Source organism: Mesoplodon densirostris, chromosome 9 (assembly GCF_025265405.1).
Source record: "Mesoplodon densirostris isolate mMesDen1 chromosome 9, mMesDen1 primary haplotype, whole genome shotgun sequence".
NCBI lineage: Eukaryota > Metazoa > Chordata > Mammalia > Artiodactyla > Ziphiidae > Mesoplodon > Mesoplodon densirostris.
Genome location: NC_082669.1, coordinates 17657333 through 17795954, shown reverse-complemented (window position 1 = coordinate 17795954; position 138622 = coordinate 17657333). Strand labels below are relative to the sequence as shown.

The 138622-nt window shown below is 46.5% G+C and overlaps 1 protein-coding gene across 1 annotated transcript; it reads right to left on the bottom strand.

Moving 5' to 3' along the window:
- Positions 1-50490: 50490 nt before the first annotated feature.
- CDHR3 (cadherin related family member 3) lies at positions 50491-124608 on the bottom strand. Its single transcript, XM_060108848.1, has 18 exons — positions 124563-124608; positions 110019-110218; positions 103532-103697; positions 99816-99913; positions 89863-89957; positions 88983-89087; positions 83473-83621; positions 81342-81531; positions 68346-68517; positions 66986-67088; positions 65925-66006; positions 64012-64267; positions 61261-61432; positions 59469-59719; positions 57400-57581; positions 55312-55321; positions 52324-52372; positions 50491-50795 (listed from the first exon to the last, which is right to left on the bottom strand). Exons 1-18 carry the CDS (start codon positions 124606-124608, stop codon positions 50491-50493), a joined length of 2631 nt encoding a protein of 876 aa, XP_059964831.1.
- Between the last annotated feature and the right edge of the window lie 14014 nt (positions 124609-138622).

The following is a 138622-nucleotide window of genomic DNA, read 5'->3' as shown; positions in this document are numbered from 1 at the left end:
CTAATTGACCGTCCAATTGGCAACAGAGATTCTTGATTAAGAGTGTTATGCTCTGGAGCCAAACTGCCTGAATTTGAATCTTGTCTTCACCACTTACTAGCTCTTTAACTTTAGGCAAATTACTTACCCTCTATGCCTCAGTTTGCTTATCTGAAAAACAGGAATAAGAATGCTCACCTCACAGAGTATTTATGAAGTTGAAGTGAGTTAATAATATGAAGTCCTTGAAACAGTGTTTAGCATTACTTTATAAATTTTGCCTATGATTACTAACTTTTTTTTTTTTTTTTCTTTTTGTGGTATGCGGGCCTCTTACTGTTGTGGCCTCTCCCGTTGCGGAGCACAGGCTCCGGACGCGCAGGCCCAGCGGCCATGGCTCACGGGCCCAGCCGCTCCGCGGCATATGGGATCCTCCCAGACCGGGGCACGAACCCGTATCCCCTGCATCGGCAGGCGGACTCTTAACCACTGCGCCACCAGGGAGGCCCGATTACTAACTTCTGATAGCATGTAAGCTAGAGATTCTTGAGTCCACAGGGCTAAGGTGGGGGGAGGGTGGTGGTCTTGGGCAGAGAGGTAGGATGAGCTTCAGGATTACATGGGTCTCCCTTTATATTCCTCAGAGTCCTAGATGTTTTGATATATATTTTTCTGTTGATGTTAGATGTCCATAAAGTTAATGACATTAAATGTTAATAGCTAATGAGATCACAGTAGATCTAGGAAAGAGTCGATTCTGTTGCCTTTCACTCTCTGATTTTGAGTCAACATTACAGGGTTAAGTGATTTATAGGATAATTTCCAGGACAGAAGCAATAAAAGCTTTGACTTACTAGGTGATAGGTTGCAAAGAATTTTTTGTAAACAGTGTTATTACTAATGTTTTTGTGAATTGAAGTCACTTGGATAAAGATACTTAATTTTTAGCCTACTGTAAATGCTAAGGTCAGTTGCTTGTTATGTACTTTATGTTTCACACTTAATTTAAAAATTTTAAATGGTGTAGCATTTAAGATAGGTAAGTATAAGAAATAGTATATAACCAAGTCTCCACCACTAAAGAAAACAGATGTTAACATTTTGTTTTATTTATGTCAGATTTGGTTTTGTCTTTTAAGGAAATAAAACATTACAGATATAGCCTTTTCCTTACTGAAGTAGATTTTTCTCACCTTTCACTATTAGAAATAGCACAAATAGCACTGAAATAAATATTTTTGCAAAATGTGTGAAGGCTTCTCTAGGACATATCACTAGAAGTAGAACTGTTGGAATGTGAGGTATTCACATTTTCAGTTGTAACCTAGGTCTTACAAAATTGTTCAATAAGGTGCATGTATCGTATCAGTTTAGCCTCCCACTAACAATATGTATGAGTCCCTGTGGCCCTGTATTCTTGCCCATGCTTGATGTTACTGTACTGTTGCCAGTATGATGGATTTGAGATAGTGTCTTTGATGTTTTTAAATTTGTATTTCTTAGATTGCTATTTGAGTTTGGTGGTCTCTCTCTGTATTTATTGGCCACTTAGGTTTGCCCTACTCTGCACTGCCTATTCATATCGTTTGCCAATTTTTCTGTTGTGGTTGTCATTTTCGTATTGATGTGAGGTGCTCTTTATTCTGGATACTAATCCTTTGCAGATATCTTCTTCCTGTCCATAGCTTGTATTTTCACTTTGTGATTTTTGTCATACAAAAGTTTATCGTAATACTGATTTCACTGTCTTCATGGTTTGTGCTTTTTGTGTCTTAAGAAATCCTCTTCTGGGGCTTCCCTGGTGGCGCAGTGGTTGAGAATCTGCCTGCCAACGCAGGGGACACGGGTTCGAGCCCTGGTCTGGGAAGATCCCACATGCCGCAGAGCAACTAGCCCCCTGAGCCACAATTACTGAGCCTGCGCATCTGGAGCTTGTGCTCTGCAACAAGAGAGGCCGCCGTGATAGTGAGAGGCCCGCGCACCGCGATGAGGAGTGGCCCCCACTTGCCACAACTAGAGAAAGCCCTCTCACAGAAACGAAGAGCCAACACAGCCATAAATAAATAAATAAAAATTTTAAAAAAAAATCCTCTTCTCACCATCACAAAGATATCCACCCCTGTTTTTTTCTGCGTATGTTAGTTTTGTTTTTCACTTTTAGGTTTTTAAGCCATTGCGAATATATTTTTATATATAGTTTGAGGTAGGGATCTAATTTTTATAATTTTTAATATTCATACCCAGCTTTCATAGTACCCTTTATTTAAGAGTTCATCTTTTGGGCCTTTCTTACCTTCTGAGATGGCCCACACTACGTCTGTGGAGTGTTTCTCTCTAAATAAATCCACTTCTTACCTAAAAAAGAAAAAAAAAATTTTTTAAGTTCTTTTTGTTCCCTCTTTCATTTATCATTTCCATATTATTTGTAGCTCTTTATGTTCTATACCAATATCATATCAGCTCTATCACCCTTTAATTATGTAACTTTATGGAAGGAATTACCATCTGAGAGGATAAGCACCAGAGCACCATTATTATTGTTATTGACAGTGGTCTTGGCTGTCATGAGCCCTATACCCTTTCATAGAAATTTTAGGATCAGCTGGTCAAGTTCCTAAAAACCTTTGGGGTTTCAGTTGAAAAGAATTGCATTGAATTTATAGATCAATTTGGGAGAATTGTCATATTTATAATGCCAAGGCTTTGTACTTATGAACAAAGTATGTCCCTCCATTTATGTCTTTTATGTCCTTCAATAAAGTTACAATTTTCTGCATAAAGACTTAGATTTACATTTGTGTCTTGTAGCCTTGGTTACTATTATACATAGTAACACTTAAGTTATATTCTAAATTAAATTGTAATTTTTACTGCTGGTATACAGGATTTCTCTATTATCTATTGATTTTCTACAAGGCAATCTTTCTATACCTCTTGGTAATTTTAATAATTTGTAGATTCTCCTACTTTTTCTGTGGATAATTATATCATCTGCAAACAATGATTGTTTTGTTTCTTCATTGTGTTTGGAAGTTAGAGTGAGTCTTTTTTCGCCTGTTATCTTTCTCTAATTATAGTTACATTATACTTGTGATTGGAATCCATGAAAAATAGAAAACTATATAGTTACTTGAAAATATAATAGCTGCCATTTTGTTTCAGTGTAGTAAACTTAACCACAAAACTGCAAATTTACACCATATTGTATATTGGTCATTCTAGTGATATGTAAAATTTGATCAATATCAACAATTCTTGTGTTGTGGAACGGACAAATAGATGGAAAATACTTATCAGTTAAACTGATTAAGATAATACTAATATATTTTATAATATTGTCATACAGAGTCTATTTCTTAACGGTTACAATTTGGACTTTACGTGTATAAGAATAATAATTACAAGTGAAGCCTTGCTTGCTAGTCACATTTGAAAAATATAGCTGTTTAGATTTTTTTTTTTTTTTTTGGCTGCACCATGTGGCATGCAGAATCTTGATTCCCTGACCAGGGATCGAACCCATGCCCCCTCCAGTGGAAGCACTGAGTCTTAACCACTGGACCACCAGGGAAGTTCCTAGCTCTTTAGAGCTTTAAAAACAGTTTTATTCAGATATAATTGATATACAGTAAACGCATATCTAAAGAACACAATTCAATAAGTATTGGGTTGGCCAAAAAGTTCATTTGGGTTTTCCTGTAACCTTACAGAAAAACCCGAAATGAACTTTTTGGCCAACCCAATATGTATATGTGTATTATTTTATTTAAATATATATGTATATATGAAACTGTCAACACATCAAGGTAATGAACCTATTATCTATCACCCTTCAATATTTTCTCATTCTCCTTGATAATCCCTCTCACCCATCCATCTCACATATTTCCCAGCAACCAAAGATCTTTGTTACTGTTAGTTTGCATCTTCTAGAGTTGTATGTAAACGGATTCATACAACATGTATTCTTCTTGTTGGACTTCTTTCACTAAGCATAATTATTTTAGATCCATATTGTGTATATCAGCAGCTCATTCTTTTTATAGCTGTTATTCCACTGTGTGGATATAGCACATATGGTTTATACCTTCACCTGCTGGTAGATATTTGGGCTGTTTCCAGTTTGGGGCTAATACAAATAAAATTGTTACAAACATTTATATAAAAGTCTTTGTATGAACATATGCTTCTCTTGGTAAACAGCTAGGAATGGGTGGGATAGCAGAATCATATGGTTGAAATGTGTAACTTTTTAAGAAACTGCCGCAGTGTTGTGCCATTTTAAATTCCCACCAGCAATGTGAACGTTCAGTTACTTCACATCTTCGTCAATACTTCGTATGGTCAGTCTTTTTCAGTTTAGTCATTCTAATAGGTGTGTATATCTTTGTGATTCTAATTTGCATTTCTGTAATGGTTAATGTGCTTATTTGCCATTTGTATATCTTTGGTGAAGTACCTATTCAAAACTTTTGCCTACTTTTATTTGATTTTTATTGAGCTTTGAGAGTTCTTTAAAAGAATACAGTCTAGATACAAATCCATTATTGGACTTGTCATTTCATTCTTATTCGAAGAGCAGTTTTAAATATTGATGAATTCAAATTGATCATGTGTAGATTGTGCTCTTGGTGTTGTATTATGAAATCTTTATATAACCCAAGGTCATAAATATCTTCTATTTTTTTCTCTAGTAGTTTTACTGTTTTTGGTTTTACATTTTGGACTATGGTTCATTTTGAGTTGATTTTTGTACGTGATGCAAGATATTGACCAAAGTTCCTTTTTTTTTGGCCTATGGGTATCTGATGGTACTGGCACCATTTGTTGAAAAGCTGTACTTTCTCCACCAAATTGCCTTTGTACTTTTGTAAAATAATAAGTTGTTCATATACGTATGGGTCATTTTGCACTATATTCTGTTCCACTGACCCATATCTTGATGCAAATACCACAGTCTTGATTATTGTAGCTTTTATTTTATTTTATTTTATTTTATTTTATTTTATTTTTTTGCGGTACGCGGGCCTCTCACTGTTGTGGCCTCTCCCGTTGCAGAGCACAGGCTCCGGACGCGCAGGCTCAGCGGCCATGACTCACGGGCCCAGCCGCTCCGTGGCATGTGGGATCTTCCCGGACCGGGGCACGAACCCGTGTCCCCTGCATCGGCAGGTGGACTCTCAACCACTGCACCACCAGGGAAGCCCTATTGTAGCTTTTATAATAAGTCTTGAAATCAGGTAGGCCTAGCCCTGCAACTTTGTTTTTCTTTTTCCAGTTGTTTTGGCTATTTGAGGTCTTTTACATTTCCATATGAATTTGATTTATTTATTTTTAAATAAATAAATAAATATTTATTTATTTTTGGCTGTGTTGGGTCTTCGTTGCGGTGTGCGGGCTTCTCATTGCGGTAGCTTCTCTTGTTGCAGAGCACAAGCTCTAGGCGCATGGGCTTCAGTAGTTGCAGCACACGGGCTCAGTAGTTGTGGCTCACGGGTTTAGTTGCTCCAAGGCATGTGGGATCGTCCTGAACCAGGGCTCGAACCCGTGTCCCCTGAATTGGCAGGTGGGTTCTTAACCACTGCGCCACCAGGGAAGCCCCCATATGAATTTTAGAATCGTCAGTTTCTACAAAAAAGGCCTCATGGGGTTTTGATTGGAATTGTGTTGATTCTGTAGATCAATGTGGGAAGAATTGGTATCTTAATACTGAGTCAACTCATGCACATAATACAGCTCTCCATTTATATGGGTCTTTAATTTCTCTCAGGAGTGGTTTGTAGTTTTCAGTGTACAGGTTCTGTACGTGTTTTGTCAGACTTATCCCTAAGTAGTTAATATTTTTGATGCCATTATAATCAATATTTTTATAGAAATATAATTTATTTTTGTACATTGATCTTATATGCTGCAGCCTTGCTAACTTCACTTATTCTAATGGATATGAACTATCTCATGTGTTTCCAAGGGATAGCTTTGATTTCCTGTCACACACTGATAGTCTTTGGGTATTCACAGTACCCCATTAGCCATCATCATAACCCCAGGAGATTGAAATGACAAATTCATCATTGGTTCTGCTGAAGCTTCATTTCCTTGATGGGAAGATCACTTCCAAATGGGCCATGCTTTTAAGGATCACCTTTTTAGAGAGGGAAATATTTAATCTGATTTGTCCACTGTTTAGCAGCCATCAGCATCAATTTGGAGCCTGAAGAAATGCATAATTTCAGGTCACACTTCAGATCTACTGAACCAGAATCTGCACTTTAACAAATTCCTCCAGTGATTTTGTATGTATATTGAAGTTTGAATAGTATCGCTTCCTATTGACAAAAAGTACCATCTGGACAGAGCTGAAAAACTAGATTTGTCAATAATTTACAGAAAAGAGTCTCAAGCCATTATCCCACATGGGGAATGTAAAGTCTGTTCTGACCATTACCAGATTGTTTTAAGAACTAGAGAAATTGATTTACATTAAGTTAAAGGCTTTTTGCAGAATGTGTTGGTCTCTCATCAGAACTGAGAAGGGAGGTATATGACCATGGTAGAGATCTCAGATGAATGAACAGGGCCCTAATCACAGTGTCATTCTCAAGGGCCTGGGCCGTGCTCTGCTTTTCCTTGACTCCATTACACTTGATTCTCTTAGCTCCATAACCACACACTAGATCTCTTTACCCTAATTGCCCCTCCTCTGAAACCTTTCTTACCAAACCAGCCCTCTTTCTAGTTCCCTCATTCTAATTCCTATTGCATCTGTTCTTTGATCTTATCAGAATTGCTGGTCAGTCTCCTTACTTTCTGGCCACCTTTTCTGGTTTCACTTTCTTCCCTATCGAGCTACTCCACTCTCATGCCAGCATTCTCTACTTCCTTGCCTAGCGGAAGCCCAACCACAGATCATTCTTTCAGCTTTCTCTGTTCCTACATTAAGACTGCAGAATATTGCTGGACAAAACCATTCAGCTGTGCAGAGTGATCTTACTATAAATGTCTGGAATTTTACTAGGTCTCCTTAGCAACCCTTCTTAGGCAGCTCTCCCATTCTTCACCATTTTTATGCATTTCCTGAGGCTTCTATAACAAATTACTACAAACATGATGGCTTGGCACAAAAATTTATTCTCTCACAGTTCCGGAGGGCAGAAGTCCAAAATCTTTTCATCTGTGAAATAAAGGTGTCTGCCCTCTAGAGGCTCTGGGGAAGAATCCACTCCTTGCCTCTTGCATCTTCTGGTGGTTGCCAGCTTCCTTGACTTGTGGCCACATGACTCCCATGTCTGTCTCCATCTTCACATTGCCTTCTCTTGCGTGTCTGTGAAATCTCCCTCTTCCTCTCATAAGGACACTTAATGATGGCATTTAGGGCCCACTGGATAAATCCAGAGTAATCTCAAGATTCTTAATCACAACTGCAAAGACCCTTTTTCCAGGGTAACGTTTATAAACTCCAAGGATTAGTATTTGATATTCAACCTACTATACCATTCAAAAATAATTCTGGGGCTTCCCTGGTGGCACAGTGGTTGAGAGTCCACCTGCCGATGCAGGGGACGCGGGTTTGTGCCCCGGTCCGGGAAGATCCCACATGCCGCGGAGCGGCTGGGCCCGTGAGCCATGACTGCTGAGTCTGCGTGTCCGGAGCCTGTGCTCCGCAACGGGAGAGGCCACAACAGTGAGAGGCCCGCGTACCGCAGAAAAAAAAATAATAATAATTCTGTTATGAAATACAGCACATATACAAAAGTATATGAAAATGTACAGTTGTCCAACCAAGAAACAGAACATTCCCATGCTCCTCAAAGTCTACCCCTCCCTGATTGGATCTGCAGTTGTAAATATTACACCAATCTCTTCCTTTAGCTTTTACTATTTTAAATAATTTGTGGTTTTGATTGTCTGCTTTTGAAATTTATAAAAATAAAATCATAGGGGTATGTTTTGCTTACTGTCTTTGACATTTTGAAATGTATCCATGTTGATGAATTTACTTGTAGTTTATTCATCCTCACTGAGGTAGTTTCATTGTATAAATATACCACAGTTCGTGTATCCATCCCATTGATGGACTTTTTGATTGTTTGGAGTTTTTGCTATTATGAATAATACAGTGGAGTTGCTGAGCTGTAGTATATATGCCTGTTCAATTTAGGTAATGCTAGACCACTTCTCAGATGGTTATACCAGTTTACATCCCCTCCAGTGGTGGATGAAGAAGCCTGTTGTTTGTCTTACCAACACTTGGAGTTGCTTCACTGTTTAATTGTTGCCAATCTGGTGAGTGTGAGATATTTCACACTGGTTTTAATATCCCTGATTATGAGTGAGGTTAAACATCACTTTTTAATGTTCATATTCTTTTTTCTATGAAATTACTGGTTTTGGTTGTTTCTATTTTTTTCCTTATTGATTTATTTTAGTTTTATAATGTTCTGGATACTGTTCCTTTTGGTTTTACTAAACGAGGACCCTTTGCAGGTTTTGAGCTGAGGAGTAATTGTGACTTTTAAAAGGAATAACTAAGCAGTTTATTAATGACACATCAGTATAACAGCTAGCCCTGAAATATACCATCTTATAAACAGTGACATAGAATAAAAGGAAATGTCAGAAATCAGTGGATTATGGAAGCATTATTCACTAATTGGTATTGAGAAAATTGGACATTTAGGGGAAAAGCAAGTTAGATTCTCAATGTTATTCCCCCAAATAAATTTCAAATCTATTTAAAAAGTAAATGCGGGCTTCCCTGGTGGCGCAGTGGTTGAGAGTCCGCCTGCCGATGCAGGGGACACGGGTTTGTGCCCCGGTCCGGGAAGATCCCACATGCCGCGGAGCGGCTGGGCCCATGAGCCATGGCCGCTGAGCCTGCGCGTCCGGAGCCTGTGCTCTGCAACGGGAGAGGCCACAACAGTGAGAGGCCCGCATATCGCAAAAATAAATAAATAAATAAATGCACAACATTTAAAGTAGAAACACGAATGGCTAATAACATTTCTGGAAAACAGTTTCATCCAACAAATATTGATCTGCTAAGTGCTGGGCCCTCTGCTAGATGCAGGGATACAAACATGATGGATGTACTGTTCCTACAGTTGAGCCCATATTCTGCTGGGCTATTTCACGATATATAACTAGAGTCTTGAAATTACAAAAGGTAAACTGTTTTCTCACTCTAGAGTCAGTTATGTAAAAGTGCAGGGGTAGGGCTTCCCTGGTGGCGCAGTGGTTGAGAGTCCGCCTGCCGATGCAGGGGACACGGGTTCGTGCCCCGGTCTGGGAAGATCCCACATGCCGCAGAGCGGCTAGGCCCATGGGCCATGGCCGCTGAGCCTGCGCGTCCGGAGCCTGTGCTCCGCAACGGGAGAGGCCACAACAGTGAGAGGCCCGCATACCACAAAAAAAAAAGTGCAGGGGTAACAAAGGGCCCCGACGGTTACAACCGGTTAAGACTCCGAATTTGCATTCTACCGTGAACGTTTTCATATTTCTGGTCCTGGTAATTCCACTTTGAGCCTCTTAAATCAAATGATCAGTGATGTGATTTCTACTCTTCCCTCCCTGATAAGAGGAGAGTCTTGGATTTGGTCCAGAATGGAGCTCTGAGATAAGGAAGTAAAGGTTGACCTGTGGGTTAAGGAAGTAACTTGCAGCTTTTTTGCAATGTTATTATTTGTTTTTATAATTTCACAGAAAGACCCAAGACATTTTAAAATCTTGCAAGATATCCAAGTGATACTAGCCAAACTGCCCATCTTGGTTTCTGGGTAACATCCCCAAGATATGGTAGAGCCTACTCATTACCAACCAAATATCCATTCTGACTTTCTATATCAAATGAACAGAACACTGTTTGCCCTTTGCCACCAGCTAAAAGACTGTATTTCCCAGCTCTCTTGCAGCTATGAGTAGCTTGATGGCTAAGTTCTCACGAACTGAGTGAAAACAGAATGTTGTGTGAAACGGCAAACATTTCACTAGAATCCAATCTTAAATAAAACTACTAACAAGTAGGAAAACATTGGAAGTTTTCTTTTGAAAATCAGGAAAAAAGTGCTCTCATCACTTCAGTACTTTATAGACACCCTATACAGCACAATAAGTCAAGAAAAATAAATTTAAACACATAATGGTTGAAAAGGAAATAAAACTGTCATTTTTTACAGATAAATGTCTACATAGGAATCCCCCAAAGAATCTAAAAATAAATTAGACATAATAGAAGACTTCGATATAATGAATACAAAAAATACAATTTCATTTCTATATATCAGACACAAACAAATACTATTTTTAAATATTAATACTGACTTACAATACCATAAAACTATAAATTCCAGGGGAAAAACTCTAACAAAAGTTGTGCAATTTTTTTTTTTTTTTTTTTTTTTTTGCGGTACGCGGGCCTCTCACTGTTGTGGCCTCTCCCGTTGCGGAGCACAGGCTCCGGACGCGCAGGCTCAGCGGCCATGGCTCACGGGCCCAGCCGCTCCGCGGATGTGGGATCCTCCCGGACCGGGGCACGAACCCGTGTCCCCTGCATCGGCAGACGGACTCTCAACCACTGCGCCACCAGGGAAGCCCTGTGCAAATTTTATACAGAGGAAAATTATAAAATTTTAGAGCCAAAGACCAAGGTTAAGCAAGATATTACTGAAGAAGGAACATAATGAGGGGGTGCTTATTCTCGAAGATACAATGGTTTATTATAAAGTTATAGTAATTAAGATAGTGTAGTACTGGTACAGGACTGCACCAACAAACTGACTGATGGATGCAATAGCCCAGAATCAAACCTGTGCATACTGGAGATTTTAAGACACTGGAGGTATAGACACACTGGAAGTAGTGGGAAAAGGAAACACTAATAAACAAATGGGGCCAAAAAATTGAAATCAGCTCTTACTTCGTATATAAAAATCCAATCTAGACGCATTAAGAGCTTAAATGTCCAAAGCAAACTTTAACTTTTAGAATATAAGTGAATGTCTTTCTGATATTAAGGAATAATTTTCTAAACAAGACAGAAGTTTAATCATAATAGGTGATATTAAATTCAGATACATTAAAATGATCCATCAAAACGTGTGATCAAAAGATACTTTAAAGAAAATAAAAGCTACAACTTGGGAGAAGTTATTACTACACGAAGAATTACCATGCAGAATATATAAAGATTTCTACAGACAAATAAGTAAAAGAAAAGTAACCTAATAGAAAACTGCACAAAAGATTCAAACGGGCATCTCACAGAAAAGGAAATAGAGCAAAGAAACATTTGAGAAATGTAAATGAAAACCATACAGAGATACCATTTTACAACTATTGATAAAAGTTAAGATGTCTGACACGTCAAGTTTGAAGGGAATGTGAATCAATGTGATCACATTGCTGGTAGGAGTATAAATTAATACAACCACTTTGGAAAATAATTTTTCATTGACCTGTAAAGTTCATGCTTTAAGACCCAGTAATTCCACATCTAGGTACATACCCAAAAGAAACATTAGCACCTGTGTAATATGAAAAATAGATAGGAGAATGTTCATAGCAGGAAAGCTTGTTTTAGAAAAAGAGAAACGGCCCAAATATCTGTTGGCAAGAGAAAATATATATAGAATTTGGTAGACTCACACAATGGACTATAACACAGAGGTGAAAATAATGAACTACGGTGTTACCAACCACATGGATGTCTCAGAATCAATGTTGAGTAAAAAGAACAGGGTACAGAAAACAAAATACAATGTGATAATCATTTTATTAACCATGCAAACCCAATTATATATTATTAGGTGTATAAGCGTATTTGGTAAGATTCATTTTAAAAAGCAAAAGAATGACAAACACCAAATTTAGGAGAGGAGCAACCTATGTGAGAGGCAGAGGACAGGGTTAGAGAGGGTGCCCCGAGTTCAAGGGAAAATGGTGGTGATGGTCTAGTTCTTGGCTGGGCATTGGTTTCAGCAGGTGTTCATTAGCAAATAAAAATAACAAAGTAAAATAAAGCCGTGCAAGAAGCAATGATGAGAGTGTGCCATGAATCAAGAATTTCTATTATTTGCATTCTGTGCACTTGAAATCTATTTTTTAAATCATTAAAAAAAAAAAAAAAGGCTGTGAAAACGGTAAAAGAAATTTTCCGTAATCCCACTACCCCAGTGCAGCAAGCACCTCCTCTTCAAAGTGTCAGTTAATGACCTGGAACATGCCGCTATGGCTTTCCAATGAAGTGTGAATTGCTGCTGTTCTTGTCAACAAACTGTCAAGCCACTTGTGCCGCTTCAGCAGCTCTAAGGTCAGGGGAATGATTTGGAAAACTTTGGCGGCGAACTTTAGGAAAGAAACAAAAAAGGTGTCAGCTAAGGCTCCTCAGGGACCGTGCTTAGTTTGTTTGAAAAATCTGCTTCCAAAAGGCTCCTTTCAATTCTAGAGAAAACAAATCAGGGTATTGCAAAGTCAATGTTTATTGTAAGTGTCAGCGTTTTAGGTCACGTTTATATTGTAACCTGCTTTGTACTTTTCTTCTGTGTGATTCATGGTTAAAATTTTCTTGAGAACTTATTACAGCCCTCAGTTTACATTTCTGGCAAATCATCAGATCATATCTGATGTGTTTGATGTCAAATCCCTAATCAGGAATGTAACTCCAAGTTTATAACCTTGTTCTCGTGAGAAAAAAATACAGTCCACTTGGCAGAAACCTGTTTTATGATGCTCCAACTTATGTGATGGTTTCAAGAAAAATTTTATAGCAACAGCTGAGGGTTGCCCCCTCACTAAAATATTAATTACATAGTCGCTGCAGAGCAATCCATCTGGACTTCACTTTATACCGTACGTGTTTCCTAAAATGGTGCCTACGGAACAAATCCTTGTCCCCATGACTTCACATTATCATTTCAAAAGCACTGTATCTTTCTTTCTGCTTGATCACACTTTGAGGTGGCACCTCCAAAATGTCAGCTCAGAGTCTCTCTGCCCTTCGGCCTCTCTGTTGAGTAAGTTAACGATCTGTACATAAATCTTTAAATGTCCTCAGGAATCTGCTTTTTGAAGGAATCCTATTAGAAACTGAAGAATCCTTCTGAAATGCAAATACTCTCGTCCTTATTGAACTGGCCTGAAGTGGGCTTTCTGGAGGGGAACAAACCCCCAACAGAGCCCCTGCCTGCCTTTTAGTGGTTCTCATTGTCTTTTGGGGGAGAGAGGGAAGAAGCAGCCTAGAAAATCTTTATCTCATATTTTGCAAGAGGAGTAGGAGGAAGATCGAAAATAGTTAGGTCTGGCGGCTTAATCTGGGTTGGCTGCTTTTGCCAGCAATATGTAAAATGTGTTTTTCAAGGATAAGGAGTTTGGGCCCTGGGCCAAAGCTCACGTCTGTCATCGACAGGAAGATGAACGATCTCTTTAACCCACTGCTATGCTCTTGTTTACCTTCGTACTGGATCGTGAACACCATGCCTGCTGCAGGCCCAGAGCTGCCCAGGGTTGATCCTTCCCTCTTTCCAGGCAGGACCTTAATGTCGCTAGTTGGGTGGGCATGACAGGGCCTGCCCTTTGTGGGTCAAACGCCAAACCAGCACCCCTCCCTGGAACTGGTATTTAGCTTCTACATGTTGCCTAAGAGGCTCAGGAAGGGAACTGGAAGTACTTTTACTTTTTAATGCCCACAAAGGTCATTTCCCAAGAGGTGGGAAGAATATACACAAGGTTCCTACAAGGGACCAATGGCCATCAACCACCAACCACCGAGAGTCTCTGGGGCAAGAACCCTGGCAGAGTCTGGACTTCACGCCCGGAGCTGGAACAGCCCCCTACTCTGTAGAGTCTTAAGGGGATGTCTGCTCAACCGTGTTTCCTGTAAACTTAACACAGCAGCGCTGAGGGCAGAGCTCAGAGCAGAGGGTTCAGGCATGAAAAAGGGATGGGACTGGCAACATGGCAAGGCCTTGACCCCTTCCATCTGGCCCTCTCCTGCCTTCGCCCATCAGCTGAAAAAAAAAAAAGCACAACCTAAAATTTGAGAATTGTGAATATGTGTTACCTGGTGGTCTTTCTGAGAACTCCAAGCCCAGGAGGCAGCCTCTCAGATAGCTCTAAGGGACTGCTCCCATGAGGTAAGGGAGGGGCCAGGATATATAGGAGTTTTGCAACAAAGACCAGGTAACTGGAACATCAAAAGATTACTGTTAATTAAAGAAAACCAGTATCTCAAGTTAATGAATTTAGTGCTTTTCTGCATATGAGAAGATGCAAGAGCCTGGGTTCATTGAAGTCATTCCTTTGACGTGCACCTTTGCTACCGAAGGCCAGTATCCTGTGGTTTCCCATCCTGATGTCACCTCAGGGTGCACTGTAGAGGTGACTAGCTGCTTGATGGCTGTAATGTCCTTTGTCTACTGATAAGGCAGCCACATTTTTCATTCACACCCCCCTCACCGGGAGAGCTGTTTCCTCAGGGGTGGAAAAGAGCAGGGGGTTCTAGCTCCTTCAGGAACCGCACGGGGCAGGGCTTCCCGGGAGCCTGGACACGCACGAGATTTCCCTGCGTCCTGTGCCCTGCCCTCCTCCCAGCGTCTGACTTGCACCTCCTCCGTCAAGAGCAAGTGGACAGGCCCAGCCAAGAGCTGAGAGAGAGAGAGACCGACTCTGACCAAGAGGCAGGGAAAGAGAGACAGAGGGGGGACAGCCAGTGACTAAGTCACCCGCTCAGCCCAGCTTCCCCAAATCCTGCTTCTGAAACTGGGGTAGGAGTATGAAGAGGACAGGACCACGATGGAGCTGGGGAGTGGGCTGCCACGGAAGGATAAGAGGAGCCACGGAATCAAAGTGGCACCATCTCCTCAATCCTCCTCAAAGATTTGGAAAGGAAACATTGGAGTTTGTTAAACTTATAACGTTACTTTTTTTTTTTTAACATCTTTACCGGAGTATAGTTGCTTTACAATGGTGTGTTGGTTTCTGCTTTATAATAAAGTGAATCAGATAACATTACTTTTTAAACAAAGACAACCCTTTTTTTTTTTTCTGAAGTTGGGTCCAGCTACGCCCTGTCATTTGTGACTAAAAAGCAATGACCCAAAATAGCCCCCAGCCTGTAGCCTCTGTCCACTTAACCCCTCCCTCACCAGGCGTTCCTTGGGCTCCCACTGTGTGCCCCGATGGGAAAGGTGCTGTTTCTCCCCTCGGGGAGCTCGAAGTCCAGGGAGAAGGAGACAAGTTCATGGGTGTCTTCACTGTGAAAGGCTGGGCCCTGACAGGGGACCTGGGAGAAAGCTAGAAAGAGAGGTAGTAAAGCAGGGGATTGGGGTGACGAGCGAGCTCCCTACCAAGCAGTCACATCCCCCTGGTCAGGTCCCCTGCCCTCCCAGGCGCCCATTTCTTCACGTGCCAGATAAAGGACTTGCAGGGGACGGGGACCGACGCTGAGGCCCTGCTGGCTTGATGTGTCTGCGGCTCCCTTCCCCCACACCTCTGCAGAGCCTTCTGCTCTCGAGGGACTGGGCCCAGCCCGAGGGCAGTGCAGGTGGGGTTGGGATGTGTCAGGCTCATCCTGACTCAGAAACCAAAGACGGTCACGGCCGGCCCCAGGGTGTAGTGTGTGGCAGCGTGGGTCCTGAAATCTTGCCAGCTGGGCGTGAGGAACAGGCCTGGCGGAATCCAGGGCGTGTTCTCACCGGAGGAGCCAGACTCGCTTCTGGCTGCTGCAGAGGTGCCGAGGATTTGTTCTGGAATTGTGAGCACCACAGCGACCCCACCCCAGAGAGCACCCCCCTGCACCCCCAGCCCTGCAGCTTCCTCTTCCCGTTCATTGGTTGCTAGGCAGTGCCTGAGAGGAATTTCACCTCATCTGGGCAGGTAGCCAAGGGCACATCTGTAGAGAATTTCATATCCCCCTGCCCCACAAAAAACACTCAAAGTTATTGCCTAAATGTGAGACTTAAGGAGCTCCTGCCTGAGAAACACGCTTGCCCTCCTCCTATAAGCAGTGCTGTTTTCAAGACCAGTCTTTAAGTCCTTCGGAGGAATTCCTGTCCCTCAGTCAAGATTCAGCCCCAGTGGCCTCCTCCTGTCCATCCTGTGCACTTCCTTTGTGCACATCTCTACCAGAGCTTAAGAGCACAGCCTTGCGATTCATCTGTAGATGTGTCAGTCTCCCGACCAGGCCCTGAGCAGATTCTCAAGGGCAGCAACTGTTCAGGGTGGGGCTTCCATCACCTACTAAGGAGGCCTCTGCCAATGGCAAAGCTCTGTGAAGATTGCAGTCAGTTCCAAAGAGTCTTGTCTCAACTATTGTCATTTTAATTGCTATGGTCTCAGTTCCTTGCATAACAGTTTACTTACTTATTTAGACCTCATCTGTCTTACTGAATGGTGGTGGCTCATCACTACCAATGACTGATGGGTCATCTGGGGGTCAGAAAAACAGTGAAAAAACGCTGACACTCTGGCTACTACTATTTCTAGGGATAATAAAGTATCCTTCTCTGACCCAGGAGTCTCATGTCTTCCACCGACATCGATGAATTGTGGCAGGTTAACTTATGAGCCCACAAGTAGGGTAAAATTGCAGGCCCTTCACAGTTCTTGACAGCTTGGAGCATTGCAGGTAGAGGAAGCAGTATATGCAAAGGCCCTGAGGCTGGAGGGATCACAGCCTATTCTAGGAGTTGCCAGGAGATCAGAATGACTATGGGATACACGTGAGGTGTGAGGTGGCAAGCAATGTCTTCCTTCAGGCTTCTGCTCATGTTACCTTCCCTGACCATCCTGTTTATGACCATCCTATCTATCTGGCAGCTTTAGAGATCCTTTCAAGTATTTTGTGATTCGCATTTTAGGGCAATGATCCCTTTAGCAGTGTGGGGAGCTCACTGAAGAAGAACAAGACCATGGGAGGCTGGAAGACCAGGTAGGAGGTTGGTGCATAATCTAGGAGGCTGACGCTGTCTGGATTTAGGCCGTTAGAGGTAGAGAAAAAAATGGATGAGTGTTAAAGCTATTAAGAATGTAGAATTGACGGGACCTGGTGATTGATGGGGTGCAAACAAGTAGGGGTCACAGATGGCTATTGGGGTGACTAGGTAAATGGTTCAGGGAGTTCAGGAGAAATGGGGAGAATTTCAAAGGGAAAAATTTTGGCTTAATATTATCTGCAAAACTGAAGTAAAGGCCTGGAAGCATTGCTTGACATAAATTCAATAGCAAGTAGTCTCTTGCTGGTGCCAGGGTCAGAATGTGGTTCAGCCTCAGTCCTATGGCTCACAAACCCAAGGAGAAGCAGGTTACTGGGCTTTCTGATGACTGAGGCCAGCTCCAAGTTGGATAGCCCTCATTTAACTTGACCTATTCACTCTTCTCCAATTCCTCTTTTCTTTTTCAATATTTTTATTGACATAATTAAAATTTTCAGTTTTTTATTTACATGCAGTAAAATGCACAGATCTCAAGTGGACATCTCTATGAATTTGTATCTATGCATAAACCATGTAACCACCACCCAAATCAAGATACAGAGCATCCCCATGTCCCCCAGGAAGTTCTCTGTGCCCCTTCCAAGTCCAAGGTAACCATCCCCACCCCAAGGTAACCAGTGTTCTGACTTCTATCATCTTAGATTTTTTGGGGGGTGGTGGTGGTATAGTTGTTTTGCAATGTTGTCATCTTAGATTATTTTTGATGATTTTTTTTTAACTTCATGTAAGTAGAATCAGACAGTGTATACGTTTTTTGTATGTAGCTTATTTCTCTCAGCATAATGGTTCACTTTGGTGTGCTTCAGAAATCTGCTCTTTTTTATAGCTGTGTAATAGGCCACTGTATAAATACACCACAATTTTTTACCATTCTCCTGCTGATGGGCATTTGGGTTGTTTGGAATAAAGCTGCAATGAACTTTCTTTTTTAAAAAATTATTTATTTATTCATTTGGCTGCATCAGATTTTTTTTTTTAATTTATTTTTGGCTGCGTTGGGTCTCCATTACTGCATGCGGGCTTTCTCTAGTTGCGGTGAGCAGGGACTACTCTTCGTTGTGGTGCACAGGCTTGTCATTGTGGTGGCTTCTCTTGTTGCGGAGCACAGGCTCTAGGCGCACGGGTTCAGTAGTTGTGGCTTGCAGGCTCAGCAGTTGTGGCACATGGGCTTAGCTGCTCTGCAGCATGTGGGATCTTCCTGGACCAGGGCTCGAACCCATGTCCCCTGCATTGGCAGGTGGATTCTTAACTGCTGCACCACCAGCGAAGTCCCTGCATCAGGTCTTAGTTGCAGCACACAGGCTTCTCTCTAGTTGTGGCATGCAGGTTCCATAGCACATGGGCTCAGTTGTTGTGGCACGCAGGCTCTAGAGCACGTGGGCTTAGGTGCCCCACAACATGTGGGATCTTAGTTCCCTGACCAGGGATCGAACCCTTGTCCCCTGCATTGGAAGGTGGATTCTTAACCACTGGACCACAAGGGAAGTCCCCTGCAATGAACTTTCTTGTTCAAGTATTTTTATCTCTACTTTCTTTCAACAATTCCAGGGAAGCCTGTGTTTCATGTGTATGGATGGGTGTTATTAAAGGAAAACCTTCTCGACAGGGCCTTGAACTTGCTGCTGCTGGTCTCTGCCTAAGATAGCCTTGGCAATTGGCAGGTCCAAGGAGCACTGGATGGGAAATCAATTCCCAGTGACCCTGGGTAATATCCCTTTACCTCAGTTGTTTCTGTTTTATTAATGAGCAAGAGGATTTGGGGGAAACACACCAGTGGTCTTGAGCAGTTATTCTCATGCACTTATGAAGACTTTTACATACTTCCCAAAGACCAGGGCTGATGAGATTGAACCAGGGTGTACGATGGGTCCCATGTACCTGGAGAGTGGCACTGAGCTGCCTACAGCCTGTGGCCCTAAGTCAGGGAGATGGTTTTCCTATATCACAATGGAAAAGGTTTTCATTTCTGTGTAATTATACTCATACTGTAAAGCATCCATCACTAGGATTCAAATGAAAGAGGTAATCTCCTAATTTCTGCTAAAGAACTTCTCACATCCTTGAGTCCTGGTGACCACATGACATTCTCATAGACCCTTTTCCCCTTCTAAGCCCCTTCCCAGACATTTCTGATCTCTCAAGCAACTCTACTGAAATGTTGAGAGATCTCTAATGCTAGACTCCTTCTCAGGCAACCCCAGATTTCAGAAGAGAAAGAGAATTCTCATTGACTAAGCCCTTGCTACATGCCAGGTATTATGTGAGGGAGTTTACATCTGTTTCCTTATTTAATCTTCACAGCAACACAGTGACAAAGATTTGTCATTCCCCTTTCACAGATGAGGAAACAGAAGTGCAGAGAGGTTAATCACCTTACCCTAAGTCACACTGCAGGGTCAGAATTTGATCTCAGATAGTTTGACTTTTTCTCCTCCAGCATACTGCACTTTAGAGACTGGGTAAGCACAAGTAGACCTCTTAGCCTGGCTCACACTGTCCCTAGGGTCTAAAAAAAAGTGTTATCTTTCAAATGACTCTGTGGAATTCCACTGCCTTTAATAACTTTCTTGTTTGGAAAATAATCATAGGTCTTGAGGCTAAGTTAACACCAACCCAGAATCACGTGTAGCCCCGTGTTAAAAAGCTTAAGGTGACACCAGTGTCTTGTGGTGACTGCCAGAAATCTGCAAGACCAAAGGGGAACAACTCAAAGGCATGGAAATTCCTCTCACACTACTTAACTCTCAGAGGGGCCCTGGGACAGGGGTTAGTCCCAGGTCACGAATGAAGGAAGCTGGGGTCCTTGGGTCCTGCGAGAGCCTCAAGGGAGCTGCCTGGCTGCCAGGAGGATGCTGGGGAGCACAGTCCAGCTTGGGGCAGGGCAGTCGCTGGCTGAGCGCTGATGGGAGTGTCAGAGCCTGTATAATTGCATTCTTCCTAATTTCTGAGGATAGTGAATCAATCTCCCTGTTTACCTAGAAAAAGAGCTTATGTAGATAAAAGTCTCCAGGGAAAGTCATAGAAAGTCACTTAAGAAAACAAGAGATTTGTAAATGAAACTTCCATGTGTTTGTGGAATAATTTGCTGTTGGCATGGGGCACTTTGAGTTTGGGAGAAGCCTTCCAGTGGGGTGAGAAAACAAGCTACAGGTCATTCTGGAAAGGAGCCCTGCTCATCCCAGGACACTGGATTTCACATAGGAATAGCCAGCCCTGGAGGCAGGGGAAGGGGCTGGGGAAAGAAGGTGAATGAGGCTTCCCTCCCCTTGCTTCAGACTCAGCTCTCAGACACACCTCAGAGAGTTCCAGGTCAAGCTGCCTCTACATCACCCATGTCACCGTGGCCAGCAAGACCTTGTCCCAGGACACTGCACCAAGGGGATCCCCATCCACTGGAGGTGTCAGACTGACAACAAGCTGCTGTAACCGAGCAGAACCCTATGGGTCCTTCCCGGGACAGACCCCTTCCCCCATGCCCTCTGCCTGCCTCTTCTGTATATAAAAGCTGTAGTCTCCCAGGCCTCCCCTGAGTCACAGAAACCTGGCTCAAGAATTAATGATTGAAAGGATGTGAACATGTAGTGACAAAAGTAGCAACTGAACCGGGAGAACTGGTAACTATTTAAACAGTATATCAGCCATATGGCAGTCACAGAGTCTTTAGTTCTCCCTGAAGTACCTAGATAACAGTATCTGATGCACATTTCCTGAGTTGTTTTACAGATGCTAAAACCCCCACCAAGTGGAAGAAGTTAACTACAGGATGACCATGAGCATGTAGCCCCCAGACCGGCTGGAGCCTGAAGATGAGTCATGTTTAACCCCCGTGACACCACCCCGTCACCTCACCATCAACCAGAGAATTGTGCACAAGCTGATCACATGCCCTGCACCTCCCCTCCCTCACCTTGCCTTTAAAACTGCTTCCCTGACATCCATCCGGGAGTTGGGTTTTTTTTTGAGCATTAGATGCCTGGGACTCCCTGTCTGGCACCTTAAAATAAACCACTGCACTTTCCTTCACCACAACCCGGTGTCGGGAGGTTGGCTTTACTGTGTGCAGGTGATGGGACCCACGTTTGGTTCAGTAACACTGCTTGATTTCAGAACGAAGGGTAGGGGGTTGAGACTGGGAAAAGGGAGCCCCATGAGGACAGGAGGGTGGATTCCAGCAGCTGCTGGATGGTAAGGTCCCAGATGGCCAGCCCCAGAGAAAAAGGGGGCTCCCAAGAGGCCTCCCCTCCAGACGAGGCAAATGGTGGGCAAGGCCCCCCGGGAGCAAGCTGCCTACTCTGGCAGCCTTGAGCAGTTTTCTATTTTACACAAAGGAAAGGGAGGGAAACGGCTCTGAATGCTGGCGGGGCTCCCAGAACCCTGGCCGCACGTTAAGTGGAAACAGCTGCTCAGCCGGACAGCGGGCTTGGCCAGCGCAGATCTGCGCAGACTCCAGGGCAGGAGGCGGAGCCCCAGGCTCCGGTCCCTTAGCGGTCGCAGCCACGCCCACCGCGCCGCCCCAAGCCTCGCCTCACGAGTGGTGGGTGTAGAAAGAGCCCTGGGCTGGAAGTTCAAGTGCTCGCTCAACTAAGGAGCTTCATCACCCGAGCACGAGTTATTGACTCAGGGTCCCCAGGGCCCAAGAGGAGCCTCCAGCCTCGGAGGGGTTTGGCTCGGAGGACTCACACCGCCCTGCGAGCGGAGCCTCCTGAGCGCCCTGGTCCTCGCGGTCCTCGCGGCCCTCGCGGCCCTCACGGCCCTCACGGCCCTCACGGCCCTCACGGCCCTGGGCGCAGGGAAACACCCCTGCTGGACCCCTGCTGCCCCTACGTAGGTTTGCCCCACGCCGGGAGGCCGCATCTTGCCTCCTGCAAGGTTCACGTCCTCAGCAGTTCCCGGACGAACAGGTACTTAAGCAGTATTCATTGCCTGATTCATAATGAGCCCTGTCAGAGGGGGCCCTGGGGCGCCACGAATCCCCGTTGCACTTGGAGCTGTGAGGCCCGAGGTGTCTCCGCCTCTCCAGGGCTCAGCTTTCTCGGATGTACAGTGTGGCTAATGCTTCACAGAGCGGATGGGTGCGTTAAACCAAGGGACATGCGGCAAGCAGGAGGGGGCCCGATAAATGAGAGTTCTCTTTTTCTGAGTGACTGGAATCCTTGCTCACTTACCTCCAGAGGGAGGGTGTGAAGCCCGCTGAGCCTGTCGGGGCAGGAACCTTCTTGGTTTTAGGGTCACACCGTGGAGAGCGCGTGGTACATCTGCTGGGCTGGCACTTAGCTTGGGGAGAGGCCTTATGCCGCGGCTGCTGCCCGGCGCCCTGCGGAAGGGCCTCTCTGCAACCCCGTCCTTAGGCATCTTCTGCTCTCTCGCAGCTCCCCCCTCCCCGCCCCCCACTCCTCCCGCCTCCCCAGCTTCTCACCTGTTGGCCCTGAGGAGGACGGGGAGGGATGAGTCTTGCCAATAAGGGTTCTGGAACAGAGTGGAGGGTCTTCAATACGTGTGGCCTGTTCCCGGGAGCAGGAATTTTAACCCCTGATGGGCCTAAACCTATACAAGCCTCACCGCGCTTCCTTCTGCTGGAATTCGGTGTTTCAGTCCTTTCAGCTGCAAGGAAGATGGATGTGCGTGTCACTTTACACTTTACACAGCACACTCGGGTACACTGTTTCCTGTGATCGTCACCACAAATCCCGAGGCAGGCAGCAAAGGAGTCCTTTGCCCCATTTTACAGACAAAAGCATTGAGTCCCAGAGAGGTTGAGCAGCTTGGCCAAGGTCACACAGCTTATTACTGGAAGGACTGGAACTCATGCCCCCTAGACTCGGTGCTCCCCCTATTACAGGCCAGGCAGGAGGGAGCCGTTGTTCAGCCTCATGTGTTGAGTTTGGGAAGACACTTTGCATACACGCGTACACTCACGTTCTGTTTCTTTCCTGGGTTCACCGTCCTGTCACTATGGGCAGGGAAGGGACATGGAGAGTTACTCCCGACCCCATACTACAGACCCCACTTTAAGAAACCAGTATGTAGGGGCCGCAGGCCTGGTGGCATCTCTGGAGTCTGAGGACACCTTTAGTCTGGCCCCGGGCACATTCAGGCTGTCCCCAGACCCGGGGGCTCGCTTAGGGCCTGCTTTGTTGAGGTCCTGGGCTAAGAAGCCACGAAAGGCACCTCTGACCTGTGCTTTGTCTCAGACAGGTGTGGGCGGGGGCCTGACCACACACCCCACAGGTTCTAAAGGCACCGCCAGGCAGCCACTGCCAGGACGAGTGCCTTCGGCACAGGAGGAAAACAGTGGTGGTCATTTGAGACCCACCTGAGAACTCCTTTCATCACCTGCATGTTCCGAGGCTATGCACCCCCTCCCAGCTGCGATGTGGTCCAGGGGTGTCCTCCTCACTGTGGTGCCGTCCAGAGGCTGCAGCGTGAGCACTGAACACGGTGAGGGCAGAGCTGGGAGGCACAAGAACAAAGAAACTAGAGTCCCGGAGCTTAGATTCAAGTCCTGACTCCCTTTCTTAGCAGCTGGGTGATCTTAGGAAGCCCCTGAACCTCTCTGTGTGCCAGATTCCCCATGTGGGCACGGTAATAGCACCTACCATGTGGGTTGTTACGGGATTTAAATGAGGTAATGCGTGTAAATCACTGGGCGCTATACCTGTATACAGTGGTCGCTCAAACCATGTTCACTGTCAATGGCCAGTGAAGTGAACTCTTTTCATGGCTGTGGTGCCGGGCACGTAAAAATCCTTCTCAGGGCTGTTTACCACGCTTCACATGTCATGGGTTTCGCTCTTCATTTTATGTCCTGTCTCCCGAATTGGAATATCATTTTCCTGAGGGCAGGGATCTGTGTGATTACGTTCTTCACTCACGTATCCTCAGTGTCTAGAAGACTGGCTGGTGCCTAATAAAAGCTTGGCTTGTTGAGTGAAAGAAAGACAGAAAAAAAAAAAGGAAAAGAGGGCTTCCCTGGTGGCGCAGTGGTTGAGAGTCCGCCTGCCGATGCAGGGGACACGGGTCCGTGCCCCGGTCCGGGAAGATCCCACATGCCGCGGAGCGGCTGGGCCCGTGAGCCATGGCCGCTGAGCCTGCGCGTCCGGAGCCTGTGCCCCGCAACGGGAGAGGCCACAACAGTGAGAGGCCCGCGTACCGCGAAAAAAAAAAATGAAAAAGAGAGGGACTGGAAAAAAAGGAAGTAAATCTCCTTAGGAATACAGTTAACAAGGACTGTTCAGGGGGAGCTTTTGCAGATCAAAGCTCTACCCTGCCTGCTGTGTTTGTAAAGACCACGCTGAAGGATGGCAACCACGGTGGCCTGGGCTGGCTTGGAATACACACGGCACGGGCCCTGAGGGAGAGAGGGGAGCTGGGGTCCAGCTGTCCAAGAGCAGTCCCACGACCCATGACAGCCCCTCAGTCACACCTGACTAAACGTCTCACCATTCCTAAGAGCACTGAGTTTGGAAGTGGCACTCAACCGCCACTGCTCACTGTTTATTTGTTGGACACATAATTATGCAAAAGTCCTGCATAGGCTAAGCTGCATCTAGTTCTCACTCCAGACGTGGGTTCCGTGATTTCAGGATATTCTTTTAGCTGCTTGTTTAGTTCTTAAAGGCTGATCAGGAAAGGTTTCATGGCCAGGCAAGCCCCAAAGGAAAAGGGCAAGTGAGATTCTGGAGTAGGCAGACCAAGGGAGCGGTCGGTGGTTAGGAGTGGGGCCTCCACAAATTCAGCCCAAGTCCGCACATGCTCCTTGTCACACATGGCTTCTGCTTCAGTCAATAGCAGGGCAGTGCTGCCCACGAGGGAGGAGAGCGGATTACCATCAGCCAGAGGGTGTTACCCAGCCAAATCTCAGTCCACCCACCTGCGTGCAGTAAAACCCATCTACTGACACGGAGTTGCGGTGATGGAAAATGCAGTGTTAATTACAGGGCACCGAGCAAGGAGTCCAGGCAGCTAGAACTTAAAAGACCTGAACTCCCCAATGCTCTTTCAGGGAAAGGTTTTTAAAAGACAGGATGAGGGAGAGGGTTGCCGGGTGCGTGATCAGCTTGTGGACGTTCCTCTGATTGGTTGGTGGTGAGGGAATCAGGAGTCAACACCATCAACCTGGTTCCAGTCAGTCTGCGGTCTACGTGCTTGTGGGCAGCCTGCAGTTAACTTCTCCCACCTGGTGCGGGTTTCAGTATCTGCAAAACAGCTCAAAGGACATGGCTCAGAATACTATCTATAGCCCTTGAGGAGGAACTAAAGGTCCTTGACTTTGTTTAATGGCTACATTTTGTCTTGCTTGACTGTCTTCTTTCTGCGTTTTCTCACTTCTCTGATTAAATTTAATCTTTGGAACTTGGGGAAGGCCTAGGAGGCTAATGTTTTTCTACCGAGAGGAGGCAGGCGGAGGACATGGGGTGGGCTGGGGGTGCCCCAGGAAGGCCCCATAGGGTCCTGCTTGGTTACAAGGGAGGCCCTCTTTTACCTGGACTTAGTCTAGAAGGTGCTCATTGTCAGCATATTTACATTGTCATAAATAGTCTGCCCTGAGTTCCGCATGGGCTTGTGAGGTGACGTGCACAGATTTTCTGTCTGAATTTCGGACTGAAAAGATGCTTTTGCAGCCCAGGTGGCCAGGCTGAGACCTGGGAGGAGAGCTAAGGGAAGATGCCGAGAATGGGGGCTCGAGGGATCTGCCTGAGACTGGGGGATCTTCACCCCCATACCCCCACTGGTGGGGACAGGAAGGGAAAGGACAGGGGTCCCACTCACGCTCTGGGTGGGAGGATACGTGGGGGAAGGTCAAAGCAGACACTCTGCAGGGCCCCGCAGGCCAGGCCTCCCTCCGAGGGAAAGCCCCGGGGTCGCTGAGAACCCTGTGCAGAGAGCCCTCCAGGCCGGGAGCCCTTCACGCCTCACCTCATCGCGGTCTTGGTTTGCGTTTTCCTGGATCCTGACAAGGTTGGCATCTCCATGTTTACGTAGCCCTGTGTGTTTCCTCTTCTGTAGAATGCCCATCGTTTTTGCCTATGTTTCTACTGAACTGTTAGACCCCTCCCTACCGCCTCCACCCCGCTAGGAGGACCAGACCCTTGATATATTCTATATTCGAAGCCTTTGTCACTTATGTGTGCATATGTTTTCCTGGCTTGTGGCTTATCTTTTGAGTTTCTTTAAAGCACCTGTGATGGGCTGAGGTTCTCAAATTTAAAGTCGTTGAAATTATTCATCTTTAATTTTGTGGTTTGTGATTTTGTGTGTGTGTGTGTGTGTGTGTGTGTGTCTCGGTTAAGAAATTCTTCCCTACGCCACAATGCCCACTTCCATTCTCTTCTGGTCGGATATGGCACCCACAGGATGCTGCCACTGTTTAGGAACCCAGGCCCAGGCCGCAGGTGGGATGGACGGGCTCCAAGCATGCCTTGATGCCAGGAGGACCACCATTGCAGGGCACAGTCTTCATGGCGCTATTGCTGTCAGCCTGCACAGCGATAGGCACCAGCCCTACCCCTACTCTGGGTCAGCAAAAAAGGTGCCAGTGGACCCGAGGCTGTAGGAGTCCACGTGGAGGTGGAGGCATCACATCCGACTGGGGCTTCTCAAAATACTGCGACCAGCACAGAGCTGTCTGCTCACCACATGCCAGGATCTGCCAGGGGCCATCTCACAGCTAAAGACAAATTCCTCCTGTCAGGGCCACAAAGCAGTGCTTTGTGATGCCGTGGTAGCCTGCGTCTTTCCAGGGCAGAGCTCCAGGCTGAGCTGGTCAGCCCAGGCCACATGGACAATGGAGCCACAGTGGGGTCTGGGCGAGCAGTGTGGCCAGTGTGGGGAATGGCAACAAGAGGCAAACTCTGGCAGCGGCCAAGTCCACAGCACGCCTCTCAAGGTGGGCAGTGGGGCAGGGCGTGGCTCAGCAGTCACCTGGGCAACTTGCACCTGGACACGTCTGGCCAGCACCCAGGCAGGCTCCGTAGACACCCACCAGGGCCTGATTTTCCTGTTCTCAGTCTTCACATCTGCCAGAAGGCCCTTGATAAATATTCAGTCGCTCTGGCCCCTTGGGCCCACATCTGGAGGACATGCTTAGGCAGTGAAGCGGAGAAAAGATGATTGGAGCCCTTGAAAGGAACCCCAGTCCTCAGCTCTTCTTTCTGTTCTGGGTTTGGTTTGGAAGGGTCCCCGGGGAACCGCCCACCTGCAGGTCTAACCACCCGAGGTAGATGCTTGGGTTTTCTGAGCCCCGCTCTCAGGCAAGGAGGGGGAAGTGGGGCCTTGAGAAGGGACACCAGTGAATGTGGTATTTAAATTGGTGTTTTAAGACACTGATAGCAAATACAGTAGTATCAGGGGATTTTTTTTAAACAAGATGCTGAATTAAAAATTTGCATCTTCCCTGTCAGAGGAGTGAGGCTTGGTCTCCGTCTGTGGTTCCATCTGAGCAGTCCCACGGCTCAGGTCTCACTTCTGCCTCCACGCTCTGCCTGCTGCCCACAACGACTTCCCACCGGGGCGTCCATGCCCTAGCCACCCCCCAGTCATCAGACTTTCCCACACACGGTCTCCCCTCTCTTTCCACGGGCCATTTTGAGTGTAAAGATTCCCATTTAGCTCAAAATATTTCGCAGACAACCCCCCCATTATAATAGACTCATGTGGAATACAATATATATTAGACTTATATTAGACTTGTAAGATATATAGAGAGAGAACCTCCAGTAGGTGAGAAACTCTCTAATGATCAAAGCGACTCTGAATTCAGTAACCACATTTAGTGACATTTATCCAGAGAACATCTAGGCACCTCTGAAAACCACCAGTGCCTAGGTGTACAAGGTTTGTTGTTTGTTCAGTGGAAAGTCAGTGGAGAGTCTGCAGCCATCTCACAAAAGCCCTAGTTTCTTGAAGGGGCCCTGGTATCCTCAGGCCTGGAGCTTCAGGGCGTTCTCTGGGTTCCTCCACTAAGAAAGAACAGGGCTTACAGCCCAGGTCTGGGTCCAGGGCACCTGGTGACATGTGGATTTGGCCCAGGCTGAGTGCAGCTGAGTAAGTTCTCATCAAGTCCAACCCTGGAAGGAACATTGGTTGGAGCCAGAGGTCCTTTACCCTCTTTGGGTTATAGATCCCTTGGTGTGAAAGCTTTGGAGGTTTCCCCTATATAGTGAATTTTGCAATTCAAGGGATTCCCAGAATCCTGGAGCCCCTCCATAGGCATCATGGACCCCACATGGCAATCAATTGGATGGGGAGATCTCAAAAGCTTTTCCATTTCTAAGAATCTTTTATGATTACTTAGCGCCCGCTGGACTTTGATTCCCTGGTGGAACCTTCCTGGGGGGCGTCCGCCTCCTCTGCTACCAGCATGTGTGGTCAACCGTGACTGTGAGGAATGTCATGGTGCCACCTTGTGCTTCTGTTCTGAAATTGCACCTCCTCTGGGGCCAAGCTCAAGCCTCCCACTGTCCACCCCCAACTCTCTGAACTCATTTCGTACTGTTCTGATCCTACCACACTGGGCTCTTTATATTCTGGCCTCAGGGCCTTTGCACTGACTGTTCCCACTGCCTGGAGGTGTGCTTTTGAAACTAATTATGCAAATGTGGTTTGTACTGTCATATAACGAATCAAGAAAAAGCAAATCTCTATGTAGATGCTTTTATTCTCACTTGACCTCAGACAGAGAAAATATCACGAGCACTTTTTTTTTTGAAATTTGAGGAGGCTTTGGGGAAAGGTCAGTGAAGATTATGGAGGGTATATTGGTCAGCTCTCATTAAGTTTGCTGCAATAACGACCTCAAAATCTCAGTGGCTAACAGCCACAAAAGTCTTTACGTTGAAGTTACCTATTTGCTGGGAGTCAGCTGTGGCTTTGCTCCACAAGGCTTCTTCATTGCAGATTGGAGGAGCTAATGACCTGCCAGGCAGTCTCTCACTTTTACCCGCTTCAAGGCGAAAGTGACACTGAACAAAGGAGCCAGGAGCCCTCCTTTTCCCCCACATTAACAGCCTTTATGAGAAAAGGAACGCTAAGAGTTGTGGAATAGAAACTTCCTCCTCTGGCTATAGGGATACTAGGCTCTGCCTTCCCAGAGCAGGACTGAAGCTGTCACTGCCACAAAGCAGGAATGGGCTGCAGCCACAGGGGAGGGACCAGAGGCCTGGGCCCTGGCACCGCCAACCAATATACACCTGGACCCACAAGTGCCCGAGATTGCACAACTCCTAAACATTTCTTCTCCAACTACCACAGTACTGAGTAAGAGAGCTTCTGGGTGTTACAAGAGGGTTTCGGGCAAAGGCCATGAGAAGGATGAAAGAAGAATCATAAGGAAAACAGAGGCCAGGAGGAAAGAGAGGAAAGAGGGGGAACATGACGGACCTGGGGTGTGTGGCAGGTCTCTCCGAGACAGCTCAGAACAGTCCAGCACAGGCAGCCCCAGAGACTCTCTCCTTCAAGGAAGCACCATTAGCCTGCGGCTAACCCTAAACCTCATCCTGGCCCCTCACCTGAACCTCTTCCCACAACTGAATGGCCATTAGAACGGCCTACCTGGAACACTGATGGGTGATTTGTGTCCTTCCCTTGAAAGATCTCTTTTCTCAGCCACAGGAAAACAAGTTTCAAAGTGGATTGGGAAGAGGGGGCTGGGGTTCAGATATGGAAAGAATGAGGAGGGAACAGATGGTACCTGCTAAGGCGACCAGATTTTTTTTCCCCCAGTTAATCTGGGAATGACCTGATTTACATAGTATTTGCATAAATTTCCATTTCAAATTATAGCTGTCCTAACTTCAAGTATACAGGAGAAAATAAATGAGATCAGGCAATCTACTGTAAATGAACTCAAGCTGACTTCTGTGAAAGTCAGGTCAAGCTTTCAAACCCTGGCAGATGAGAGGAAGGAAGTTTGCTGCTGTCCATTAGCAAGAGAGGGGCTGGAGAAAGCCTCTCCATCTCTGAAATTCGGCAAAGCTACCGCAGGTCCAGGGTTGGGTCAGAGTTGTGGGGAGATGAGAACGTTCCACCTCTTCTTGCTCTACCCCTCCCTCCCTGTGGGATCATCCTGGGGGAAAAGAAAATCAGGAATGGAGCAGAAAAAGCAGGCTTTGTCCCAAAGTCAGGGTGGCAGCATGGGGTCCAGCCTCTTGTGGAGAGCAGGGATGGCTTCTGCACATCCCAACATCTGTCTGGCTACTTTGCTCTCCATCCATTCACTCTCAACCTCCACCAAGTCCCAAATCCCATTACACACCCTCATAGACACACTAACTTTCCTGAGTGTTCAGGAAGACACACACACACACACCCCATGGTGAATACTGATATAGCAGTCACTTTGACACACCAAGCTTGTCCCAGGTCAGAGAGGAATCTCAGGTGGGTCCATCCACTAAATGTCAAGTCTCTCTCCCTCTCTCTCTCTCTCTCTCTCTCTCTCTCTCTGGGATTAAATCAGATCCCGGGAACTTGCAGGGCATGGATTCCTAGGGCAGATCAGATGGCAGATGGGGACAGCCACAGCTGGAGGCTAGGATGGTATCATGCCCTGTGGGGACATGCTGGTTGCCGTAGAAGAAACTCCCACCCAGATGAGGGAAGGCCAGCCCGTGGCCCTGAGTGAAGGCTGATGGTCAAGGTGTCTGCTGACAATTCCTAAGTGCTGGACTCTGCATTTTCAGGGGCTATGTCTCCCTCCCTCACCCCACTGATTTTTTCTGCACAGAGCCTCCTCCTCTATTTCCACCCCCTTCACCCCAGAGAACGTGGTGGGGGAAGCCCCGATCTCTACCTTAATGTTCCCCTGAAACAGTTTTGGCTGAGAGCTCTTAAGGCCTCCCTGCCCTGAAGTTAAAGCCAGAGATGCTCCCTGTCCCTCTCGCCCCAGCTGCCTCGAGACTAGAGCGCAGAACAGCCTGGCTCTTGGGAGTGGCAGGGAGTTTGAGGAGGGGAGATATTTAAAAACGAAAAGACCAGGGGGGGAAGAAGGTGTTTATTAATATTTCAAAAAATTGACTTTGCCATATACTTTGCTGGGAAGATGTGACCCAGAGTCCATATAAGCCCAAAGAAAAATAGAAAAGGACCAGAGAAAAGTGTTGCTAGCTAGACAAGAGGGAAAAGAAAGGTCAAGTGGAGAGAGAGGTCTGAATCTAATGCTGGCTGATTTTTCAAAGGCTGTCTGTCCTTCCTGAGCCTGGCCCCATCCCCCTGGGCCAGGCTACACAGTGCCTGAGGGCAGCAGGGGCCTCTGGGCAGCTGCTAGATGGCTGCTCACCCATCAGTCAGCCCTGGGGTTAAGACGATGCTTCTGCTGGCCAAGGAGAGGATCAGAGAAGGCAGCCTCAGCAAAGCCAAATTTGTCTCATTCAGCTGCTCCTTTAAAGGCCCCACGCCAGCAAAACCATTTCTTTAGGGGTCATCCCATCCCTAGCATGGGAAATACCATGCTTTAAGCCAGGGGTCAGGGCCACATAGTAAATATTTTAGGCTTTGCAGGCCACGCTCAAGTCTGCCATTGTAGTGCAAAAGCCACCACAGACGATATGCAAACAAATGAGTATGGCTGAGATCCAACAAATACAGACACTGAAATTTGAATTTCATGTAATTTTCATGTGTCAGGAAATTTTTCTTCTTTTGATTTTTTTTTTTTCCATTTAAAATGATTCTTAGCTCATGGGTCTACAAAAACAGGCAGAGGGCTGGATCTGGCTGGTAGGCCATACTTTGCTTTAAGCAAACCCCAAAGCAGAAGGTTGGGTCCTCATCAATGCAAATTAAGAGTAGATTGATTTGATTTATAGAAGGATCTAAGGCGAAGGTTCCTTGAAGGCATTTAAAATAAGATTTGATTGTAACTTCTTCCTGACACAAAGTGTCGCCTTCCTTCCTTTCCCTACTCTGGTGTTTTTCAAACTGACGTTTGTCATCCTTTAGTGGGCTGCAGAATTCATGACCAGCATTTTGGATAGAATAGAGCAGAGTGGGATAGGATAGGATATGATAGAATAAAAATATATCAGAATTCATCATACACAGTAAAGTTTGATAATATAACATTTTGCAGCTGTGTGGATATCCATATGCATACACATTTACGTATGTGTGTACTGGATTGTAATGTTAGAGATGGTTCTCCTAGTGGATCATGGTCAAAAAGTTGAGAGCTTGCCTTGATGAATATTGGGGAAAAAGAGGGGTTCAATTTCCAGCCTCCTGGATCACCCTCAGAGGCTGACATTTCTCCTTCAACCCATGTGCCCCTGTGGGTTTCCTTGTTGATCAGCCCTGAGAACCACAGGTCAGATAACCTCACCGTGACGTTTTGGCACACGGGGTACTAGAGATGACAAAGGCACAGGCCACACCTCGCTGTCATTTCCACAGCCCAACACACCAGCTGCTTGTTCGCCCTGCACCTTGGAGACAGTGGCTGGTGTGTAAGAGAATCGCGGCAGATGTGCGTTGAATGAATGAGTGACTGAATCCAGACAGCAGGGTTGCAGGGCCGAGCGCTCTGAGATGTGAGGAAGCACAGGGCGTTGTGGAACCGAAAGAGACTCAGTGAAAGTGACCTCAGTGGCTCTTCTCCCAGCTACCCCTCCCGCCCGAGCTTACACAGACTGCTCATCAGGGCTTGGTCGGTTTTGGGGCAGAGCATTCTTCTCCCCGTTTGTCAGGGAGCAAAGGGGCTTATTTCCCCAGGGCCACAAGCTCAGGTTGGCCTCAAGGCAGCGCCATCCACCTTATTCAGTGAGAAAGGCCAGTTATTGCAAAGGCTTCAGAAGGATCCCAGCAACCCTGCAGAACTGTCCATTTCCAGGAGACTGTGAGAGTCATAAAGCAGGCAGTGATGGGCTGGGTGTTGAGATCAAGCAGGGCTGGGCTCTCAGAAGGGACGGATGAGGTGGACCGTCCCGGGAGCGTCCGCCCGAGCTTACACAGACTGCTCATCAGGGCTTGGTCGGTTTTGGGGCAGAGCATTCTTCTCCCCGTTTGTCAGGGAGCAAAGGGGCTTATTTCCCCAGGGCCACAAGCTCAGGTTGGCCTCAAGACAGCGCCATCCAACTTATTCAGTGAGAAAGGCCAGTTATTGCAAAGGCTTCAGAAGGATCCCAGCAACCCTGCAGAATTGTCCTTTTCCAGGAGACTGTGAGAGTCATAAAGCAGGCAGTGATGGGCTGGGTGTTGAGATCAAGCAGGGCTGGGCTCTCAGAAGGGACGGATGAGGAGGACCGTCCCGGGAGCGTCCGCAGAAGCTGCCACAGCCCTTTCCCTTGTGCAGTCACCGCTTACGGAAGTTCCTTCCCAGAGCTCCTTGGAGGACCGTGCCCTTCCCTTGCTTTGTGCCTCGAGGACCGTGCCCTTCCCTTGCTTTGTGCCTCTAGGCTTGGTGGTGGCATTTTAAGTGCCACTCATTTGTGTTGGGCCTTTGTGTTTCTAAGCACGATGGAAGCAGCTCTGCGGAGTGACTAGATACCTTATCCAGGTGTCCTGCCATGTGGTCCTATCTGAATTCCTCCCCTCAGGAACCAGATATGAGGCAATTCCATAACATCACACAGCATGGGTTAAGGAAACCGGGGCGGGGTGGCGGGGGGAACTCACAAGGCCAAAGGAGAGCCCCAAGACACAGACGGACATGCATCCCCCCCATCCTGTCATCATTCCTGGGGTCAGGGTGAGTGGGCCCACAGGGTAGGTTTTCATGTCTCTGGAGGACCCTCCCCCAGGTCGCTGGAGGAACACAGAGGCTACTGGGCTCCAGGCAAAGGAGATGTGCAGGCATTACCTGGGGTGTTGCAATGCTCCCTGGGCACCAGTGGGGGCAGGGGAGAAAGCCTTGGTCTGCAGGAACATGAGCTTGGGTGCAGCCCCTCCTGAAGGGAGAGGGGACCTGGTCCCAGCTAGCTGACCATCCCAGTGATGCAGAGAGAACTTCCAGGGACCCATTCCGATGCTCCTGCCCTTTGCCCTGCGACCCTGGGGGCAGCTGCATGCTCATTCGCATTCAGATGGGCCTCTGGCACAGCCCACTGGACACCAGCCCACTGTCTGAGACCCTCCATGTGCAGAGAGGGTCTGTGTTGTTCAAGGTTTTGGAAAGTCTTGCGCGTGCACTAGTGGTCTCAGCCGTAACTGTGTCGTTCACACCAAGAGCTGAAACCCTGTGACTGGAAGCCTCTGCATGTGAACGTGGAATAGACCCAGAGAAGGCAGGACAGTAGACAGAGCAGACTTTCCCTTGCTGCTCTCAGAGTCAGAGGTTTGGTCGAGCTGTTTTGTCCTGTGTTGTTCCATCATTTTATTTTCTTGAGGTGAAACGAACATCTGGTACACAGATCTTCATACGTTTTAAATGCCTCTCCCAGCCTCCGTGCTGCTGTGACCCCGCCCCTCTCCCTCCCTGCATGTTCATTTGAATATGAACTTAATGGACGCTAAATAAGTCAGCAGAGTTGCTGTTTTTCCTGCGGTGGCGCAGACGTTTCTGAGGAAATGTGCTTGTATGGGTGACCTCACCCCCTCCGCCTAGACGGACCACAGACTCGGCCAGCCTCCGGGGCCCTGGAGGAGAGGGCCCACAGCTGCATCTCTGGGGGAATTGAAAGTGTAAATGGCACCCAGCCCCTTCCGTGAAGTTTCCTCCTCCCTCCTGTCCTCCCCCCCTCCATCCCTCTCTGTGCTGAGGACTCCGGGGTCCTTCAATGAGGAGGGGACAGCCCCTGACCTCGAGTGGCACCTACCAGTCCAGTGCTGGGAAAATAGTCTGTGTTCAGCAACTTTGATGGATTAAAACCAGGGGTCAATTATTCAAGTTCCATCCTAAGTTCCAGCACTTTAGGGGATTCTGGGAAAAGCAGGACAGGCCAAGGAATGCTCCCTGAGCCCGGGTTGACTCATCCTCATGTTGAAGAATTCTTGCCTGAGGTCTGACATTCCTCATCTGGGACTTGTAAAGACTCACAGAAACTCCTTAGGGCAGCTGAAAGCTGGAGCAGTCACCCAGGCTGGCTTTGTCCCCTCTCCCCCACCAAGGACTATTGCTGAAGCTGTGCTAATGACAGAGACCTGGGCTCAGGCACAAAGCAGCCTAAATCTCAGCCTGGGCTTTCAGGGAGGCTGTCTCTCCAGCCAAGCAAGGGCTCCCTGGCCTCAGGTGCAGCTTGGTGTGGGAGAGGGACAGTGAGGTCCCAGGCAGTGGGTCTGGCCCTGCTCCTATTAGCTTGGTCACCTAGCCCTCTCTGGACTTTCCTCTCCTTATCTGCATGGCAAAGGGGTTGAAGAAGCTGACCTCAAAGCTATTTGCAGGTTTAAGACTCCATGGGGAGTTTTCTCTCCTCTAAACTCTGCCTAACCCATAAGATTGTTCTGCGACTGGCACGAGGTGCATGAAAGCTCCTGGAAACTGAAAAGCACTGGGCACACCAGCCCTTCTAGTGAAGATGAGTCTGTGAGCCCTGCTTGGTGCAGGAATCCTCCCAGATACTGTTTTTTTTTTCTTTTTTTAATATTTATTTATTTATTTGGTTGTGCCAGGTCTTAGCTGTGGCAGGCGGGCTGCTTAGTTGGTGGCTCAGGGGCTCCTTAGTTGCAGCATCTGGGCTCCTTAGTTGAGGCATGCACGTGGGATCTAGTTCCCTGATCACATAAGTCTGCCCCAGAATCAAACCTGGGCCCCTTGCATTGGGAGCGCAGAGTCTTATCCACTGCGCCACCAGGGAAGTCCCCCAGATACTGTTCTTAATGGATTTGCCAGCCTCTTAGATCAGCAATTTAGCAGAAGCCTGGCTGAGCCCGGGTCAGGTTTCTCGGGCCAGGACTTGAGGGCCTGTCCGGTGGAGCCACTTTCTCAGAGCCATGTGACCTTCACAGACCAGGAGGCTGGCAGGGGCGGGGGCTTCTCACCCACGCCCATCCTCTGACCTGAAGTATAGGCCCAGTGACATCTAGCAGCAATATGCCTAAAAGGACATCTAGCACTGAAGAGTGGTGGGTCACTCACGCCCATCGATGCTCAACACACTTTCCATGCAGTGAGATGTCCCAGTCCAGATTTGCAGGTTCCACGTCAGCTGTAGCCTTGGCCGTCTTCTCTGGAACCAGTGACATTGCCCCCAGAGAGGCAGGAGGAACAGAACTGGGAGGAGGACCCCATATGCCTGCTATGATGTTTCTGTCACCCTCACCTGGAAGGGCTCCAAAGTGCAGGCAGACCCAGCAGGTTTCTAGGGGAAAGTTCTGATGGGTCCCCGGGAAATCCCACTTAGCTGGAAAAAAACAGTGGGTGTTTACCACTTACATGTACATGATCTCATTGAACATACACACTTCACCATGGGGCAGACTTATGTCATCATCACCCCCATTTTACATGGTAGGAAACAAAGCACAAAGATGTTAAATAACTTATTCAAGGTCACAAATATTTGACCCCAAGTGTATTTAATATCAGAGTCCACACCCTTAACCACTAAGCCACGTCTCCTCCAGAGCAGGAACAGGTCACCTTGGTTTGTCCACGTAGACTAGAGACCATTTTTTGTCTTGAGACACTGTCTGGCAGCAAAAGTCCAAAGAGTCCTCAGGAGGTGAATTAAATATATAAACCTGAACAAAGGTCCCACAACTTTGGAGAAATTAGCTACTGAATTTTGAGAAGTTTTATCTTTAGGATTCTAGGCGCCTTCAAATACAAAAGAGAATTAGACTTTACTGATGGCATTCTAGACCTTGAAGGAGTCAGCCCAGGGGGAGAGGGTGCATCCCAGTTTAACATCCTGGCCCAACCAGGGTCAGTGCCAGACCGGGGGAAACTCCAAGTTGAAGTGTGGGCTTCTGGTACAGCCCACCCTCCTCACCAGATTCCTTCCCACTGCCAACCCTGGTGGTTATGGTTATTTTACTAAGAGGGGAGGCATCCTAGTAGCTTTCAATTCACTGAAAAATCGCACAGTGAGTTAATGGTAGAGCTTCGAACACCCCTTGTGTGTGGCTGGCCTGAGACAGGCCTCCCAGGTATGAACTTCTTGTTATGTTGAAAGTACTTTGGCTTAAAGCTGGAGGTTCTGGAGTTGACCTTAGAGGGTTAATGCAATACCACAGAATAAACTAGGAACAAGCTGGATGCCAGCATGTGGATATTCACAGCCCTCTCCCAGTGACAGGGGAAATAGGCTCTCATCAGGCTTAGGGAAAGCAGTTGAGAATGTTCACGCCTCTAAAGGCAGTTGACCCACAGTGAGGGTGGCAGCTGGGTACTCTGTGTCAGGGAAAAGTGGTGTTTTTTGTTTGGTTGGTTTTTATTTTTTAATTTTTGGCCGCGCTGGGTCTTTGTTGCTGCGAGCGAGCTTTCTCTAGTTGCTGCGAGCGGGGACTACTCTTCGCTGTGGTGCGCGGGCTTCTCATTGTGGTGGCTTCTCTTGTTGCGGAGCACGGGCTCTAAGCGGGTGGGCTTGAGTAGTTGTGGTGCACGGGCTTAGTTGCTCTGTGGCATGTGGGATCTTCCTGGACCAGGGCTCGAACCCGTGTCCCCTGCACTGGCAGGTGGATTCTTAACCACTGCGCCACCAGGGAAGCCCGCAAAGTGGTGTTTAAATCCATGCTGTCTCCTCAGAGTCCCTCAAAGAACATAAACCCAGTTAATCCTTTGGCTTATAGGAAAATCAAACTGACAACTTTCAGAGACATCCAGTAAGTGTGACGCAGGAAGAATGGAGGTATTGAACCTGAGGCCAGCTCTTTACAATTATGATTAGCATCCCCATCCCTAACTTCATCATGATTTTATTCCATTATTTATAGGACAGGAGAAGGTACCAGACACACTGAACATGGAAGCTATCAAACACACCATTTCTGACTAAGAAAACTGCCCTAGTCATAGCTCCCAAGGAGAGAAGGGTCCCCAAGCTGTTGCTCATCCAGACTTTGCTGTGTTTTGACCACGTGACCTGCACCCTCCTTTGGCCATTGATTGGACAGAGGCGGATGCCTTGCCCAGGACCTCCATGTATGGACTGACTGGTATTGTCTGATGTGGTCCAGCTCAACCAACCCTGCCCACATGAGATCAATCAAATTATATCTTTCTCTCTTTGGGAATTGATTTTAGAAATAAAGAGAAACTGAGCCAGCTGGTAGCAGAACGAGAATCATGAAGATACACTTAGAAGAGGGGCGTGAAGATTGCAGTCCCTGAGTCACACTGATGCTGGAGCTCCAGGACCAGTGGTTCTGAACCCAAATACCTGTGCACACGGGCTGGCAGCTACCCTCGCATGTGGGTACCATATTGTGTTCAAGCTGGCGGATGTACCTTTTGTTGTAACTGAGGATATACGTTGTTACAACAGTGTGCCTCAGACAGAATGTTGAGAGGACTGCTTCATGTAAAATGGGAGAATCCCAAACGGGCGCATGGGATGGCAGAGGTAGAGGATAATGACGAGCTTGTACAAAGGAGCCACGTGTTTCCTAGGATGTGTGCAAACTTGGTCTCGTGAGTACAGAAGAGAGCACAGTTGGGGCCATAACAGTTATCCTCCAATGAAAACACAGGCTTGAAGAGTACTCAAGTGAATGATAATGATAAGTGGGGATGTAATTTAATCCATTTGAAGCCTTGCCAAAAATTCTGGTATTTGAACGTGCACTATGGTATTGGTCGGGACCCTTTTGGTTTTAAGTGACAGAGACTGAACTCAAATTAACTTACGAAGGGATTGGATGGCTCACGTAATTGAAAAATCTGAGGATGGAATTGACTTCAGTCCTGGCTGGATCCAAATGTGCAGTATCGTGGGGAATTATTACCTCTCTCTTAGTCTTGCTTTCCTCCAGTTGGCTTTATTCTTTGGTCGGCAGCAACTCCCACACTTGACAGGGTGGCAGGCACTGGCTGTATGTTTCATGCTTACCTCCTCCCAGCTGAGAAGCTTCAGCAGAAAAAGAGTCATTCCCTAGGGGTACAGAGCAAATCCCACAGATAGCTCTCATTGGTCCACCTTGGGACATGTATCCATCCCTGAACCAATCGCTGAGGCTAGGGAAAAGCAGCAATCTGATTGGCCTGGCCTGGGTCATGGGCTCGGCTTTGGATCTAGGGCATGATGTCAGTACCACCAGAAGACAGGGCTTAAATTAACAACAGAAAAATGGTTGTAACTGGAGGCATGTTGAATAGGCAGTCACAACAGATATCCACCTTAGCCCCATACAAAATCGTTGAGTACAACCTCTCTGAGGTAGTGATCCTTGAACTGCTGACATGAACCTCCTATAGCTGCCTTGAATGTGGAATGACTTTCTGATTCCAATGTCCATGAAAGCTAACTATAACTTCATGGTGGGTTTATCCATCTGGGTTCTTATTTACAAAGAACAAAACAGTCTGCTTTGTTTAAACAGGCATGTGTAAGAGGATATTAGTGGCTCACAGAATCTCTGGCAGAGTTAGAGAAGGGGGCTTGAGGCTCTGTAGCCATAAACAATACTCATATCCCCACTGGTCCGGTCACAGGCTTGATCCCACTGCCTCTGGCTCATGTTACTGGGAGTATCTCTGCCGCTGCTCCCTCCGGGGGCTCCACATGCCTGGCACCCATCACCAAGATGCAATCCCATGCAGCAGCTGCTTCGTTGCTTTTCACGCTTCTGTACAAGTTCCACGTTGCTCCATCCAACTGGCAGAGCCTAGGTCACATGTCTGTGTCCTAGCTGCAGAGTTGGTCTGGGAAACTGAGTTCTGATCTCCACCCTGGTGAGGTAATGACCCTAACATGGCCTGTTTTCCTAATTTAGGAAGGCTATTCAAATGATGCTGGGCTGGCACCAATATGACCCCCACCCATGCCACCACACTTCAAATAGTCAGGTCTTCTGCATCTTCTGGGTTCTGGAGAGATCGATCAAGCAATGGGGCCAACGCTCTTTATTTCCACAAGCGGCTTCCCAGTAAATCTGAGTCTCTTTGATCTTTGCAACCAATGGAACCCAGTTAATGCAGGTAATTTGGCCAATGTAATTTAGATAAAATTTAGCTTGGGGGTAGTGTTTCCTTCCCAGTAAAATTGGATTGCAGAAGCTCATGGTTTCTTCTTCAACAGGAAAGCCTTCAGTGGGTCTCTTGACAGTCCCTTTAAATATGGCCTCGAGGAGCCCTCCCAGGAGTGCCAACCCACAAACATTTAACAGGCCTTTTTACAGAGCTCTACAAGTGCCACCCTGGGCTACTGTTTAACCACAGACCGTCCCCAGCCATTGACAGGAAGCTGAGTTGCCAAGGTCTGATAAATTCCCCTCCGAGTCTGGAATCCTATAGCAGCGCTTCCCAGGATATTGGATTATCTGGCCTCTCTCCCCTGCCCCGCCACTGCCTGATCAGCAGCTGAAGTCATTCAATTAGGAGATAGTTTCTGAGTATTAACCATGTCCCGGGCCTTGTACTAACACTGGACATACTCTGCCCCCAGGGAGCCCTCAGACAAGTAAATTAGGGAAAGCTTAAATGGAGCGAGGGGAGGCAAGGAAGGGGACGAAATGTTCAAGCGCCACTACCGAGGAAAGAGATGCATAGTTTTCATTTTTAAGCAGACTTATTAATCAGGGTGATGATGGAAGCTAAGGTCTTTGACCTAATGTAGAAGCATAGCCATTATATTTTCTCAACACGTAATCTAACAAAGAAATGTCTGGGATTGGTCAATTCATTTCTGTAAAAGTCTTCTAAAGGTATCACCACTAAATACATTCAGTTAGACTTAACACATGAAAAGAATAAAACTAGAAGAAATAACGACCACTTCAGAAAATCTAGCCGCCGCAGTCTGTCGGACATACATAACTGGCTATAGTAGGAAGTCCAGTCTTTGACCAGTGCCCCCACCACCCCTGGGAATTCCCATTAGAATACTGACCTATTACACAGAGCAAAATATGGCCTTTGGCAGCTAGGGAAAAGAAGCCACTTCTGCTCTAGATCCCAGATAACATTCGTCACCAGACCACAGGCCTCATCGTTTCCACGATGGCGGCAGGTGCCCACAGAGACCACTAGGTGTCGCTGTGAACCTGCAAGAGCCTGGCCTCATGCTGCGGGCACACTTCAGCTGGGTCTGTTTTCAATCAACACGTTGTCAGTTTTTCTCCCCGAGGCCCCAGGGGTGTGCTAGGAATTTTTATTTCTTGAGAAATCCTGTGATTCAGCTGCCCTTTGTTGGCCCTGCAGGAGAGAATGAAGGCTGTTCTTGCTCTACCAGCTCCCCAGGCAGGGGGCTCCCAGGCAAGGGTCTTCAGACCACCAGCCACCTCTCTCTCTCTGCTCTTCATTGCTTGCTTCAGCCCTGTTGTCCTCCCTTTTTGCCTTTCACTTCCCTTTTTATCTTTCTCACCCGGTGCTCAGTGACACTAATGAGCCCCTGGCTGCTCCATGGGAAGGGTCCGCATCCTGGAAGACTCGTCCAAGCCCTGATGCATTTCAAGGCACGCAAACCAGCTCCAGCATGAACTAGCTTGTAAATTCTGTGCACACCTTCCCCTTCTGATTCTATGCCCAGCCTTGCCCCTTCTTCTAAAGCAGCCCCAAGTTGAAGGCAGTGTTGGGGTGGGAGCACAAAGGGGCTTAGAAGCCACACCTGCTTTCAGACTCCACCTCCCTCTGCCACTTACTAGCCGTGACACCTTTGGGAGGTGAATCACCCTTTCGGAGCCTCAGTTCTTCACAGGTAAATGAGAGAGTACCTCCAGATGCATTAGATTAAATACAACTATAAATACAAAGGACCCCACAAGATCTTGCACATTGCAAGCATTCTATAAATGCAAAATTTGATTTTAATTATTATTACACGGACACATCACACACTCAACCAAACAAAGGCATAGAATGTGGGACCCTCATCCTCTGGAACATGTGGCAACATGGTGTGTTAAGGGAACAAAATCGGGGGGTATTTATTCAGAGATGCCAAGCCCCACAGCTGATTCTAATCCTCTGTTCTTAAGTCAACAGTGATAAAGTTGTTCTGAGCCCAGCTGGGAGCTGTCTTCATCACTAGCCATAGCTTGCTTGGAAAAATGCCCTAATCACTGTCCAGGGGTCTTCCAGGAAAAGGCTACTCGTGGGTGGAGTCGGCCACTCCCTCCCTCCTCCAGAAAGTTTGGTAGGGCCCTCCAGGTTTCTAGCAACCGCATTGCTGTTGTGGGTTTTTGTGGGTGGCCACAAGGCAGAATCCTGACCATGGGTGCCCTGCGGCTGCTCTCTGCAGGGCCTGAGGCCACATACCCTAAAAAGCTTGGGGAAAGGTGGAAAGAAGGAGGACCAGTTTATTGGAGGCGTTTCTGGACCACTCAGAGGAAGCCAAATGGCAGAGGGAGCCCCTGCTGGCCAACAGGTATAACTGCAGCCCCTTCCCCTTGGGGAGGAGGGGGCTGTTTCTGAGTGACCCAGACCTTGATTTAACGTCTTTGGAAGGCACTTGAATACTCATAGCCAAGATGAGACTGCTTCTGTTGAGCAGCAGACAGGTGGGGAATGTGTGCAGAAACGAGAAAAGAATAGACTGTGCCTTTCACACAGCCCAAAGCCGCATGCTCTGAGCTTGCAGGGCTGCAGGAGGCCAGTGGCTATTTCAGATCCCAGCTCAAGCCAGGCAGGAGACGATGCTCTCAGAGCCTGTCTGCTAGTCCAGAAGCTGGTATTGATGCTGCACGTGTGAGGGTTTGATTTTTCCAGGCATGAGTAGCCTTGGGCTTTCAGGGAAGAAATACTCGGTCAGAGGATCCGTCTGAGGGTTCAGTCATCCTCTGACCGAGTATCTCTTCCCTGAAAGCTCCCCCAGAACACAAATCAAAGGCCATAATGGAGCCCTTTGGCATAAGCTCCAAGGAGACAGACCCAGTTTGGTGTCCCGGCTCTGTGACCTCTGGGCAAGTTCCCTTATCTCTCCACCCCTCAGCTTGCTCATTTGTAAAATGCAGCTAACTGGACCATCCTCAAAAGAGTACTGTGAGGATTTGGAGACTGCGTAGCTAGTGTGTCCAGCATATGTTAGATACACAGTTGCAATCCCGAGGTTTGTAGAGACCTATCTGCAGACCACTCAGGTGCAGAGGAAGCTCAGTGAGGTCGACCAGCACTCCAGACCACAGGCAGCCTCCTTATGCCAGAGCCTGACACAATCTGCGAGGGGCTGACACCACCACAGCCTGGGCTGAGGGCACCTCTTGTCTGTTTAAAAAGTTTGTGGGGCCTCCCTGGTGGCCCTGCCTGCCGATGCCTGCCGATGCAGGGGACGCGGGTTCGTGCCCCAGTCCGGGAAGATCCCACATCCCGCGGAGCGTCTGGGCCCGTGAGCCATGGCCGCTGAGCCTGCGCGTCCGGAGCCTGTGCTCCACAGTGGGAGAGGCCACAACAGTGAGAGGCCCGCGTACCGCAAAAAAAAAAAAAAAAAAAAAAAAAAAGTTTGTGAAAGACTGGTGGAATGTAAAATGGTGCAGCCACTTCGAAAAACAGTTTGCAGTTTCTTAGAAAGATAAATATAGAAATATCATATGACCCAGCAGTTCCACTCCTAGGTATATACCCATGAGAAATTACATGTGTCTACACAAGAACTTGTACACTAACGTTCACTGCACAGTATTCATAATAGCCAAAAGGTAGAAATAACCCAAATATCCATCAACCAGTGAGTCGATAAATAAAATGTGGTATACTCATGCAGTAGAACATTATTCAGCCATAAAAAGGAATAAAGTACTGATATCTGCTACAACATAGATAATTCTTGAAAACGTGCTAAGTGAAATAAGCCAGATACAAAAGGACAAATACGATACGATTCTATTTATATGAAATATCCATAGAGACAGACAGTAGATTAGTGGGTGCTAGGGCTTGGGGATGGGGAATGACTACTAATGGGTATGGGGCTTATTGGGGTGGTAATAAAAGTGTTTTAGAGTTAGTGGTGATGGTTGCACAGCTCTGTGAATATACTTGAAAACCACTGAATTTAGTGGTATGTGAATTAAATCACAATACCAATAAAAGTGTTACCGAAAAAAAAAAAAGACCAGCTGGAGGGTGTTCTGACTGTGGGCGAGAAAATGAGATGGGCAGTGCAGGGAGTGGAGCTCTTGTGAGCCTCACCTATAAATCAGATTCACCAGCTTCCCTCCCTCAGCTGTGCCTGGGTCTGCAGGGGCTACAGCAGCCACAGATTGTTTCTGAACACCGCGAGATTCCCAGGGCTTCTGAGTACGCTGGGGCCCCGAATGGGCAGCGGAATGCTCTCGTCCAAGCACTGGGCCTGCCTAACCTAGCAGGCACCGCCCAGAAGAGTGCAAAGCTCTTGTAAGCATACTTTACTTTGGTCTTAAGACTTGCAAAGATCATGTTCTCCAAACCCAAAATCAGGACTGATAATTATGGTTCGTACTCATGGGAACAGTAGGTGATATCATTTTAAGTAGCGACTGTCTCCAAAAATCTGATCATAAGGCTCCAGTTTTCTAGAACACACTCGCCTCCCTGTTTCCCTCTAAACAGACTGGTTTCCTAAGAACTTAGGCTCTCTTGGAAGTCCCAGGCCACAGTTTTTTCATACAACTCAGGTCTCCTGGTGAAAGGCTTTTAATCAGAACTGCACTTTTTCAGACTGTGAGCTGATCTAATGCATGGCACGGATGCACGAGGTACCTGCGACCTTTTCCACAGCAGGGCACAGAGTCCAGACAGAAAACACCGTCCAGGCCTGTTTGCTCTGCTTCCATGAAGCCTGTTTGGCATCTTGACAGGATTCAGTTCAATGTGGCAGAAACACTAAGGGCTTCTCTCCCCCAACACACACACACACACACACACACACACACACACACACACACACACACACACACACACTCACACGCACTCTCACCACCATGCCGGACAGCAACGGCAACAGATTTCACAGACTAGGCAGGGGGCAGTTGCATTCAGGAAGCACTGTTTGGTGTTATGGGAAATAGCTGTATCTGGAAGCTTCCACTGAGGGAGTGGCTAGACCCTGCTGGGGCACCTTTATCTAATATGGGAGTAGGCCCAGGAGAACTCAGGGCTTCTTTTGCAGCTGGGACACTCCTTCCAAAAGGTCCTGCAAGGTTTCCATGTGCCCACCACCCTGGACCAAAAGCCACCGCCATCTCATACCTGGATTAGCCCAATAGCACCTCATTGGTCTCGCTGCTTCCACCCCTGCTCCCTGCCTTCCTGAAATCTATTCTCAAATCAGTACTCAGAGAGACATGCCTTCAAAACAAAAAATACGTTGCTTCCCAAACCCTCCAATGTCTCCTCATCACACTCAGAGTAAAAGCCAAAGTCTTTACAGCGGTTCACAAAGCCCTACACGATGAGCATACTCTCCTCCTCTGCCTCACCATTCACGCCCCGCAGGCCACATGTCCCCACCGCCACCCCCAAATACACACCTACTTCCCCACACGCACCTGTGCGAAGGAATCTCTGCCGGTCCTCATGCTCATCACTCTGCGCCTCCAACTAATCCTCAACCTGGCCTTGCCTTTGCGGTCTCTGCCTGGGGGCTCTTCCCCGTGACCTGCATGGCTCTTTCCCCACTTCTGCTGCTTGACTCTCACCTTACCATGGGCCTCCCTTGACCACCTGTTTGAAGAGGCCATCCCCACCCTCCATAACGCTGACCCTGTTCATTGTCTCAATAGCATTTACCACCATTAAAATATCATATACGTGCATATAAGATATATATATGTATGTACCTACGATATATGCATACATATGAGATATACATACATATGCTATATATACACGTATATGTATAATCTGTTTATCTATCATTCCTGTGGAAATAAACAAAGACCAACCATATGGGAAAAGCAAAGGATATTTATTTTTCTCTTACTATAGCAAGTGACTCAGCCACCATCACTCCCATTTTGTCAGAGACTCAAAGGCAGGCAGAGGAGTGGGAGAGCTTTGTCATGGAACAAAGGGAAGGCTCAGGGGTGCTCTGATTGGAGGCTCTTGGCCTGGGGAAGCGGTAGGTGGGCTCACTGGAGGCGGTCCATCCTATGGTGTATATTTAGTTTTCTCTGGCTGGTCCTAAGTTAGAAGCGGGGATAAAAATTAGGGAAGCTGTCTGTTACTAATCAAGTCCTGGCCATTTGGGGCTGATTGTTACAGAAGTTATTGTTTAGCTTCCTGGATTGTTACTAGAAACAGCCATTCGGCTTCCTGCAAGTCTGTCTTAGGCAGGCTGGCTTCCCGGGCTGTTTATTGTAGATAAGGGGGTTGGTTTCCTGGGCAGGTTGCTGTAGGTTGTAGGTCCAAGTCCTATTTTTATATATGGTCCAGCCATTGTCCGTTTGTATGTTCAGTCTCTGGTCCTTCACTAGGATGTAAACACTAAGAACATTGTTTTACTTACTGCTATCTCCCCAGAGCCTAGAACAGTGCCTGGGACCTAGTCAGAACTCAGTAACTTTTTATTGTTGATCATCATAATGTTCGTGTAGTTCTAGTTAGAAAAGTTGTGGCTCTGCTACATGACTTGGGTCGGAAACCAACTGCCAGCTTGCTTAATTCAATCCAGTTCTACAAATGTTTTTTGAGCACTTGCTACATCCCCAGGAGGCTCTGTATGGGCTGTGGTTATTCACCCCAGGTGACGTAGGACAAGCACTGGCTGAAAATTGATTGACAACCAGGATTCTGAACGCTTTAGCCTTTGCTCAACATTTCTCTCCTCCTCCACTTTGGACGCATAGCTAGCTTTAAGAACCCTTCAGCGTCCGGGTCTTCCCTCACACTTCTGGAGACCGCTGGGGCTCCATCTGCTTTTTCCCTCGCCCACTACCTATGAAACTCATTTACTTCTCATGCAGTGCCTGGTGGGTGGCTGTTGTCTTTTCAAAGAGCTGGTTGCCTTCTCAGTGGGATTATTCCTTAGAGCAGGAGCCCCATCTCACCCCCAATACAAGTGACACATAGTAGGGTCTCAGTGATCTGAGTCTCCCCCCGCTTCTCCATCCCATCCTATGTCTGACCTCTTCCCTGGGCTCCAGATCAAAGGTCTCACTGGCCTCAGGATACTCCCATCCTCCACACAAGAAAGTCACACCTGCTCAGAGCTGCCATCCGGAGGTTATAAGCCATACGCTGGTCAGATAACCCAAGGCTGGGGCCCCTCCTTAGGCATCGCAACTATTTTCTTTCCTTCTTCTTTTTTTTTTTTTTGGCCACACTGTGCACTGTGGGATCTTAGTTTCCTGACCAGGGATCGAGCCTGTTCCCCCTACAGTGGAAGTGCAGAGCCTTAACCACTGGTCCGCCAGGGAAGACCCCTCAACTATTTTCTGATAAAGGCTCCCCATTAAGTTTTAAACAATATTTAAGTGGTTCTGAAATACCTTCTTCCAGAAGGGAAATTCCAGACTTGGCTTAATTTATCTTTCAGATAGAACACTCAGGGAACCAAGAAACAGAGGCCAGGATGGAAGTGGAAATAGAATCTTTGGGGATGAGTATCAGCAGGCCGCCTTCAGCTGCAGCAGACAGAATGTAAGCTCCTCAAGGGCAGGGTCCCGGGGCTGCTGTGTTTACTAATGAGTCAGCACCTGGCACACAGTAGTCACTCCATAAGTATTTACTGAATGAATGGGAGGTATAAACACACTAAGTTTGAAATGAGAAATGCCATGTTTCAAGAGCCATCATTTTCTAGATTCACTCACTTGGTTGCTTTAATTTTCTCAGCCATTACAAAACACATTGCATAAAAAGGCAAACAATAGATCTACAGACGTGAGCAAGGGCTCTAAGGAGTGAAAGCATCATTGCCCAGTTTCTGCTCATGAGCCACACATGCTTCTAACACAGGCGGACAGCGATGCGGACCTGGCTTCCTGCTGAGCACAGGGGAAGCTCAAACTTAAGAATTCACCACGGGGTTCCACATCCCTCAACAGTGGACCCCTCCGTGGCCTGATCCCTGAACATCTTTGCTTTAATTTTTAATGACTCAGCATCAGGCAAGTCAACATTAGCTACAATAAATTCATACATGATTAAGGCCTTGGGAGAGAAATGTGAGAAAACTTTTACAAGGTCGCCATTGGTCCCTGGCTTGATTTTATTCAGAAAATTTATTTTTGAAACCTGGTAAATGTTAGAAACCAAATGGCCTCAGCCCTGGACCTGAGATTTCTGATTTTCCCTGATCAAATAGTCAAATATGCAAAAAGAAAAGGTGGTTTCGAAGCTTCCTGGTACCTCTCCTGACCCATGTCTTGGGTTCCTCGAGGTTCACATCTTGGAGCTTGCAAGATAATCAGCTCTTCCTGCCCATCACCAGGGAAAGAACTGACTCTTCAAACAGACCCCAGCCTTTGGGAAGTCCCTCCCTGTGCCTAACTTAAATCTATTCTTCTGGCCAAGAAGCATGATCCCCTCCTGCCCTGTCATCACCAGAGAAGGGATAACAGCTGCTCACCGCCCTCCTTTTAATCATCCTTAATGGGCTCATAAACAGTTATCAGGCACCCCCTTCAGCCTTCTTGGAGCCTCATTTTACTTGCATTGAGGCTGAGAGCTTCTGAGGAAGGTCTTTTACCCGGGGCTCCACAGACTTGCAGAGTCTTAAATGGGTAATCAGCCACTTCACCCACTTTAACCTCCACAAATGAGCAGCTCTGCCTTCTTTGCAAAATTTAAACCTATTCAAGGGAGTTCCCTGGCAACCAAGCCTTATTAATAAATCGTGCTTGCTCTAGGCCAGGACAGGGCATTTAACAAATGTTTCTTTTTCTTGCGAAGTCACACGGACGCACGGGCACACAATAAACAGGCAGCTCCTCCCTCCGAAGTTCTGCATTTGCAGGATGGATCCTGCCTGCCCTCTACAGGCCATCCTGGGCCTGGAGAGTTCTCATCTGGTTCTCCAACTGGGAAATGGGGTGCTGCTCCAGTAGACTCTCATCTGGTCCTTTCTTCTGGTTACTGGACTAGGGGCCCAGCAGCTGGGGAGCAGGCCATGGAGCAAAGGTGAGGATTGCTCGGCCTTCACCAGGCACGCGCTGAGAATTTTCATTTCCTGTTGCATTGCAGAGAGATTTATTTTCACGTCACTGCTTGTGGCCACTGGTGAAAGTCCCAGCTGTATGAATGGCTAGAGCTTCCCACTGTGTCTCTGCTCTGAGTCCTGTGGTTCCCCCCTCCACCAATCACAGAAGGTAGGGAAGGAGCCAGGCAGGTAGGTTGTAGGGCTGGTGTTGTTTTAGCTTTGAGAAAAACAGTGACTTTACTTCAAGAGGAATTTTCACCAGGATGGCTAAAATGAAAAGGACTGACAACACCAAGTGTTGACAAGGGAGTAAAGCAGTCAGAACTCTCCATCATTGGAAGCGTAAGCTGGAGGCACCAACTTCAGAATTCTCAGCAGATTCCAGCAATGGCTCTTGCAATCCCACTCCTAGGAGTAGGCTCAGAAGAAACACGTGTTTATGCTATGGAAAGACATGTACAAGGAAGTGCACAGTGCTATACCTTATAATAGTAAAAAGCTTGGAGCAGCTACCCAAGTGTGGAATGGATAAATGACATGTGGTAGATTCCCTCAGTGGGATAAGAGACAGTGAAGAAAGAGCCCTGCATGACTGGTTCACAGTGCAGCTGGGGGAATCTCACAGACATGGTGCTCAGCATGACTGGTTCACAGTGCAGCTAGGGGAATCTCACAGACATGGTGCTCAGCCAGAGGAGCCAGATACAAAAGAAATGGGGAGCTCTTTTTCCATTTATAGGAAATTTCAAAAAGGCAAAAGTAATCCGTGACCATAAAGACCCGAATATTGGTTGCATCAGGGAAGAGTCTACATAGTACTGAGCTGAATGCCTTCGATCTGTGTGCTCTATTGCATTATCAGTTTTACCTTAATGAAAAAGAATTAAAGGTATCTAGTGTGTTTTCTTCTTCCCAGGTGAACAACTCATTAGTCATCCTTTTTTTTTCCACTGCTGTGCCTCTTTTGAGAAAGAGGAGACGTGACTTACAATGGTATACGGTGTTGAACTGTATTTATAAGTGAAGAAATCTGGGTGACGCGAAAATAAAGGCAGGAAAATAAGGTGAAACCAGGTGGGAGGGTAGTCCTCAGAATTTAGGCAGGAGGTCTCGTGCACTTCCTAGGGGCGAACGGAACAGAGCTTCCTAGAGGTCAATGTGAAGAAGAAACACAAGTCCACACCCACCAGTTAGCAGTCCAGTGGATCAGAGGTACTGAGGCCAGGGCAAAATCTCTCCTGGGCTGTCTCAGAAAAAGGCAACTCTGAGATCAAACCCCTTCATGTTAAAGTCTGTCCAACATTCCACCTGGGACCCTGGATCCTCCACGTTTTCAGCCCTCCACCCCCACCCTGCCCTCGAGGAATGTAGGGTGAAGCAGCGTCCCAGACAGTCACGCTCCCTCCCTGTGCTGTGTTGTGGGCCAGGCAGCCAAACACCGTTCACGTTTCTGGGTGCGGTTTGGGGGACCCCCCACCCGTAAGGGCTGAGTTTCTGTTCTTTGGGGTGCTTGGCTTGCCGTCCTGGTTTCTGGACCACGGGCCTGTATCCTTGGCCTGTGCTTTGTCGCTCAGCCCATCTCCTTCCTTGTGGGTGCTCCTTGGTGGCCCGGTCCCTTCCCCAGTGACAGGTCTTCTTGGAGCAGCTCCCTGAGGGCTGGACTCCTTCCATTTTGGCATTTGGGTTAAGGGATCTTTCCACTTTCTGGCTCCAGTTCTTGTGTTGAATTCATATATTGCCCCAGTAACTAGGGAAAAAAAATCACACCACCAGTGTATAAACAAAGGAATCCAAATGCTTCTCTGCTCTCCCCCATCTCCACCCTGCTCTCTTCTCACCCACAGGGAAAGATGAAGCAGCTAGAAAGATTGGAAGCAGGCTTGTGAAGAACACAAAGAATCTTCACCTGCCTGCCCTTTCCACGAGCTGAGCTGGGCGGGTCTGGCCACACAGGTAGCAAACCTCACGCTTCCCTGGAAAGCGAGGTTGAGGAGAGTCTCAAGGTCACCTCAGTGGCCAGGTGAGAGGCCACCAAAGTCTTGAACTCAACGTGAGCTTCAGATAAGTTAGGCTCAGTTTCTCATGGGGTGACCCATGACGTTCTGATTTGTCGGTTTAAAAAGATCCCCTGAACCCCTGATAGAAACAGGAGTTCACCAAGGAAGGAGGAAAAGGCTTTTGATTTTTATCTGTGTTACGTTAGCAGAGATGTGCAGACACAGACACAAATCTGGCCCCCGTTGAGACGACGCGAGGGAGCCATTTGTATTGTGTCGGAGCCTGCAGACGCTAGTTGATGTTTGTTCACCTCAGTCCAGTTGGCTCATCGCTTCCTTTCTCCTCCTCGCAAACACACAGACGCAGAACAGCCTCGGTCCTCCCTGGCTTTTGCCCCAGAAGGTCTAGTTTCCGGCGTGCCCCTGCTCCTGCTGTTTCCCTGCAGCATGAGTGGCCTCTCAGGCAGAGGATCCCACCAGCACTTATGCTAATGCGGGCACATTATGGTAACAAGTACCTAATAATAGAGGGAAATTTAATTCCAGCAGCCGCGGCAGCCTGTCCTGGAGAGGAGCCATCCTCCCTCTGAGGAGGACCAAGCGGAGCCGTTCGCATGTGAGGGTGGCAGGGAGCCAGCGCACTTGCCTCCCGAATTTGGTTTCCTTCCCTTTATTCACGTCTATAATTGAGCCTTTGTAAGTGAAGGGATGTGTGTAAAGGAGCTAAATTTGGAGCTGATTTCATGGGGGTGATGAGAGCTCTGGAGGCCAGCTTTACCTTATGTTCATCTTGCTGTCCAAGAAGGAATTCTTGGCCCTGATCGAGGAAAAAAAGAAGCCAAGCTTGCCATTTCTCCATATCTCTCGTTACCAATAGGATGGTGTTTAGAAGCATTCAGAAAGGATGAGGCAGGTGGGGGCAGGTTGAGTCCCAGTGAGTAGAAGACACGGTGGGTGACTGAATTCACCAATTCCCTGAACTGGCCTGTGATTCAGGGAGGGAGGCTGGACAGAGGCGTGGTCCTTGAGTGGGACCCCTTAGGTGGAAACCTGCTGAAGCCTCACACGTGATCATGTGCTTGAGCGTCTACAGGCCAGCCCTGTTTTGAGCTGATCTCACGTGGCGGTGCCGCCTGGGAGGATCAGCACTGTGTAGGCCCGACAACCAAACGCATTGACAGACTGCGTGAAGAGCAAGACGTGGGATGTGGTCCTCCATGACGCCACCAGCCTGGCATATGGTCAGTGCCCTTATGGGCGACACTGCCACTTAATTACCTGGGTCTGCGGCTTCTCCATCAAAGTCAGTGTTCACCTGGATTGCTTCCTAAGGAAAAGAAAGAGACGGCTTCAAGCACAGCCCTACACTCCTCCCCCCAGGAGAGGCTGTTCTTCCTTACAGCCCGGGCTCCTTACCCAGGGCCTCCCTGACATTTATTTATTCAATAGGCACTGCGCTAGATGCTCGGGACACATCGGTGAACAAGGCAGGGCTGGTTACCGCCCGCCCATAGCTTGCCATCAAGCAGGAGCCATTGACAAAGAGGCACTGCAATTTACTGTGATAAAGACTATGCTGGGGGAATATAGGATGCTATGGGGGCGTGGGGGAACAGGGGTGGGAAGAGGACATTTAATCCAGACTTGGGGGGTAGGAAAGCATCCTGAGTAAACGCTATCTCAGCTGCACAGAAGGAAGAGCAGAAATGCCATGCAGCACCGGCCAAGATCAACATCACCTACGCGGGGTCTGCCAGGCAGATGTTACGTGCAGGGCAGGCACAAATGAGTCAGCCTAGGCCAATGCAGCACTGCGTCTCGGCCTGGCATGCCTCACTTAAGCCTGGCGTTCCACATCTTATTCTTTCTCCTGACCTGTACTCTGTGCCGCCCTCCAGGACCTGCCCTCTGCCCCGTGGAAACACCCGCTTCCCTCACACGGTGCCCTCCAATGGTGCTGTTCTTCAGCACACTCACGAGGATGCTGTTTGGAGTTTAATGGGCCTTTGACCCCCGTTTTCATCACATAAGCCGTTACCTACTCACTTGCCCACAGCTCCCCTCTGTGAAAACAGAAGGAATGGAGATTGTACAGCTTTCCTCCATTTGATCAACTCAGAAGCTGCACTTTTTACGGCCAAGGGGATTGATTTATTTAATCGACGAATTTAACTATACATACGTCTAAGTCTCTGAGTGGCATCATCAAGGGTACTTGCCTTAGGCAATAATAAGACCCAGGAGACAGGAGATCACCCCTTCCTCCTGTTTGCAGACCAGTGCTTATAAGTACTTAGGGGACTGGCCTGAAGCGATACTTCCTCCACGTCCTGCCTGTCATTTCCCAAATTCATGGATCTTAGATCATAACAAAGTCCTATTATTAGGGGTTAGGGGAGACCTGGGAGGGGGTCACCTTCAAGTTCCGTCACTTCCAGTGGGTGGATCAGGTTCCGTGAAAGAAAAATCAGGAGGTCACGTGAGGAGGTAACTCCCCAGCTGTCCTGTGACCCTTTGCATTTACATGACTCTTCATAATTTTCCCAGTATTTCCCCACCTGTTATCTCAGGGCAGCTGTTCTCACTCCCATTCCACAGGTGAGGAATCTAAAGCTTGAAAAGGCTGAGGGAGTCCCTGAGGTCAAGGTCATATGGCCAAGAGGGGAGAGCCAGCCTCAGCCTCCCACCGTGCTCTTTTTCTATCACTTTTCCCTCGAGGTGTGGAAAAGCAAAGCAAAAGTAAATCCCATTGAAGGCTGAAGCACCAGTTCTGGTCTTTAAGCTCCTCTCCCCTAACTCACTCTCCTGGAGAACTAGCGTAGATAATAAACACCACTATTCAATATTTATGAAATCCAGTTCTTCTGCAAATATAGCAGCAGACAGGTTCAGTGGAGGGAACAAATTCTATCAGGAGCTCGTCACGCAGCAGTCTGCTCCAGTGGCCAGATACAAGCATCTCCCTGAATGATAAACACCCCCCGTGGGACTGTGGCGAGCCCCTCCCCAACCCGGCGCCCCGGGGCCAGCCAGCCTCACCACCGCCGCCTCTCTCTTTGTGTTCTTCATTTCTGCAGGGAAGAGGACAGACAGAAGTTAAGCTTCTTGGACACTAAATTGACCTTAAAATTTTACCCCTACAAAGAGATCTCTCTTAAGCAGGATTTGAGCTTAGTATTGCAGGCATAGCAAAGAATTTTCTGTCTCTAGACATGTTTGTTGACTTCCTTCCACCTTCTCAGAAACACACACACGCTCTCATAGTACACCATTAAAAATTGTTAATTCTTTTTCCAGCTTATTGTCATTACTGGAAACTAGGTTTTAAATGGCTTTACAGGTAAAAAAGAAAGAGGGGGTTGCTACCTTTGTTTCTCATCCGAGGAGTCTTTGCATGCATTCCTTATGCCCTTTTTACAAAGTAACTAGGATGGGAGATAGCTTGTGAAAAATCTCATTTATTAAAAGTATCTCATCGATATGATCAATAACCACTGCAGTTAAATTTCTAACCCTGCTGCGGAGATATCCCTTGTGCATGTCAGATGCACACACCTATGGCTGGAGTGATTAGAGCCATCATTTTTCTAAAACACTCTTTCCAGTTCTTTGTCCTATCTCTCCCCATAGCTTGGAGTCTCCCTGAGGCCACAGCGTTGGAGACAGTGGTCACGTCTCCTCAGTTGGGCCTTGCTCATTTCACCAACACCCTGAAATCACTCAGCTCTCCCAGCCCATCTGACTGCACCCAGCCCCCATTTCTAACTACCCTAACCTAAGTAGCATGTGAGAATGATCAAATCCATCACAATCTGAGAATAAAGTATCATTTGTTCTTTAAAAAGAGGCATCTGTCTAATACAGGGCACTAGCTGTCCTCAGGAGGGGTCACCCCCTCTGTGTGTAGCAGCAAGTAGATTCTGTGTTTAACTCACGGAGAATTCTCCATTCCTGACCCGCTTGGTGGGGAGCAGACCTTTAGGTGCTGATGTCGAGCTGATTGGAGGTGACTCAGTAAGGAACAGGCAGGACCGAATGAGACCCAAGCGGGCCAACGGCCCCATGCACCCTGCCCTGCCCTCCCCTTCCTCCAGCTACGTCCGACCTCTGTTTCATTCCATCCACAGATGACGTGGCGGAAAACCCACCAACACAGGACTGTGCCCTGATTCTCCACCGAGTTGGAACCTTTTTATGTAGTACAACAGAGCAAGCGAAAAACAATAATAGCAACAAACAAAGGGAATCGGCACTGTACATACCTACTTTCTTCACCCTGTATCGGGGGAGAAGGGATGGACAAGAATTAACCTGAGAGCACTCTGCACTGGTACACACGTGACAACATGGGGGCCTTTGGGCAACTGTGTTCCCCAGGATTCAGGGGTCGACTGAAAAAGGGACCAGGGCAGGGGACTAACATGCAGAATGGGCTCCCAGCCCTGCTCCGTCACTGCTGGGTTGGGACTAGGGAGGCTTGGGAGTTTGATAATTTTGAAAACTATTGCTTTAGAGAACTTCAGGGAACCTATTTTCTCTGACAACACTGAGTGAGGGCATGACGACCCCATCAGACTGCCCAGCGATTCTTCCTGCCTGGTTTTCCTCCCCAGTAGCCATCTGAGCAGAAGATCTGGCTCACAGTGGGAAGGTTCCATGACTAGCAGTTAAACCCTGGCCTCCTGTAATGTGAAGAGCTGGACACCTGGACTCTTAAGACCCTTCCCATGATAACCTTGGATTCTGTTATTCTGTGACTCTAATTTTATTCTCTGCTATGGGACAAATATTGGTTGCCATATGGTACAACAAATTGCCAGAGAGGCCAGGTCTGAGTCTGAATTACTAGCTAGTTTTTTAAAAGTCAGCCATATTGAAAACAATACTTAGAAGGTAACTGAAACCACCAGGTTCAAGGCGCACATTTAACCATAAATTGCCTGTGAGTTGCAGTGTCTATTGGATTACTTCCTTTAAGAACTTCTGCCCAAATCCCATTACAGAGCATCTCCATCCTTACAAGCTTAAGCATCACTCTTTTGGAGCGGGTTTTTTTTTTTCTCAAATCAATTTGTGAGTAGAGTCCAAATAAAAAGACCTTTTTTAATTTCAGCAGATGCTCAAGGATTTCTTACCTTGAAGTCAAGGTTGCCAATAGCAACGAATGTCCCCAATAAATATGGCAAAATGCAATGCACATCTTTATGCTAATACTTATACTTTTATACAGCCTTTCATCCATAGATTTTAAATTATTTGACAGTAGTAGTTAATCTTCAAAATACCTTTAAAAGGTACATGAGTCTTATCACCCCTTCTTTTTGCCAGTGAGAAATTCCAAAATTCAAGTTCCAATACCTCAAGATACTTGGGTGTACAGAGCTAAACTTAGAATCTAGAAGCCTAAGCTCACTGGGACTCAGCCATGAAAAATCATGCAACAAGATTAAAAAAAAAATAGTGTATTAAGCATTTACTCTACATCAGGAACAGTGCTAAGTGGTTCCTTTGCATTTGCTCATTTAATTGTTTGGTTTTCAAATAAAGAAATTGAGATTCACAGAGGTTGTCACTTGCCCAAAGCCCTATACCCAGAAAATGGCAGACCCAAGATTTGAACCTCTACCTTATCTGACTCCAAAGCCCAGGCTCAGAACCATCACGTTCTCACTGTAAGAGCTACTAAGACTCAAGAAACTGGCTCTGGGGAAGCTTGTAACAATTTGATGCTTTCTCCACTTTACTCTAGTACCTCCCTTTAGCCAGTAAAAGACACTCTGCAGAGTGTCACCAAAAGAGGCAAGTGAGCAGGTGAGCATCCCAGGGAGAGGAAGCAGGCCTGCGTTTACAGCCCTTGAGAGGGCCCCATGCAAAAGAACAATAATTATTTAGTCACACCGAAGCCCAGTTCAGTCACTGGAGCCAAAAGCTTAATTCCCTTATTACTTTTTTGTGCTCCCTCTAATTCCATCCCATCCTTTAAATATTCCACAAATAAGAGCATGGCATATTCTACTACTACTCACAACCAGCCTTGTTTCTGGAGCTTTTGTCCAGGACAAGGTCACCAAGAGGCTGAAGCCCCGATTTCCTTGAGAACTCATCAAGGACAAGGCAGGTGCCAGGGAAAAAGCAAAGGAACAGTTTCCTGGCCAGGCAGGTGATGAAGGGGGTCCACCCGGACAAGGGGAGCTGGGATGTCTCCCCCATAGCTCTGTTTCCTTTCTTCATTCCAGGCACCCTCTCTACCCTGCGGAGAAATCCTAACCGTCTCCCTTTCCTTCTCCTGACATCACCAGAAGCAGTATCCTCCAAAAGGAAATGGGGGAAGGGCCCAGCCCACTGGCAACTTACAGAGGTTTCTTGTGCTTCCCAGTCTTGCAGGGACAGTGTCTGTGGATGGCTTTGGCCAACAGGACGATCAGGGACACCAGGAGACCCAGAAGCAACATGGAGCCCAAAGTGATGACAAAAGGCACATACCAGGCTGATGGAGAATACACGTTCTTCCTCAGGATCCAGTAGGTGATCCTGGGCTTGAATGACAGAAGTGGGAGGATGAGTGGAGGCTGGTAGGCTTTGACATCAGAACCCTCTCACGTTGGGTGGTTGAATGTTCGTTCTGCTTTTTGTTCTTGCTCTAAACATCGGACATCCGTGTGCTCGTCGTTCTCACTCTTCAACCCATCACCTTATTTACAGTCTTGCCAGACATCCGTTACACCAAAACCCAGAAAACGTAGGGAACTGGAGAGCAACTCTAGGCCTAATTTCATTCTCTTTCTTCTCCTTCCCCAAAGCTAAAAATTCCATTGGCTTTTTTTTCCCTGCCAAATCATGGCATAAGCTAGGGACTAATATAGCTATTGTCTCTCACTGGGAAGGCATGAGCCATGAAAGTTAGGGTTTTTTGTTTCTTTTTTTTTTTAACACTTTGTAAGCTTCTCAGTGTTCACTCACTACCAGCTGTGCTGCCAGCTGAGCAGGCTGTTATCACAGTGAGACCTCAAGTTCAGCATTTGCTTCCCAGAGAGGGAGACTGATAACGAACAAGTTATGGAGATTTCTAGGTTGGAGATGTCAGAGCTGGGCTGTGTTGTAAGTTGCAGAAAGGTGGCAGTTCCTTACTTGGGGCACCTACTGGCTCCTACCACAACTGAAAGCCCTTCAGGTCACCTAATGCCTCCATTCATTGGGGGTAATATTGACTCCAGCCCACAGGAAAGGAATATTAAGCAGCTCTTGGTAAGACTCTGAGAAGCAGAATTTGACCACCTGTCACAGGTGGCTTTCTGAGGTTCTGGTTCCTTTTCCTCTGGCGGACTCCAAGTATGGGGCTGCCGACCAAGGGCGCCACTTTTACGAGGATCAGGAGGAAAGGGGAAAAAAGGGTCTGCACGAGTATAAGCCAGGTCACCCAAGAAGCCAGGGGCGATAATCCTCTTGTCAGATCCCAAGACGCTCCCTTCCTTCATCGCACTGATTCCATTGTGGCACCTGCTTATTTTCTTCCTACTGTTTACGACAATCTGTAGGTAGTTTATTAATTTGCACACCTGTTTGTAATCCATCTCCCCCTCTAGATCAGAGGCTCAAAAACTTTAGTGCAATCAGAATGGCCTGGAAGGCTTATTAAAAACACAGATTGTTGGGTCCCACCCCACAGTTTCTAATCCAGTAGGTCTGGGGATTTGGTGAGGACTCCAGGTTTCAACATCCTTCCCTGGAAGTCGTAGTGATGATCATGGCTGGATGAGGTATAACTTTAGTGTTCCGGGGTGGGCTCAAGAATTTGCTTTTCTAACAAGTTTCCAGGTGATGATGCTGCTGCTGCTTCTCTGGGGACCACACTTGAGAACCACTAACCTATACTATAAGCTCCATGAGAGAGCAGAGATCATTTCTGGCTTATTCACCAAAGTGCTTGGCATATTATAGGTATTAAATCAATATCTGCAGATTGAATAAGTGGATTTTTTTTTTGGAGTGGAGGTGGGGAGTAGGGTACAGATTGACAAATGGTGACTCTTCAAAAGAAGTAGAGAAGAGCATCTGGCAGCTAGCTGCTCTCACGGACACAGACTTGTATTGGCTCTTAAGAGCAAGCAGAGAAGGGCTTGTGAAGGCGGCAACATGTCCATACCCTGGATGGGCAATGCCTGATCTATCACAAGTCTGTGCATATGTGTACCTCCTTCTGTACCAGACTAGGAAAAGTCAGTGGTTCTATAAGCCCAAGGTCTCACCCCGATTTTTTCTACCACCCAGTGAGTATTCCAATCCAGCCCACGGTTGGCGTTTCTGGCAACATCCTAACACCTCAACTCTTTTCAGTCCACCCCACATTTCTCCTAGGTCAAGTGGCTCCATCAACATCAATTACAAGGGATGTAACTGGGAAGTCCATCTCCCACAACCCTTACCCTGGGGCTTGTGGTGACAATCGTGGTTGGGTGAGGAGCGACACTAATACTCAGTGTCACTGTGCCTGTTTCAACAAGCGCTCCGGCTCTCTTCCTGTCGGACAGCAAGTTGTCATCAGTTATGTAGACAAGTAGTTTGTAGTTCCAGATCTTATCAAGCCCACGAGCATAGTCAAAGCGAGTCGCGAGGATCAGGCTTGTAACATTGGACCCGGCGTTGGGAGAGAAGGTGAAATGACTGTTGATGTTGCCTAAATGAGATTGGATGCACGGATTTTGGGAAAAGGAAGAAAAGAGCGTGAGAAATAAGGGTTAGAAGAAAAGTGCATCCAGTCTTTTTCTTAAACGTCCCACCTCAGGTGCAGACGACTTCTGATGTACCAGGGCTGGGGCAGTGATAGGATATGGGCCGTAACAGCACCAGAGATTTTATGAGTACAGAGAGACTCCTGCTCACAACCAGTGTGGCTGCAGTGAAAATGAGAGTAGAAAAGGGCACCAGCACAGGTGTCCAGGGAGAATGGCCGCCACCGCGCTGAGCATCAGGCAGAGCGCTGGCAATCCTAGTGCGGCCAGTGCTCATCAGCAGCATTAACTCGGTAACAATGCGTAACTCACGCTCAGACCAATCAGTGGGCGGCAAGAGGGAAGAGGGGGCCACGTCCCTAGCCATGGGCCAAGTTCATTGCCCGCCTTTCATGAAACCGGGCTGGTCACACCCGTGACAGATGTCCCTGGAGTCCCCCAAAGGAAGGTGCGTGCTAGGCTGGCAGGGACAGTAGTCCCCATCCCCACCTCCCCAGCGGCTCGTTTGGGGCCGCAGGCTCACAGCTTAGGGAGCCCGGAGCAGAGAGGCTGCCCGCCCAAGCAGCTCTTGCTCATTCCTCCGGGGGCTGCAGACTCACCCCCAACTAAAAACCAGTAAATGGACCAGGGGATGATGCAATTTTACCCCCGAGCAATGAAGTGCCCCATAAAGGCCTGAGGGTTCTCAGTATGGATTATTTCCATCTCTGGCCACTGCAGTCTCGAGGTGGGCTCTGCCCCTGGGTTTTGTGACACAGCCTGCTCGAGAGGCTTCCTGCTGCTCCTGTTCCGCCTCTGCCAGGGCTCAGCAGGCGGCGGAGCTGGATTTTCACTCTTTCACGTGAAACTGCTCTGCTTGTTTGGGTTGAAATCTCTGGCCCCGGCACTTCATTAGATGAACTATTTCGGTCTCATTTCCATTGAGGGGTGCTCTTTTCTTTCCCTCCCACAATGGTATATTTTTAAAGAGAGAAAATGAATGGAGCAGAAGAGAATTCCTGAGGACACGTTTCAAAATGCATTTAATCTATTTCATCTATTATTATCCAGAGAGAGGACTGGGATTCCCCTGCCCCCCCCCCTACAAGCTTTCAGGAAAAGAGGTGGGGGAGGAGTTGGACTGAAAAAAATTTTTTAAGCTACGCTAATCTGATTCATGCATCCTACGACAGGCTGGGAATTGGGGGTGGGGGGTGCGGGTCACCATCAATGGGATTCACTGTTCCTTGGGCCTTTGGGCAGCCAGGTATGGGAGTCTGGGAAGAGTTAGGGGAGAAGGGGAAGCCAAGGTGGGGGGACTGGGAATTCCAGAACCATTTGACTCCTCATCCCTGGTTTCCTCATTCAAAACTCCCCACCCCCTACACACTGTGCCAGATCAGTGTGTGAGCTCAGACCCCCACCCCTTCTCCCTAAACAGCTGCTACAGCCCCCAACACGAGGGGCCCTCAGCAAGGGTCCAGGACCACTGACATCAATACCATACCTGCGCCAATGGAGTAACGAAAAGACCTGGGGCTGGAATCAAGGTCAGTACACGTGAGCTTGAAATTGTAAATATTTGTGCCAACTTTCAGATCCACTGGGATGGCCAGGAAGTACGAGTTTGGGGTACAGATTGGTTTTTCATCATTTTCGTCAATGATGTTCACAGTAACCTAGAGCAGCAGGAAAGTGGCCTTACTGAGTAGTTAGCATTGAGCCCTTACTGTGTGCCAGGCACTGGGCTGTGTGCTTTTTGTGAATTAGTGAGGTTTAACCTCATCCGAGATAGCTAATATGTTTATTCCCATTTTACAGATGGGGAAGCTGAGGCTTAGGGAGATTAGGTAATTGACCTAAGGCCATTCAGTTGGTGAGTGGCAGAGCTGGAATTTGAACTTAGGTCTGTCTTACTCCAAGTCCTATGTTATTAACTTCTCTACTGTGTGTTGTGTGTGTACATGCACACGTGCATAATATACACAATAATACATTTCCACACACCCCCACACACATGCAGCTAGACACATGTGCTCATCCCCAGATGATGCTGAGTTGTTTTTCCAGTAACAATGATGGATTTATCGTTATGATGATGACCCTCCTGTGCTTCCTTGCTTGCTGCCCCTGTGAGTTGGAAGTTCTGTCTTTGACTTTGGAAAATCGAACAATGGCTCTCAACCATGGCTCCACTTTGTCTGGCCCTCTCCAGACCAAATGAATTGGACTCCCTGGAGGGTGGGGCCCAGGCCTGATTTTTTTTTTCTTCCTTGATTGATTGATTGACTGATTGATTGGCTGCCTTGGATCTTCGTTGCTGTGCACTGGCTTTCTCTAGTTGCGGCGAGCAGGGCTTACTATTTGTTGCAGTGCACGGGCTTTTCACTGCGGTGTGGTGGCTTCTCTTGTTGCGGAGCACAGGCACTAGGCGCGCAGGCTTCAGTAGTTGTGGCTCGCGGGCTCTAAGCTCAGGCTCAGTAGCTGTGGTGCACGGGCTTAGTTGCTCCGTGGCATGTGGGATCTTCCCGGACCAGGGCTCGAACCCGTGTCCTCTGCATTGGCAGGCAGATTCTTAACCACTGCGCCACCAGGGGAGTCCCCAGGCACGATTTTTATGTTCCCCAGCCGATTCTAATACTCAACCAGGGTTGAGAGCCACTGGGATAGAAGGAGGCGACCTGGCTTAGCCGGGGTCTTGTGTGTAACCCGGGATCTCAGCACTGCACTGAGCCGGTGGCGCTGGCCTGCCACAAGCAGGGGCCAGCCTGTTCTCTTTCATCACTGTCTTTTATGCCTGGTGAATTGGAATATGGACTGGGATGCCTGCCAGCACGGAATCACAGAATGTCAGCCCTGAAAGGGACTTATGTGATCATCACCCTTTTTAAAAGCTTATGAATTTCTGAGTCGTATTCATTCTACCTCTGAAATTTGGGGATTTCAGCTATTTCTGAGCCCAGGAATAAATTGAAATGTTCTCTCTAGTTAGCTCCCAAAGTGGACTCCATTCATTCCTCTCAAAAACCCCGGCTAACAAACACGACAATTACCTTCAACTTAGCACATCTTTTTCTCAGCTAGCAACGCCAAGCCTTACACATCATTGAAAACATCGTCCCACTAATTCAAAGCAAGTCATCAGAGGAACTGGACTATTCAGGCATTGGGTTATGAGGTGACTCTCCATGTGTGAGAGAGAAATCAGGGTACAAAGATAAGCATTGCTCGGACCCCCTTGGCAAATTGGGATCAAAGTTGAGAAATGAACTCTGCCTCCTGACCCTGGACCAGTCATTCTATCACACAGGGCTGCCTGCCGCTAGCTGAGTTCATTTTGCCTTATGCTTTTTCACTTTACTGATGGGAAAGACCAAGAAATAGTTCCCTCTTTGTGACCATCATATTACCCTCAAATATTCCTCAGCACTGGCAACACAGACCTGTCAAAGCCTGGCTCCTCAAAGCACGGCCATGGACCAGCTGCCTCGGCACCACTTGGAAGCATGTTAAAAATGCAGGTTCTGGGCTTCCCTGGTGGCTCAGTGGTTGAGAGTCCGCCTGCCGATGCAGGGGACACGGGTTCGTGCCCCGGTCTGGGAAGATCCCACATGCCGCGGAGCGGCTGGGCCCGTGAGCCATGGCCGCTGAGCCTGCGCGTCCAGAGCCTGTGCTCCGCAACGGGAGAGGCCACAACAGTGAGAGGCCCGCATACCGCAAAAAAAAATTAAAAATTAAAAAAATTAAAAATTAAAAAAAATGCAGGTTCTCAGGCCCTACTCAGACCCACTGACTCAGAAATGCATTTAACCAGATTCTCAACATCAGAGGTTACAAAGCAGCATAGCGCTGTGTCAAGCCAGATCATTTTAAGACCTATCCCATCTGGTGTGATGGGGCTCAGGGTAGGAACAGGGTAAAACTACTTGGGGGCAATGCACAGCTACCGCCCACCTCAACAGCAAGGGGGGATTTAAGGGCAACAGGAGGAAGCTTGTCCCCCAGGGTGGCCATCCATCTCAGCGCTTCTCCCAGTCACCCATAAACGTGGGTTTACAGATGTCAATCTTTATTTCCTGGCACTGCTATTATGTGTGTCCGATTGTGCTGTCTGGGACGCCACTAGCCATTTCTTGTCATGTCTGCAGGAGGTGCCCTATTAAGATTCCTTATTGCTACGGCCACACCTGGAGGGTGCCAGGGAGACCCGAAGTCAACCACTTGGGCTGGTGTGAATGCACCAAATAGCCCCACTCACAGTGACTGAGCTGCTGTCCTCGCCGTTGGTGGCCTGGATTCTGAGAATGTAGATGGGGGTTGTCTCGTAGTCCGCTTTAGTCACCAGCTGGAGTTCTCCCGTTTGGGAATTAATCCAAAATATGTTTGGGTAGTGCTGGCTGGCCCCTCCGGTGGAGATGGAGTACACGATGCCTCTCTGGGGGAAGTCTTTATCTGTTGCTTGTGTCTGTCCAACCCGGGTTCTAGCTGGAAGAATAAAGTACCTGCGATTACTGCTGAGAATAATATCTGAGATTAGTCCTTCTTTGGGGGTGAGAGGAGAAATTAGGAGCAGACACTCTCAGTGCCATGGGCAGAAAGACTTTTGGGGGCCTCTTTGCTGTTCAAACTCTGTATGTTTTACATCTTTTAAATTCAAATTACACTAATGACGCCCACTAGGAAACTGGCCGTATGATTCAAGCAGTACTGCTAAGTCTAAAAGACAATTCATACCCTCATATAGACTCCAAGCACACCAATTATAATATGATCCTAATGCTGCAAAGAACCTTCACATATACATCTTTTTGCAGCAGTGTTGTCTTTTTTATTTTTCAAATTTTCTATAATGAGCATGGGTTGCTCTTATAAAACAAGATGAAAAACATAATTTTTAAGGGTTTAGCAACAGGATGATTGGAATATTTTTGATTTTTAAATCCCGTTCCATTTTGCTTATTTTGCAAGTCTGGTTGGTGGGCTGGTGGACTTCTGGCTTGCTTGTTTTATAGAAGTTCTTCCTCGTAAATTATACTCCTCAAGGGCGGCATCTTCTCTTATTCAACTATATAGAACAGCACTACGTGCTTGACCCAGAGTAGGTGGTTAATAATTGTAGCAAGATCTGTGAATTCATAAAAAGCCTATTCCTGTTGCACTTATTATTCACTGGATAAGGCATAAGGAATCGACAGCGTTTTCTTCAGACCCTCTTTTTGTATTTTGTTTAAAATGTAATGTCAGGAAATGGAGCTCATCATAGAGAGAACGAAATGAAGAGGAGATCATTTTAGAGGGAGATTTTGGGGTTTGTTTGGTTTGGTTTTTAGTGTAGAAGTATCCACAGTCAAAGTCTTAAAGACGGGGCTTTGCTGGTGGCGCAGTGGTTGAGAGTCCGCCTGCCGATGCAGGGGAGACGGGTTCGTGCTCTGGTCCGGGAAGATCCCACATGCCATGGAGCGGCTGGGCCCGTGAGCCATGGCCGCTGGGCCTGCGCGTCCGGAGCCTGTGCTCCGCAACGGGAGAGGCCACAACAGTGAGAGGCCTGCGTACCGCAAAAAAAAAAAAAAGTCTCAAAGACTGTGGTGAGGTCTGATTATTCTAGAGTCAACTGTCTCCCCTTTACTGGGAGAGACAGGGAGAAACCCAGCTGGAGTGGGGAGGAGCCTGCAGAAATCGAGGCATCCTAAAGGGTGGAAAAAGAGGCCTCCAGGGAATCCTTCAAAGGGAGAGAAAAAACATCTTTATTTTGTTTTTAAATGAAAGAAATCTAGAAATGGGAAGCCTTCTCTCTATTTTTAAATTTCAATTCTCTGAGTGAGCTGGATAAAAATGACAGTGGAGACCAAGGGAAAACTTAGGCTGCAAAAAGAGAGGATTAGCGGAATCAGGCACCCAGGCGAAGAGGCAATCAGGGGGTTCAGAGAAATGCAGTTTAATCAACAGTTTTCAAAATCTGGATTTCACCTGAAGGGCTCCTCCACAGTGAGGAGAATTTAAAAAGAAGTAAGACATGCAATAAACAGGAATCAGCTGTGAGTCGCTGTGCACAACACCACCAGGGCCTCTGACAGGGAGCCTCCCTCCACCCAAGTGCGTCCGGAGAAAGGGGTCTATCAAGAGCACTGGAGTCTGTGTCTCGTCGGTTACTTACGTGGGCTTAATTCCGACATGGCAAATACGTAGGATGGGCTATCAAAGACAAGAGGAAACTCATTTTCTGGGCTTGTTAGGATATAAATGTAGATATTATCTATAAACGGAAATAGGAAAAAAATTAAATCACAATACAGGCATCCCTCATTCTGTTGCGTTTTACGTATTGCAGTTTGCAGATATTGTATTTTTTACAGAATGTAAATGTTCACATTGTGGCAACCCTGTGTTGAGCAAGTTTATCGGTACCATGTTTCCAACAGCGTTTGCTCACTTTGTGTCTCTGTGTCATGTTTTGGTAATTCTTGCAATATTTCACACGTTTTCCTCATTATTATATTGTTATGGTGATCTGTGATCAGTGGTCTTTGATGTTACCATTGCAAAAAGATTATGACTCGCTGAAGGTTCAGATGATGGTTGGCATTTTTTAGCGATAAAGTATTTTTAATTAAAGTATGTACATTATTTTTTAAGACAATGCTATTGCACACTTAACAGATTACAGTATATAATGTAAATATAACTTTTATATGCATTTGGAAACCAAAAAATTCACATGACTCGCTTTATTGCTTTGTGCCAAACCAAAGAGTTTGAATGTGAACTTGACAGCTATGGGGAGACACTCAAGGGCTTTCAGCAAGAAGGAATACGGTGGCATTTGCGTTTCCTGAAAATCACTGTCAGAAATGTGGTGGATGCATTGGAAAGGGACAAGACTAAAGGTGGGCAGGAAGACTCTTGAAACACTCTTCGTGTTGTAATTCAGCTCCGAAAGAGGAGGTTCTGCACTAGAGCAATACTAGCGGGATGCAGGTGCAGCGGAGTTGGGGGGAAGGCAGCAGATCCTCGAGATTTTAGTAGGTGACACAGAAGAAAGGACTTGAAGACTGATTAACTGTTCTTGGTGAAGGACAGGAGGAGGCTGGGCTGATTCCTAAGTGTTGGGGCTTCTGGCAGTCTCCTTTTGAACATAAGTACATCCCCAGCCCAAGCCCAAGCATTGCCCAGCACAATTTAGTCATTGCTACTCAAGGAAGATGCTTCATGAAATAAACCAAAATGATACTTGCTTTTATAGTAAGGAGGGGCAACATCCTGCACCTGCATTATCACAGTGTATTTATTGCCGGCTGCTAGATTACTTGGATTTTCATAATCTAGATCACCAATCAACTAGATTAAAACAGAGAGATCAGATTACACAGAATAAACAATCCTTTTAATTGAACTGACATTTTCTTGTACTGTTAGTGGACATGTGAATTGCAAAACCTTTCTGGAAAGCAATTTTTCCCATAGGAGGAGCTTTAAAAAGTTAGGTCCATACCTTTGCTCACTGCTAGAGAACTTATTTGAAAGAATTTATCAGGAGAGAGAATCTGTTTAAAGATGTTCATCAAGCACTATTGCCCAGCATAGGCTCAAGATTTCAGGTTAAGTCAAAGAGAAGCAAGATACAGAATCCTACATGCAAGGTTATTTCTATCATTTAGAATACTTATGCATCTATGTATAGACTCTACATAAAATCTATGCATAGGGAAGAAGACAAGAAAGAAATATATCAACATGTTAATAGTGGTTATTACTGAATAGTAATGCCTTTCTGTGTTTCCTACCTTTTCTACAGTGACCATGTATTAATTTCTCAAACAGGAAAAAAAAAAAGAAGTTATTTTTAGTTGACACAGTGAATAAAATTGGTACGACTTTTTGGGGGATGGGAGGTAGAGAAGGGGGTGTTTGAGAGGATGGCTAGTGGGCTGCTTGCTCTTCTTCCTGAGGCTTTATCTCTGATGCAAAGATCTCCCCCATCAAGACCACCCCCCTGTAAGACCCCCACCTTACCCTGCCCTTCTATCTCTCTCTCCCTTTCCCCCCAATCCTGCAGTGGGAACCTTGTTGTTAAATGTCTCACACAGCTCATTGAGACCTGCCTTTTACTCCCATTCTTTCTCCAATTACGTATTTGCCCCAGTGGAGATGCCCCTCTTTTTTGGGTCTCCAGTGGTTCTACAGTGCGGAATTCAGCAGGACACACTCATGGCCCTGGCCCTGCTCTCTCTCACCTCACACCTCTATGGCGAGGAATGAGCACTGAAATAAACAAAAGTGCTTGAGCCCAGAGGGCACTGATATGTGACTGTGGAAGCACGCTCACCAGGCACGCAGCCTGCAAACCGGGAGCTATGCAAGAAAGAATCCAATCCTTAGCACTCCGGGCATAACCATGCATAACAAACAATTCCTGGAACTTGGGTAAAATAAAGAGCAAATGGGGAAAACAGAGTCACTATTAAGTTTGTCAGTTACAGTCGCTTGGAGAGGGAGTTACTTTGGAAATTCCTCTCTATGGGGCAGCAAAAGCCCTATGCCTGTTAGACCAACTTCCCCAATGCCCTTTCGATGATGCAATGACCGTTAACTGACCACGATTCTCCCAGCGCCAGCTGGATCCTGTAAAAATCGGCTGCTGCTCCCCACTCCGGATGGCGCGGTGAAGTTGAATTGGTTGTGTGGTGCTTCACTGTCATCATCAAAGCAGAACTTGTTCAGGTCCAGAAGCAACGTCCCCTCGGCTGCTCTCTCAGGCACCATAATGCTGGCGAAAAGCCACGATTCAATATTTTCCCCCAACAAATGGTGACTGAGCATTCCTTCTAACACAGGCCCCAGGCTAGACACCCCGGCTTTCATTTCAATTGAAAGCAAGTCCGTGGTTAAGGCAGTACCTGCCTAACTGGTGTCCCCACTCTGCCCTTGACTTCTTTCAGAGGATTCTTTTTTTTTTTTTACAACTTTATTGGAGTATAGTTGCTTCACAATGGTGTATTAGTTTCTGCTTTATAACAAAGTGAGTCAGTTACACATATACATCTGTTCCCATATCCCTTCCCTCTTTCATCTCCCTCCCTCCCACCATCCCTATCCCACCCCTCCAGGCGGTCACAAAACACCGAGCTGATCTCCCTGTATATATACACTACCAAACGTAAGGTAGATAGCTAGTGGGAAGCAGCCGCATAGCACAGAGGATTCTTAACACAGCAGCCAGAGGGATCCTGTGAAAATGTCAGATCACGTCGCTCTGCTGCTCCTAAATCGCAAAGGGCTCCTGATTTCACTCAAAGTCGTGACTCTGATCTACAGCATCTTTCATGACGTGCGCCCACCCCTTACCTGTCTGAACTCATCTCCTACTAATCCTTCTTGTTCACTCTCCTTCCACCCTGGCCTCCCTGTGCTCCTGGACACTCCCCAGGCTCTGGCCTCAGGGCCATTGCACTTACTGTGCGATGCTTTTCCCACAAATGTCTTGCTCTTTCCCTATCTTTAGTCTGGAATCAAATGGCACCTTCTCAGGAGGCTCCCTGGCTACCCCAACTAAAATGTCAACGCCCCCAGCCCATTGCTCCCTCTCCCCTTCCCCCCTGTAGGTTTAATGCTTGGTGCTTACCATTTTCCAATATACTATACAGTTTACTTACATATCCTGTTTATCACCTGTTTGCCCCCAAGAATGTAAGCTCCACAAGACTGGGGATCTTTATCTGCTTTGTTCTTGGCACACTCAAGAAATACTTGTTGAATGAATGAATGAATGGTAGCTTATGGGACTAGCACAGGAGTGAAGAAGAATATAAGAGAAATAGAAATTCTGCCCCTGCCTGTAGGAATTGATAATCTGGTTGGGGAGGATCGCTGTACCCCTGCACCCGTCCCTCCCCTCCCATGCTTAGAAGACTGGTAATTCCTCCACTTGTGTTCTCATGGCTTCGAAGTCATAGAAGGGCTTCCTGACACCTTAGCATCATTTATTCAATAGACGCTTATTAAAGGTTGAATTCGGGGCTTCCCTGGTGGCGCAGTGGTTGAGAGTCCGCCTGCCGATGCAGGGGACACGGGTCCGTGCCCCGGTCCGGGAGGATCCCACATGCCGCGGAGTGGGTGGGCCCATGAACCATGGCCGCTGAGCCTGCGTGTCCGGAGCCTGCGCTCCGCAATGGGAGAGGCCACAACAGTGAGAGGCCCGCGTACCGCAAAAAAAAAAAAAAAAAAAAAGGTTGAATTCTGGGTCCCAATCTCAGTTCACTCCAGCAGGGAGGCAAATAGTATGCAAATGAGTAAACCATCTGGTCAAGCCCAGCTTGGAGTGGGAGACTCTGAGGAAGCATGGTAACACCTCCAGACCCATTAAGGGACTTCACACGTCTCCAGGTTTCAGTTTTTCCATCTGTAAGATGGGTATGTTGATTAGCTTTTGCTACGTAACAAACCAACCCAAAACCTAGTGGCTTAAAACAATGGGCATTTATTCTTTCTTACAACACTAAGGGTTATCCATTCGCTCTTTTGGTTCTAGGCCAGCTTGGCTGGTCTCTCCAGTCACTGGCAGCTCGGTGGGGGCTGGATGCTCCAGGATGGCCTCACTCACAGGTATGGTGGGAAGGTGGGTGGTCTCTGCTTCATATTGCCTCCCATCCTCCAGGAGGCTAGTCTGGGCTCTTCTCATGGAGATCTTAGGCTTCCAAAAGTAGCAAGAGAGGGCAAGTCACAATTCATACACACCTTTCAGTCCTCTGCTGCGCCATGTTTGTGAATGTTCCGATGGCCAAAGCAATTCACCTGGTCAAGTCCAGACTCAAGGAGTAGAAAGAGATACCCATCTCTTGATGGGAGGAATGGCAAAATCACACTGCAAAGCGGCTCATGTACAGGCAAAGAGGAATTCGTGTGGCTAGTATTTTCTTTCTCTTTTTTTCTCTCTCTCCTTCCTCCCTCCTCCCTTTCTCCCTTTCTCTCTTTCTTTCTTTCTTTCCCTACCACAATCATGTTTTGCCTTGAGCAGGATATCTTAGAAAAATATATTGGGGCTGCCAGGAGAACGTGCCTGGAAGACCTACAGCTGCAGGAATAGAATGACCACAGACCCCAGCTGCTGGACTCTGAAATCCATCACTGTATTTGCAGTGAGGTCATGTGCCAATGACAGGGCAGGGCAGAGATACTAAGGCAGACTCATTCCTGTCCTGTGACAGCTGACTTTGGCTCCAGGACTCCCCAGTGCCCTAGCCAAGTTCACGGACTGCAGAACAGACTAGAACATTCCCACCCATGCACCCTCCCTCCTTCCTTTACTCAGGTCAGACTTGCATCACGGTCTGATGACCCTCGCAGCCTAGCCTAGCTCTCTCCCCGTCTTCTCCCACAGGCATTTCCACTAATAAAAGCCTCGCACATTTAATCCTGTCTTGGCATCTTGTTCTCAGAGCATCAACACGTGTCTCTAATCCTCTGCACTGTCACCTCTCTCCGCAACGGAATTATGCTGCTTTCTACATTCTACATCAGCTCTTCATGGCAGCTAAAATGGGCTTAGCAAACATGGAGCCAAGTCTGACGGCAAGCTTGTTTTTGTGCTGCTGAGGATAACTGGATTTGCTTTGGGAAAGCGGTCTTTCTCACAGGTGTAACTGAATCTCCATGATGTCTCTGTGTCTCAGCAGGACTGGAGTCCAAGCATTTCCATTCTTGTCTTGATGGCACGATGTCATGGTTTTACTCACAAATACTTAGAATAGATACTATTTGTTAAATACCAACTGTATGTGGTATCCTACCAAACACTTTAAAAACTCTCTCTCTAATCCCCTCATCGCCTAGAGGTTTGTGTTCTTGTCCCCATTTTACAGATGAAGAAAGATTGGTTCAGGGTGGTTGCAAGACCTGTCCCAGAAAGCTGATGCATCCAGGCACCATCCCCTTGTCAGTGTTAAGAGTCACAGTAAATTTTACTTTCAGTTCTATCAGTGACTCTCCAGGCCCACAGAGGGTTCAGGGATCTGAGCCTTGATTACAAATCTGCAGAAGCCGGAAGGTTGCATCACCCAAAGACTCTAGGGTCCTGAAGCCAGGCATTTCACGCCCTCCCAAAGAGACCTTCACACTTGGCCCCTTAGGGCCGCCTGGCATGTTCTTTTCATTTTCCCCTGCCACTTGGTATTTTTCCCCTAAACGCATGACTTGGAAAACGACTCCCCCCCCATTCATCACTCCCTGCCTCAAAGGCGGGCTGCCCTCACTCCCAGCCATCTGACCACGGTTCCCCCCACACTTGGGGGTGACAGGCCCAGCCGACATCCTCTGCCTCTGGCTCACACACAGCTTGCGAAGCGCTTTCAGCCAAGTGCCTGACAATTTACAACCAGAGCGGCTCTGTCACGGGGCCTTTGATGCCTCCATCAGGGCCTTGGGCTCATTCATCACCAGCCTGGGAAAGCCACAGGGGCTGTTTCTGTCTCTCGGCCGCCCGAGAGCCTGCGTGGACCCACGGGGATGGCAGGGGACCTGGCACGAAGCCACCTGCCTCGTGGGATCCACTGGGTGCTTGGCGCCCTCCCAGCCTATTCTACCTGCTCCCCCAAACTCCGCCGCAGAGACTGTGCCAAGAGCCCTGAAGAAAGAGTAAATATTCAGGGACAGGGCTGCCAGAGCCTGTTGGCAGTGCCAGCGCTGTTGTTTGGCTTGCTTTTGACCTGCCCAGGTGCTTCCACTCTGGTGTGGTGGGAATGGACAAGATGCTAGGCATGGGAGAGTGGTGGGTGATGCAGGTCAGGGTTTTCCAGCCCCTCCCTGGAGTATGCAAACGAAGCTGGGGTTTGGGAGTAAAAACTTTCACTTCCCGGACTGCAGAGGGAAGAGCCCTTTTGTTGCTCCTCCTCATATCTTGGCTTTTACAGGACGACTGCAAGTTCCTCCCACTGGAATAGCCCAGGGCCCTCCTGGAACATTGTTTAGAGTTACCTTTAGTAATAAATACAATTAGTTCAGTTACTGGCTGGCATTGACCTTCAAGGCTAATTTGGAGAGAAGATTATCAAAATGTGATTTTACCAGCTAATATGGAATGCAGTTTGTAAACTGTCATCTCACACATCAGGGGACTCTGGACCACGGGAAGCCACAGTACACACTTACCAGAAATGCACTGAGGGGAGAAAATTGACCAGGAAGACTGGAGATAGCACAATCCTCTCCAATCGTTGATTCCCAGAGTTCTTACGCTTCAACCATCTTCCCCCACCTCTTAGGGCAGGAGAACAAAGGGGGAAAGCAGGAGGGTCTAGAAGAGCAGGACATGAGGAGAAGAATTTCCCAAGATGCACTGGAGCCACCCAAGGGCACTAGCATAGCTTTAGATTTTCAAAGAAAGTGGAAGAGTGACTCTGTGGATCACCTCTGCCCCATCCCCGGGACCAGACTTCTCTTAACAGTGGTGGGTTTGGTTTATGTAGAAAATGGTGTGGAAGTCACGGACCTAACTATCCATGACAACTGTTCTCACCCATCAAACAGACTCTGTTCTTGGGGTTGGGATAGGAACCTATCCCATGGTCAAGGCCATTATTGATTTGATAGGGGCCTCAGCAAGAAGCAGATGGCACATTAAGATAATTCCGGGAGGATTTAGTAAAGGGACTGTTACAACGTGTACACACGGTACATGGAAACTTCAAAGGATGGTCTAGGTCTAGGAAGAGTGGGCCCCCCTTTCCACTGCTAGGCCTCAAGGAGCCAGAGGAGGGAGCAGTTCCTGAAACCGGAACCAGGGGCAGAGGGTGCTGTGCACAGAGGGCGGCCTAATAGGAACTGAGACCTTCAGGAGGTGGAGGGGCTCATGCTGCTGACAGGGAGGGAGCCAGGGGTTAAATACCCTGACTTCCCTCTCCCCCTCATTCCAGGGCTTCCTGTGGGCCAACGGGAAGGTGCAGGGCAAGGGAGCAGTTGATATCCATAGAGGTCAGCCTCCTGGGGCACAGAGCAGGGTTGGGGAGGCTGGGAGCTAGATCTGAAGAGGCAAGCAGGGTATGTCCAGAACAGGGTTTAACTGTTTTGATGCCAGGCTCAAGACCACTTCATTCTTAGCACTATGCTGGGCATGCCAGTGGGGAAAACAGGGGGACATTGAAGAGCATAATAAAGGAGTTTGTATTTCTTTCTTTCTTTTTTTTTTTTTTTTTTTTTTTTGCGGTACGCGGGCCTCTCACTGTTGTGGCCTCTGCTGTTGCGGAGCACAGGCTCCGGAAGCACAGGCTCAGTGGCCATGGCTCACGGGCCCAGCCACTCCGCAGCATGTGGCATCTTCCCGGACCGGGACACGAACCCGTGTCCCTTGCATCGGTGGGCGGACTCAACCACTGCACCACCAGGGAAGCCCCAGGAGTTTGTATCTCTACTGCTTATCCTAGATAATCTTTGTCTAGGGTCCTTTGTCCTTTGCATGGCCACACTATGTATCAGGTCTATGTCCAGAGTTACCTAGAGCTTAAAAAATGAACTTGCAAAACCAAAGATAATCTCAGAGGGAGACTCTTTCCCTAGGGAGATCTGAAAGTGAGACCAGCTCTGGTGTTCAGCTTTGCTCCAGACAGAGGACACTCTCTCAGCAAGGGTCACTGCAGAGGTGCCCTCCCCACCCCCAGGAAGAACCACCTTCAGACTCCCAAGAAACTGGAGACTAGCTATTAAGAAACCACAGAGATGAAGCTAACCTGGGGAATTATTCATCTTGTGGCACTGAGACAAAATAGTTAGTGGAAAGACAGTACTGTTTTCCAAAAGTCATATTAACCCAGAATCGCAAGGAACTTCATTGATTTATTTTTTTAAATTTTTTAATTTAATTTAATTTATTTTATACAGCAGGTTCTTATTAGTCATCAATTTTATACACATCAGTGTATACATGTCAATCCCAATCGCCCAATTCATCACACCACCACCCCCACCACCCCCCAGCCACTTTCCCCCCTTGGTGTCCATATGATTGTTCTCTACATCTGTGTCTCAATTTCTGCCCTGCAAACCGGTTCATCTGTACCATTTTCCTAGGTTCCACATATATGCGTTAATATATGATATTTGTTTTTCTCTTTCTGACTTACTTCACTCTGTACGACAGACTCGAGATCCATCCATGTCTCAACAAATGACCCAATTTTGTTCCTTCTTATGGCTGAGTAATATTCCATTGTATATATGTACCACATCTTCTTTATCCATTCGTCTGTCGATGGGCATTTAGGTTGCTTCCATAACCTGGCTACTGTAAATAGTGCGGCAATGAACATTGGGGTGCATTTTTCTTTTTGAATTATGGTTTTCTCTGGGTATATGCCCAGTAGTGGGATTGCTGGTTCATATGGTAATTCTATTTTTAGTTTTTTAAGGAACCTCCATACTGTTCTCCATAGTGGCTGTATCAATTTACATCCCCACCAACAGTGCAAGAGGGTTCTCTTTTCTCCACACCCTCTCCAGCATTTGTTGTTTGTAGAATTTCTGATGATACCCATTCTAACTGGTGTGAGGTGATATCTCATTGTAGTTTTGATTTGCATTTCTCTAATAATTAGTGATGTTGAGCAGCTTTTCATGTGCCTCTTGGCCATCTGTATGTCTTCTTTGGAGAAATGTCTATTTAGGTCTTCTGCCCATTTTTGGATTGGGTTGTTTGTTTCTTTAATATTGAGCTGCATGAGCTATTTATATATTTTGGAGATTAATCCTTTGTCTGTTGATTCATTTGCAAATATTTTCTCCCATTCTGAGGGTTGTCTTTTTGTCTTGTTTATAGGTTCCATGCTGTGCAAAAGCTTTTAAGTTTCATTAGGTCCCATTTGTTTATTTTTGTTTTTATTTCCATTACTCTAGGAGCTGGATCAAAAAAGATCTTGCTGTGATTTATGTCAAAGAGTGTTCTTCCTATGTTTTCCTCTAAGACTTTTATAGTGTCTGGTCTTACATTTAGATCTCTAATCCATTTTGAGTTTATCTTTTTGTGTGTTGTTAGGGAGTGTTCTAATTTCATTCTTTTACATGTAGCTGTCCAGTTTTCCCCGCACCACTTATTGAAGAGACTGTCTTTTCTCCATTGTATATCCTTGCCTCCTTTGTCATAGATTAGTTGACCATAGGTGCATGGGTTTATCTCTGGGCTTTCTATCCTGTTCCACTGATCTATGTTTATGTTTTTGTGCCAGTACCATATTGTCTTGATTACTGTAGCTTTGTAGTATAGTCTGAAGTCAGGGAGTCTGATTCCTCCAGCTCCATTTTTTTCCTTCAAGACTGCTTTGGCTATTCAAGGTCTTTTGTGTCTCTGTACAAATTTTAAGATTTTTTGTTCTAGTTCCATAAAAAATGCCATTGGTAATTTGATAGGGATTGCATTGAATCTGTAGATTGCTTTGGGTAGTACAGTCATTTTCACAATATTGATTCTTCCAATCCAAGAACATGGTATATCTCTCCATCTGTTGGTATCATCTTTAATTCTTTCATCAGTGTCTTCTAGTTTTCTGCATACAGGTCTTTTGTCTTCCTAGGTAGGTTTATTCCTAGGTATTTTATTCTTTTTGTTGCAGTGGTAAATGGGAGTGTTTCCTTAATTTCTCTTTCAGATTTTTCATTATTAGTGTATAGGAATGCAAGAGATTTCTGTGCATTAATTTTGTATTCTGCAACTTGACCAAATTCATTGATTAGCTCTAGCAGTTTTCTGGTGGCATCTTTAGGATTCTCTATGTATAGTATCATGTCATCTGCAAACAGTGACACTTTTACTTCTTCTTTTCCAATTTGTATTCCTTTTATTTCTTTTTCTTCTCTGATTGCCATGGTTAGGACTTCTAAAACTATGTTGAATAATAGTGGTGAGAGTGGACATCCTTGTCTTGTTCCTGATCTTACAGCAAATGCTTTCAGTTTTTCACCATTGAGAATGATGTTGGCTGTGGGTTTGTCATATATGGCCTTTATTATGTTGAGGTAGGTTCCCTCTATGCCCACTTTCTGGAGAGTTTTTATCATAAATGGGTGTTGAATTTTGTCAATAGCTTCTTCTGCATCTATTGAGATGATCATATGGTTTTTATTCTTCAGTTTGTTAATATGGTTTATCACATTGATTGATATACATATATTGAAGAATCCTTGCATCCCTGGGATAAATCCCACTTGATCATGGTGTATGATCCTTTTAATGTGTTGTTGGATTCTGTTTGCTAGTATTTTGTTGAGGATTTTTACATCTATATTCATCAGTGATACTGGTCTGTAATTTTCTTTTTTTGTAGTATCTTTGTCTGGTTTTGGTATCAGGGTGATGGTGGGCTCATAGAATGAGTTTGGGAATGTTCCTTCCTCAGCAGTTTTTTGGAAGATATTGAGAAGGATGGGTGTTAGCTCTTCTCTAAATGTTTGATAGAATTCCCCTGTGAAGCCATCTGGTCCTGGACTTTTGTTTGTTGGAAGATTTTTAATCACAGTTTCAATTTCATTACTTGTGATTGGTCTGTTCATATTTTCTATTTCTTCCTGGTTCAGTCTTGGAAGGTTATACCTTTCTAGGAACTTGTCCATTTCCTCCAGGTTGTCCATTTTTTTTGGCATAGAGTTGCTTGTAGTAGTCTCTCAGGATGCTTTGTATTTCTGCGGTGTCTATTGTAACTTCTCCTTTTTCATTTCTAATTTTATTGATTTGAGGCCTCTCCCTCTTTTTCTTGATGAGTCTGGCTCATGGTTTATCAATTTTGTTTATCTTCTCAAAGAACCACCTTTTAGTTTTATTGATCTTTGCTATTGTTTTCTTTGTTTCTGTTTCATTTATTTCTGATCTGATCTTTATGATTTCTTTCCTTCTGCTAACTTTGGGTTTTGTTTGTTCTTCTTTCTCTAGTTCCTTTAGGTGTAAGGTTATATTGTTTATTTGAGATTTTTCTTGTTTCTTGAGGTAGGCTTGTATAGCTATAAACTTCCCTCTTAGAACTGCTTTTGCTGCATCCCGTAGCTTTTGGATTGTCGTGTTTTCATTGTCATTTGTCTCCAGGTATTTTTTGATTTCCTCTTTGATTTCTACAGTGATCTCTTGGTTATTTAGTAACATATTGTTTAGCCTCCGTGTATTTGTGTTTTTTACGTGTTTTCCCCTGTAATTCATTTCTAATCTCATAGCATTGTGGTCAGAAAAGATGCTTGATATGATTTCAATTTTCTTAAATTTACTGTGGCTTGATTTGTGACCCAAGGTGTGATCTTTCCTGGAGAATGTTTAGTGTGCACTTGAGAAGAAAGTGTAATCTGCTGTTTTTGGATGGAATGTTCTATAAATATCAATTAAGTCTATCTCGTCTATTTTGTCATTTAAAGCTTCTGTTCCTTATTTATTTTCATTTTGGATGATCTGTCCATTGGTGTAAGTGAGGTGTTAAAGTCCCCCACTATTATTGTGTTACTGTCGATTTCCTCTTTTATAGCTGTTAGCAGTTGCCTTATGTATTGAGGTGCTCCTATGTTGGGTGCATATATATTTATAATTGTTATAACTTCTTCTTGGATTGATCCCTTGATCATTATGTAGTGTCCTTCCTTGTCTCTTGTAACATTCTTTATTTTAAAGTCTATTTAATCTGATATGAGTATTGCTACTCCAGCTTTCTTTTGATTTCCATTTGCATGGAATATCTTTTTCCATCCCCTCACTTTCAATCTGTATGTGTCCCTAGATCCGAAATGGGTCTCTTGTAGACAGCATATACATGGGTCTTGTTTTTCTATCCATTCAGCAAGCCTGTGTCTTTTGGTCGGAGCATTTAATCCATTCGCGTTTAAGGTAATTATCAATATGTATGTTCCTATGACCATTTTCTTAATTGTTTTGGGTTTGTTTTTGTAGGTCCTTTTCTTCTCTTGTGTTTCCCACTTAGAGAAGTTCCTTTAGCATTTGTTGTAGAGCTAGTTTGGTGGTGCTGAATTCTCTTAGCTTTTGCTTGTCTGTAAAGCTTTTGACTTCTCCATCGAATCTGAATGAGATCCTTGCCAAGTAGAGTAATCTTGGTTGTAGGTTCTTCCCTTTCATCACTTTAAGTATATCATGCCACTCCCTTCTGGCTTGTAGAGTTTCTGCTGAGAAATCAGCTGTTAACCTTATGGGAGTTCCCTTGTATGTTATTTGTCATTTTTCCCTTACTGCTTTCAATAATTTTTCTTTGTCTTTAATTTTTGCCCATTTGAGTACTATGTATCTCAGTGTGTTTCTCCTTGGGTTTATCCTGTATGGGACTCTCTGCACTTCCTGGACTTGGGTGGCTATTTCCTTTTCCAGGTTAGGGAAGTTTTCAACTATAATCTCTTCAAATATTTTCTCGGGTCCTTTCTCTCTCTCTTCTCCTTCTGGGACCCCTATAATGTGAATGTTGTTGCATTTAACATTGTCCCAGAGGCCTCTTAGGCTGTCTTCATTTCTTTTCATTCTTTTTTCTTTATTCTCTTCTGCAGCAGTGAATTCCACCATTCTGTCTTCCAGGTCACTTATCCGTTCTTCCTCCTCAGTTATTCTGCTATTGATTCCTTCTAGTGTAGTTTTCATTTCAGTTATTGTATTGTTCATCTCTGTTTGTTTGTTCTTTAATTCTTCTAGGTCTTTGTTCAGCATTTCTTGCATCTTCTCGATCTTTGCCTCCATTGTTTTTCCGAGGTCCTGGATCATCTTCACTATCATTATTCTGAATTCTTTTACTGGAAGGTTGCCTATCTCCACTTCATTTAGTTGTTTTTCTGGGGTTTTATCTTGTTCCTTCATCTGGTACATAGCCCTCTGCCTTTTCATCTTGTCTGTCTTTCTGTGAATGTGGTTTTTGTTCCACAGGCTGCAGGATTGTAGTTCTTCTTGCTTCTGCCGTCTGCCCTCTGGTGGATGAGGCTTTCTAAGAGGCTTGTGCAAGTTTCCTGATGGGAGGGACTGGTGGTGGGTAAAGCTAACTGTTGCTCTGGTGGGCAGAGCGCAGTAAAATTTTAATCCACTTGACTGCTGATGGGTGGGCCTGGGTTCCCTTCCTGTTGGTTGTTTGGCCTGAGGCAACCCAACACTGGAGATTACCTGGGCTCTTTTGTGGGGCTAATGGCCGACCCTGGGAGGACCCATGCCAAGGAGTACTTCCCAGAACTTCTGCTGCCGGTGTCCTTGTCCCCATGGTGAGCCACAGCCACCCCCCACCTCTGCAGGAGACCCTCCAACAATAGGAGGTAGGTCTGGTTCAGTCTCCCCTGGGGTCACTGCTCCTTCCCCTGGGTCCCGATGTGCACACTACTTTGTGTGTGCCCTCCAAGAGTGAAGTCTCTGTTTCCCCCAGTCCTGTCGAAGTGCTGCAATCAAATCCCACTAGACTTCAAACTCTGATTTTCTAGGAATTCCTCCTCCTGCTGCCAGACCCCCAGGTTGGGAAGCCTGATGTGGGGCTCAGAACCTTCACTCCAGTGTGTGGGCTTCTGTGGTATAAGTGTTCTCCAGTCTGTGATTCACCCACCCAGCAGTTATGGGATTTGATTTTACTGTGATTGCACCCCTCCTACCTTATCATTGTGGCTTTTCCTTTGTCTTTGGATGTGGGGTATATTTTTTGGTGAGTTCCAGTGTCTTCCTGTCAGTGATTGTCCAGCAGCTAGTTGTGATTCTGGTGTTCTCGCAAGAGGGAGTGAGAACACGTCCTTCTACTCTGCCATCTTGGTTCCTCCTCCAAGGGACTTCATTTTTAAATAACGGTGAGTAGATTGTGAGACAAAGAACAGGTCAAAATATCCAAAAGAACTTGTATCTGCCTTTTCCCCCCTCTCCATTGCCTTTTGTTCACAGGCAGTTAAGTTGTGTAAAGTGAATTAGATGCTTTGTTTTAAGTAAATACTTGGTTTCATTTATTCATATTACTGGTGGCGCACTTCTCTGGGAGCTCCTAGTTACCGATCCTAAGTCTCAAGTATCTACTATAACTGCTAACCAACAGCACCATCTTGCCATGGGTGGCAATAAATAAAGAAAAGGTATAGTCCAGAGAGCGCCTGACAAGTCCTGTGGACTTGTCACCAACGGAGATGAACGTATTGTAGAAGAGAGCAAAATAAAAATATTTTGGGGCTTCCCTGGTGACGCAGTGGTTGAGAGTCCGCCTGCTGATGCAGGGGACACGGGTTCGTGCCCCGGTCCGGGAAGATCCCACATGCCGCGGAGTGGCTGGGCCCGTGAGCCATGGCCGCTGAGCCTGCGCGTCCGGAGCCTGTGCTCTGCAACGGGAGAGGCCACAACAGTGAGAGGCCCACATACCGCAAAAAATATATATATATATATATATAGTTTTTTTTTAACAGAGTAAGAAAGTGGAGAAGGGAGATTACAAAGAGGAAAAAAATGGAAGAGAGGGAAGAAAAAGGATGTGGAAGGAAAATCTCTCACCTAAAGGGACAGTTCAAATCTACTTATCTTTGAGCTGTGTCGCAGGTGCCCACAATCCTTCAGTCCCCGCCAGACTATACTAGAAGCCCTAAGCACCCCCAAAGAGGTGACATGCCCACACGTGTCTCAGAGGCAAATACCTGAAGGTGAACTTGGTGCATGTCGAGGGGTTGTCATTAATGTCTAACACAATGAAGGTTATCTGCTTGCGATTCTCCTGACCCCCAGAGGGTCTATCCTTCACCAGAACCTCCAGAGATATGGCGGGATTTTGTCTTAATTCACCTGCATCTCGGTCTATCCTGCGCACCACTTGGATGGTCCCAGTCACTGTGAGAAAGCAAAGGTCAGAATATGGCTCTTTGGAGAGAAATGAAGAGTCAAAGGTAGTGGAGACTTGGAGTACATTTGAAAAGAACATTCTGATGTGAGGACTGGCTTACGAAGAGAATATTCTTTATACAAGTACATTTTTTAAAAAAAAACTCATTTAAGTTCCTGTCTTGGACATTGACTGGAGTGTCTGACCTGATCCTTCTAGAATTTTGCACCTCATGCCTCAGGGTTAGGCCCCCTGGCAGCTGTCCTTGCCCGTCATTCATTGGACTGATAGACAGCTGACTCCAACCCCTGAGTTCTCTTTCTGGAGAATTTGTAACTGGGAGACACAAGTCAGGTTCCTAGTGGAGCTACAGATAAGATGCCAGAACTCTAGCTGCTGAGCAGCACTGCTTCCCATCCTTCCTGTGCCTTGACTGTTTACTCTTTCTCATGGGATATGCAGTATCCTGGTAATAGGTGTCCCCTACTTTTTTTTTCTCTTGCTTGGTTTGGCTGGCCTTCATTTCTGTTACTTGCAACCAAAGAGTCTTAATGAATATACTACAAAAAAACCCCACTGTATTTGTTAAAAGTTCAATTTGCAATACTCGAACAAACAGAATTCTAAACTACAGTTGTCCACCCCACCATGATCACTGGAGTGAGGTCCTCAATGACAGCCAGCACCGCCTTTGCCCACCTCTCCTGGGCACAGGTAACCTTTGCCCTAAAGCCTATGGGACGAGTAACACATTGTCTTTTTGGGATTGTCCAGTGCTGGCCTCCACAAAATCATAATGTAAAGTGAAGTCCTTTTGGGTGATGTGACAGGGATTTATGAGGTGGTATAGTCTAGGTGTAGGGAAAACTGCAGCCTTTGGAGTTGGGCAGCTTTGGTTTGTATCACTGCTTCACAACCTACAAGCTGTGAGACCTTCGATGAGTCACTTAACCTGTCCGAGTCTCTCTCTAAGCCTCAGTTTCCTCATCTGTAAAATGTGGATTATGGTAGTTCATTGGGTTGCTCTGCTGGGTACTTAAGATAGAATGCATGTGGATCACGCAGCATCCTTCCTGGTATGGACTAAAAGTTGGTCATTAAGTGGGAGAAACTCTCCTTCTCTGCACCAAGATACTTAGATGGGAAAATCTCCCAGGAATCCAGCAGATGGATGTATCAATAGATTCATGCAATCCAATATGGTAACCACTAGCCACATGTGGTTCTTTAGCACTTGAAATGTGGCTAGGCCAAATTGAGATGCGATAAGTATAACACACAACGGATTTCAAAGAATTGGCACAAACAATAATAAGGTAAAATATCTCATGAGTAACTTTAAAATCTTGATTACAAGTTAAAATGATAATATTTTGGATATATTGGGTTAAATAAAATGCCTCATTAAGATCAATTTCACCTGTTTCTACTTTTTGTGGCCACTTTAAAATTACATATGTGGCTTCCACTGTATTTCTTCTGGACAGTGCTGGTCTGGATCCTCTGTTCAGGAGACTTCAAGGTACCGTCAGGATAGTGAACTCATCCATCCTTAGATGCCCACCTGCCTCAGAGGTGGAGTGGTGATACAGCTGATGATGCAGCTGTTGACACAGGGCCCTGTTCAATGTCCCCAAACCTTATGCCAGCTGCTTTTAATGCACCTATTACAGGGAATTCCCTGGTGGTCCAGTGGTTAGGACTCCACGCTTTCACTGCCGGGGCCTGGGTTCAACCCCTGGTCAGGGAACTAAGATCCCCAAAGCCACAAGGTGTGGCCAAAAAAAAAAAAATACACCTGTTACCCCGATAACTTACGATAGTCTAGACGGAAAGGCATGCCCCAGACCAGAAGACAGAGAAAATATTTGTAAAACAATCCAAATGGCTGAATTAAAGGATGCACATAAGGATGTGTGTGTGTGCGTGTGTGTGTGTGAGAGACTTACACTGATTGATCATGAAATAGCTGTTGACAGTAGTGATGCTGTAGAAGAGGAAGCTGGTAAAACCTTTATCATCAGGGTCCTCAGCTGTGATACTGGCCACAATTGCTCCTGGACCCAGCTCCTCGGGAATCGTGTACACGTGCGTTGGGCTGGAACAGAAATACAGCAGACACAGCTCATTTCAGGGGCACAGGAGGGTGGAGTCTGGGAGGTGGGTATTTTGGTTCGTGCTAAATATAGTGCTGAGCTGTTGGAGTTGCATCAATGTGTTGGGGAGGGAGAGCTCAGCAGCTGAAAGGAGGGGTGACTGGCTTTTGTGTTTCCACAGATCACATCCCTGTGGATGCAAAGAAGTTGCCATGCTGCGATGGCAACGATTTATACCAGCCACGGTCCCTGACTCCACGCAGGCCTGATGCCATTTCAGGTCAGCCTTGGCATTAACATCTTTTAAAATAAGGATAGTCGGCCTGTCCAGCTGTCTTCTCTTCTCCCAGTTCGTGTGCAGAATTTTCCTGAATTCTTTTAAAAATCCCTCTGGACACAATATCCAAAACTATAACTTCCTGATGCCCACACCAAGGCTGCCCCCAGAAGCTGATTAAATTGTGAACCTTCTCTATCCCAGGGCCTCTGCTCACTTTTTATTTCTTCCCTTTTTTTTTGTTCTGAGGAGGCAGAATTTACACACAGAACGTGTATGCCTTTCCAAGTTGCGGTAACCGTGAGGTCAGCTCTCTGAAAGGAGAAATGAGCCCCACTGGCAGAAGCTAAGGTCAGCGCGCTGCCCTCCAAGGATGACGTCTTACAAAGTAAGCCCAAACTGCTAACCTATGCACCTTCCTCAGACCTCTACTGCCTTGGAAAAGGCCCGAAACCAGACAGATATGTTTGAGGTTTTAACTGCGCAACCTGCATAAATTGAATAATTTTGAGTGCACCAAGGGAAGCTTATTGTTTAAAATAACTCTGCAGGAAGTCCTTTCGTGGAGGGAACATCACTTCAGTGGGACAAATAGTCATCTTTAATTTACCCATTTCCTAAATTTGGGTTTTCCCACGTGGGAGTGTCTTTAAGAGGGGAATACTCTACCTCGGATCTAAAGGGTTGCGTTCATTTCATGAGCTCAGAAGGTCTCTGCGGTTCTGTTCCATCATCTGTAGGGCCAGAGGGAGGAGAAAGGGGCGGGGACCTCCAGGGGAGTCAGAGGCAGGCCGAGAGCAGATGGAACCAAGCCCTGCCCAGCCAGGCTGCTCCCGGGATCCTGGGCCGGCCCCCACTCCTGGGGCGACCTCCTGTAGGCTCGCTCCATTGATGGGGGACAGCAATCTTGTTCAGGCCAAGAAGCCACCTCTGTGCTCTGGACCTCTCACTACCAGGGGTCCCACAGAAGCTGCCGTTTGTCCATTTACTTACCTGACACACACCGTTGTCAGGGAATCCGTGCCGCCCACCAGTGGGTCCAGGGATGGACAAAGTGGGATGCAGCCAAGGAGGCGGGGCGGCAGGAACCAAAAGCAGAGCCAGAGGAGAGAGGGGGACGGCCCTGGCTCCCCAGGCTGGACTAAGCCCTTATTCCACTGTGTGAGAGGCCCTGATTCTCACGTGTTGGATTTTTTCCTTTGGCTGCATTGAGGGGGTTCCGTTAATTTCCAACAAAGAGATCACTAAGACACCCGTGCGACCTTCACAACCTCACCTTTGCTACCCCAGGGGTGGTCCCCGCCTTTCTAACTGCCTCCCTGAGCATGCTGGGTCCTCCGGCCACTCCAGACCACTGAATCAGGAGCCAGAGTTTCACAAGATGTGTGGGGTCGGGGGCGGGGTAGCACTTTAAAGTTTGAGAAGGACTATTATGAGGAGTCACCAGGGCTTCCCTGGTGGTGCAGTGGTTGAGAGTCCGCCTGCCGATGCAGGGGACACGGGTTCGTGCCCCGATCTGGGAAGATCCCACATGCCGCAGAGCAGCTGGGCCCGTGAGCCATGGCCGCTGAGCCTGCGCGTCCGGAGCCTGTGCTCCGCAACGGGAGAGGCCACAACAGTGAGAGGCCCGCGTACCGCAAAAACAAACAAACAAAAAAAGGAGTCACCAGAGGTGACAGCCAGAGGCTCCCAGCCTCTCATAGGACAGACAGAAGACACCTTGGGAGAGAAATCCCCTTCCACCCTGCTTCTTCCCTTCTAAGACAGTGGTTCTTAGCTGCAGATGATTATGTTGTTTGTGACAACTAGAGGAGCAGGCTGCCATCAGCGTGTAGTGAGTCAAGGCCAGGGATGCTGCTAAACAGCCTACGATGCCCAGGACAGCCCCACCGCAGGAAGTATCCCGCTCCAAATGTCAGGAGTGCAGCTGTTTAAGACCCTCATCTGCGGGCTCCTCCAGTCCACACTGGGCGCTCCGGGAAATCAGGTCCTCGTGAAGAGGACTGATCAGGCTGTTGGTGAAGACACAACTCCCCGGGTACAACATCCTGTCCTTGGCTGACTTGATATTGAGCCTGGCAGAAGATAAAATCTGTGGTTTATTTGGTTTGGGGATCCAAGACCCAAGTGTGTATAAAATATCATTTAACTTAGAAGTGTTACCCTCAAACCACAGTAGAAATCTGTTCAAATGCAGTGAAGCCAGGACCCCTGCAGCGGCCCCCCCGACAGGGGAAAGCTCTGATATCACTAATTCCCACACCCCTCTCCCCGTGACACTGGCTCATCAGAGCCTGGACCCAGGGCCACACTCAGGGGAAAGGGTGTGAATCCGGGATGACCTGGGATGGCTTCTGTAAGTCCATAAAGTGTGTCTACACTGCCTGGAGCCAGGTTGAAAAGGACTGTGAATGAATGCAAAAGAAATGGGCAGAAGGGGAGAAAGACCCACCTGCCTGACTCTAAAACAAAGTTCTTTGCAAGAACAGTGAGCACTGTTTGCGAGGTAGAGAGTGAATGTAAGTCGGGGACTCTTACAATAAACTGCCCGACTTCCATAATGGCAGCATCCTGGAGTGCACATCACGAGAACATGAAACATTCAGCCCTTGTCACCACCCGGGAGAAACATGGTGAGGCATTTTCAACAACAGAAATAGTACTTGCTTTGGTTGTATTTCATTTCAGGACCTTAACAAATAGTAAAGATAGAAGAGTTGTTTCCACATGTTTTTTTTTTGTTTTTTGGTTTTTGGTTTTTTTTGCAATACGCGGGCCTCTCACTGTTGTGGCCTCTCCTGTTGCGGAGCACCAGCTCTGGACGCGCAGGCTCAGTGGCCATGGCTCACGGGCCCAGCCGCTCCACGGCATGTGGGATCTTCCCGGACGGGGGCACGAACCCGCGTCTCCTGCATCGGCAGGCGGACTCTCAACCACTGCGCCACCAGGGAAGCCCTGTTTCCACATTTTGCATATCTAACTTCACACTCAAACTCAGTCTACTTGAGTCCATTTGAGGATTTAATTTTGTTTATACTGAATTAAATAACTTATGGTTAGTCCTAACACTGATTTGGGAGAAAAGAAGGATGATGGTTCAAGGGAACCAGGAAACCCTCAAAGTTAGTACCTAGTTTGAAACTGAGCAAACTCGTTGAAAGTGAGGATGGCTGAGGGACTAGGTTGGCTCTAATTGAGCAGCCCGGGCAAAGTAGGGCAGCCATCCTGCCCCAAATCCTGCCTCACATCCTTCTAGATCACAGGCTCTCGCAGACCCATCCTTACCAACATCCAGGGAACACTGTTTGAAATAAAGTCGACTGTTTTTTTTAAAAATGGTTAGGGCTTCCCTGGTGGTGCAGTGGTTGAGAGTCTGCCTGCTGATGCAGGGGACGCGGGTTCGTGCCCCGGTCCGGGAAGATCCCACATGCCGCAGAGCGGCTGGACCCGTGAGCCATGGCCGCCGAGCCTGTGCGTCCGGAGCCTGTGCTCTGCAACAGGAGAGGCCACAAGAGTGAGAGGCCCGCGTGTCGAAAAAAAAAAATGGTTAGACAGTCACAGAAGTCATGCTTCCTGTCCGGGATGGAGCCTAAGAGGTTCATCTCTCAAACCAAAAATGAGAACCAGAGTTCCAGAGCAATCTCTGGGAGACCCCAACAAACAGCCAAGGTCATGTTCTCTTTCTGCTGAGGCCAATTGCTTTATTTTGGAAGACACAGTCCAAACCAGATGGCCTACATGTTCTGCCCCTTGGGCGAACTGATTATTTTCCCCTTTGCAGGCCCATTAGTCTGCTTTCCCACCTCACAGACTGGGGGTGTGGAGAGGGCATCGCAGAACGTGTCAGCTCTAGCCCCACCGCCATCACCTTCCTCTGGGGAATCACTGATGAATCCGCATTGCTGTGTTGGCCAATACTTGAGTCTGAATCCAGGCTGAGATGTCACAACTATTTATAAACTGCCTGTACTGTGTGCCTGGAGGAGCCCGTCAGCAGAAATGCACTGCACCGTCCTGCTGAGCTTAACCCGGCAACGAGCATTTTGTGGGAGTGCCTCTGCGGCTCTTCCCTCCGTGTTGACACTCAGCAACTGGGCTATAGACTGTGATAACGCCCAGAAGTTTCACAACTGTGGTGTGTTTTGCCAAAAGGCACTTGGTTAGCCTGTGAGTGGAGGTGCTTTAATACCTCCATCTCAGAATACTTTTGCAAGCATTCTACATAGGTCTGAGGCCCAGTGACTTTTGGTTGGTGGAGTCTCTCGAGCTGAATGTATCTCATGAATACAGTGAACCCAGGCAGGGGAGTTTGCCAGTTTCCTTGTGGCTGGTTCCTGAGCCTGGCTCAGCAACTGGGGGGTACGGTGGGGGGCGGAGTCTTGCAACCAGTAACCAGGCTGTTTGCAGGGTCACATGCCAGCTCAGAATCCCATCTCCCCCTCCTAAATCCTTGTCTGTGACAGGCTCTGGTCTTGCCTTTGTGCCTGGGCTGGTGCCGGGCACATTCCCACAGGCTGCCTCTACCAGATTCACTTACCTTCCTCCCATCTGTTGGATGGGGGAGCTGCCAGACAAGGCAGATCTCCTTTCTGAATCCACCACAACAAGAGGAAACTTAGAGCACCCAGCAGTGGGCAGGCCCTTTAGGCACCATCGAGACAGCCCTTTCCTCAGTCGGAGAGGATGACCTCCTGATAGTGGGCTTTATGGAGCCTGGACTGATGACGCGCTCTAGGATTCTGCCATTATTAGCGGTGAGCCTCCTCTCCTACGAGTACCTGCCTTCTGCCTTCTGCATGTGCCCAGCGGCAAGCCTTGCACCAGGGGTGTGGTGTCTGGCCTCCACCCTTCCCCACCGTACCCAGAATCCCATGGTGCACATGTCTGTGGGGTGTGGAGACAGGGGGAACAGAGGTGGAAGATGTTAAGTCTGGAGGCCCAGGTAAAGGAGCCTCTTACCTCTCCTCCAGGCCAGAGCAAAGGGCAGCCCTCTGCCTTGCATGAAATGTGTCTGAGGCGGCTCAGCCACTTGAGAGACATGGTGCCCCCGGCCCACGGAGACCCCCGCCCAAGCCCTCAGGCCTACCTGGTAAAGCGAGGGATCTCATCATTGATATTCACGATGTTCACCTGCAGCTCCATGGAGGCTCTGAGCCCTTGGCTGTCTCTCACTTCCACGATGAGAAGGTACCTGTCAGGAAACAGCCCAAGTCAGGGAGTCAGGCTTTGCTGACACGACCGCAAATGGAGTGGGGGGAGGGAGGGAGGAAGGCGTCTGTCCCCTTTCTGGCCACCCCCCTCCGTCTCCCCCTGCAGAGTCAGATCTGCTAGGTCCACGCTTCTTTCCTCATCTCTAAAACCCCACCCCTCCATTTCTCATCCTATAGTTATTACTGACGGCTGCCATCTCCCGCCCGCCACGTTGCACACCCTGTCTCCACCCTCCCTCCCGTTATCTCGGCAACGTGCCTCATCCACCCACGTAAGGAAACTGAGGCTGCCATGCATTAGATAACTAGCCCTGCTTCTCACACCTGCTGCAGATCCCAGAGCCACACCTGGGTGGACCCCAAGGCCTGTGTGTTTTCACCCTCGAACCCTGGCTTCTCCTCACCTCTTTCCCCAGAGGCCTGCTCGCCTCCACCATTCTGCTCTGATGTCAGCGAACAGCTCTGACAGCTGCTTCTCCAGAGCCAGAAGGGCATCTGAGGCAATCCTCCGGATGCTTCAGGGGTCCCTCCCACACCTTCGTTCTTGTGATCCAGAGATGAAGCTTTTGGGTGGGAAGGAGGCCTTCGGATAATGGCCTTCCTCCTGATCCCTCTTTGGAGCTCACTACCCTCTGAACCTAGCAGCAAGGCAACAGACCACTCAGGGCCTCCCCAGCTGCCCTCAGGCTGCACTAGGCCTGTTCCTTGGACACTCAGATAAAAGGTACTTCAAGCAAAGTCACTGGCAAAGGCTACCTGCTGTGTCCTGCTTCAAAGTCAAATTCTGTTGTGGAGAAGAGGGTCCCATTAGCAGACATTCTGAAACTCTTTGAAGGGGAAATCAGGAAATACTAAAAAACAAGGAAAAAAATATTACTAAGCACACCTATGTAGCTTTCCCCAAGAGATGAGTTTGTTCGCTTCCCATTTTATATTCTTGGCCCACGCAATACTTTTTTTTTTTTTAAAGGGAACGCTATTTATTTATTTATTTATTTTGGCTGTGTTGGGTCTTCGTTTCTGTGCGAGGGCTTTCTCTAGTTGCGGCGAGTGGGGGCTACTCTTCATCGCGGTGCGCGGGCCTCTCACTGTCGCGGCCTCTCTTGTCGTGGAGCGCAAGCTCCAGACACGCAGGCTCAGTAGTTGTGGCACCTGGGCTTAGTTGCTCTGTGGCATGTGGGATCCCCCCAGACCAGGGCTCGAACCCATGTCCCCTGCATTTGCAGGCAGATTCTCAACCACTGCGCCACCAGGGAAGCCCTCGCGCGACATTTTTATGTATCAGGATGAGGCCCAAATGGGCAGTTCTCAGGCTTAATGGTTCTTGATTCAAGAAGGCTCTGGATCAGTTGGTCTGAGCCTCTGACCCTGATCGGCTACACCCTGAGAAGCTGGTCACTGGATCCTGCTTCAATTACAGAAAATACACATCAACAGCTCCCTGCTTCTGAGTCCAGCATACTTATCCCCATCACCGTATTCTCACTTCTGCTTCCCAGGACGACTTCTGGCTTTGATTTGGTGTCTTGGCTTTAACCAACACTGTTTCAACACAGCTCCCATGCATTAGGAAATAGGACAGTACTAAAGCAAATACGATCCGGTCTCTGTCCTTAAAAGAACTCAGGATACGGTGCGGTGTGAAAATGTTCACAAGCATCGTTCATTACAATGATGGCAGGGAAAAGGAAAGAGACAAGTGTTAGAGAGAATGAACCTTAGCAGGTACTAGAGTCCAAGTTGGAAGCTGGTTTGGGATGTAGACGTGTTTTTTTTTTTTTTGTTGTTGTTGTTGTTTTTTTGCGGTATGCGGGCCTCTCACTGCTGTGGCCTCTCCCGTGGCGGAGCACAGGCTCCGGACGCGCAGGCTCAGCGGCCATGGCTCACGGGCCCAGCTGCTCCGCGGCATGTGGGATCTTCCCGGACCGGGGCACGAACCCATGTCCCCGCATCGGCAGGTGGACTCTCAACCACTGCGCCACCAGGGAAGCCCCTAGACGCATTTTTTAACACCCCATCTCAGGGCTATGGCCACTGGTCAAGCCTTTGCACATCCTGGGGAGTTGAGGGTCTGTCCTCCTTGGTTCCCAGTGCTCAGCCCAGCTCTCTTGAGGACCCCTTGCCCAGCACCAGTTGCTCTGATAAGAACACAGGCTTCTTTGTACATCCCACTGAGGGCCAGCCCATAGGAGGCCCACCCCTGTCCGTCCACGGGCGCTCATCAGAATTGCTTCCTTGCTCCCATCGTGGAGTCAAGAAGCAGGGGAAGGCCCTGGATCAGAAGAGCTGAGTCCAAGCTCTGGTTCTCACCTCAGGACCTGGGACAAGTCCCTTCCTTGCCTGTAACTTAGGGCTGAGACCACCAACTGCTCCTCCGCATTATGGTAAGGATTAAATCGGAAGGTGCACTGGAAAACGTGAAGGGCTGCATGGCAACACGTGAGGCTTACGTATTTATAGCCATCTGTTCCAAAGGACTTTAAGGGCAGAAGGTTTCATTACTTCCCACTAGGGTGAGGGATGATCTCTGGATCAGATCATAAGTGGAGGTTATGCAACCAGAGCCACAGCCCCTGAAGTCTAGAATCAAAGGAAGCGTCAGCCGAGCTTTCCAACCTAGTGATTTGCTGTGTTGTGATCGCAGCTGAGCTCCCCATAGAGAAGAGAGAACGCACAGAAAATAGATGAAAGCTCTCCTTTGGGGCCAATGTAAGATTTTTAAACGATCTTTAAAAGTGTTTACTTTCCGTTTATTATTTAATAACATTTTTCTAATTGTAATGAGCATATTTTTAACGAAAAAACTGGGACCGAAAAGTCTAAAAAAGAAAATATTAATCACCTGTAAAATCTCATCATTTTCCTGAAGTCTTCTGTTCTTTTCTATGCAAACATACACCCTCCAAAAAATTGAGATGATGTTCTAACCACAATTATAATATTTTGTTCTTTTTATTTATAGCTTGAGCATTGGCCCATATTCTTGTCTCATTTTATACACTGGTTGGTTAATGACGATATGGCCTTCTACTGTAAGGGCTTATTTTACTAAGTCTTTCTTGCTGGTTACTTAGGTGCTTCCAACCCATTTTTAAGAGGAAATATTTGGGCAATGCCAAGAAGTGCCCTTCTCCCAGCTACCCCGCCCTCCAAATTGTATAAGCACCTTGACAGCACTCAAAGGTGTGGTGTTTAAATCCCAAGCCCCCCACCAACTCTCCAGCTCACTGCCTGGGCCTGCAGCTGGCAGCACATGGAGCTGTCCTGGCTCTGTGAGCAGAGCCTTTCCTGCAGAGAATCCTCACATATCCACATATCAGAGGCCCAAGCTGGATGTGCTGGAATGGCAGAGTTCAGAGACCCCAGCAAGGCATTTACTATATGCACCTCAATCGGGATGCCTTTCCACATGTGTTTTGAAATGCTCTAGGAGATAGGTCCCCGGATCTGGTTGTTTCCCAAACAGTGCAAGGTCTTGGGATATGGAGATGACAGACAGCCCTGCTCTGCCAAAGATGATGGTCAACCGAAGGAACATACAAAGAAGATGTGGGACAGGTGCTCCACAAGGGATAAATATAGGATATGATGGCAACAGAGAAGGAGGCCTCTTAGACCCATCCGGAACATGAGTCACACATTGAGGCAGTTGAGTCGTGAAGTGGCTCTGGATCCAGGCTGGAGCCAGACTGCTGAATCTGAATCCTGGTTCTACGACTTTATGAGAGCTTGTGCAACAAAGAGGAATAATAATAAGACATGCCCCATGGGGAGATCACATAAAGTTCTAGAACAGTGCCTAGCAGAGGTAAGCTGTCCATGTATGTTAACTACGACTGTCCAGTTAGAATGCGAGATCCATGAGGGAAGGGGCTTTTTTTTTTTTTTTTTTTTTTTTTTTGCGGTATGCGGGCCTCTCACTGTTGTGGCCTCCCCCGTTGCGGAGCACAGGCTCCGGACGCGCAGGCTCCGGACGCGCAGGCTCAGCGGCCATGGCTCACGGGCCCAGCCGCTCCGCGGCATATGGGATCCCCCCAGACCGGGGCACGAACCCGTATCCCCTGCATCGGCAGGCGGACTCTCAACCACTTGCGCCACCAGGGAGGCCCATGGGGCTTTATTTTATTCACTGCTCTATCCCTATGCCTAACACATACTAGGTGCTCAATAAATATTTGTTAAATGTTCAATATTGGGGCTTTCTTCTCACGTATTTCCCATCTGAGACCCCCCATTCCCACCTTAAAGGATCTTAAAACAAAAAGGCAACAACAACAAAAACCTTGCCAACCTTTATAAAAAGTCCGTTTCAATTTGGTAATGCTGGACTTGGGTATGAAATCATCCTCCAGTCTCAGCAAGCAAGAAAAAAGCAACAGCAGCAGACAGAAAGGGTGGAGAGCTGTAGGATTAGAACACAGGGAATTTCTTTTAAATTTTTATTAAGAGGCTGATTTCCTGGAATCCCGATTTTTTTTTTCTTTTAGAGCCAGGCTAATTTCCTTTATCCCTGAACCTACGAGCTTCTGTTAATGGGAATAGCAGTTTGGTACTTAGAAAGGAGATAATATCCATAGACTAAAAATATTATGTCATGTGGCCATTTGCCAGCGACTCAGCAAAGCTTTCTGTAAAACCTGGCATTCTCTCCCCTTTTTAAAGGCTTGTTTAATCAAAGCTGCTCCCTTGATATTCGTTCTTGGAAAACAGAAATTAAATAGGATGAAAAGCAACGGCAGCCCCTCTCTGCTCCAATACTGGCTAAGAAAAGTCCTGAGTAATCAGATCAATTCTGTGAACAAATGCTTGTCAGACAAGCTCTCGAGCGGCCCCGCAGGGAATATTCCTTTACCGGCACCCCAGGTTTCTCTCTTCGCAGCCCCTTGGCGGCAATGTTTTGCTCACGGACACAGAGCTTCCTGCCTCATCCATCCTTTATTGTGCCACCGGTGCGGAGAGAAAAAAAAAGGCTGCGAGGGAGCTGGCCCAGTTTCCTGAAATGTCAGGCTCCCTGGGGAGGGCGCGCCACCTCCGGGCCGGCACCCCCCCACCCCCACCGCCCCCGCTACAGCTGAAGTCACGGGCGAATCATGATCCAACCTGTGCTGATTTGCAACCCTCGGTTGCTTTCGGGCCTGCAGTGGAATCAAGCGGCAAGAATTCAGCCTCCCAGCTCGTAGGAAGAGAGCAGTCAATTTCCAGGGGCCAAGTTTCCAGGGGGAAGCAGGACCCTCATTCCTCCCAAGTCCGGGGAGTGCCAATGACCCTATCAGCCACTGAGAACATGCCCCCAAGCCCACCCAGAGGACCCAGACAGGCAGCATCTCTCTACTGGGCCAGGGCAAGTGATAAAGATGACGCCACGGTCCTATTATTTTTCAGTGTAAGCTGAATGTTTTATAAAAGCCTCAATTCCTCTCTTTTCCCCCTATTCCGCCCCAAAGCAGCTCAGAGGTGGGAGGTGGGGGACGGGAGTGGGAGGGAAGGGTGCCTAGGAGGAAAAAAACAGCTACCATAAAAAAAACCTACCACAAGCCCTTAACTCAGCTGGGCTCTACTTGTGTGTGTTATTATCATGAGGGTGAGCTAGGTGGGTTATAGACAAATACTTGTTTTTAAGAAGAGCCGCATGTATAAATGCAACATGCTATAGATATGTAAAGGATGCAATCCTTTACTGAGGAAGCTGCAGATCTTCCTGTATTCTGTCATTTTTCCGTGATCCGCCTGGGTCCTGTTCTTTGATTCAGGCGTCACTAATCTTAAGAACAATGCTGCCCTTCTATTTGAGGAAGTATCTCTCCCGACGTATGAACCATCATCAGTGGTGGTGTCTTTGGAGTGGGAATTTTCCAATAGCATTGCTTGTTCCCTTCCCAGGAATTCTCACGAGAACCTGGAGTATAAAGCATTTTGCAAAGACTTCCAGCAGAGACTCCCGAGTTAGGCAGACGCCTGGGGGTCAGTGAATAGTAGGGGTGTGTGTGTGTGTGTGTGTGTGTGGAAGGGGATGAGCAGAATCCCTTGATTTTCACTGGCATTACCTGGCCCAGGCGAGGGCCTCAGATCCTTCCCTCGCCAGGAAATAGGGGGCTGCTCAGGGGACCTGAAATCTTCCATCCAGTGGGACTGACAGTCATCTGATGATCCCTTTACTCTCAGGAAGATTGAAAGGTGATGCCACTTCGCAGAGCCATGAGCAAGATGGAGGTGGAGAGAGAATTGCTTCCCCTGCTGCCCTCCTGGTAGCCCAGCTGGTAGCAAGGTTATTGCTCTTTTAATTTCATCCTTTGTCTGCCCTGGTGAAGACAAAGCACATTTCACTTTATGCAAAAGTCCTCCGCTAATGGAAAGGCCAAGAGAAAGCCCCTTAATGGAAGAATTGCTGCACTAGATCACTTTGCCTCCAGCTGCGAAACTGATTAACGTCCTTCGAGTCTCCAAGGAAGCTTTGCTGCAGTCACGGTGGCCATTTCCAAGCATGAGGGGTGGGTAGTGTGGGAGTTGGGTGGGAGGGTGTGGGCCTCAGAGAGCCTCCTTCAGGAGGTGGAGAAAGGGCAGGCAGAAATGCCAGTAAATCTAATTATTCACATAGGGACCGTCCTGCGCGTCTCTGTGTCCTGATGCTTTGCCTCTGAGCCTTCTCCATCTGCACCCATCACAGCACAGAAGGTGCACCAGCAGGGGAGCGAATGCTGGGCCCCAGCCACACCGTCCAGCACAGAGGCCACCAGCCACGGGCACCTATGACCACAGAGCATCTGCACTGTGGCTGGTCCAAAAGGAGATGAACTTTAAGTGTAAAATACACGAGTCCGAAGAGATACTGTGAAAAAAAGGATGTATAATATCTCACGAGTCATTTTTATGTTGATTATATGTTGAAATGATAAAAGTTTGGATATATGGTGTTCAACTGTATTAAAATGAATTTCACCTGTTTCGTTTTACCTTCTTGATGGGGCTACTAGAACATTTAAAGGCACAGCACTCATTTCTGGCTCACAGTCCACTTCTATTGGGCAGTGCAGGTCCAAACAATGTACCACCCCATGCTTTAAAACTTTCTTTAAAAAGGAGGGAGCAAATACCAGTGGTTTCTGTATTAGCCCCACTTTTACACAATCTGTGACGGACACAGTTTCACTTTATTAAGCTGGATGAGGGTGGAGGATTTGGTGTAAGAGTTGCAGGTTCCGGAGGTGTCCTAGAGCTAATATTTAATTTATCCTTCCTCCTCTGGTCGCTGCCATCAGCAAGGTGACTCCTGGAACCCACCAGGTAAGATGACAGGCACAAACCAAGCCCAGGTGGCTTCCTGCACATGCTTTGGTATTTTATTAAAGTCTGTGCTTGTTTACTCAGGTCAATGGTTCTCCAAGGGCAGAATGCATCAGAACCACCTGGGAAGTTTGTGGTCCAATTCAGCGTTCCGAGGCAGAGTCTAGGAATCTGCGTTTTTGAAGCATCCTAGGTATGTTCTCATGCAGGGGCTTGAACACCCAGGGAGAAGCACTCATAAACCAGTGTTCCCAGCCTTTCTGACCAGAACAATCACCCAAGGTATCTGGCAAATCTGTAGATTCCTGGCCCCATCTCAGACCCACAGAATCCAAAACGCCAAGGGAGAGACCTGGGGAGTGTGGGAAACAGTGTCTTAAAGCAGTAAAATAAGTCAGAGAAAGACACGTAATGGATGATATCACTTAGTGTGGAATCTAAAAAATACAACAAACTAGTGAATATAACAAAAAAGAAGCAGACTCATAGAGAAGAAACTAGTGGTTACCAGTGGGCAGAGGGAAGGGGGGGTGATTTAGGGGGAGGGAGTTAAGAGGTACAAACTATTAGGTATTAAATAAGCTACAAGGATATATTGTACAACACGGGGAATGTAGCTGATATTTTATAATAACTCTAAATAGACTATAACCTTTAAAAATGGTAATTCACTATATTGGACATCTGTAACATAATATTGTACATCCACTATACTTCGATTAAAAAAAAAAAAAGCAGCGGTTCTCAACCCTGGCAGCACAAGAGATCACTGGGTGGGGTGCTTTAAAAACCTGATGCCTGGGCCACACCCCAGGTCAATCACATCAGACTCTTAGGGTGTGGGACCCAGATCTCTGTGCTTCTGAAAGTTCCTCTGGCGGTTTCAATTTACAGCCAATGTTAAGAAGCACAGGTATGGTCAATAGCAAATTAACCCATCTCCGTTCTCCTTGTAGGGAGCAAAATATATCATCGTACCACCAAGCGGGCAGAATAAAATGTCTATGTACAGAGGCCGTGGCATGTTACTTCCTGAACTGTTATTGCCTTTTGCTAGTCTGAGAAAGGTTCCTTCTAGGTTATGTTCACTGCTCCTGAGGGCTGGCTGTTGACTTTCTGTGCAGCTGTCAGTTCCAGCACAGGTGTTAAATACTTCATTAACAATTTCTGCTGCAGTGCCCCCTCCCCAAACAATCCTAAACTCACTGCAGAAGCCACAGTTGCAGCCACCCGGCTCCAGGTTCCAAGAGCCTGCAGCTGCCCTCCGATATCTTTGGATGGCATTACGTTTTCTTTTAAGGGAGCAACACCTACTGTATTTGCTCCCCACCTGGGCTGTTTCTCTTCATCTGAAAGGGTAACCACCTGACTTAGGAGGTATTTTTGAAAGGGGCATGACCCTGTTCCTTCTGCCTAATTTTTGAAATATATATTAAAACAGAGATTTAAAAATAAATATTTTTCTTCACAGCCGAGATTTCTTCCACTCTGCCCCCACTGCATCTTGTACAAACTTTTTAGTAATGATCTTATTGAATTATCGTTATTTGGTGTATGCATGAATGTCTCCCATCCAGACTGTAAACTTCTTGAGGTACAAAGATGTGTCTTATTCATCTTTGTATCCAAAGCATCTAACAGAAAGCCTGGCACATAGTGGATTCTTGGTAAATGTTGAAATGAACTAAATGTATAAGTGGGGTACTATGCTTTGGGTTGCTGACTTAATGTCCATCCAGAATCCCTTTTCCCCTGGTCACCACCAAGCAACAGTGGCCACAAGACACAGTTCTGGCCATTGAGAAGTAAGCAGAAGACCCCTGAGTCGGGCTTCCAGGAGGGTCTTGGTTTCCCCACCAAAAAAGGGACAAACTGGGTTGGCCTGCCTCCTTTATCCTGTACCCCATCCTGCTTTTTTTCTTCTTCTTCCTGCCTGGAACTTAGAGGTAAAGCCTGGAGGTACAGCAGCCATCTTGTAATCATGAGGTTAACAAAGGGAGAACAAAGCCAACATACACTGGATGAAATAGCAGAAAGATAGGAAGAGCCAAGGTTTCTGAGGGTAGCAGCTGTGCCAGCCCTGGACTGCTTGCGTGCCTGCCTCTGGTCTTCTTGTTATGGAAGGAAAACAAATCTCATATCTACCACTGTGGTTAAGTTTTCTGTTACTTTCAGACAAACACATTTGTAACTTATGTAACAAGTGTGTTATTAATAAGTATGCACTTAAAGCACCTAGTATTGCTCTTAGCAGGTAGTAGGGACCCACTAAGTGTTTGCATATTAATCACTTATTCATGCAGATAGAATCTTGGATGAACGAATGGGTTGATTGGTTGTTTTTTTGACAGAAGGATTGTCTTCCAGTGATAACAAACTATTCCCTAACTGAAGATATGTTCAATAATCTTAAAACAGCTTTGTTGCAAACCCTGTAGAACCATATTCTATTGGTTCTGGAGTTCATTCCCAAAGCTCCCTCCTGTTAGAGAAAGTAGTCCTGTTGAAGCTGCAAATCATGCAGCAAATGCAGAGACAGCCTCCTGGCATTGCCAATTCCCCAGGTGTCATATTTCAAGAATTCTCTTCTCTGTACCGTGGGTTTGCTGGAGTTTTGTCTGCTTTTGTCTGCTCCAAGATTAGTCAGGTGGCATTAGTTTTGGTTTTTTCCTCTCCAGCCTGGGCTGCCCAGCTGCGTTGGGTACACAGGCTGGGAGCTGTGCACCCACCCATCGGTGGGCAGAGCTGGGAGCTGAGGCATCCTTGCCCAGGGATAAGCTAAGAGGCTTCTTGGCCTGAGGGTTAGTGGTTACAAGAGCTCCACTGGCAGCCCCCTTAAGGAAACTGATTAAAAAGGTGGGGATCAGCTGTCTCAGAACCACGAGGCAATGCTGCAGGACTCAGTCTCCTGCTTTTCTCTGTGGAAATCCTCCTTTTCTTTGGAACTCCTGGGACTGTCTTCTAATTTTCTTTTAAAACTTGGCTCCAAGCAGCTTGTCTTCATCTCTTGAAAAGGAAGTGTTAATGCCTGCCTTTGAGGTATACATTTTATGCTTATTTTTAGAATAATATAGCTGGATTTTTTATCACCTTAGAATTTTAAAAATATTGAACAATTTTGATACACCAGGCACTGGACTAAGTGGCTTTATGTGTGTTATCTAATACTAACCATCCCCCTACTATGGTAGGTGCTATACTATTATTCTTCCATTTTATAGGAAGGGTCACACAGAGCCACGGATCCAATGTGGGGTGTCTGTCCCCAGAAGCCCCTCACCCATTCCAGCCTCCCCGGGGCTCTGTGCCTGGCAGTGGGCAGCAGATTCCTCCCATTGCCCCCTCCCAGCCCACCCCGCTGAAACTCCAGGCTCCTGTGTCAAAGACCACACAGAAAAGCCCCTCTGCGGTTTAGCAAGGAGACTTACACTGAGGGGTGTGTTTTGCCTTGTGTCTTCTGGATCGAAAGCCTCCACCTGGTAGATGAATCCAGGCTTTGCTCCTTCCACTATGTAGAGGTCTAGACCTATACCGGTATGCAAAGGGGAAAAAAGAAATGTTTTATTAAATAAAGCAAACGAGGAATTCCCAAACCAGGACAGCCGTATGGAGTCAAAGGGAGCCAAGCACTGGGGGAAAGAAGAAAGCAGTGATTAAGGCCATGAGTAAGACCACAGACCAGCTTGTGTGGGTGGATCCATTTATGGGAATTAAGAAAGAGCTAGGATTGACCAAGCTGGTGTCAAGTGTTTATGTATCTCCTGGGTGCAGAGATGACTAGGGTACTGCTGTTTGTGCGGGAGAGGAGTGATAAGGACGGAGAGGTGGAAAGTAACCCAGTGGGAACGTCCAGTGTGAGTTTCAGATCCACTTTCACGTGCAGATTCCTCCTAAACCGAGCCTAGGTCACCCCTCAAGTGCACTTAGCATCTCAGCAGAAATGAGTCCCTGAAATGAGAGGCCTTAGAGTGGAACAGAGAGAATATGGAAAAAAGGAGAGGGAGGGCTACAAAGGTCCAGGAGAGGGACCACACGTGGATTCCATCTGCTTCAGAGTTCTCGGCCGGCAGGGTGAGGAGGGAGCAGACAGGGTCACTGGCACCACCAGCCTTGCCCGAGGGGCCACCATGCTCTGCCCTGGCGTCTCTTTCTGAGAACCTTTCTGAGAGATGACTGAGAATTTTAACATTAACTCACTCTTTTGGAGGCGCTATGCTGAGGACTTAACGTTTCCTCCTTTCATCTTCACCACAGCCCTGTAAAGTAGGTGTTGTAATTATCTCCACTTTACAAACAAGGACACAGGCTCAGAGAAGTTGTGAGGTTGTCTCAGCTGCTAAGTAGTAGAACCACAATGCAAACCCAGGCCTTTTTACATCCAAGCTCCAGCTTACATCTGCTCTGATCACTGCTCAGGCTTTCATTCAAAAAATATTGACCGAGTTCTCACTATGTACCAAACACGGATCTACCTATTGGGAGTACAGCCGTTCACAAAACACAAAACCCTGCCATCAGGAAGCTTGCGTTCTAGTGGGGAGATATAGATAATAAAATAAATGAATAAAATACATGAATGTTACTGAGCAACGTTATGGAGACGAGTCAGGGCAAGGCCTGTGGTGAGTTGGGTTACCGTGTTAAATAGAGTGCTTCTGGAAGGTTCACTGACATTGGAGTCAAGATTCTTAAAGAAAGGAGGAGACATAGAGATGCAGGGGAAAGGGCAGAGGAAATGGTGGATGCAAAGATGCCGGGGTAGGGCGTGCCTGGGGTGTTCACAGATGGGTGAGGAGGCCGGGACTGCGGCAGCAGAGGAGTGAAGAGGAGATGGGGTTTGGAAGGGGCTCCTCAGATCTGATAGGACCTTAGGGAGACTCTGGTTCTCCTTGTGAGGGAGATGGGAAGTTCTTGCAGGGTTTTAAGCAGAGGAGTGCCTTGACTTAACCGATGTTTAAGAGGATGCCTCTGGCTGTCGTAAGAAGAATCAACTAGAGGGGGCAAGGGCGGAGCAGGCGACTGATTGCTGGGGTTGCTGGGGAGAGGTAGGATTCTGCATAAACTTAGAAGATGACAGGACTTCCTAATGGGTTTGATGTTGGGTGTGAGAGACAGAGGGGAATCAAGGGTAACTGTGAGGTTTTGGCCCATGAAACTGGAAGGATGGAGTTGCCAGGAACTAAAATGGGGAAGATAAGAGAAGCAGATTTGGGCTGGGATGGTGGGGAGGGAGATGGGAGTCAAGAGTGGTTTGGGGGCCCATTAAGTCTGAGATGGCAGATTCTAACACCAGTTCCAGTGTGTGTCTGGGGGGGTCCCACACGACCAAGCAATTCTCCAACACCAGCTGGGTGTCCCACAATGCAACTCGATTCTGACACTGTCTACCCAGAGATAGCGTCAGATTCCACAGCTGCAGGGCTCCATCATACAAGACAACCCCTCCCCCTTCAGATGCCAATCACACGTCCAGGTGGTCACCTGTGCTTCTGACCAACCGGCTCTAGATGGGAGGTTCCCACAACCCCCTCCTCGGGTTCCAATAATGTGCTAGAGGGGTCTGCTCTCTAGTGAACACAGGGAAACATTTTACCTGCTAGATGATTGGGATATTATAAAAGGGTATAAGTCAGGATCAGCCAGATGGAAGAGCTGCATAGGACACAGTAGGGAAAGGGGCAGAGAGTTCCCATGCCCTCTCCAGGCACCCACTCTCCCCAGGTTCCACGTGTTCACCAACCCGGAAGCTCTCTGAGCCCTGTTCTTTTGGGCTTTTATGGAAGCTTCATTACATAGGCACGACTGATTAAATCATTGGCCATTAGTGACTGAACCCAATTTAACTCAATCTCCAGCCCCTCCCCCCCTCCACTGTCCAACCTTCTAATCATATGGTCGGTTTCTCTAGTGAGCAGCCCCCATCCTTAGGTGGGTCCCAAAAGTCACCTCATTAATGTAAGAAAAGACACCTTTGTCACTCTTATCACTTAAGACATTCCAACGGTTTTAGGCTCTGTGCCAGGAGGGGACAAGGACCAAATATATGTTTCTTATTATAAATCACAATATCATGGATGTCCATTAGACATCCAAATGGAGCTGTCGGGTAGGACAGTTTTTATCTGAATCAGGAGTTCAAGGGTGAAGCTGGTGTAGCAGCTTCTTAGTTAATTTGGAACACTACCCTTACATGTGTGTAAAGTGACTGCGTTTCTAGCTTGCCTTGTCCAGAGGACATTAATATGCTAGGGTGATGTTTAGCCACCTTATTTGACTTTTTACTATTAATATGATGTACTAAAGTAGACTCCTTTGAAAAAATAACAAGGTAGTATGTACTGATATAAAATGTGACGTTGATAGGTTAATAAAGATGGTTGAATCCAAAAAATAGAAAACAAACAAAAATAACAGTGGACTTGGGAGTTGTCAGTGTATGGATGGCCTTCAAAGCCATGAGCCAGGGGGAGATCGTGCAGGATGTTACCCTATGCTCCGGTCCCCTATATTGTCCCTACCTTGTAGCAGACCCCGAATACACAGTCCCCTCGAGGGGTCAGCATCCACGTGGAGAATGAACCAGTCAGTCAATGTCCGGTATCCAGTGCTAAGCCTGTAAACGGGCTCAGCCCAGGTTCCTCCAGCAGGATCCACTGGAGGTCCTTGAGCCCCAGGTTCCTCCCCAGGACCAGGAGAGGCCCAAGAGAAGCTATGGATGGAAAGGGCTTTGTAAATTTTTTTTTTTTTTTTTTTTTTTTTTTTTTGGTATGCGGGCCTCTCACTGTTGTGGCCTCTCCCGTTGCGGAGCACAGGCTCCGGACGCGCAGGCTCAGCGGCCATGGCTCACGGGCCCAGCCGCTCCGCGGCATATGGGATCCTCCCAGACCGGGGCACGAACCCGTATCCCCTGCATCGGCAGGCGGACTCTCAACCACTGCGCCACCAGAGAGGCCCTGTAAATTATTAAGTGTTACTATTGGGAGTCCTGGGCTGGGGGACGTTTCACTTATTCCCCACTCATTAAGCAGCTGCCTTTTCCAGGGAAACAGCTGCTCGTTTATTTACTTTTCTATTTCACTCTGTCACCCAGCATCCTGCCTGATGCCACCGTCTGGGCTGCATCGCACACCCTAGTGTGTCTTACCGTTTGCCAAATTGCCTTGAAACTCAGGCGGCTCATTCACATCTGTTACCTGGACCGTCAGGACCTGCAGGTCAGTGACATCCACGTCATCCTTCACACAAATCTGCAAATCAAATATGTGTGGTCCTGTTTCAAAATCCAGGTGTTCCTTCCCGGTGGTGACAACCTAAAAGCAAATGCACAATTCTCAGTAACCATGGGAAAGAAGGTCTGTTTTGTATGCACACATTTTGCACAGGGATATAACTAGGGAGGAGGCAACCAGCATCCTGGAAACCATCTTCACTCCCTGTCAGGGGAACCGGTTGTTTTGCCTGTGTCTTTCCGACATAACCCCCATGACACTTCACTAAAGGGATTCCTCTGTGGGCTGTGGCTCTTCATAGGAAAGACAAGTATTCAGGAGACATCCTAGTTCCATCTACTGGAGATGGAAATCCCGAAAATTTTAAAACCTGTCACTACTTGGGGTAGGCTCCTAGGCACGTCCCTTAGCTACCCTGAATCCAGGTTGATTTTGTTGTCTTTAAGACTAAGATGCTGCACTTCCCTGGGATTGCTGTGACGTGACGTCTTGACTCATCATTCCCCTCTAAGTTTCCCAAGGCCACATCTAAGAATCAACAAGAGAAGGATACATCTGCAGAAATAAGCAGTGATATTTACTTACACCAACAGGCTCTTTGGGGTTTTGGTACATTTCCACACATTCTTCCACTGTCGGAAATGTGTCCTGTGCCAGACAAGTGTTTTGGAGTGGCGATGTGGAAGAGGCACCAAGCACCAGGGCCAGAGACATATCACCGGAATCTAGACTGTTGCCAGCAGGAACCCCTGTGGTCCATGGTGGAAGGGCCCTGCTGAGGTTAACTGGAGGCCAGTCTGTGATCTCTCACATCTATATGCACAACCCTGCCACCAGCTTAGCCTGTGGAGCTCCCAGAAGGCCCAGAGCCCTTTGAGATATCAAGGACTAAATTTCATAAATATCTTAATTTATGCTCATAGAAGAACCTTTTGGTTATTAATACAACTGGGGCCAGGCAGGGAGGCATTCAGTATCCTCTACTGAGAAAAGCACTTAGCTCCTATCCAGTTTCCACCACTGGACTTCTGTGTGACCTTGGGAAAGTTACTTGACCTTTCCCTGATTTTGTTTCCACACGACTATCGTTAGGTAAATAATTCTCGCCCTAGTTAAACAACTGAAGTATAATACAAGGTATTATAGCAAAGAGCTAGACCACAGTACTGTGGAAAATCATGGGGAAAAAAGTTCATTGTGAGATGTGTTTAGTCGAGGAGGGCTTCACGGAGGAGGTGGTGGGCATTGTGTTTGACTTTGTACGATCTGAATTGATTATGAGAGGAGAGGATAGCCACAGATGTGAATGAGCACATGCAGTGGAGGGGGCACATATGGAGGGGGGTTGAGAGGGGAAAACACAGTAATCTTGTCACCACCAACGAACAGGGTCAGCCTGGGCTCCACACAAGTGGAGATGACCTGTCTCTCTGCTTGGCACGTGGGAGGTGAGAGGCAGCATAACTTAGGAGTCAAGAGACTCTGGAGCCAGACTGACCGGCTTCAAGCTCAGCCTTCCCATTACTTAACCTTTCCGTGCCTCAATTTTACCATCTGTAAAATGGGAATGCTAATGGCATCTGCTTTCTGCAGTTGTTGGGAGGACTCCATGAGCTAATCCATGGAATACTTTGATCCCTGTCTGGTGCTGAGCGAGCACCCAGCAAATGCTGACTTCTATTACCATTAGATGTCAGAAACTGTTCAGTGAATGTGTGTCCTCCAGAGCTGCCCCCGTCACAACCGTCCTCTGTGCTTCCTGATTTACACCCTAGCTCCCAGCTACCGAAGCCTGGAGTCCTCTCCTGAACTCCATGCTTGCAGATCCTTCACCCCAGTGTCACCTATTGACAGCCTTTCTCCTTGGGGCCTGGCTGTAACACCCTAGAGGAAGAAAATAGAACAGTCAAAAAAAGGTCTAGGGCTTCCCTGGTGGCGCAGTGGTTGAGAGTCCGCCTGCCTGGTCCGGGAAGATCCCACATGCCGCGGAGCGGCTGGGCCCGTGAGCCATGGCCGCTGAGCCTGCGCGTCCGGAGCCTGTGCTCCACAACGGGAGAGGCCACAACAGTGAGAGGCCCGCGTACTGCAAAAAAAAAAAAAAAAAAAGGTCTAAAATGTTATATCTTGGAACCAAAGGAATTAGGTTGCTGCCAACACATGGAAAAGTTGCTTTTGCTGTTGTCTTTACCAGCATTAATTAAATGTTCATGTGCAAGGCTCTGGCCAAGCCATTTTGTGGAGTATTTTATTTAATCATCGCAATAACCATAGGTTGGAAAAACTTCCCCCTTTCACACATCAGGAGACCAGAGCAGGGAGGAGAAGGAACTCCGAAGGTCACAGCTGGGAGTGGTGGAGTCTCTCTGATGGTGGGCAGTCTGGCTGCAGAGTTTTGCTAAAAGACGATACGTTTAGTTTTAGGTGTGTTAAGTTTGAGGTTGTTCTGGACAAGGCTGACCAAATGTACAAGGTCCACAGCGCTCACGACAGCAGATGGGCACAGAGCAGTGTCAAGCTCAGGGATGGGCCAATGGCAGGGGGGCAGGCGCGGCCGCCACGCAGCCTCAGAGAACGCCCGCCCTTACAGCTCTCGTGGATGTCCGTGAGCCCCGCCTCCCTGACTCCTCGGAGCTCTCCTTCTTGGTGCTGCTCCAGGAGGGGACTCCAGAGGTGAGCCACATGCGCTGCTGGATGAGGCTTGCACATCCCTCTTGGGAGGCAACCGCGAGGCAGCGCGGCTTGGGGCCGATGAGCACGTGTTCTCGGGGCCAGCCTGCCTGACCTCACATCTCAAGTCTGCCACCAATTAGCTGTGTGAACTTGGGCGAGTTGCTCAACCTCTCTATGCTTCGGTTTCCCCACCTTTAACATGCAAGTAATAATAGCGTACCACGTCATAGCCTTGTTAGGAGGGTTAAATGAATGCATTCACAAAATGTTTCGGGGAATTCCTGGCATATGGTAAGTGCTCCATAAATGTGACTTGTCGTCATCATCATCAGCACCATCAGCATGATTAATCCATCTAACCCCCCACCCCTGAAGTCTCAGCAGCTCTGTCCAAAAGTAGGGCAGCCTGCCTCTGGCATGATTGGAGGTCACCCACAGAAAACCCTGCATGACTGAGTCCCAAGGCCAACAGTGACCAGACCTCTGGGCCGGAGACCCCAGAACCTTATGGCTGGGTCACCCTGCAGAGGGTCAAGGAGGAGCCAGGTTCTGCCACAGAGGTGGCATTGTTGTGTTCTGTAGGCACAGCCCCTGTGAGCAGTTTGGGTTGGAGAATAGCGACTTCTTGCAGGGGATGGTTGATAATACTGGGCAGTTTCTGGAGAGCAGCAACAAGTTCTTTAGAACAGCTTCAGGACGTGTGAACCTGTGGCCCATCCTAGTACTGACACGGGGTCCTGGGCAGCTGTTGGCTGTGGTGCCAGGAGGGCACCAGGACTGGGACTATACACTGGACACGTGACCTAGATCAGTGGAGAGGCTCAGAAATTCTCCATTTCTAGAGGTCAGGAACAGGATGGAATTCCTCCTTGACTGACAGCCCTGTTTGAATCACATGGAATGGGGGAAGGGCAGGTATGATAGCGGAGGACTTGGGGGCTCATGCAAGCAGGAGTAGACGTGCAGGGCAGTGTAGGGGACAGAGCCTGACCCTGGGAATGGGAAGACCTGAGTCAAGTTCTTTTTTTGTGTGTGGTACGTGGGCCTCTCGCTGTTGTGGCCTCTCCTGTTGCGGAGCACAGGCTCCGGACGCACAGGCTCAGCAGCCATGGCTCACGGGCCCAGCTGCCCCGCGGCATGTGGGATCTTCCTGGACCGGGATACGAACCCGTGTCCCCTGCATCGGCAGGCAGACTGTCAACCACTGCGCCACCAGGGAAGCCCTGAGTCAGGTTCTTATTTCATCCTTTCTGGCTCTGTGATCTCAGACAAATCAGTTAACCTTGCTGTCTCTTTGTGATGTTATTTCTAGAATAGGGATTTGCAATTTTAATAGTGATAATATCAGTGTTAGTAGTAATAATTAAGAGACCAGGATGTGGACGTGCTTTTATTTTTTTTTTAAACAGCCCTCATTTTTAAAATTAATGTTTATGTATGTATGTGTGTATGTATTTATTTGGCTGTGTCAGGTCTTAGTTGCAGCACACGAGATCTTTCACTGTGGCGCACAGGCTCTTCGTTGCGGTGCATGGGCGTCTCTCTAGTTGTGGTGTGCAGGCTCCAGAGCGTGCAGGCTCAGTAGCTGCAGCATGTGGGCTCTCTAGTTGTGCCACAGGCTCTAGAGCGCACAGGCTCAGTAGTTGTGACGTGCGGGCTTAGTTGCCCTGTGGCATGTGGGATATTAGTTCCCCGACCAGGGATTGAACCCAAGTCCCCTGCATTGGAAGGTAGCTTCTTAACCACTGGACCACCAGGTAAGTCACTGAATGTGCTTTAGAACATCTGCAAATCTGAAATAGCTTGGTCATCCTCATCATTAAAGGCTATAGACAATAAGAGGCTGAGAATGAGGGCTCTCAAGTGGAAATAACCCAAATATCTGTCAAATGATGAACAAATAGACAAAATGTGGTATAGCCATTCAGTGGAATATTATTCAGCCATTAAAAGGACTGAAGTACTGATCCATGCTACAACATGTGTGACTTTTGAAATTTTATGCTTAAGTGAAAAAAAGCCAGTCATTAAAAACCAAATACAATATGATTCCATTCATATGCAGGGGTCCAGAATAGGCAAATCCATTAAGACAGAAAGTAGTTTAGTGGTTCCCAGGGCCTGGGGGGATAGGAGACAGGGGAGCGACTGCTAATGGACTTGGGGTTTTGTTTTGGGGTGATGAAAACATTCTACAATTAGATTGTGGTGATGGTATGTGAATAGAGTAAAAACCACTGACTTGTGTACTTTAGATGGGTGAATTATATGCTATGTGTATTATATCTGAATAGAGCTGTTTCAAAAAATAGTGAGAGCTCTAAAGACAGACTACCTGCCTTCCAGTTTCAGCACAGCAGTAGCTGTACAACCCAGGGCAAGTCATCTCACCTCTCTGTTAAATTTTGCATCATTTTCCCCATCTGTACAAAGGGGATAATCATACAAATAACATCATTGGCTTGTTGTGAATATTACAAGAGTAAACACATGTCAAGCACTTTCCACAGTGTCTGGTGTATACTACGTGCTCTGTAAGTGTAAGCAACTGGCAAGGCTTGGAGGCACAGATAAGCAACAGCTGTTAAAGATGAACCAGATGTCAAGGGAGCAGGTAGATAGGCAGGGAAGTCACAGAAGCAGTATGTGGGCTCTGGGAATGTACACTGGATGGTGAGGTGAAGTCTTCCTGAATGTGTGCTCCTTGCATACCAGAGGGCCCACCCCTGGGGTGCAGAGAATACCAGATGCTGGGCTCTTGCCTTCAAGTCCTGGGCTCCACAGGTCTGCTCTGGGGCCCAGATATGCACACTTTCTGAAAGCTCCCCTGGTGGATCTAATCACCAGCTGGGTTTAAGACCACCTTATGTATCTCAGAGAGGCAACCGAGCCTAGACCAAGCAGGCCCACTGGGTCCCACCAGAAACCCAGAGCAATGGCAGGTGGGAGCAGGGGCAAAGCTGATGATGACTGTGGGAGGTCCCTACGCCTACTGAGGAATGAGGTAGGCCTGGGGAATAATGCAGTACAAGCGGGTCCAGACACCTAGACCCTAAAGACATCCTTAGAAGGCCTTTGAGGTTACCAGTAGACATGCAATCAGCAGGTTTGTCCTGCCTAAGGAGAAGTGAAAACTTTGGAAAAGACCCAAATGACAAACTAGAAAACAGAGCAGCAGTGGCATGGCTCTTGAATGTGAATGATTGGGTCTGAATTGTCCAAGAGGAAACATTCACATAGTATGGCTGGACATCCAGACTTATATTTTTATTAAGGGTGCATTCTTCCATATGAATGTCTCCTCATAAATTTCCTTCTGAAAAATTACAGAATCATAGAAAAGAAGAATCACCAGGTACAAATTCATCAGGGCCTCGTTTTTAAGGAGATCACCACACAGACTGTCAAACCCAAAGAATTCAGTTACTGTCAGCACCTCTAACACCTGTTATTGTGTGAAGGTGGTTGGCAATAAGAAACAAACCTTTTATTTGTAACAAATTGAACATATTGTTCATTTGGACTGAATTAAATGGAGAAAAAGTCCAAAGCTATAGGGGCATCTAGCACAGAGGGCTGTAGAATGCCCCAAACAGAATGCCCAGATCTTACAAGAGGGGAGATTAAACCAGGGAAATAGGAGGAAATGATCACTGATCCAGAATCCCATCCACCCCATCTTCAGGACCCCTCTTTGTGAGCAGCTCCTATTGGGAGTAAGATGGTGCTTACCTCAAAGTCAGTGTCTGACAGCCAGTTCACCCTGAAGGCCTCAGTGAGGGGACTTGAGTTGATTAGGGGAAACCCTGGGATCACAGGTGACAGTGATGCTGATAATCTCACAGAAAACTTGTGCACTGAAGTCTCAGGTGGAGAATTCTCTGCCACGTTGCTTGTAGCAGGTAAGTGGATTAGGTGTAGTGCATGTCCCACTGTGGATTTAAAAAGGATGTAAATGACATGAGCACAAAGCCTTGTGCTGGAAACAAGGACTTAGCTGCTTGGTCTGTGGCTTCAACTCGTAGCTCAGGGCAACACTGGAACCCGGTCACTCCCCAAGAATGAAGACTCTTGCCAAGAGCTGGAAACAGGAATGCGAGATATCTCAAAACCAAGAAAACAACCACCAGCAAACAACCATGAAATCTGCTTCTGTCATTCTGGAAATAACGCTGCTGTCTTTCTTTTGTCTCTCTACTTCCTTTCTGGTTTCTCCCAGCCTTTGTGAAGAGCCTGGGAGAGGGAAATGTGATACCTTAGAAGACAGACACCCCTTGGAGGACCCAGTCTGGCCATGGCATCCTCTGTCTTACAAGGTCCAGGGAGTCTCTAAGAATTTATTTTCCTTTTCCGTGTCAGTGTTTGATTCAGAGGCCATTGAGAATGGAGTGTGCATGACTGGAGAGTGCCAAAATCATGCCAGCTCTCCCCACATCCCTAAGGAATCTCACGGACAATGACTTGTTATTACTGGATGCTGTGGGCACCATGGAGAGAGTCGATCAGTACATCATGCTCGATGGAGTGACTCCCATTTCACAGAGAAGGTAGTGAGAGACTCAGGGCAGGCCCGTGAATTCCCTTGGGCTGCATTACAAACAGGGACTGTTATGATGTCAGAGAAAATGTGTTTCTTCCAGGAAAGCCTCAGGACAGTCTAAGGTCTCCTTGACACTCTGCAGGATTTTGCCAGCACAGAGGAGAGCAGTGGGTCATATTCTTTATGCTTCCATAATGATGGTTAAATAGTGCCCCCCCCCAAGTTCACGGCCACCCAGAACCTCAGAATGTAGCTTATCTGCAAATAGAGTCTTTGTAAATGTAATTAGTTAAGAGGAGGTCGTGCTGGATTAGAGTGGGCCCCAAATGTACTGAGTGGTGTCCTTATAAGAACAGGATAGGACACAGAGACACACAGAGAAGGAAGAAGCCCATGTTAGGAAAGAGGCACAAGCTGAAGTGATGTAGCTACAAGCCAAGGCATGGCAAGCAACCCCCAGAAACCAGGAGGTAGACCTGGAGCAGATTCTCCCTCAGAATCTCTGGAAGGAACCAATCCTGTTGACACCTTGATTTCAGACTTCTGGGCTCCTTAACTGTGTGAGAATAAATTTATGCTGCTTTAAGCTGCTCAGTTTATGGTAATTTGTTATGGCATCCCTAGGAAATTAATACAATTACCACTTAACCAATGGTCCAAATAAATGCATCATGTAAAATACTTTCTCTCATTTACTCCTCAGAATAATCCTCTCAGATAAATATTAGTGTCATCATTTAACAGATGAGGAAACCAAGCTGAAGGACACATGGTGAATAATAAGTAACGAAGCCAAAATTTACACTGAGGTCTTGCTTCTCAGCCAGCTTCCAACCTTGGCCACCGTTAGCCACTGGGGACAAAAATTCCTGGAATAGGAGGAGGTGGAGGGGGGGGACAGTGGAAAGATCTGAAAGGTGCAAAATTTCTAGAAACAAACAAGCCATGGGAAAATGTTGGCTTTTATAAGAGAATGTTTTTATTTCAAATTTGGGGGAGGGGATGCAGAGAGGTAGATAGAAATGCAGGAGAAAATGAAATATAAACACATTCACTGATACAAGCTTTCCTAAATCTAAAATCATCTGATTTCCTTTAGAGACTAAAATGCATTATGCATAAGTTATTTTTTGCTGGCGGCATTACCCGGTTTTATGGACAAGGACTGTGCAAGGACTCAGAAATATCAAAACAGCTGAGATTTAGGGTGATGTGAATACAAATGGATTTTTTTAATCCATTAAAATTGACTTTAATATTAGAGCATTCTTGTGATTAAAAAACCAGCAGCAAAATAGTATGCCTGGAGTATTTAGAGGCAAAAAGTTCCCCAAAATAGTTTTTCAAAATGAGAAAAATAATCAACTGCTGTGGTGGGTTGGGTTTTGTGGGTATAATTCCCTCAAGCCCTCTTTTCCTACCACTGGAATCTCCACCCCACTCCCCCAAGCTGTTCACAAGAGTGTTCCCTCCCAGCTCAGCGGGGCAAGATGGTCATGAGCAAAATGAAAGGTTGGCAATTTGTCTCCAAGGACCCCACCCCCAACCTGATCTTGCCCCCTCCCACTCACCCCAGTGATTCGTGCCCCTCTAGCCAACGAGGAAGGAGGCCTCTGAGCATGTTTAAGCAAAGATGTAACTCACTACATTTTTCTCAAGAATAACCTGGGGTAAGGTAGTGCCCAGCCCAAAGGAACAGACTGAAACTAGTAACCACTCACCTTCACTGGGCACCTACTCACTGGGCATCATGCTAAGTGTGCCTGATTTTATCCACTCTAACCGTGGTCCCTGGATGTAGGTATTGCTGCCACCATTTCACACACCTGAGACTACACACCCAGTAAGTGGCCATGGCGGGGGCTCTGGCTCATGCATCTGGGTCTGTAGATAACAGACTGCATGTCCCCCACTACGGACAGTCTGTTGCTCCATGCTCATCAGGTGACCCTGCACGTGGGATGCATCATGGTTATTCTATGACCTGGTAGCAGCATAGCAAGATGGTGCTGGGAGCTGGTAAGAGATTGGACCCGTGACCAAGATGTTAGATTTGGGTGATGTGATCTGTAAGAGGCCATTTGGGGGAACAGCATAAGGCATGGTGCTGGAGTATTAGCTTGAAATGGGCTCGGCTATGAGAGGCTTGCTAAGCCCTACTCAGGGCTCCCCACAGCCTCACCTTGAACAGATAGATTACCACAGCCATGAACCTTGCTGCGTGTCCTGTGGCAAACTGGAGAGGCCGTGCTCCCCAAATATCTCCAGCCGAAGCTCCTAGTTTGCTTCGTGGGTAGTGTATCCATTGATCTTGTTGCGTTAATTATAACTTGGATAAGCCCTAGGTTTGAGAGGCTAATTCTATGGAAGAACCAACCTTCCAATCCAAGTCTTTGACTCCAAGGACAGGACTCCTTTGCATGGCTCCGTGCTGCCTCCTTACACTTATAGAGCTTGTTGTGCTCTTCCCCGAGTGGTCCTATTTCACATAGCAGTGAGGGAAATATTTCAGAGGGAAAAGTGGATCTATCCAGTGGCCCTTAAGCACTTTGTGTTGAGAACTACCTATTCCACATATGGATAAAACCAGGCTGTGTCTTTGAATATGCCCTTTCTGCTGACATTCTTGCCAGAGCTGTTCTACTCTTCATCTGGAGGCCTCTCTTCCCAGGAAAAAGTTATGTATGCCAGGGTCATGTAACTGAACCCTAAAAACTTTGAGGCAGACACTCCAGGGACACTGATAAGAAAGGTAGCCAAGCTTGGATCTCCCAACTCTTAGTCCAACACCCACTTTCTCCAGCTTCCTTGCTATTAAAAGCAGTAGTAGCAGTATTAAAGCAATAGTAATAATAATAATTAGTGGCTAGGGTCTACACCCTAAAAATAGAGCAATTAATAAGATATAAAATTCACCAAATATTCAATTCATTCATTCTACAAATAAGTTTAAGGGATGTCGCCAGAAAGACAAGGTCCAACCTCATCCACCAGAACACAGGCAGCAGTCCCCTCCACCAGGAAGCCTACACAACCCACTGAACCAACCTTACCCACTGGGGGGCATTCACCAAAAAAAATGGGAACTATGAACTTATAGCCTGTGAAAAGGAGACTCCAAACACAGTAAGTTAACTAAAATGAGAAGACAGAAAAACACACAGCAGGAGAAGGAGCAAGATAAAAACCCACCAGACCTAACAAATGAAGAGGTAATAGGCAGTCTACCTGAAAAAGAATTCAGAATAACAATGGTAAAGATGATCCAAAATCTTGGAAATAGAATGGAGAAAATACAAGAAACTTTTAACAAGGACCTAGAAGAACTAAAGAGCAAACAAACAAGGATGAACAACACAATAAATGAAATTTAAAATTCTCTAGAAGGAATCAATAGCAGAATAACTGAGGCAGAAAAACGGATAAGTGACCTGGAAGGTAAAATAGTGACAGTGGGGCTTCCCTGGTGGCGCAGTGGTTGAGAGTCCGCCTGCCGATGCAGGGGACACGGGTTCGTGCCCCGGTCTGGGAAGATCCCACATGCCGCGGAGCGGCTAGGCCTGTGAGCCATGGCCGCTGAGCCTGCGCATCCGGAGCCTGTGCTCCACAACGGGAGAGGCCACAACAGTGAGAGGCCCGTGTACCACCAAAAAAAAAAAAAAAAAAAAAAAAAAAAGTGACAATAACTACCGCAGAGCAGAATAAAGAAAAAAGAATGAAAAGAATTGAGGACAGTCTCAGAGACCTCTGAGACAACATTAATCATACCAACATTTGAATTATAGGGGTCCCAGAAGAAAGAAGAGAAAAAAAAAAGGGACTGAGAAAATATTTGAAGAGATTATAGTTGAAAACTTCCCTAATTTGGGAAAGGAAATAGCCACCCAAGTCCAGGAAGTGCAGGGAGTCTCATACATGATAAATCCAAGGAGAAACACACCAAGACACATATTAATCAAACTATCAAAATTAAATATAAAGAAACAATATTAAAAGCAGCAAAGGAAAAGCAACAAATAACATACAAGGGAATCCCCATAAAGTTAACAGCTGATCTTTCAGCAGAAACTCTGCAAACCAGAAGGGAGTGGCAGGACATATTTAAAGTGATGAAAGGGAAAAACCTACAACCAAGATTACTCTACCCGGCAAGGATCTCATTCAGATTTCATGGAGAAATAAAACCTTTACAGACAAAAAAAGCCAAGAAAATTCAGCACCACCAAACCAGCTTTATAACAAATGCTAAAGGAACTTCTCTAGGCAGGAAACACAAGAGAAGGAAAAGACCTACAATAACAAACCCAAAACAATTAAGAAAATGGGAATAGGAACATACATATGAATAATTACCTTAAATGTAAATGGATTAAATGCTCCAACCAAAAGACGTAGCCTGGCTGAATGAATACAAAAACAAGACCCATATATATGCTGTCTACAAGAGACCCACTTCAGACCTAAGGACACATACAGACTGAAAGTGAGGGGATGGAATAAGATAGTCCATGCAAATGGAAATCAAAAGAAAGCTGGAGTAGCAATTTTCATATCAGACAAAATAGACTTTAAAATAAAGACTATTACAAGAGACAAAGAAGGACATTACATAATGATCAAGGGATCAATCCAAGAAGAAGATATAACAATTGTAAATATTCAGGCACCCAACATAGGAGCACCTCAATAATAAGGCAAATGCTAACAGCCATAAAAGGGGAAGTCGACAGTAATACAATCATAGTAGGGGACTTTAACACCCCACTTTCACCAATGGACACATCATCCAAAATGAAAATAAATAAGGAAACACAAGCTTTAAATGATACATTAAACAACATGGACTTAATTGACATTTATAGGACATTCCATCCAAAAACAACAGAATACACTTTCTTCTCAAGTGCTCATGGAACATTCTCCAGGATAGATCATATCTTGGGTCACAAATCAAGCCTTGGTAAATTTAAGAAAATTGAAATCATATCAAGTATCTTTTTTTTTTTTTTTCTTTTTGCGGTATGCGGGCCTCTCACTGTTGTGGCCTCTCCCGTTGCGGAGCACAGGCTCCAGATGCGCAGGCCCAGCGGCCATGGCTCACGGGCCCAGCCGCTCCGCGGCATATGGGATCCTCCCAGACCGGGGCACGAACCCGTATCCCCTGCATCGGCAGGCGGACTCTTAACCACTGCGCCACCAGGGAGGCCCCATATCAAGTATCTTTTACAACCACAATGCTATAAGACTAGATATCAATTACAGGAAAAAATCTGTAAAAGAATACAAACACATGGAGGCTAAATAATACACTACTAAATAACCAATATCACTGAAGAAATCAAAGAGAAAATCAAAAAAATATCTAGAAACAAAGACAATGAAAACATGGCAACCCAAAACCTATGGGATGCAGCAAAAGCAGTTCTAATAGAGAAGTTTATAGCAATGCAATCCTACCTCAGGAAACAAGAAACATCTCAAATAAACAACCTAACCTTACACCTAAAGCAATCAGAGAAAGAAGAACAAAAAAAACCCCAAAGTTAGCAGAAGGAAAGAAATCATAAAGATCAGATCAGAAATAAATGAAAAAGAAATGAAGGAAGCAATAACAAAGATCAATAAAACTCAAAGCTGGTTCTTTGAGAAGATAAGCAAAATGATAAACCATTAGCCAGACTCATCAAGAAAAAAAGGGTGAAGACTCAAATCAATAGAATTAGAAATGAAAAAGGAGAAGTAACAACGGACACTGCAGAAATACAAAGGGTCATGAGAGATTACTACAAGCACTATATGCCAATAAAATGGACAACCTGGAAGAAATGGACAAATTCTTAGAAAGCTACAACCTTCCAAGACTGAAACAGGAAGAAACAGAAAATGTAAACAGACCAATCACAGCACTGAAATTGAAACTGTGATTAAAAATCTTTCAACAAACAAAAGCCCACGACCAGATGGCTTCACAGGCAAAATCTATCAAACATTTAGGGAAGAGCTAACACCTATCCTTCTCAAACTCTTACAAATTATAGCAGAGAAAGGAACACTCCCAAGCTCATTCTACGAGCCCACCATCACCCTGATACCAAAACCAGACAAAGATATCACAAAAGAAGAAAACTACAGGCCAATATCACTGATGAACATAGATGCAAAAATCCTCAACAAAATACTAGCAAACAGAAGCCAACAGCACATTAAAAGGATCATACACCATGATCAAGTGGGGTTTATCCCAGGAATGCAAGGATTCTTCAATATCCGCAAATCAATCAATGTGATATACCATATTAACAAATTGAAGGAGAAAAACCATATGATTATCTCAATAGATGCAGAAAAAGCTTCTGACAAAATTCAACACCCATTTATGATAAAAACCCTCCAGAAAGTAGGCATAGAGGGAACTTACCTCAACATAATAAAGGCCATATATGACAAACCCACATCAAACATCATTCTCAATGGTGAAAAACTGAAACCATTTCCACTAAGATCAGGAACAAGACAAGGTTGCCCACTCTCACCACTGTTATTCAACATAGTTTTGGAAGTTTTAGCCACAGCAATCAGAGAAGAAAAAGAAATAAAAGGAATCCAAATCGGAAAAGAAGAAGTAAAAGTGTCACTGTTTGCAGATGACATGATACTATACATAGAGAATCCTAAAGATGCTACCAGGAAACTACTAGAGCTGATCAATGAATTTGGTAAAGTAGCAGGATACAAAAGTAATGCACAGAAGTCTCTTGAATTCCTGTACACTAATGATGAAAAAATCTGAAAGAGAAATTAAGGAAACACTCCCATTTACAATTGCAAGAAAAAGCATCAAATACCTAGGGATAAACCTACCTAAGGAGAAAACTATAAGACACTGATGAAAGAAATTAAAGATGATACAAACAGAGGGAGAGATATACCATGTTCTTGGATTGGAAGAATCAACATTGTGAAAATGACTCTACTACCCAAAGCAATCTACAGATTTAATGCAATCCCTATCGAACTACCAATGGCATTTTTCACAGACCTAGAGCAAAAAATTTCACAATTTGTATGGAAACACAGAAGACCCCAAATAGCCAAAGCAATCTTGAGAAAGAAAAACACAGCTGGAGGAATCAGGCTCCCTGACTTCAGACTATACTGCAAAGCTACAATAATCAAGACAGTATGGTACTGGCACAGGAACAGAAATATAGATCTATGGAACAGGATAGAAAGCCCAGAGATAAGCCCCACGCACATGTGGTCACCTTATCTTTGATAAAGGAGGCAAGAATATACACTGGAGAAAAGACAGCCTCTTCAATAAGTGGTGCTGGGAAAACTGGACAGCTACATGTAAAAGAATGAAATTAGAACACTCCGTAACACCATACCCAAAAATAAACTCAAAATGGATTGAGAACCTAAAGGTAAGGCCAGACACTATCAAACTCTTAGAGGAAAACATAGGCAGAACACTCTATGACATAAATCACAGCAAGATCCTTTTTGACCCACCTCCTAGAGAAATGGCAATAAAAACAAAAATAAACAAATGGGACCTAATGAAGCATAAAAGCTTTTGCACAGCAAAGGAAACCATAAACAAGATGAAAAGACAACCCTCAGAATGGGAGAAAATATTTGTAAACGAAGCAACTGAGAAAGGATTAATCTCCAAAATATACAAGCAACTCAGGCAGCTCAGTACCAAAAAAACAAACAACCCAATCCAGAAATGGGCAGAAGACCTAAATAGACATTTCTCCAAAGAAGATATACAGATTGCCAACAAACACATGAAAGAATGCTCAACATCACTAATCATTAGAGAAATGCAAATCAAAACTGCAATGAGATATCATCACACAGGTCAGAATGGCCATCATCAAAAAATCTACAAACAATAAATTCTGGAGAGGGTGTGGTGAAAAGGGAACCCTCTTGCACTGTTGGTGGGAATGTAAATTGATACAGCCACTATGGAGAACAGTATGGAGGATCCTTAAAAAACTAAAAATAGAACTACCATATGACCCAGCATTCCCACTACTGGGCATATACCCTGAGAAAACCGTAATTCAAAAAGGGTCATGTACCACAATGTTCATTGCAGCTCTATTTACAATAGCCAGGACATAGAAGCAACCTAAGTGTCCATCGACAGGTGAATGGATAAAGAAGATGTGGCACATATATACAATGGAATATTACTCAGCCATAAAAAGAAACGAAATTGAGTTATTTGTAGTGAGGTGGATGGACCTAGAGACTGTCATACAGAGTGAAGGAAGTCAGAAAGAGAAAAACAAATACCGTATGCTAACACATATATATGGAATCTAAAAAAAAAAAAAAAGGTTCTGAAGAACCTAGGGGCAGGACAGGAATAAAGATGCAGACATAGAGAATGGACTTGAGGACATGGGGAGGGGGAAGTGTAAGCTGGGACAAAGTGAGAGAGTGGCATGGACATATATCCACTACCAAACGTAAAATAGATAGCTAGTGGCAAGCAGCCTCATAGCACAGGGAGATCAGCTCGGTGCTTTGTGACCACCTAGAGGGGAGGGATAGGGAGGGTTAGAGGGAGACGCAAGAGGGAGGAGATATGAAGATATATGTATATGTATAGCTGATTCACTTTATTATACAGCAGAAACTAACACCATTGTAAAGCAGTTATACTCCAGTAAAGACATTAAACTTTTTTTTCTCTTCTTTTTTTTTTTTTTTTTTAAGGTATGTGTCCAAAGGCACCCACTTAATCGGTGTCAGAGGGAAGGTTGGGAGCCAGGGGCCCACTCTCCCTAAGACATCATGCACTTTCCTTTCGAGACTGGTGTTCCAAACTTTCTCTGGTGGTCTGAGTGCTTGAGAGCAAGAAAGTGGCTTTAATGGAATTTGACTTACACATGCATCTTAATTAAGAAGCAAATTATAATTGCTTGACGGGTACACTTTGAAAAAGAAAAAGCACAAAAAAGGATTATTATCAGTCACTGAGCCCACTGAAACATCTAGCTTGTGGTTGAGAGCTGGCTGGATGATGGGCTCGCTTGTTTCCAAATGAGCAAACCCACTGCCTTGCCAGAAAGGAGCCAAGGAGGCCCCCTCCCTGGAGCACGTGTGGGGATAATGAAGGCCTCTGCAGCCTTGGTTCCAGGGGAGGAAGCTGACCATCTGGGTCTCTGACATCAAAGTTGATGACGTGGTCCAGGAAGTGTGGTGCAATGCCATCTTCTCCCTCCGGGAATGCAGCAGCTCTTACTTACAGCTCTGCTTTCGGTACACAGGGCAGGTCTCACCTGAGGTGATAAATACCTCTTCATTATCTCTATTAACCAATCCAAATGGTAGTGAAAGAAGTCAGAGGAGTGTTGTGAAAAGAGAAAGGGATTTGGAATCAGAGCTGATTTGTGCCTTGCTGCTACTTGACTGTGTGACCTTAGGCTGATCCCTTAACTTCTGTTGGGCCCTCTGTCAACTCTAATCTCTCAGGGGTGTGTTGCTACACTGACAGTAGCCATTAAACACTTCTAATTGTTCAATTGTTCAAGAAGACGCACAGGACCCAAATGAGAATGCTTCCACATCTACAGTTGATTACAGAAAAAGGATACGGTATAGCAACAACATTAAAGTAAGGATATGCATCCCAGCTGAACACTGCCTCGTAGCAAGAGGACGGGAGAGGCCCGGTGCCAGCTCCTGATGTCCTCTTGTCCCTAAGGGCCAGAACAAAATGCACTTGCTCAGATCAGGAACCACCAACATAGTCACTGATACCCTGGAAACAGTGAGCCCAAGTTAGAGTCTGTGCTGGAACTGTTTCTATTTTGATGCTCATGTAGGTACCATCCTGTTACATAACCAGCGCCAAGAGCAGAGCCCTCTGAGGAGCTCGCCGAGGCCAGGTGCCAATCATCAGTCTCACCGTCATCAATAACAATGCTTCCAGGCCGCTGCAAACTGTCCCCAAACTCCCGGAACCCGTGGTTACAAAGCAGTGCTATTAATCAGCAGGCTTCCTGCCTTGAACGGGAGTCAGCTCTGTGCAGGAACTTTACCAAAGCCACTCAGACTAACTGCAGCCCTACTGGAATTCACTGTCACAGGTACTGTATAAGAAAATGCATACACTCAACATACTAGAAAACATTATACAGTGTTGTTGTTTCACTATATGCAACGTCTTCCTATCCTATGTCTTTCATTTCCACAGTGTATGACTTCCTGGATGGGATGCTCACCCACCCACTTTGGGGGGCTGATTCTTTACCCTGCAGAGGCTAATAGAAGGGAGCCCTTAGTAGGACACAGAAGAAAGGATGGTGAGTCTTGTAATGATTCTGTGAAATCTGCACTTACACCTACAGTGTAAATGGCACTAGGTCATCATTAGCGAGAGAGGGGGTTGTTCGTCTGGCCACATCACTCTGGTGCTGGCCTGAGGGGGGCTGGCTTCTCGCAAACCTCCTGCAGCTCCTTGGAGGTGGAAAAGCAGGCAGATTCCAGGAAGTGAGTGCTTCAGCTGGAGGTGAGGGGGAGACAACCGGTTGCCATGGAAAAGGAAGAGGGAGGGAGGACTGAGAGGAGGGATGGCCTTTTGCTTCTTTGAGGTTGTCTGAATAGGAAAGTGACATGAGAGAAAAAGTAGAAACTTTTTGTAATGTTCTTTGGATCCCATACAAAGGATTAATCACCCACAGAAAGACTTTCTGGAAATGGACTATACCTTCCTGCCTTTTCAAATTAATAAGAGCATTCAGGAGGGGTTGCACCTGCTTCCTCAAGCAGCAAAATACACTGAGCCTGGGGCCTCTTTTGATTCCTGACACCACCTAGCAGGGGTCTAGGCCCAGATGGCAGACTTGGGGATTGTCCTAGAGAGACCAAGATGGCCTCACACCTGGTGCTCCGTGGACAAAACTCAGGTCAATGGGCCTGGTAACTTTTTCATGTTCCTGCGGGTCTTCTAGCTACCAAGGAGCCCTTCATCCATTAAACACACTGGTACTTTTCATTTCCCTGAGACTCAGACAAAAGCTAGTTCCCTGGAGACTTTCTCAAAGTGGAGACAACTTCAGTGTGCAGTGGATTTAAATACACCAAGGGGCCTTTGCTAAGTCCTCTATCTCCCAGGAATGACACATGGTCCTTTGGTACGGATGGAGCCAGAGATTGTTTCATCTCAACTCTTTCCCCTGCTACAGTTGGGAGTCTTGTGTAGTTTATGTTCTTTTAGGGCCTTCCTTTCTAAGTTGTCACTGGAATGGGACACTTTAGCATCCCAAAGAGAAAATGTTTTCTTTCCCTCATCTTAATAGGAGGTGAAAAAGACAGAAGCCAATCTCAATGCCAATATTAAGCAGGCAGATGATCTAAATTTCTGCATTTAGGGGATATCAGTAAATCTGGGGGGAAAAACAGGTCTCCAAAGGGATAATGATCAACAAAAACAACATTTATTAGCTCCCCTATATGTGTTGGCACTCAGGGACCACAGAGCAAGAAGAAACGTGAAACCTCTTATTGTAGGGCTGACGTTCCGCTTGAGGAGACAGGGCAGACACATAACGGATGAATTATAGTATAACCCCTGCTACCTTTCACTGAGCACTTACTCTGTGTTAGGCTCTGTACTAAACCCTTAAAACGCATTCCATGTACAGGCGGAAGGAGCTCCAGGGTGCAGCAGGAGAGTGTGCACCAAGAGCTAGGGCAATCTGGGAAGGCTCCATGGAGGAGGTTGGGCCTGACGGGGCCTTGGAGGGTGCATAGGAGTTAGACCAAATGAGAGGAAAAAGGATACTGGAGAATGTTACTTTGTTTGAGATTATTTTGGTGATGCGTGTTTCCAGTTCCCCGAAGGCAGGGACTGGTGTGGCTGTTCCCCTCCCCCAATCCTCTGTGACCCTGATGTTTTTGAGATCAAGGGTAAGGATCAGGTTCTCAGACTCACCTAAGAAGGTGAGAGAGAAACAGTCTGCATCACAGCAGAACCTTCCAAAAAATAGGATTTGACCTGCGGAAGCCAAAGTGCAGTACAGTGCATGGTCTTTTGGAGAGGGAGGGATTGGAACGTGGTTTCTATAAAGAATCTCAAGTATTTCTTGCAAACTTTTGTGATCTGTTCCTTTCACACATCTGATGAGAAGGTTCCAAATGATAATGTTTCAGTATAAGATGCTGGGTTCTTCCTAATCTCTCTCTTCCCCCAATGACAATAAATGTCACCTCTTAACTCAAATGATTATGATCCTAAAAGCCTATATTTCTGGGAAAATCTCCAATGTTTACTTCAAGTGAGAGTCTGAGAAGCTCAAGACCCAGCTTCACACTCACAGTTCCTCCTGCCCTCTAAAAGCCCAAGGTTAAAGACAGTTCAATATTATTAGGAAACCGTGATTTATTTATGTTATTAACAGATCAAAGAGGAAGATCAAGTGGTCCTTTCTATAGATCCTGAAAAAACATCTGATTTAAAAATCCATTTTGATTTATAAGCAAATAGCCTAAATAAGAATAAAAGCTATCTCCTTAACACATAAAACATACCCAAAGCTATTTCATACCAAGAGCTAACATCATGCTTCATGGAGAACAAGACAAGAGTATACACTCATCATTATTGAACAACAATCTGAAGATACAGGCCCAGTAGTTGGATAAGAGAAAGAAATAAGAGATTAAAAAAAAAACAAGCAAGGAAAAGAACAAATATTTATCATCTTCAAACCTGGAAAATGCATGAGAATCAACTGAAACATCATTACCAATAATAAGATAATTCATTAAAAAAAACCTCCATACATAATATAACAATCAAGTGAAAGATAAGAGGGAAGAGAACATTCCATTTACAACTGCTAAAAAGAAAAAGAACTAGAAATAAACAATCAGAATGTGCAAGATCTATATGAAAGAAAAAATCTCAAAATACTCCTGAGAAAACAAATGAAGACTTGAACAAGTTTCTAGAGCCTTGTTCTTGGATGGGAAGACTCAACGTCATACATAATAATCACTAACATTTACTAAGCATTTACTAGGTACCAGACACTCCTCTAAGCATTTTTACTATATAACTCATCAAAGATGTAAATTATCCCTAAATTAATCTGCAAATTTAACATGATTGAATTCCATACATAATGCATATACTACCTATTCAAAAATAAGATTTAATTTTAAAAGCTCAATTTAACTAATCCAAGCTGACAACACTGAAAAATCATCCAAGATTCTTGAAGCTCTTGAGTTAGGAAGAGGGAGTGCCAGAAGCACGAGGTGAATCTTTGGCTTCTATCAGAAATTTTCTTTGCTCAAGACTGAGACACTAACCCCTCAGTACCTCGGTTTTCCCAGAGGGTGATTTGCAACCTCCGTTTGCCCCGAGAAGGCTCCAGAGTAAGGCCAGAATCTCCACAAAGACTGGTTGACATACATAAAAAGCCCTACTAGGAAAATTCTTTTCCCAATTTTAGGTCTTGAAAGGACCACACAGGCCAGTTAGCACAAGAGGGGAAGTGAAGTCTGTATGAACATTGATTAGATGGTAGCTTTTTGGGTACCCTCTTCTCCAGATACGCCATCCCAGCCTCTCAGGGCTCCCTGATGCTGAGAAGCCCACACTTGAACAAAGCCTCCCAGAGGCAATTTCCTCTTTGGGGACTTTATCACACAATGATATCAAGCAAACTGAATGGGCCAAGGTGGCAAAATGCAGTTCCTACCTGACAGGGCGCCCAGGTGAAGCAGGAAGAGGATGGCCTCCTGCATCTTTAGTTCACTTCTGTGCACCCTTCCAGCGTGTTATCCAGGACCTGAAACCCACCTTACACCCAGAGTCTATTCCAGGTGCCACTCACCTTCCCCTCCTGGTTTTGTTACCATGCGAGAAATCAAACAGAGGCTTTAGTGTCACCAAGGGAGACTCCAAACACCACAGGACTGTTTGTTCTTTGATTCTCCCCTTCTTTGACCGCATGGTACCAAGAGGCCAGCCAACCAGCCCTGGTTAGCTAGAGTTCATCTTAAAAGTCCACACCCACCATGCATCTGCACAGAGAACCCCAGAAGAAAAGTCAAAAGAACAAAGAAAGAGTGGATGGTAAAAGCTGGACATAAACAGAGTCATCCATGATGGGCTCCCATCATGTCACCAGGCACGTTGTCATTCTCAGAAACAGGGGTAGGCAAGTAGGAATTTTTCTGCTGTCCTGAATTGATGAGTCAGACTCAGAGTTGGAGACTAAAGCACTCATTCTAAAGAGAGGAGCCAAAAAGAAAACAAAAATAAATAAAAAAGAGAGGAACCAAGGGCCAGACCCCTCCTCAAGGCAGACCTGCAACCGTAGACACTGCCCTTAGACTCCATCCACCGCCCCTCCAGCCCTCAAAGATGTCAGTGGAGGAAGATTTTGGAGGAAGCTTCTGCCCACTGTGGGGTGATGTGGCCCATCCCTTGGGGCCAGGTGTTGCCCTGTGCAGTGCTTTCATGCCCCATGCAGCCCTGTGCCAAGCTACAAGGCCCGGGGAGTGAACCACAGCTCGAGTCCAGCCTCCACCCAGACAAGGAGCGGTGGCCGTGCAGAGGGAAGGTGGTGGTGGAGCAGCCCATGCTCTCAACATGGTGCAGGAGGAAGACAGTGGACAGAGTGGAAGGAAGCAGGACTTGGACCCTCTCTCCTGCTCCTTTCACTCGAGAACTGCTTGCTGGGAGAGGGGTGCCCAGCAGCCCAAGGCTGGTGACAGGGGATGGATGGGGGCATTGTTCCTCCCCACCAGGGACGTGAGCCGCAGGGAGACCCCCAGGTGCTCTGAAGAGCACGTGTGCCCCACTAGTGAACCAGCATTTGGATACACAGAGGTCACCCCTGGCTAGTTAGTCTGTATGAACCCAGAGAGCTACCACAACCAAGGAGGGAGACAGCAAGGAGGGCCAGCTAGGGAGCCACGCTCATCCCCTTTCCACTCCCTCCTCCCCACCTTCCCCCCAGGGCAAGGGAGTCGGACCACACCCCACGCCCAGGCGCCAAGGGTGCAGCAGGGGAGAGGCTGGAAATGAGATCTGAGTTTGAGATGGAAGCTGTGACTATCAAGGATGCTGACTAACTGAAAGTGACCAGGAAGCAAGCTATTGAGAAACAAGAAAGGGAGATGTAACAGAGGCAGATTAAAACCGATGACTGGAGGAAAAATATAACCATTTCTGTTTATATGCCCCTGGATTGAAACTGCTAAATAAACCGGTTACAGCCCCCCCCCCCGCTTTTTTTTTTTTTTTTTTTTTTTTTTTTTTTTTGCGGTACACGGGCCTCTCACTGCTGTGGCCTCTCCCGTTGCGGAGCACAGGCTCCGGACGCGCGGGCTCAGCGGCCATGGCTCACGAGCCCAGCCGCTCCGCGGCATGTGGGATCCTCCCGGACCGGGACACGAACCCGTGTGCCCTGCATTGGCAGGCGGACTCTCAACCACTGCGCCACCAGCGAAGCCCTACAGCCCCTTTTGGGCACAAGGAAACTAAGGCTCGGAGAGGATGAGTAACTTGCCCATCACGTCCAAATCTTCATCGAGCCCCTTCTAGCCTCCACAGTGCCCCATGTAGCTTCTTTTTCCAGTTTGGCTGCCACCTCCCTGACTTAGGTCCTGGCCTCCGACCTGGACTGTCTTCGCAGCCTCCGACGCATCCTACAGGCAACCGTCAGGTTGATTTCCCAAAAGGACAATTTTGGTCACTCATTTTTCCCTTAGGAAAAGTTAACTTTTCCTGTGTAAAACAGGAGTTAAGGGATTCCCTGGTGGCCTAGTGGTTAGGATTACAGGCTCTTACTGCCACGGCCCGGGTTCAATCCCTGGTTGGGGAACTGAGATCCCACAAGCTGTGTGGTGTGACCAAAACAAAAATAAACAGGAATTAAGATTCAAAATGTCAGTTTGTATGTTTCTCTCTAAAATAGGTAAATGGCAAAAAAAAAAAAAAAAAGTTTTTGCTGTGTGACCTTAGGCAAATTACTTACCCTTTCAGAATCTCAGTTCCACTTCTATAAATCAGGGAGAATAATACCTGTGATGCAGTATTATTGCAAGCAGTCCATGAGCTAATGAAGTAAAAGAAACTGGCTCATAGTATATGCTATATTTTTCCTAATAGGACTGTAGTAAAGGCGGCAGCATAGTAGGTAGACAATAAACATGGGCTGAAAAAAAAGATGAATAAACAGTTGCCAACTTACCAATTCTCACCTCTGTTTTTCCTATCATATTAGTTACTGTAAGTAATCCATTTCATTATGCATAATTAAAGCTGAAGTGATGGCTTAGATTAAGTTATGGAAGACGTCAGAATAATTAAGGCTTTGAATTAAAGAAACTCACGTCTGTTTAATTTTCAGCTTGACTGCACAACGTTCTTCATGTTGCCCTGTTTCCACCATAAGGGGAATCTCCCCGTCCTTCCCCTCCCTGATCCAGGGATCTTAAGGGTCAGATTTTGGAATTTGTTGTGGGTTTTTCTCCTGTGATTACAGCGTCTGTTTCCAGCCCCGAGGTTGTTTCTGCCATTATCATGTTCTGTTGTCCGTTTGTCAGCTCGAATCTCCTTCTGAAAGCCTGTGGTCCTGGCACCAAGGACCCAACTGGGCCAGAATCTCACAGAGCCTGAACGGGACCCGGATGCCCCTTGCTGTCTTGTTCCTCACCTCTGAGATGCTGAATCCTGGTTCCACCCAGGTCTCAGCCAGGTGAGATGGATCAGGTAGCTGGAGGGCAGGGCCAGAATCTTTGGGTCAGGCACCCCTCCAACTTCACATGAAAGACCTGGGAAGTCTTCTCCGACATCAGCAATGGTTCAGGCCCTTAACGTATTTAAAGGGACTTTCCTGGCATCCAGCTACTGCAAGTGTCTAATTTGCTAGCAAAGGAGTCATGTTCCGAAGCTGTGTTAAGTTGGACATTGGAACACGCTTAGCTACGAATGGACTGCTTGCAGCCTACAAACTCTTACATTATCGATAATGTACTTGAAACATGACAGACTTAAGATGAGAAGAAGCATTGCTGTGAATGTTCCAGAGTCCAGCTCCTTCAGCAGGTCCGTGCGCAGTGAGGGGAGGGCCGACAAACCCAGCCATCTTTATATCTGTGGGGAAGCTCTGTCCATGGTCCCTGTTCACCCAGTACTGGAACCATGGGCTTCTAGGATCCAAACCCTAGGACGGGACACCCAGGTCGCACCACTCAAGCACCCCTACACTGCAGGCCCACCTTGGGCAGAGGCTCACCCAGGGCCCGGCTCACCCTCCCAGCAGCAGCGGCCATGCTGATGGCATGAAGCTTCTTGCAGCTCTCTACAGTGGCTCCCCTGTGGGCTGCTGGACCAGCACGCACATGGTTTACCACCCCACTCCCATGGTTCTCCCACATATTTGTCTCCAGCCAGTCTTGGCAAGCCTTTCCAGACCAGAGAAGCTCATATTCATTGCATCCTGATTGCTTCACGTGTGACACTGAGCAAAATAGTGTGAACTCACTAAATTTACTTCCCACTCCAGCTCCTGCATCTTTCCCACCCTCCGCTCTTTCAGAGAAGGAAATAAAGTTCCACAGCCTGCCTTCCTCCCTTCCGGAACCTCAGGAACACTCACTCCCTGACTGGTCCTGAGCATCCCCGGAGGGGGTCCTCTGAAGCCAAGGCCCTGTAGGAGAGGAAAAATAATTTCTCTCTGCCCTTCTAAGTCCTTAGCTGAGACCCCTGTAATAAAAGACAGATTAACAAGAGAAGTTTTAACATGTATACCTCATGGATACATGGGATATAGCCAGGGAAAAGTGAGTGAATCCCACAGTGGCTTAGAATTCAGGTTTAAACACCATCTTAATAGGGGAAGGGGAAGGGGAATGTACATGATCTTAGGGGAGAGAAAATGATTTTTAGGAAAGATGAAAGGGCCCTTAGAAGAATAGAGAGGAGGTGTGATTGTTCGTGACAGAGTTTGTCTGGATGTGGTGTCCACCTCCAGGCAAAAAACAGTATCTCTTTTCTATTTGCATTTCCCTTCTCATGAGTAGAGTTGAGCATCTTTCCCCAATATTAAGGAATCAATACTGTTTCCTTTTCTGTGGCTTTTCTGTTCATTTCTACCATTTTTCTACTGGATTTTTGGTACATCTCTTGCTGGCTTGTGGGAAGTCTAGATATGTTAAGGAAATTAACACTTTGTCTGTAATAGGCATTGCAAATATTTTCCCAGCTTATCATTTTATTTTTGACTTTGTTTATAGGAATTTTGGCCATGTAAAAAATTTTTAATTCTTATTTAGTCAAATTTATCATCTTGTATTCCATGGCTAAGTAGCACACAAAACCTTCTCTCTGAGATAATTTTTTAAATTTCATATTTTCTTCTAGTACTTTGCTATGGTCTGGATGTTTGTAGCTCCCTAACATTCATATGTTGACATCCCAGTGTGATGGTATTAGGAGATGGCGCCTTTGGAAGTTGATTAGGTCATGAAGATGGAGCTCCCATGGAAAGCATTAGTGCCCTTATAAATGAGACACCACAGAGGCCCCAGAGAGCTAGCTCCCCGTCCACCATGTGAAGATGCAATGGGAAAAAGGTTCTCACCTGACCATTGCTGGCATCCTGATCTCAGACTTTCAGCCTTCAGAACTCTGAGAAATAAATTTCTGTTTTTTATAAGCCACCCGGTTTGTGGCATTTTGTTATAGCAGCCTGATTGGACTAAAACATACTTTTATGATTTTATTTCCAATGGAGGCCTCTGATTTCTTTGGAGACATTCCTTCAGGTATGAGGTAGGATCCAGTGGGAACTCCGCTTTCCAGCAGCTGTCTCAGCGTTCTCTTTAACCAGCTTAGCCAGAACCCTCCTGATCAGCTCCAAGATTGGGGACAGTGGACTACTGTTTTTTCTTCATCTCCAAACGGATGGTTACGCTTAGGATAGAATAATTAAGCCAAGAAAATGTGCCTCTAGCCTGTTCCCCACTGTACCTGGTAGAAAAGAGGGAGGGATTTCCCCCCCAGCCCAGAATGGGCCATTCAAGAAAGAACTGGGACTTTCCCCTGCATGAAAGAATCAGGCCATGACTTGCTTTTCCTGGCCTCGTTCCCCACATTTGCATGGAGGCCGGTGACTGAATGTCCCGTGCCTGTCAGCTGTGTATGTAGCAATCCCGTCCCACACAAAGCACTGGGCTGAATAGATGGAGACCGTGTTGTCAGTGTCACTAACTCCCTGTGGGCACCAAAAGTGAGTCTCATTCTTCAGGCTCAGGTACACAGTTCTACTGTCCCTGCCTTTGCCTAAGCATGAAGCTATGTCCTTATTACCCTTACCTGCCCAGAGACCAGAGCGCCCGATGACCTGATTTATACCCACAGCCCTCTAGTTAGCAATTCTGGCTATGAACTGCTTCTCAACAGCAGGAATGGCTGAAAATAACAAGTGTTGGCATGGATATGGAGCAGCCGGAGCTCTCATATACTGCTGGTGGGAATATAACCTGGTACGACCACTTCGGGGAACAGTTCAGCAGTTTCTTAAAAATAAACCTACTACCCAAATGTTCAACTGATGAACTGATCAATAAATGTGATGTACACATATGATGAAATATTATGCAGACATAAAAACACCAAGCATGAACCCTAAGGTAAACTGTGGACTTTGGTGATAATGATGTATCAGTGTAGGTTCATCAGCTATAACAAATGTACCATCTGGTGGGGGATGTCAGTAATGGGGGAGGCTATGCATGTGTGATGTGTGTCGGGGTGGTATATGGGAGATCTCTATAGCTTCCTCTCAATTTTGCTCTGAACCTAAAACTGCTCTAAAAAAAAATGTCTAAAAGAAAAGAATTAAGATATCTGCTACAGGATATATGAACCAATGAAAACATTATGGTAAGTGACATAAGCCATCACAAAAAACCCACAAATCATACAATTCCGTTCATATGAAAGTCCAAAATAGGGAAATCTTTAACGATGGAAAGTAGATTAGTGGTTGGGGATGTGGGAAATGACGTGGTGGAAGGAATAGCTAAGAGGGCTTTTTTTCAGGTGATGAAAATGTTCTAGAATTCAGGGTGATGATGGTTGCACAACTCTCTAAACGTACTAAAAACCATTGATTTGTACACTTTAAATGGGTGAGTTGTGTGGTATGTGAATGATATCGCCATAAAAATGTTTTAAAAAAAAGTAAACCTGGGCTTCCCTGGTGGCGCAGTGGTTGAGAGTCCACCTGCCGATGCAGGGGACACGGGTTCGTGCCCTGGTCCAGGAAGATCCCACATGCCGTGGAGTGGCTGGGCCCGTGAGCCATGGCCACTGAGCCTGTGCGTCCGGAGCCTGTGCTCCGCAGCGGGAGAGGCCACTACAGTGAGAGGCCCGCATACCACCAAAAAAAAAAAAAGTAAACCTACTATACAGCCATTCTACTTCCAAGTATTTACCCAAAAGAAATGAGAAACCATGTCCACATAAAGACTTTTCCACAGAAATGTTCACAGAGCTTAATTCACAGCAACCCCAAACTAGAAACCACCCAAATGTTCATCATTTGGCAAATGGATAAAGACATTGTGGTGCATCCATAAAATGGAATACTGCTCAGCCAAAAGAAAGGAGGAGGAGAAGAAAAAGGAGAAGAAGGAAGAAGGAGGAAAGAACTACGGACACATTCAACAACATGGATGAACCTCAAAATCATGCTCAGCAAAAGAAGCCAGACACAAAAGAGCACGTATTGTTTGACTCCATTTACATAAAATTCTAGAAAACGCAAGCCAATCTATAATGTCAAAAGGCAGGTCTGTGGTTACCTAGGGATGGGGGTGGAGGGAGGGGTAAACTTCAGAAGGCCTGGGGTAATAGAAATGTTCTGCATCCTGACTGTGTTGGTTTCAGGGGCATATACTGTTGTCAAAATTAGTCAAGTTATACACAGTCCATTTTTACATGAATATACCTAAATAAAAAATGTTAAAAGCCCATTGTAAACTGTAGGGCATAGGATGTTTATTTACTAGAGGTAGTAGGAATACCTGTGTACCTTTGGGAAAGTCAACTAATACATGTAAACTAACACATGTCCCATAATACAAGTAAAATTAAGTGGTGGGATAGATCATTTCAAATGCTTTTCCAAAATTTCCTATCTGCCCTTTCTGTGAGCATTTACTGGATACCTACTATGTGTAAGGCACTGTGCTGGTCGTGGAGGTGCTTGAATGAAAAAGCTCTCTAGATGCTAACAAACTAGCTTAGAGTCTCTGATATAAGCTCCCAATGAAAATCCGTCCTGCTATTGAGGAGGAAAACAAAATATGCTTTGATAAGTTTTATCCTTGTGTGTCTTTATCTATTTCAAACTTTCTATGTAAATTTTTAGCTATGATTCTTGATTGATAGGTTATACCTTGATTTTTAAAATTCAACCTAAAAGTCCCTTTCTTTTTTTTTTTTTTAATAAATTTATTTATTATTATTTTTTTTTTGGCCATGTTGGGTCTTTGTTGCTGCACACAGGCTGTCTCTAGTTGGGGCGAGCGGGGGCTACTCTTCATTGTGGTGTGCGGGCTCCTCATTGCTGTGGCTTCTCTTGTTGCAGAGCACGGGCTCTAGGCGCTGGGGCTTCAGTAGTTGTGGCACGCGGGCTTCAGTAGTTGTGGCTCATGGGCCCTAGAGCACAGGCTCAGTAGTTGTGGCACACGGGCTTTTTGCTCCGCGGCATGTGGGATCTTCCCAGACCAGGGCTCGAACCCATGTCCCCTGCACTGGCAGGCGGATTCCCAACCACTGTGCCACCAGGGAAGTCCAGTCCCTTTCTTTTTAACAAATAATTACAGTTACATTTATTTTGGTTGATGAGATATTTAGTCTCATTTCTACTCTTATTTCTTTTTTTACTATTAGCCAAACTTTTACTTCTTTCTCTTTTTCTATCACTCTTCTCTTTATTTTCCTTTTTCTTCTCTCTATCAACTTGGAAGATACACATTCCATTTCTATTGTTTTTGTAATATACATTTTTTAACATAAAACATAACTTTATATTTTTCAAAAAGATGTTAAGATCATTATTATTTTTATTTTCCTCCTCCCAAAACAGAGACCTTGGTTAGTTTTTAACTTCCATCTGAAACTCCTTCTCCCATTTTCTGTGTTTTCCACGTTATTTACAATTAAGTTCCTCCTTGTATGAAACATCAAAAAGGGTTGGATTTTTAACCATAAACATTGTCAATATTTATATTTACCAAGATGTTTTGCAGATTGCTTTGCATATCTTTGCTTCTGGCATCTCAGTCCTTTTTTTCTGGATGCATTTGCCTTCTTATTTATATCCTTTAGTAGTTATTTCAGTTACAGTCAGTGGGCAGTAAGTACTTTGTAATAATATCTTTTACTTCACCTGCACTTGTAATTAATAGCTTAGCTGAGTATATAAGTCTACGTTGACAGGGACTTTCTGTCCACTCCTTGAAGATATTTTCTCCCTGTATTCTTGCCATCTGTTCCTACTCACGAGTAGTTTGTTGTTAGTCTGATGTTGTTTTTCGTTCTTGTTTTGAGAAATATGTCTTTCTTTCCGGTAGCTTTTAAGGTTTTCATTTCATCCCTCATGTCCTACGATTCCAACATTCGAATTTTGCTGTGAGACTACAAAATGAGCTGTTCTTCAAGGTCTGTTGTAACTTCCTCGTTTTGAAAACATACAAGTTGAAACCTGTTTCTAAAGCTCAAATGGTCTATTGCCAGGTGAAACACATATTCACTGAGTAGATGATGATATTATTATTAATTTTTGTTGTGTTATATTTTCAAAACCAGAGGCATAAATAGATTTGAAAGAAGTGCCTACAAATCATGACTCCTGCTGAGGCATGTCAGATAACCAGACTTACTGTAGGTGAAATAAAACTTCAAAATGGTAAACAAAATTCACAAATAGCATATGAAAATCATTGTTATTATTTCATCATAATCATTTATAGGTATGCCTCATTTAAAAACTGACCTCCAAGGGAAAAAACTCTTAATTGTAAGCAAATAAATGATAATATGAGTCCTTGTAAGACAAAAATTTAGAATTGTATTGGTTTGGTGTGGTTTGGTTTGGTTTTGCTTAGCTTTGAGGACTTACTAGGGTTTTCTTTCTTTTTGAAAAAAATTTAGTATACTCTCTGTGTAATCAACATATTTCAATTAACAAAAATTTAACTTAATATGCATATTTTCAGAAACATATTACCTCTTAATATGAGATTCTTTTGTGTGTGTGTGTGCATGTGTTTGTGTGGTGGGTAAACCCACATTAAAAATAAGTTCCAATTCAAGCAGTTGGGCTTTAAACAACCCTCTGTACTTTTTTGGGCCCTCTCTAACCTGCATTTCAAGTTTCTACTGTATTAAAAACAAGAAAACTCTTTCTCCTCTGATCTCCTAAGAGATCATTAAGTTTTCTGGACATCCATTTGATTATATTCATGAGGTTCCCTCAAACAACTAGAAAATGTAAGAACTGTGTAAAACTATAGAATTTTAGAGCTTGAAAAGGCCATAAGGATCTTCTAGTTGAGTCCTGTGTGAGTTATACAAGCTTTGCATTTCCTAGATAAGAAAAAACTTTAGATGACTTGCTCTGGTTCCCAAAGCCAGTTAGTAGAGGTCCGGGAATGGATGCCAGGCCTCTGGATTCTCAGCCCTGCTATCTTTCTCCTACTCTACAAATGTGATAATAATAGTAGGAGGAGCACAACAGCAGCAGGAAATATGTGAATGTTACTAATATGTGTATGTTACTTCGTAGAAAGCTCGTTCACATGCAGATAACACCTTCTGTTCTGATGACTTTATGGACCACCACTTAGAACTTACCAGTTAAGCCTTTCAAGCTGCTGCCTTTGTCTCTCAACAGATAATGTGAGAATATAGGTATCATGTCACAGACATCTGGCTGTGGAGGATTCACAGGCACAGTGGCTGCTTAATAGATTAAAAAAAAAATGTATGGATAAACAGACCTGAGGAAGGGCCTGAGGCATAGGAATGGATGGTCAGTAGCCATCTAGGCATGACCATCACTGCCGTCACAGACCTCCCCAGGGCACAACATAAGGGGTGACTTACCTAAGGCCCCCAGCCTTGGGGAACTCTGATTCAGAAGATGGTGGTCAGGGAGAAACAGCAGATTCTGCCAACAGATGCCAAATGTGTATGTATGTGCAAAAATCTGCACGTGTATGAAGGTATGACCAGGAAAGGAGACTTTCCATCTGATTCTCATTTAAACTGATACAGAAATTTTAATCTAGCTATTTTCAGATACACACAGTCAAATTCAGTGCCTTCCTAGCCAGTCTGGTTTTTTATATATATAAATTTATTTATCATTTATTTTTTGGCTGCATTGGGTCTTTGTTGCTGCGTGCGGCTTTCTCGAGTTGAGTGGGGGCTACTCTTCGTTGCGGTGCGCGGGCTTCTCATTGTGGTGTCTTCTGTTGTTGCGGAGCTCGGGCTCTAGGTGGGTGGGCTTCAGTAGTTGTGGCTCGTGGGTTCTAGAGCGCAGGCTCAGTAGTTGTGGCGCACGGGTTTAGTTGCTCCGAGGCATGTGGGATCTTCCTGGACCAGGGCTCGAACCTGTGTCCCCTGCATTGGCAGGTGGATTCTTAACCACTGTGCCACCAGGGAAGCCCCGAGTCTGGTTTTATAACCAAGTCACAATCAAGATTTTCTTCTCCCTCTTTCTCCTTATCCCTGAAGCTGACACTAATGTCTGGCTGCTTTCACATTTGCCAACATGGTGTTGAGGGCTTGGGAAGGGGGTGGTGGCTAGACACCTACTTTTTGGTGATCCGATGGCCTGCTGCTTCAGATGCACCCCATCCTGCCTAAACATCCTCCCGGATCTCCCGCAGTCCTGACCATGGGCTGCACCCTTCTGATGTAGTGTCCCCTCGTTCTGGTCTCAAGGCCCCATGGGCCTGCTCTGTCTTGTGTCTCACTCAGGAGTCTTGGGTATTTTCTGATGGCCACCCACACCCCTTTAGGAATACAGGGAACTCAGGATAGCCTCTGGCCCTGTATGGCATGCTGCCATTTCTACCCCATGGTTGATACATAACGATGGAGCAAGCTTACAGTTGCCCTGCACGTCATCCATCATACAGAGCACAGGTCCTTTCCATTCTCAGATCTCCAAACTTAGGAGGAATCTCTTGTGTATCTTCAACAGACACACCCACATCTGTGAGCTGGCTCGTGTAGGGAGGACTGAAAGGCTGCACAACTTCCACACTGCATCTAACTCTCTTATTTCCTCTTCAACTGTCCTCTCTCTATTCGGGTTGAGGGCTTTATCTGTTGGCTTGGAAGTGGGGGAGGATGTGGATGGAGAGAAAGCAGGGAGAAATGGGTGCTGCCTGCTTACATCTTACTTCAGATTTTTCTTCTGTCCATAGTTGGATAATGGATTCTGAAGCCGAGGAGTTGGTATCTTTGTTCTCTGTTTCTGCACTGTTTGGATTATGGGAAGCTAGGGCTGCCCTGAAGAAGTATCACAAGATGGGTGGCTTAAACAACAGAAATTTGTCTCCCAGTCCTGGAGGCTAGAAGTCTGAGATCAAGATGTCAGCAAATTGGTTCCTTTTGAAGGCTCTGAAGAAGAATCTGTTCCATGCCTCTTCCTATCTCCTGGTGGTTTGTTGGCACCCTAATCTCTGCCTTCATCTTCCCATGGCATTTTCTCTGTGTGCCTGTCTGTCTCTGTGTCCAAGTTTTCCTTTTTATAAGAACACCAGTCATATTGGATTGAAGTCTATCCTAGGACTGCATTTTAACTAATTACGTCTGCAAATAAGGTCACTGTGATAGTTAATTTTATGTGTCAGTTTGACTAGGCTATGGCACTCAGATATTTGGTCAAACATTAGTCAGATGTTTGTGTGAAGGTATTTTTTAAATGAGATTAACATTTAAATCCATAAGCTTCTAGTAAAGCACATTACTCTTCATAACATGAGTGGGCCTCATCCAGTCAGTTGAAGCCCTACATAGAACAAAGGCTGACCTCCTCCTAACAAGAAGGGATTCTGGTAGCAGACAGACTGCCTTTGAACTCAGACTGAAACTTCTCTCTGGGTACCCGTCTTACCAGCGTATTTTGCAGATTTTGGAATTGCCAAGCTTCCACAATCACATGAGCCAATTCCTTACAATAAATCTCTAGATAGATAGATAGTCTTCTTTCTCTAAGGAACCTTGACTAATATTATTAATACAGTCACTTTCTGAGGTACTGGGGGTTAGATCTTCAGCACATCTTTTGGAGGAACACAACTCAACCCATAACAGAAACTATTCAGGGTACAAGTGAGTGATGTATGTGAGGATTGGAAGCGGGGGTGGAACCCTGCTTCTCCACTTACCTGCTTTGTGACTGGGCAGGTCACTTAAACCCCCTGACTCTGCTTCCTCATCTGCAAGGTAGAAATAACAGTACCTTCTCCATCGCAGAGCTGATTATGAGAATCAAAGGGAGCATCTGTGAAGCATCCAGTCCTGGCACATTGCAGCTGCTCAGACATGATATTATTGCATCCCACAGAGGGTCACTGAGTACTACATCATTCCCATGATTTTTACGAAGGGCTCCCCATTTACAGGTTAGGATGCATTCCACTACAACACCATCATAAATGAAGGAAAGAAAGAAAGGAAGAAAGGAAGGAAGGAAGGAAGGAAGGAAGGAAGGAAGGAAGGAAGGAGGGAAGGAAGAAGATTTTCGCTCAGGTTAAAAATTCCTATCCTTTACAAAATTACTACAAACAAGACCTTCACTGACATATTTTCCAGTTACTGTCATTGTTCAGCTGCTTTAAATCTTTTCTGGAAGTAGCCAGGGATTCATTATAAATAAATTATAAATGAGACTTGCTCCCCAATTATGGTATAAGCTGTGCTAACCAAGTTTATAGTGATGGAAAGGCAAATCTCATATCATGGCTATCTCTATGACAAGAGCGAGCATTCATATAGTGCGTTCTTTGCCAGACACTGCTGGACATGCTTACTATGTATTAACTTGTTTAGTACCCACAACACCACCATGGGACAGCTGTACTAATATTATCCCCTGCTTTACTCCATGGGGAAACCAAGGCACAGAGAAGTTCAGTAACTAACCCAATGTTACAAATCCAGGAAGTGATGGATCCAGGATTCAAACCCAGGCAACTGGGCTCCGGAGTCTGGGTTCCAGATCACGGCCCTGGTAGCCTGTGTGTCCCCTATTATTGGACTATAGAGAACACCCACATACACAAGCAGTGCACGTGTCCTCACATAGAATGGTGCCCCACCTCCATCACCTCATCTGTCTTATTCCTACCCCTGTAGTCATGGGAAAGGAAAGTAACTGTGTGGAAGGGATATACAGGAAGAACCTACAAATCTGGTTTAGTTTGGTTCTTTCTTTTGTTTGTTTGTTGTTTGCTCTTGCTACTGTAGCAAGAAGTCCCCCTGTCAGTAACTGAACCGGGGCGGGCAGGCTTTGTGGTCAGGAAGGAAAGTGTTTCTGGGATCTGGGTGCTGGCTCTCAGTGGGGACAGGCTCTTCAGTGTTTTCAGCTCAGGGATCTCCCTAATGGGCATCAGCACCTGCCAGTGAACCAGCCAGCTTGCCCGTGGGAAAAAAGGACAGGATGAATGAACACTTGGGGGCTTTGTTTGGGGAGAGAAGAAGAGCCCTAACCCCTCG

Coding starts and splice junctions, on each gene's coding strand:
- CDHR3 (XM_060108848.1), bottom strand. CDS start 124,608: ATGCAGGAGGCCATCCTCTTCCTGCTTCACCTGGGCGCCCTGTCAG. Junction 99,914..103,531: donor TCAAGGCAATTTGGCAAACG/GTAAGACACACT, acceptor ATACCGGTATAG/GTCTAGACCTCTACATAGTG. Junction 81,532..83,472: donor CTATTTCATGATCAATCAGT/GTAAGTCTCTCA, acceptor GCTTTCTCACAG/TGACTGGGACCATCCAAGTG.